The sequence below is a fragment of the Myxine glutinosa genome, chromosome 6 (genome assembly GCF_964187855.1).
Source record: "Myxine glutinosa chromosome 6, kmMyxGlut1.1, whole genome shotgun sequence".
Classification (NCBI taxonomy): Eukaryota; Metazoa; Chordata; class Myxini; order Myxiniformes; family Myxinidae; genus Myxine; species Myxine glutinosa.
The window spans coordinates 144,743,815-144,887,993 of record NC_136266.1 but is presented as its reverse complement, the minus strand read 5'-3'; the positions used below and the strand labels follow the sequence as shown (position 1 = coordinate 144,887,993).

At 45.6% G+C, this 144,179-nt stretch overlaps 1 protein-coding gene across 5 annotated transcripts; it reads left to right on the top strand.

Annotated features, from left to right (window-relative positions):
- Window positions 1–64,498: 64,498 nt before the first annotated feature.
- LOC137430403 (uncharacterized) lies at window positions 64,499–136,064 on the top strand. Of its 5 annotated transcripts, none has more exons than XM_078780647.1 (20): window positions 64,499–64,582; window positions 66,180–66,260; window positions 70,929–71,099; window positions 71,874–72,050; window positions 74,015–74,143; window positions 74,242–74,430; window positions 82,840–83,009; window positions 85,915–87,308; window positions 87,887–88,019; window positions 88,914–89,149; window positions 90,470–90,531; window positions 90,821–90,899; window positions 91,077–91,406; window positions 91,548–91,790; window positions 92,425–92,578; window positions 94,380–94,573; window positions 94,696–94,849; window positions 100,078–100,143; window positions 100,302–100,392; window positions 135,724–136,064. In XM_078780647.1, the coding sequence occupies exons 3-20, from the start codon at window positions 70,978–70,980 to the stop codon at window positions 135,788–135,790; spliced, it is 3,990 nt and encodes a 1,329-aa protein (XP_078636773.1). In that variant the 5' UTR covers window positions 64,499–64,582; window positions 66,180–66,260; window positions 70,929–70,977; the 3' UTR covers window positions 135,791–136,064. The 5 variants fall into 5 exon arrangements, with proteins under 5 accessions (XP_078636773.1, XP_067977355.2, XP_067977354.2 ...); XM_068121253.2 differs by lacking the exon at window positions 66,180–66,260 and adding an exon at window positions 66,974–67,440 and having other exon boundaries at window positions 64,516–64,582; XM_068121254.2 differs by lacking the exon at window positions 66,180–66,260.
- The last annotated feature ends 8,115 nt before the right edge of the window (window positions 136,065–144,179 follow it).

Below are 144,179 nucleotides of genomic sequence, written 5' to 3'. Positions count from 1 at the left end.
CCTGGATGTGGCACCAATTAATAAGAAGCAGACGTCATCTGAAGAAACACCTGAAAATAGATAATGGCATCAGCAGGAATCTTTTAAAGTTCATGAGTTGGACTTTATTGATAAATGCCGAAAACTTTCTCGACTCATAGTTTGAAATGGGCCATTTGCAGTTGAAATATTTTCATCGTTACCAGTCTCTTGTGCAGTTTGGAGGCACAATGTACCTTGTAATGCTCATGTTAGGAGTATGAAGATTCCTTCCAGGAAATGTGATGGGTGATTGAATATTTACCAACTGTAAATGTCGTCGTTTTTAGTGGATTAGAACATCAACATGAACTGTTTTTTTTAACCCTAGACTCTTAGAGAGATAGAAACATATGCACACTCTCCTCTATTCTAAGCTGGATTTGGATTCTGACCCAGCTGTAAACTGTCCTCCTGGTGTTTCACAAGCAGGGTGATTCATCAATGTGTGTGCCATCCATCGGATGGGCATTAAGCCAGGTGTACCGTCTGCCAGCTTTAATTGGTGGGCGGTTAAGATCCCATGGTGTCCTTCGCGAAGAGTAGGCGAGCTAATGCCAGCACCCTGAACAAATTACAAATCCTGGCCATAACTTCCTGTGTCGGATTGGCGACCCATCCCTAGCCAAGAAGCCATTTCGGAAGAACCGGCGCTCCGTGTCGAGCATGGATCAGGATTCAGCATAGATCGAAACACAATGATCGGTTGTGTCACTTTGCTGCTACGCTTTCAAAGTGTGAGGCTAACCCCCGCTCTAGCAGAGAAAATGGCCTTAAAATGCCTGTTGTTGTTGTTGTGCTTTCAAAGTGTGAACCTTGTGACCCAACAACAGCAAATGTAGTTTCTCCTTACCTGATTCATCTGCTATTTATTATTTGCACTACAACCTCATCCGCAAACACTACCCGTTAAACAATGCTTTTGGAATGGCAGTGATAGTTTTATTTATTTTTTGCTTTAATTTGCTCATTGCTGATTGACATGCAGGAAGTGATTGCATACAGGAAGTGATTGACATACAGGAAATGAATGACATACAGGAAGTGATTGCATACAGGAAGTGATTGCATACAGGAAGTGATTGCATACAGGAAGTGATTGGCATATAGGAAGTGATTGTTGATTGATTTTTTTTTGTACTTGTTTTCTTACCTGCTCATACCAAATGAGCCTCATTGTGTCCAATCAGCAGTGTTGTAGAACTGTTCCACCTCATGGACCAAAATCGATAATGTAGTTAGCCAGCACAACGGACTATTCTTTTTTTCTGTTTGAATGTTCATATGGAGAAGACATATATTTAAATGGGTCTAAGTAGAATACTTCCCTGATTGTGAAAAAGAAATTCCTCTTTTAAGTATGGATTTCATGATGTTCCCCGAATATTCTGGAAAGAGCACTGTTGTATTGGAACTAGAGGAGTTTATCAAAAGTAGCCTAATCAGATTAGGCCTTCGCAGGTATGACATCATGAACCACAACGTCCCTTGAAATGGATGTTAAGCTGGGTGTGTTGTCTGCCCGCATCGATTAGTTGGTGAGGCGTTAAAGATCCTACCAGATCTTTCGAAAACAGTAGGTGAGTTATCGTCTGCTGGTTCGTCCTTCAATCCTGAAGATACTTGCAGAACAACCAATGGTTGTTTGATTGCGCTATGTTTTACGTGCTGAGCAAGTAAGCAGTATGTACCATTTTTTAAGTCTTTGGTATTACTCGACCGGGGTTCGAACCACCGACCTCTCAGACTCAGAGAGGATGCTCGAACCTTTACGCAACTGTGTCTGGTACTTATTGCCAGGACTCAGGCCGATTTCCAAATGCCTGCCAGCTTCAGTCGAACATCAGGCCTGGCCAAGTGCTTAGTGAAGGACTTGGGCCAAGAATACACGCTGTATGAGCCTCCGACCACAACATAATAGGAAAATGTCATGAGGAGGAGAGAGTGTATCAAGGCAACACAGACGTAATGAGATGCTCTTTGACTCTTCCAAGTTCGTTAATTAATGAACATGAGGCAAAGTGGAAAACATTTTACCTTTCTTGTACTTGTACTTTATATCGTGAGCAATTGAGGACAGACAGCCACGATCTTAATTGGTGCAGGGATTGGCCATTTGGAGAAAATTGCAATTCCAGCTTGAAATGCATCCATTATTTTTCAATATCCAATTTCTGAAGACTAAAATATGGGGACATATATGTTACATACATAGAAGGAAGCAATGTAGATACCCTCTCTACTTCACGACTCCCCCATATTTATCATACATCCTTCCTTCCTCCTTTACACCTATTAGCGGGCACTCCGGGCAGGAGTACCTTTCTCGGCCCACTTCCGGTGGCCAATATTCTGCAGCACAGTCTTGGAAATACACTTTATAATTTTTGTCATTTTTAAAAGAAATTTTATTCATCACAACATATATCTCAACTCCATATCATAAGACGAGCGAGGTATTGTATTGAGACATTTATGAAATCTCCCAGCCACCTTAGGACACCCACTGGGACCCCAAAAACTTCCACAGAAAGTTTGAGTAAACTCAAAAGGTTCCCAAAACTGAGGAAGTAGTTCGGGGACAGACAGACAGACAAACAGTCCTGCTTTATTATATAAAGAAAGATGATTTGCAATACCAGTTACCACCAAAGGGGGCGCTATACCAATTTTGGAGTTTTGGTGACATTTACGTTTGCTCGATTATATTAATATTCCTATCTCCTTCAAACCTCCTCATTTTATCCCCAATCCTCCATTATTCCCTTTGCTCTCCCATTTTTTTTGAATCAACTTTTTGTATGTAATATATAGATATCCCCCAGAGCCTTCATCTAAGAAATCCCAGGAAAGCTGACAGTAACTTGGTCACATTTTCAAGCAAAACCTTATTGGCAAAATCATGCTTCTAATCTTGCATCACGTTTTTAATCCCACACCTTTTCAATCCGATGAATTAACCAGTGTTCAGGTCGTGCACATGTTAACTAGGCGACTTAACTGGTTTAAAAGGTGTTTTGTAAACTTGTCTTGAACCTTTTCCTTTACCTGAAAACTGAATCCTGGCTGTGGCGTGAATTTTAACGGCACTTGTCTATGTGTATTGTGTCCATGATTTAAAGCAGAGTGGGGGAAGGTTTCATGCCGGTTACCTTTGTAATGTGATTCTTTGTAATGAAATAAAGGGTGTAATATGATGAATATTCTGAAAGCATTTATCGCTGAGATCTGCACCTGCCATTAGAATTCCACAACTATCCTACATGAGAATGAAGAACGATACGGTCTTTCTGGTTGAGGCTCGTGTCGATCTGCCTTGGCGGTCAGGTACAACGAAGGGTGGAATCAACGGGGCCTTGATCAAGGTATGCTAACCGCAATGGGAAGCAAGGAGAAGCCAATGTTTCGGGAGCGAAGCCTTCGTCAAAGCAAAAAAGATGATGAGGGGTTAACATCCAAAACCTCAACTTCTCCTTCGGTCATACACAAAATACGTAATGATTTGGGGGGTCGGAATTGTTTCCCGGAATGTCATGGGGGTGAAGAGGAGGGTGTCAGGGGCACAAACACTGGACTTCATCTTCATTGTCACAGCTGAGGTTTATTCATTCTGAGGTTTTTTTTTTTTTTTTGTATACAAGATCGAGGCTCGTAAAAGAGCGAACATTTATCACACAGAAAGACAAACCGACACATAACCGACAAACAGACACATAAAACAAATAACATCGGGAGCGGTAGACAAGATGGGGAGAGAGGGGGAAGGACACAAACACAACATTTGAGAGCAGGAACATTTGAAGCAGGAGGTTTAACCACATCCTGCTTTATTTCTGCTACTTCCTGTGTCTTGGATGTTTTATTGTTATATTTTCTTTATTTCTTTATTTTGGATTTGGTTTTGCTCTATCCTTATCGTTTTCTAACCTTCCCTTTGCCTCTTACCTAAAGTGGTTTTTATGCCTTGTTTGGGGCGATTTTCATTTAAATAATTTTTTACAACGACCTTGCTTTTTAGTTGAATTAATCAAAAATGGCAAAGGTGCTGTTGAAATTATTAATTCAAAGCTACGAAAAGGCATTTCCGAAAAGGACAAAGCTGGAAGTTCAACGAGGAGGTTGGAAACTTTGGGGGGAATTAGAGGGCAACATTATCTCATTGACTGAACTGGTCGGATGCCACAGATTTATAATAATAAATTGCAGAACGGAACTGATCAGAATTTAAAAAAGGCAACATTGCTCTCATTCACAGAGACATATGTATGTTTTAGGGTTGGGGTCAGGCATAGTTTTGTGAGCATCATGGGGTGGGGGACGGGGTTGTGCCAAAAAGGAGTCATATGTTTTGTGTACAGCCTCATGCTTCCCATGATGTCTAGCATCACTCAATCAACTTCCTCTTGATTCCATCGATTATCCTATATCAGACACAGAAGACAGAACTTGGGGCATCATTCTTGAGTCCTCGTGTGGAAATCTAAATTGTAGTTCTCTGGTGTGCCTGCCAAGACTCTGGGAATTCTTCCTATATTTCATATATACACAAAGAATTAAGTTAAGCACCCCCCCCCGTTTTTTTACAACCTCGCACATTACAAGTTTGTTGTCGTCAAAACAGTGTAATATACCCATGTTATTGCTATATTTTCTGGAGAAGTGATATTATGGTCACATAAAAACATAACAATCATGCCGTTTTCAATATTTTATTCTGAATAATTTAAGGTGAAATTTTTTGGGAATTTTAGGCATATTTTCACCTCAATTTAAGTATGGAGCTATAGGTCCATCACGGACAGTGTGGATGACGTTTATGTTTTCTAACGTACAGTCATTGTTCTGAGAAGACCTCTAGCGATCTTTGCATCAATAACGTGTGTAGGACCCACGTGATCGGATCACTGACTCAACCCTACGTCTCATAGACCCTGTAAGCCGTCGTATGCGTTGCTGTGGCAGGTTGTTCCATTCCCGATGTAATGCACGTTCGGGACATGTTGGGACGACAAATTGCGAAGATGGTCCCTCCAATAGCCAATCTGGATGAATTGGAACGTGCATTACATCGGGAATGGAACAACTTGCCACAGCAACGCATACGACGGCTTACAGGGTCTATGAGACGTAGGGTTGAGTCAGTGATCCGATCACGTGGGTCCTACACACGTTATTGACGCAAAGATCGCTAGAGGTCTTCTCAGAACAATGACTGTACGTTAGAAAACATAAACGTCATCCACACTGTCCGTGATGGACCTATAGCTCCATACTTAAATTGAGGTGAAAATATGCCTAAAATTCCCAAAAAATTTCACCTTAAATTATTCAGAATAAAATATTGAAAACGGCATGATTGTTATGTTTTTATGTGACCATAATATCACTTCTCCAGAAAATATAGCAATAACATGGGTATATTACACTGTTTTGACGACAACAAACTTGTAATGTGCGAGGTTGTAAAAAAACGGGGGGGGTGCTTAACTTAATTCTTTGTGTATATATACATACACTACCGGTCAAAAGTTTTAGAACACCTCAAATTTTCCAGTTTTTATTGAAATTTAAGCAATTCAAGTCCAGTGAATAACCTGAAATGGTACAAAGGTGAGCAGTAAACTGCTCGAGGTTTAAAAAAAAGCTTAGGTTAACAAAAACGGAAAAATAATGTAAATTGCACAGTTATATTGTAAAAAAAAAAAAGGCCTTCTTCAGGGAACAAGTAATGGGTTAACAACTTACAGCTGTTCTGGAGCAAGGAAAGTAAATTAAGCCTTGAAAGTTGATGCAAACAATTCCTACAGGTGTCCCAACCTCTGCTGATAACTTGATTACAAACCCCCTGTCTGTATTAAAGCAGTATTGGAACAGACTGTTATTACAATCTCTGAAGCATGATTTGGACAATATTGCACTGCAGGAAGTAGTATTTGGGAAACTGGAGGAAACTCTGACAGGAAGAGGTCTGGCAGACCCAAAGCCACAACAGAATCAGAAGACATGTTTCTGAGAGTCAACAGCTTGCATGATGGGTGGCTCACAGGACAACAGCTTCAAGCACAGCTTAACACTGGTCGAAGTAAGCAAGTCTCAGTTTCAACTGTGAAGAGAAGACTTCGAGCTGCAGGTTTGACAAGTCGAGTAGCAGTAAGAAAGCCATTGCAAAGATGGCAAAATAAGAAAAAGAGGCTTGCCTGGGCCATGAAGCACCGCCACTGGACTACTGAAGACTGGAAGAAGGTCTTATGGACCGATGAATCAAAATTTGAAATCTTTGGTTCATCACGCAGGGTGTTTGTACACCATCGAGTAGGCGAAAGGATGGTTCCTCAGTGTGTGACACGAACTGTCAAACATGGAGGAGGAAGCGTGATGGTCTGGGGCCCTTTTGCTGGATCCAGAGTCGGCGACTTGCATAGAGTGACTGGCACCCTGAACCAAAATGGCTACCACAGCATTTTGCAGTGCCATGCAATACCCTCTGGTATATGCCTAGTTGGTCAGGGGGTTCATCCTACAGCAGGATAATGACCCCAAACACACCTCCAGGCTATGACAAAACTACCTTCGAGGAAAATAACAAGACGGTCGGCTTCAAATCATGGAATGGCCAGCACAGTCTCCAGACGTAAACCCCATCGAGCTGGTTTGGGATGAACTGAACAGAAGGGTGAAAGCAAAGTAACCTACAAGTGCAACACAATTGTGGGAACTTCTGCAACAGTGTTGGGAAGAACTTCCCGAACAATATTTGATTTCCATTGTAGAAAGAATGCCACGAGTGTGTTCGGCGGTTATATCTGCAAAAGGTGGCTACTTTGCAGAGTCAAAATTTCAAATTAAATTTTGTTAAACAAAATGATTCTATGATTTATTTTTTTATCTCCAATTGTTTATTTGTTCTATGCTTAATTTCAGAGTACATTGAGACATTAAACTGCATAAATTTCAATAAAAACAGGAAAAATTGAGGTGTTCGAAAACTTTTCACCGGTAGTGTATGTATATATATATATATATATATATTGTTACAGACGCGGCTTTTAGATGTTATATTGACCGAGCGGTGGTGTATTTAACCGCGTCCGAACAGTTACTCCCCGATTAAAACCCGATTTCACCCGACGTTGACCAGATCGCCCCACGGATATTCAATCGGGAAATCTCTAAAGCGATCGCAAGAGAATGAAAAAGAAGAAGAAGAATACGGAGGAAGAACAGATTTATTATACGCACACAAGCAAAGGATGGAAGAAACAGTGACACAGCGAATCCTTAACTTACACTATTCATTTTTACTTAGCCCCAAGACAACGAGCAGGACAGGACGTTCACACTTACACAGGGGATAATGCAGGCAGGTAAGGCTTGAGATGGAGGCAAGGTCGGGAGGCCGCCGGTCGCAATTCCTCGCGGTTTTGGCGGGAAACCCTCCGTCGCGTATCCACTGCGGGAGACGCCACGCGCTGGTTCGGCACACCTGCTCCTCTTCTTGGGGCGGGGCCGTCTCCCTCCTTTCAGCGCGTCTCTCCAAAGCTGGTCTCCTTGCCGAGTACCTCTCCTCTTTGGCTTGGAGCGTTTCGCATCTCACCGCCTCTCTTTGGTGCAGCCTCGTTGCTCCTCTCCAGCTCATCTCGTAAAGCAGTCCCTTTTATCACCTCGAGCGAAATCAAGCCGCCGACTCCGAGGGCACGCCTACCGGGTCACTCACCGCGGTGTTGATTGGCTGTTAGGGCCGGTTCACTCCTTCCCTCTTCTGACGAGGTGGAGACACGCCTTTCTTCTCCAACCTTACCTCGTGGCCAATGGTGGTTGAAGAGAAAAACCGACCAAAATGCGGAAGGCAAATGGAAGGGAGGTTTTGGGGAAATTGGAAGGGCCTACGCTTATTTTGTTTGATACAATGCAAAGTCAATCTAGTGGGAAAACACATACTTAGCCTACATGGAATAAGGAAATACACTATTTAAAAGATATATCGTGACCTGCGTGTATATTCCATGCAATTAACTAGGACGCTGACTGCGACCATTATTTACATTAACAGGGTGGTACCGTACATTTGTAACGTTCACATTGTAACGTTTTCACATTCGTTACACTTCCTCCAAAATTGTTACACTTCTCAAAAAACCGTTACACTTCTCAAATTCGTTACACACTTCCCAAAATCGTTACACACTTCTCAAAATCGTTACACTGCACCCCCCTTTCTTCAGGGCCGTCCTCGGACCTATTAAACTTTAACTTAGTGTGGCACGTAGGTGTAATTCCCTCTACAATTAACCTGACCCTGAGTGTGACAATTTTAAAACACAAATAAGTATGTCCCCCTATTGCATTGCATCCTGTCTAACAGACTCAAGCCCACAGCTAACCGAATTACGGGATTATTCTCAAACTATACATTTACGGTGGGGAGCATTATTTACAATGACGTGATTTCTTATTTACAACGCAACCCAGGACCTGTGTTTTTCTTTTTTTTTCTTTTTAGGGAACAAGAAAAAGAAATTCCTGTTGGGAGGGAGGAGACAGCACGCATTGCATCGATGCACCAGTACCAGTACCACCAAAGCATCCAAAAGCACCAAACACCACAAAGCACCCAAAAGCACCAACCAGTGCGCAGTCACCATGGCTCATAATAAACACAACAAAAGAACTGGTGGTGGTCTTCTCTTTCTCTGCTGGGCCGATGTTCTTCCCGACGTCTTCTGGCTTCATGCGGCCTATTTGGACATAATAAAAAGCACAACTTGTGTCCATTTTTATTTAGGGCCTCAGGGGCCAACTAAGGGTGGTCCATCTGTTTGGCAGAGGTGCCACCTTACCGAGGTCCGCAAGCAAGATTCCCTGGCCACTATGGCCGGTTTCCAACAGAGGTGCCCTGCCCCAGAACCTGGGGTCCATCAAGTGGTACTTGGCCGCAGAACAGCGGTCCATAAAGTGGTACATCAACGCAATGCATGCTGGTTCTGGGAATCTCGGGCGCACAATGGCCACCTCACGCACGCTCCCATCGGCACCCAATGGCGCACAGGTCATGTGGGAGACAAAAGAAAGACAATTGAGCGAGGGGTAAGGTCACAAGGGTACACGTCAATAAGGCAATGCAAGGTGAAATGCGTACGGAGGCCGAAGTGAGAAAGCTCGTCCCTACCGTACGTCACCCCCCTGTCACCTACCCTACCCTTGTTCTCACCCCATATGTACAAAAATCTACACATTTACAAATTCGTCACTACTGTCACGTCTTCCCCATATTTCCCCTATACCAAATTCGTCCCCACAATCCCTTTACTTCAAAATTTGCCATCACCAAATTCATCATCAATCCTCATAAGGAGGCAGAGATGGAACATCAAAGCACAATGTCACACCCACGTCATGATGCGTCTCACAATCCAAACATTTGCATCATAAAAAATAATCAAAACATGGCATGGTGTGGAGTACCTGTCACCTCAGGTGAGTGGATGCAGATGGTGCGAGGAGATCCTTCATCCTAACTATCCTCTAAATGACTTTAACACACTTTACACTACCCGGGGTCTTTCCCTGCCAATCCATTGGCCAACTTACACTATGGGTTCTAATAACCAATTCCCATTGGCCAAACTGTGGTGCTCCTCAATTTGGGGTCTCACTCCCCCGATTCATCTCCCGGTGCTCTAGCACAATTTCTGGGCTGCGACGTGTACCTCTCCCAACAGGTCTACCCACCTGCACACCTCCACCACTGTAGTTGCCACCCGAGCTTACCTAGCTCCTCACCCTAACCTAACTACCTGGGGACAGCCCCTCTCCTGGCTCTGTCACCCCATGGTGCCCTCTGGCACTGGGCTACCCGGGTCCGTCCTCCGGATCCTCGGGCCCCATCCACAACAACTACTACCGGCTCCCAGAGCCCACCTGCGGCCTCACCTGGCCGACATCCTTACAGTGGTGGAGTGCCCAAACCAACTACACACACTAACAGGCTACACGCCCAGCCATTTCCACAACACGAATGCACCCATCCAAACATCATTCTTCCAACCGCACCACAGATGCCAATATCCAACCACAATTTACCTGTGCCCTCTACCTAACACTTACACTACCCGCCCCGGGTATCCGTGATGGGGGTCCACTCTTCCCCCATTCACACCTTCGCACCATCCACTCCACTCCACAATTTCCACCATACTCACTCCACGACCATCCATTCCAATACTCCAGATATTCCACACTACCATTTATTCCACACAGCCACATACACCTGTTCTTCATTCACCTGTCGTTGCACACCTGTGCAATCATACCTGGTGCCACCTGCACCCTCCTTTCTTCCTGGACCATTTGGTCAACACAACACGCAATCACCACTACTCCCTCATACACTGCTCCACACACCTGTTCAGTTGCACACCTGTGCAATCACACCTGTTCCATTCTCACCTGTTCAATCCCCACACACACGGCATCATCTCAGCTAACTACTCCCCTCTGAAACTTGCGCTTCCCAGTCGTCCCTTTAAACTATTGCGCTCCCACGTCATTATCATCCATACTAATCTACCTGCGTCCCCACTACAGGTATCAGTCACTAACTAACCTTAACGTTACCTAATGTCATCTTCTAGGGCCCTATCAATATAACCTAACCCACCCGGGCTAGTTTTCACTGCCATACACCCCATAAGCTATTGCTCCTTTGCCCCCACATGGGAAGGATGGTGGATTTGCCATCCCACCACATCGGGGGTCTCTCACTACCAATTTCGCTCGTCCAAATCCAACAATTCAAAAATTTTCCATTTACTGCCAATTCTATTCACTTTTCTAAATTTCGTTTTAAATCACTATCACTATCACCATCACCCGTCTACTTATTACATCCTCTCGGTGCGCCAATTCACATCTACAGCCCGGCTTCGTACAGCCGAGCACTGAACGCGGATTCTTTTGTGCTGGCGGCTGGATGCGTCCCGCATTCGGGGCAGGGGCGGGGGCTTACCCGGGCCGAGATCCCACGCATCACCTCGGCGTGGAGCCATCCAATGTCCCGATCTCGACCTGCCGGCACGTCTCAACAAAACGTGGTCGCCATAGCGACCCTTCCTATCCAGCCGCCCGCTCCGCCTAGTGGAGCCCGGCCGCGGCCGTTCAAAGCGAGGCCCAGCACGCACCGAGGGCCCGATTCGGCTATAAGTCGTTCTAAACTCTACCCCGTCTAACGTCGATGCTTCACCTGGACGCTTACACCCCGCAGCCCGTTCCTTGCTCACACATCCAGCTGTGCCCATGCTCCTCGTACCTTTTCTTACACACCCAGGTACACCCATTCCACTCACAGCCTTGGTCACACACCTGACCACCGAACACTTTGGCACACATTCGTTGCTCGCACACCTCACCAATACACCGCTTCGCGCCCCCTCCTCGGTCACCTCCTCTGTGACAATCACAGGTGTGCCCTCATTCGCACACCCAACCACGTGCCTCACCACCAACTCCAGCGTGCATTCCCACTCACGCTCTACCATTCCAGGTGTGCATCCTTCCATCCCAGGTGTACATCCTCGCTCACCTGTCACAACCAACTCACGCTCCGTTTCACTCTCACTACTCTCACCTCCACTCTTGACAACGCACTCTTTCCTCATGCACCTGTCCGTTACACACCTTTCTCGCGCACACTCTCCCGTTACACCCTCTGTAACACTCACCACAGACGTACGCTTTCTTGTTACATCCTCTGTAACACTCACCACAGGTGTACACTCTCTCGTTACTTCCTCCCTAACACTCACCACAGGTGTACACTCTCTCGTTACTTCCTCCGTAACACTCACCACAGGTGTACACTCTCTCGTTACTTCCTCCGTAACACTCACCACACCGCGCTTCCATGTACCCCCTCGCACACGCGCTCCGACCGGCTCACTCCTGACGGCACACTCACCCCTCGGCGTGCACTTTTTCCTCACACACCCCATGGTCGGACATTCTCGCACACCTCTTTTTTCGCACACCTGACCTGTCACACACTTCACCAACGGCCTTTCACGAACACCCGGATCCAAACCAATCCCCAAGCCGACTGAAGCTTTCCTCACATCATATACATTGCCACTCACCTCCGTACTTCGTCTCCGCCCCTCCTTTGCCACCTGCAAACTCTTTATTTGGTTAGTGAGCACTTCATCATGATTTGAACACAGACCTTGTACATATTCCATGACTTCCTCCTTTATCTCCCTTTTAGTTTCCCTCCGTCTCTTCTTAATTTCACTCACCCCCTCTTCCACCTCCTCTAATTTTTCCTTTACCTCCTTCAGCTCCCGGTGCGCCCCCTCTATTTCTTCCTCCATCGCTACTTTAACCGTTTCTATGTGCGTCCTTACCTCCCGGTCCTTCGTCTCCATTACTTCTGTCACCTCTTCCAACCTCTTCGTCAATCCCTCATGTACCATTTGACATTCCTTTTGTGTCGCTATTAATTCATTTTTAATGTCCTTTTGTGTTGCTTTTAAACCCCCGATGATTGCAGTGTTCTTTTCCACTTGGTCCGCTAGTTCCTTTTGTCCCACTGTCAGCTGTTCTACTCCTTTCGTCAGATCTTCTATTCCCCCCTGTAACTTTGCCGTATTATTCCTCACTTCTTTCTCTATACGCTTTTCGCCTCGCTTTACCTCCTCGCGTAGCCCCGAGACCTCCTCACTCACCCCTCGTCGTATTTCCTCCATCTGGTTCCCCATCTGTTCGATTTCCCGGGCGGATTGTTCCCCTATTTCCCGCAATTTGTCCTCCATCCTATTTTCTAACCCCATTAACCCATTTTTCACCCCCTCTAACTGATTCTCCTGGGCAGCCATTCTGTTTTCCACCCCCGTTAACCCATGTTTCACCCCTTCTATCCCATTGTCTAACCCCTCAAATTTCTTGTCTAATCCCTCAAATTTCTTTTCTAATCCCTCACCGGTACCCCTCGCTTCGTCCCTCATTACCCCCATTTGGCCCTCCAATCGCTCACCCTGAGCATCCATCCGGTTCCCCATTACCCCCATTTGGTTTCCCATTACCCCCATTTGCCCCATAATTCTGCTTTCCATTTTTTCACTATCAGCCCTCCTTCTGTTTTCCATTTGTTCCATACTGTCGTTTTTTTTCTGCATTTCCACCATGAATTGGGCCATGAAGGCTTGTATTTGGGCCGCGCTCATTGGTTCCGCGACCGTGGCCCCCTCAACCACGTGCGCGAGGGCGCCATTCTGTGCGTCTGAAACCTCCGCAACCACATTGCTATTTTTCTCCTCCTCCCTATCCTCCATATACATTTCCCCGAGGTCCTGGGTCGATTCCACCCTGTCTATTTCTCCCACCGACTTCCGATCGCCTTGATTGTCCATGGCGCGATCTCAAAATTCGGGTTTTGCTTTATAAAACAAAATAAATTTCGGCAGCTCGTAATTTTAACCAAAAATTTTTTTTTCTAGATGTTTTAAAAATTCGGTTCGGGACCCGAATTCCACTCCCAGACACCAATTGTTACAGACGCGGCTTTTAGATGTTATATTGACCGAGCGGTGGTGTATTTAACCGCGTCCGAACAGTTACTCCCCGATTAAAACCCGATTTCACCCGACGTTGACCAGATCGCCCCACGGATATTCAATCGGGAAATCTCTAAAGCGATCGCAAGAGAATGAAAAAGAAGAAGAAGAATACGGAGGAAGAACAGATTTATTATACGCACACAAGCAAAGGATGGAAGAAACAGTGACACAGCGAATCCTTAACTTACACTATTCATTTTTACTTAGCCCCAAGACAACGAGCAGGACAGGACGTTCACACTTACACAGGGGATAATGCAGGCAGGTAAGGCTTGAGATGGAGGCAAGGTCGGGAGGCCGCCGGTCGCAATTCCTCGCGGTTTTGGCGGGAAACCCTCCGTCGCGTATCCACTGCGGGAGACGCCACGCGCTGGTTCGGCACACCTGCTCCTCTTCTTGGGGCGGGGCCGTCTCCCTCCTTTCAGCGCGTCTCTCCAAAGCTGGTCTCCTTGCCGAGTACCTCTCCTCTTTGGCTTGGAGCGTTTCGCATCTCACCGCCTCTCTTTGGTGCAGCCTCGTTGCTCCTCTCCAGCTCATCTCGTAAAGCAGTCCCTTTTATCACCTCGAGCGAAATCAAGCCGCCGACTCCGAGGGCACGCCTACCGGGTCACTCACCGCGGTGTTGATTGGCTGTTAGGGCCGGTTCACTCCTTCCCTCTTCTGACGAGGTGGAGACACGCCTTTCTTCTCCAACCTTACCTCGTGGCCAATGGTGGTTGAAGAGAAAAACCGACCAAAATGCGGAAGGCAAATGGAAGGGAGGTTTTGGGGAAATTGGAAGGGCCTACGCTTATTTTGTTTGATACAATGCAAAGTCAATCTAGTGGGAAAACACATACTTAGCCTACATGGAATAAGGAAATACACTATTTAAAAGATATATCGTGACCTGCGTGTATATTCCATGCAATTAACTAGGACGCTGACTGCGACCATTATTTACATTAACAGGGTGGTACCGTACGTTTGTAACGTTCACATTGTAACGTTTTCACATTCGTTACACTTCCTCCAAAATTGTTACACTTCTCAAAAAACCGTTACACTTCTCAAATTCGTTACACACTTCCCAAAATCGTTACACACTTCTCAAAATCGTTACAATATATATGTATATATATATATATATATATATATATATATATATACATATATATATATATATATATATTAGGGTGGTCCTCAAATGTAAACATTAACTTTTCTCAAGTGCTTTTCCATTTTTTTATTACACCTGTAGAGAGAACAAATTGGGTAAAATTTCATTTCATTTTGAAAACTTTTACCACTGTCACATGGCCCCTGCTAATCTGCTAATCAGCACTATACAGAAATTATTTCGGTTTGTTTCAGTTATGATGGCGAGTGCAAGTACTTCAAGAAGAGCAACCAGAAAAAAGAACCATGTGTGGCTGATAGGCTGCCATATTGAAAAACTACCAGAACTCGGCTCCCATCTTGGCAAGAGATTCTGCAGCGATACTTTAAGCTACATCATGGTGAGAAATTGGACATAAGCAGTGCCGCAACAACTGTTGTTCGTGAGACATTATGCATCTGGGAGAAAGCACGGATCCCCACTGCAGATGAGCGGAATATCATTGCAAAACTAGAGAGAAAAGTAGAACAATACAGATCCATCCTGAAAGGAAAGAGTCGGCGATCTGTCCCTCAGATAAAGAAAGAAGAGCAGTTTCAAACCGGTCTACGTGACTTATTTGACATTGCTCATGTTGATGTCCTTGATCTGATCAAAATACCAGAGGACCGTGAATTCCTTAAGGCACAACGGGAGCCAGGTCGACGGGGCTTTATGGTTGGTGTTGACAAGGTGCTAGCAGGAAAAGAGGAGCGGACACATCAACACGACAAGGTGTTGACTGAAAGAGAGCAGCATGAAAAAGAGAAGCAAGCAGCCCGAGAGGAGACTCTTGAGCTCGCATCATCAACAGACAGCAGTGCTGAAGCCAGTGATCATGACGACTCTGCTTCTATCTGCTTCAAAGAGGCAGAGCCGAAAGCGTGCAAGTAGCATTGTTACATCGGACCTAACAGCAGCTCTCGACCGCACCAAGGTTAGCGATCGATCAGCTGTTCCAATCTTGTCAGCAGCAGCCTCTGCTCTGGGACACGACCCTTCAGAGTTGGCCATGAACCGCACATCGATCAGGAAATCCAGGCGGATCCAACGGAAGACAATTGCAGGTGACATCCAGGCATCCTATGCTCCAAACACAAGCCTGGTGGTTCATTGGGATGGCAAGCTCCTTCCAGACGATGGGACTAAAAAAGTTGATCACCTTCCTGTCATTGTCAGTGACCCACAAGGAACTGGAAAGCTTCTGGGTGTGCCAAAGCTGCCAGCAGGAACTGGACTAGCAACAGCTGCTGCTGTTATGCAATGCCTCGAAGAATGGCATTTGCAAGACATGGTGGCAGGTATGAGCTTTGACACGACAGCCAGCAACACTGGTTCAGCACTTGGTGCATGCACTATTTTGCAGCAAAAGCTTGGACGACCACTATTACATTTTGCATGCCGGCATCACATTCTGGAACTAGTGGTAGAGGCAGCAATGGCAGCATTCAAACCATTTCTTGGTCCATCAAAAGGACCTGAGATAGCAGTCTTCAAGCGTTTCCAGTCAAACTGGAATTCCATCGACCAAAGCAAGCTTAAGCCAATTATGCCTGATGACCTGGACTCTGTAGTTTCAGGTGTATTTTTAAGTTGCAAAGAAGATGTCGTTTCATTCTGCATCCAGAAACTGGAATCGGGCCAACTACGAGATGACTACCGTGAACTTCTTGAGTTGACTATTATTCTGTTTGGTGAGCGTCCTCCGAGAGGATTCAGGTTCATGCAGCCAGGAGCCATGCATCGGGCAAGATGGATGGCCCGTGTGATTTATGGAATCAAGATCTACTTGTTCCGTGATCAGTTTCGACTGACCCCAAAGGAACTCACTGGCATAAAGCATTTTACAGCATTTTTTGGAGCAGTGTATACCAAAGCCTGGTTCAGCACTCCATCTGCCATTGTGCTCCCGCTGGAGACCTAGCTCTCTTAAAAGCACTCATTTTCTATCCTGATTCAGTGACTGCCGAAGCCACCAGCAAAAAGCTTTCCAATCACTTGTGGTACCTCAGCGAAGAACTGGCAGGACTTGCTCTGTTTGACGATAGTGTTGAGCTTGATGTCAAGCGAATGATAGTAGCTGCTCTCAAAGAAGAATGCCAAGAGAATCCTCAACCACGGGTACATGTGGATCTTACAGCAAAAGAAGCCATCGCTGCCAAGACTGTTGCAGATTTTGTTACTTCTGTCTCACTGCGAATTTTTACTGCATTCAAAGTCAATACTGACTTCCTAGAAAAGGACCCTGGTGAGTGGGCCGATGACCCATCATTTCAGTCATCACAGCAAGTCTTGCGTGGTATTGCCACTGTCAACGACTTTGCAGAACGTGGTGTAGCATTAATACAGGACTACAATCAAGTCTTGACAAAGGATGAACAGCAGCGCCAGTACCTGTTGCAAGTTGTTGAGTGGCATCGCTATCAGTTCCCCGACGCGAAGAAGATAAGGAGGAAATAATTTACCACAGAACTTATTAATGAGGAATCAATGGTCTGGAGGACTCTTAGTCTGTGTGTTTATGATGATTGTCATACATTCTTACTGATTTGGGATTACATCTGAGTGTTCGTTTATTTAAAACAATTTTGTGTGTCGATACTGAAACATTGTAATTTTCAACCCATGTGTGACAGTAGTAAATAAAGTCGTATAGACACCATCTTTGGCACATTTCATTTTTGCACAATAAGGAACAATTCTAGCAACAAGCACCTGAAAAACGTCCAATTTTATTTTTTGGTGTACATTTGAGGACCACCCTAATATATATATATATATATATATATATATATATATATATATATATATATATATATACACATATATATATATATATATATATATATATATATATATATATATATATATATACACATATATATATATATATATACGTATATATATATATATATATATTGTTACAGATACGACTTTGATGGTATGGTGGGCCGAGCGGGATGGCCGCCGTATCCGTACAAGTTACCCCGATTGCACCCGGGGTTGACTAATCGCGCTATGCTGGCTCAATAAGAAAAAGAAGACACCCGGCTGGATTACAATCACACAATACGACACCAGGGATACGGTTCTCAAAGGTTGTTATTACAATTGCGGAAGGTTTAGATTACAGGGACAAGAGGGAAACATAGGAAGGTGGGCACTTAAACACACTTATATTATCCCCGGACAGACGACAGGTAAACGCGGGACAAGGCTCACTCACACGGGGTTTGATGGCCAGGAAAGCGGGTAGCGATCGCTCCAGGTGCACCTGTGCTCAGGGCAGGATCACGTACGGTGGTGTCCAGAGATGCGTGAAGGTATCACAGCGCTTGTGGGTCGCGACTTTGGTCTCAAGCTGGGGAGGTCGCTCAGCGCTCGGGAGGGTGGCGTCTTTTCCTTCCAAGCTCGGGGCGCATCTCCCGTCACGTCCGGCGCGGGGCCGCGTATATCCGGCGGGGAGTGACACGCCCTCGGCTCGTTAGCGCCGCCCCAGATGGCATCGGCCCATGGCTTCTCATTGGGTGCGGGGGTTACCGGCTCCGCCCTTGACGAGGGGCCGACAGGGAGCCCCTTCGTGGTAACCCCGTGGAGCGCGTGGTCAATGGCGGCTAACCGAGCCGGAAGGAGGACGCCCACTCCCCATGCCGTCACCGCGCCGCCCCCCTCTTTTGTTGTTGTTGTTGTAGTTGGCGCTTCTTCATGGGGAAGAGATGCGGAGAGGTATGGGGAGGTCCTAAACTTCCTAACAGGTGCCATATAATCACATTCTGGTGCAACGAAGAGTCATAATTAATGGAAACAAGTCCTTAACTGACATAGATTAAGAATAACTAGCAAGATGTCCTATAATTGTCTACGTGTGGTGCGGGGGACCTGGGCACGACATTTAATGGGGGGATGAAGGGGAAGATCGGCTCTAATGGGTGTTGTTTACAGACAATGGGACTAGGGAATGGGGTAAGGGAGAGTTGGGGAGTATCGGAGAAAATAGGGGAATATTTACAAGCGGATATGGAGGCCAAATTCCATATTCGCAACATTGCACCCTTCTCTACCCTCGGGGCGTCCCGACCCGATAAATTTTTACCTACTTTAGTGTGGCACGCAATGTAGTTCCCTCTACTATTAACTCTACCCTGAGTGCGACAGTTTTACTGATATTCACAAATGAGTAAATATGTCCCCCTGCGACGTTGCACCCTTCTCCTCTCAGAAACACACCCACAGGATAACCGAATCCGGAAAGAATTCTCAAACTAAACATACAGCCGGTAGGGAGCATTATTTACAAGACTACGCTGCTATTTACACTACGATCCAGGACCTGTTTTTGGAGGAACACATGCAGATGTTATGCATAGAGAGAGCGCGCTTGCCAACATCGATACACCAACCCACGAGTGCTCTGTGGCCGACGGCCTTTAATAACGTGCAGAGCACCCTTTCCCGAGCATCAACAGCACCACCCCACCACCAATCGGTGCAGTCACCATTGTTCATTGGAATAAAAATAACTTCAACAACCCCTAACCCTGCAGGTGTCTCTTGCTCTTCTTGTGGTGCACTTGGTGGTGTTAACTATTAGTGGTTCACCTGTATGGCATAGGTGCCACGTTGATCCATAGGTCCTTCCACGGGTGGTGCTTGGCCGCAAAAGAGCTGCGGTCCATTGTGGGTGGCCACAAACATTGCGGTCCATATGGTGTATCGATCCAGGCAGCCAACAGCGAAAGTGCAGGCCCACAACTGCGCAGCCAGCACCTCTCTCTCCTCTCTCTCTACCCCAAAGCCAGATCCTCGGAGGTGGGAGACAAAAACAAGACAAGTGAGCAAGGTGGTAAGGGCGCAAAAGTGCACGCAATGCAAGGTGATGCACACTGGGGGCACATGGGAACCAGGTGAGACAGGTACGTTCCTACCGTACGCCCCCCCCACCAGGTAACCTACATGGCCCCTCCCTTACCCCTTACTGTATCAACAAAACACAACACTACCCATAAACATCTACTTTACAAATCCACAAACATCCCTACTGTCTTCCCCGTTCCTCCCATATACCAAATTCGTCTTCTCTCCCTCCTAACCAATCAAATTTGCCATTTTCAACTCTCATCAAAATTTGCCATTTTCAACTCAACATCAAAATTTGCCATCACCAATTCATCATCAGTCCCTCCTAGGGAGGGAGAGATGGAATCACCCCAATGTCTCATCCACGTCGTGATGCGTCTCACAAATCCAACAGCAATTCTCATTTCTGCAACACAAACAAAGAAAACACAGGTGTGGAGTCATCATCATCACCACAGGTAAGTGGCTGCGTATGGTGCGACAGGTTCATCAATCCTAACTATTTCCTAAATGACTTTAACAACTTTACACTACCCGGGGTCTTTCTCCGGCCAACCCATTGGCCCTCTTACACTATGGGTTCTAAAAACCAATTCCCATTGGCCAAACTGTGGTGCTCTTCAATTTGGGGTCTCACTCCCCCGATTCATCTCCCGGTGCCCTCGTACAATTTCTGGGCTGTGGCGTGTACCTCTCCCAGTGGGTCTACCCACCTGCACCCCTCCACCACTGCAGTTGCCTCCGAGCTTACCTGCTCCTTACCCTAACCTAACTACCAGGGGAAGGCCCTCTGGCTCTCTCCCCACTCCGTGCCCTCTCTGGCACTGGGCTGCCCGATCCACACCCGGGATCCTCAGGCACCCACTCACAACTACCGGCTCCCAGAGCCCACCTGCGGCCTCACCTGGCCGACATCCTCACAGTGGTGGAGTGCCCAACCAACTACACACACTAACAGGCTACACGCCCAGCCATTTCCACAACACTAATGCACCCATCCACAACACCATTCTGCAACCGCACCACAAATGCCAATATCCAACCACAATTTACCTGTACCCTCTACCTAACACTTACACTACCCGCCCCGGGTATCCGTGATAGGGGTCCACTCTTCCCCCATCCACACCTTCGCACCATGCACACCACTCCGTACCACTTACTCCAACTCTCTCCACACACCTGTACTTGCACACCTGTGCTCTCACACCTGGTGCCACCTGCACCCTTCTCTCCCCAAGCGCATTCGCGCTGATCCACAACACTCATTACTCACACACTGCTCCACACACCTGTCCAGTTGCACACCTGTGCAATCACACCTGTTCCATCCTCACACACACGGCATCATCTCAGCTAACTACTCCCTTCTGAAACTTGCGCTTCCCAGTCGTCCCTTTAAACTATTGCGCTCCCACGTCATTATCATCCACACTAATCTGCCTGCGTCCCCACTACAGGTATCAGTCACTAACTAACCTTAACGTTACCTAAGGTCATCTTCGCTAGATCCCTACACACCATATCCTAACCCACCCGGGCTAGTTTTCACTGCCATACACCCCATAATCTATTGCTCCTTTGCCCCCCCATGGGAAGGATGGTGGATTTGCCATCCCACCACATCGGGGGCCTCTCACTACCAATTTTGCACATCAAATTTCAACAAATTAAAAATTTGCCAATCATCTGCCAATCACTGTACCATTACCAATCATCACTCTGCCAATCCTTTGCCAATCATCAAATTTCGCCTTTTTCTAATTTCGGGGCCAAAACACTAACCTCATCACCCAGTCTACTCACTACTGCCTCTCGGTGCGCCAATTCCTGTCCAAAGCCCGGCTTCGTAAAGCCAAGCAATGGATGCTGGTTGTTTTGTGCCAGCGGCTGGATGTGTCCGGCACTCGGTGCAGGGACGGGGGCTTACCCGGGCCGAGATCCCACGCATCACCTCGGCGTGGAGCCATCCAATGTCCCGATCTCGACCTGCCGGCACGTCTCAACAAAACGTGGTCGCCATGACGACCCTTTCTATCGGGCTGCCCGCTCCGCCTAGTGGAGCACGGACGCGGCCGTTCAAAGCGAGGCCCAGCACGCACCGAGGGCCCGCTTCGGCTAAAAGTCGCTCTAAACTCTATCCCGTCTAACGTCGATGCTTCACCTGGACGCTTACACCCCACAGCCCGTTCCTTGCTCACACATCCAGCCGTGCCCATGCTCCTCGTACCTTTCCTTACACACCCAGGTACACCCATTCCACTCACAGCCTTGGTCACACACCTGACCACCGAACACTTTGGCACACATTCGTTGGTAGCACACCTCACCAACACACTTCTTCGCGCCCCCTCCTCGGTCACCTCCTCTGTGACAATCACAGGCGTGCCCTCATTCGCACACCCAACCACGTGCCTCACCACCAACTCCAGCGTGCATTCCCACTCACGCTCTACCATTCCAGGTGTGCATCCTTCCATCCCAGGTGTACATCCTCTCTCACCTGTCACAACTAACTCACGCTCCATGTCACTCTCACTACTCTCACCTCCATTCTTGACAGCGCACTCACCCTTACTCTTGACAGCGCACTCTTTCCTCGTGCACCTGTCCGTCACACACCTTTCTCGCGCACACTCTCCCGTTACACCCTCTGTAACACTCACCACAGGTGGACACTCTTCCTTACTTCTGACAGCGCACTCTTTCCTCATGCACCTGTCCGTCACACACCTTTCTCGCGCACACTCTCCCGTCACACCCTCTGCAACACTCACCACACCGCGCTTCCACGTGCTCCCTCGCACACACGCTACGACCGACTCACTCTCGCCAGCACACTCACTCCTTGGCACGCACTTTTTCCTCACACACCCCAGAGTCGGACTTTCTTGCACACCTCCTTTTTCGCACACCAGACCTGTCGCACACTTCACCAGTGGCCTCTCACGAACACCCGGGTCTATCTCGACCCCCAAGCTTCTTAAATCACCTGGCGCATCATACGCACGACCAAATTGGTCACCACTTACACCGGGTCCTCTTCCTCTTCGCTTCTCCTCCATCACCTGCGAATCCCTCATCCGGTTAATGAGCACATCACGATCCAAACACAGACTTTGGACCAATTCTTTTATCTCCTCTTTTATCTCTTTGTTATCCCCTCTCCGTCGCTTCTTAATTTCGCTCACCCCTTCTTCCACTTCTTCTAATTTGTGCCTCACCTCTTTTATTCCCCGGTACGTCTCCTCAAGCTCGTCCTCCAAGGCTACCTTGACCGTTTCCATGTGCGTCCTCACCTGCCGGTCCTTCGTCTCCATTACCTCTACCACCTCGTCCAACCTCGTTGTCAGTCCCTCACGTATCATCTGACATTGCCTCTGTGTCGCTATCAAGTCGTTTTTAATTTCTTTTTGTGTCGCCTTTAAACCTCCTAATACCGCAGTGTTCCTTTGAACCTGCTCCACTAACTCCGTTTGTCCCACCGTCAGCTGCTCCACCTCCTGCGTCAGGTCCTCTATGCCCCCTTGCAATTTTACAGTCCCCTTTCTCACCTCCTTCTCCATGTGCTCCTTACAGTGCCTCACCTCCTCGCGCACTCCTCCGACCTCCTCACTCACTCCTCTTCTGATCTCCTCTCCCATCACTTGCATCTCCTGCCCAGATGCCACCCTCATCTGCTCCATTTCCTCCCTGTGAGCATCCAGTTTGGTTTCTACCCCCATTCTGACCCCCTCTATCTGCTGCTCCATTTGTTTAACTTCCCTTTCCGCCTGGTCCCTCATGTCCCTCAATTTGCCTTCCATACTGTTTTCTAACCCCTCTAACCCATTTTTCACTCCCTCTATCTGATTCTCCTGGGCAGCCATTCTATTTTCTACCCCCTCTAACCCCTTTTGCATCCCTTCCATTTGATTCTCTTGAGCGGCCATTCTGTTTTCTACCCCCGTTAACCCATGTTTCACCTCTTTTATCCCGTTGTCTAACCCCTCAAAATTATTGTCTAACTTCCCAAATTTCTTGTCTAACTTCTCAAAATTATTGTCTAACCCCTCACTGGTACCCCTCGCTTCGTCCCTCATTACCCCCATTTGCTCACTCTGAGCATCCATCCGGTTCCCCATTACCCCCATTTGGTTTCCCAAGTCATTCCTCAGGTCTTCACTTGTCTGGACCATGAGCGCCTTTATTTGTTCCATAAATAGGCCCCAATCCATCGGCGGCGCTGCTACGGTCGCGGGCGCGGTGACCAGCGAGGCGCCATTTTGTGCGTTTGCTACCCCCGCTGTTTCGCTCTCCTCACGTGTCTCAATTTGGTCCTGGACCGACCCTGCTTCACTCTCCCCTACCGGACCCCAGCCGTCTTGATCCGCCATAGCGCGACTTGCAAAATTCGAGTTTCGTAAAACAAAACAAATTTCGGCCGCTCCAAATTTTGACCAAATTTTTTTTTTTTTTCCTCTATTCGTTTTTTTTTTTTCTTCAAAATTTGGTCGGGCCTCGAATCCCACTCCTGACACCAATTGTTACAGATACGACTTTGATGGTATGGTGGGCCGAGCGGGATGGCCGCCGTATCCGTACAAGTTACCCCGATTGCACCCGGGGTTGACTAATCGCGCTATGCTGGCTCAATAAGAAAAAGAAGACACCCGGCTGGATTACAATCACACAATACGACACCAGGGATACGGTTCTCAAAGGTTGTTATTACAATTGCGGAAGGTTTAGATTACAGGGACAAGAGGGAAACATAGGAAGGTGGGCACTTAAACACACTTATATTATCCCCGGACAGACGACAGGTAAACGCGGGACAAGGCTCACTCACACGGGGTTTGATGGCCAGGAAAGCGGGTAGCGATCGCTCCAGGTGCACCTGTGCTCAGGGCAGGATCACGTACGGTGGTGTCCAGAGATGCGTGAAGGTATCACAGCGCTTGTGGGTCGCGACTTTGGTCTCAAGCTGGGGAGGTCGCTCAGCGCTCGGGAGGGTGGCGTCTTTTCCTTCCAAGCTCGGGGCGCATCTCCCGTCACGTCCGGCGCGGGGCCGCGTATATCCGGCGGGGAGTGACACGCCCTCGGCTCGTTAGCGCCGCCCCAGATGGCATCGGCCCATGGCTTCTCATTGGGTGCGGGGGTTACCGGCTCCGCCCTTGACGAGGGGCCGACAGGGAGCCCCTTCGTGGTAACCCCGTGGAGCGCGTGGTCAATGGCGGCTAACCGAGCCGGAAGGAGGACGCCCACTCCCCATGCCGTCACCGCGCCGCCCCCCTCTTTTGTTGTTGTTGTTGTAGTTGGCGCTTCTTCATGGGGAAGAGATGCGGAGAGGTATGGGGAGGTCCTAAACTTCCTAACAGGTGCCATATAATCACATTCTGGTGCAACGAAGAGTCATAATTAATGGAAACAAGTCCTTAACTGACATAGATTAAGAATAACTAGCAAGATGTCCTATAATTGTCTACGTGTGGTGCGGGGGACCTGGGCACGACATTTAATGGGGGGATGAAGGGGAAGATCGGCTCTAATGGGTGTTGTTTACAGACAATGGGACTAGGGAATGGGGTAAGGGAGAGTTGGGGAGTATCGGAGAAAATAGGGGAATATTTACAAGCGGATATGGAGGCCAAATTCCATATTCGCAACAATATATATATATATATATATATATATATACACATATATATATATATATATATACGTATATATATATATATATATATATATATATATATATATATATACACATATATATATATATATATATATATATATATATATATATATATATATATATATATATATATATATATATATTGTTACAGATACGACTTTGATGTTAAAGTGGGCCGAGCGGAATGGCCGTCGTGTCCGCACAAATTACCACAAATTACCCGACTATACTCGACGTTGACGAGCCGCGCTATGCTGGCTCAATAGGAAAGAGAAGACACCCGGCTGGGTTATAATGACACAATACGACACCAGGGGTTCAGTTCTCAAGTATATTCGTACGGAAAAAGGTTAGATTACAACTACAAGAGGGACAGCATAGGAAGACAGGCACTTAGACACACTCTTATATTAACCCTAGACAGACCACAGATAAACGGGACAACGCTGACTCACACGGGATTTGATGGCAAGGAAAGCGGCAGTCGATGGCTCAGGTGCACCTGGCTCAGGGACAGAATCACGTACGGTGGTGTCCAGCAGATGCGGGGAGGTCGCTCAGCGCTCGTGGGTCGCGACTTTGGTGGAGATGCCGGGGAGGTCGCTCAGCGCTCGGGAGGGTGGCGTCTTGTCCTTCCAAGCTCGGGGCGCATCTCTCGTCACGTCCGGCGCGGGGCCGCGTATATATCCGGCGGGGAGTGACACGCCCTCGGCTCGTTAGCGCCGCCCCAGATGGCATCGGCCCATGGCTTCTCATTGGGTGCGGGGGTTACCGGCTCCGCCCTTGACGAGGGGCCGACAGGGAGCCCCTTCGTGGTAACCCCGTGGAGCGCGTGGTCAATGGTGGCTAACCGAGCCGGAAGGAGGACGCCCACTCCCCATGCCGTCACCGCGCCGCCCCCCTCTTTTGTTGTTGTTGTTGTAGTTGGCGCTTCTTCATGGGGAAGAGATGCGGAGAGGTATGGGGAGGTCCTAAACTTCCTAACAGGTGCCATATAATCACATTCTGGTGCAACGAAGAGTCATAATTAATGGAAACAAGTCCTTAACTGACATAGATTAAGAATAACTAGCAAGATGTCCTATAATTGTCTACGTGTGGTGCGGGGGACCTGGGCACGACATTTAATGGGGGGATGAAGGGGAAGATCGGCTCTAATGGGTGTTGTTTACAGACAATGGGACTAGGGAATGGGGTAAGGGAGAGTTGGGGAGTATCGGAGAAAATAGGGGAATATTTACAAGCGGATATGGAGGCCAAATTCCATATTCGCAACATTGCACCCTTCTCTACCCTCGGGGCGTCCCGACCCGATAAATTTTTACCTACTTTAGTGTGGCACGCAATGTAGTTCCCTCTACTATTAACTCTACCCTGAGTGCGACAGTTTTACAGATATTCACAAATGAGTAAATATGTCCCCCTGCGACGTTGCACCCTTCTCCTCACAGAAACACACCCACAGGATAACCGAATCCGGAAAGAATTCTCAAACTAAACATACAGCCGGTAGGGAGCATTATTTACAAGACTACGCTGCTATTTACACTACGATCCAGGACCTGTTTTTGGAGGAACACATGCAGATGTTATGCATAGAGAGAGCGCGCTTGCCAACATCGATACACCAACCCACGAGTGCTCTGTGGCCGACGGCCTTTAATAACGTGCAGAGCACCCTTTCCCGAGCATCAACAGCACCACCCCACCACCAATCGGTGCAGTCACCATTGTTCATTGGAATAAAAATAACTTCAACAACCCCTAACCCTGCAGGTGTCTCTTGCTCTTCTTGTGGTGCACTTGGTGTTACTTAAAAGTGGTTCACCTGTATGGCATAGGTGCCACGTTGACCCATAGGTCCATCCCCGAGTGGTGCTTGGCCGCAAACGAACTGCGGTCCATTGTGGGTGGCCACAAACATTGCGGTCCATATGGTGTACCGATCCAGGCAGCGAACAGCGAAAGTGCAGGCCCACAACTGCGCAGCCAGCACCTCTCTCTCCTCTCTCTCTACCCCAAAGCCAGATCCTCGGAGGTGGGAGACAAAAGAAGACAAGTGAGCAAGGTGGTAAGGGCGCAAAAGTGCACGCAATGCAAGGTGATGCACACTGGGGGCACATGGGAACCAGGTGAGACAGGTACGTTCCTACCGTACGCCCCCCCCCCACCAGGTAACCTACATGGCCCCTCCCTTACCCCTTACTGTATCCACAAAACACAACACTACCCATAAACATCTACTTTACAAATCAACAAACATCCCTACTGTCTTCCCCGTTCCTCCCATAAACCAAATTCGTCTTCTCTCCCTCCTAACCAATCAAATTTGCCATTTTCAACTCTCAGCAAAATTTGCCATCTCCAACTCAACATCATAATTTGCCATCTTCAATTCATCATCAGTCCCTCCTAGGGAGGGAGAGATGGAATCACCCCAATGTCTCATCCACGTCGTGATGCGTCTCACAAATCCAACAGCAATTCTCATTTCTGCAACACAAACAAAGAAAACACAGGTGTGGAGTCATCATCATCACCACAGGTAAGTGGCTGCGTATGGTGCGACAGGTTCATCAATCCTAACTATCTCCTAAATGACTTTAACAACTTTACACTACCCGGGGGCTTTCTCCGGCCAAACCATTGGCCCTCTTACACTATGGGTTCTAAAAACCAATTCCCATTGGCCAAACTGTGGTGCTCTTCAATTTGGGGTCTCACTCCCCCGATTCATCTCCCGGTGCCCTCGCACAATTTCTGGGCTGCGGCGTGTACCTCTCCCAGTGGGTCTACCCACCTGCACACCTCCACCACTGCAGTTGCCTCCGAGCTTACCTGCTCCTCACCCTAACCTAACTACCTGGGGAAGGCCCTCTGGCTCTCTCCCCACTCCGTGCCCTCTCTGGCACTGGGCTGCCCGATCCACACCCGGGATCCTCAGGCACCCACTCACAACTACCGGCTCCCAGAGCCCACCTGCGGCCTCACCTGGCCGACATCCTCACAGTGGTGGAGTGCCCAACCAACTACACACACTAACAGGCTACACGCCCAGCCATTTCCACAACACTAATGCACCCATTCACAACACCATTCTGCAACCGCACCACAAATGCCAATATCCAACCACAATTTACCTGCACCCTCTACCTAACACTTACACTACCCGCCCCGGGTACTCGTGAAAGGGGTCCACTCTTCCCCCATCCACACCTTCGCACCATGCACACCACTCCGTACCACTTACTCCAACTCTCTCCACACACCTGTACCTGCACACCTGTGCTCTCACACCTGGTGCCACCTGCACCCTTCTCTCCCCAAGCGCATTCGCGCTGATCCACAACACTCATTACTCATACACTGCTCCACACACCTGTCCAATTGCACACCTGTGCAATCACACCTGTTCCATCCTCACACACACGGCATCATCCCAGCTAACTACTCCCTTCTGAAACTTGCGCTTCCCAGTCGTCCCTTTAAACTATTGCGCTCCCTCGTCATTATCATCCACTCTAATCTACCTGCGTCCCCACTACAGGTATCAGTCACTAACTAACCTTATCGTCACCTAATGTCAATCCTCGCTAGATCCCTACACACCATATCCTAACCCCCCCGGGCTAGTTTTCACTGCCATACACCCCATAAGCTATTGCTCCTTTGCCCCCCCACTCACATGGGAAAGGTGGCAGGGATGCCACCCTCTCCCACCGGGCCTATCGCTCCTCAATCCCCCAGTCCTCTGGCACTAATAAGCCCCCCTTATTCAGAGGTACTGGGTCCCGCCTCGGCATCTAAAGCCGAGGCGATCCACGGGGGCGCCTGCTCGCCGGTGTAAGGTCTTATCCGGTCGGCGTGGACGATCCGAGGGAGGGCTCGTGGCCCCATTTTGATCTTAAAGACCACGTCACAGATTTGCGACAGGACGACTCCTGGGCCTTGCCAGGGGGAGGTGAGTTTTGGGCACCTTCCCTTCCGCCTCCGGGGATTAAAGAACCAAATCTTCATCCCCGGAGCGTATTGACTCCCCTGGCTCCGGTCGTCGTACCTGCGCTTCATCTTTTCCCCCGCCAGATGGAGTTGGCGGCGGGCGAAGGCATGGACTAGCTCCATGCCTTCCTCTAGGTGACGTGCGTACCCCTCCCTCGGCGGGTTAACCACTGTGTCTGGCACGGGACCGCATAGCAAGTCGGCGGGAGCCCGTAACTCCCGCCCATACATAAGCAACGCTGGACTGCATGCGGTGGCCCCGTGCTGGCTGGTTCGGTAGGCCATGAGCAAGTAAGGGAGATGTTCGTCCCAGTCATCCTGACGGGTGGTGGTGAACAGTGCCAGTTGTTGGATTAGAGTTCGATTGAATCTTTCCACCATCCCGTCAGATTGAGGTCTTAAAGGCGTTGTTCTGGTTTTCCGAATTGACAGGAGACTGCACACATCTTTTAGCAATTTGCTCTCAAAATTTCGTCCCTGGTCGGTGTGCAACTCCTGTGGAATCCCATGCCGGCACACAAATCCTTCCACGAAGGCCTGCGCTACCACCCCTGCTTCTTGGTTGGGGAGGGCGTAGGCCTCCGGCCACTTGGTGAAGTAGTCCATCACAACGAGGATATACTTATTACCTTGGCGGGTGCGGGGCAGCGGTCCTAGAATATCCATAGCCACCCGCTCAAGGGGGGCCCCCACCTGATGTAATTGAAGGGGGGCCCTCATCCTCCGTGCTGGTCCCTTTTTGGCAGAACAGGCGTCGCATCTCCGACACCAGTCCTGTATGTCGCGCCCCATATTCACCCAATAGAACCTCCGGCGGACCCGAGATATTGTCTTTGTCCTGCCCAAATGGCCGCCGGAGCGGGTACCATGCACCTGTTGCAATATGACGTTCTTGAATTTGTCAGGGACTATCACCAGCCAGGAAGTTCGATCAGAGGGAACCTCCACCCACTTGCGATACAAGATGTTGCCTTTCAATTCCAGGGTCTGCCACTGAGCCCAATATGCCTTTGTCTGCGCCCCGAGGGGGGTGACCTCTTCCCCCTTTGGTCTTTGCCCCAATTTGACCCATTGGAACACCGGCCCCAGAACAGGATCCTCCTGCTGGGCCGTGCTCCAAGCCAACTCTCCAAATTCCTCGTCCGCGGTTAGTGGCAAAATTGGCCCTCTCACCCGGGTTGCCCGGACGACGAGAATCGGGGCGGAATCGCCCAATTGCTCCCTCTCCTCGTGTCTCGCACAAAATTTACAGTTTTCCCCCAGACAAGGACGCCGAGAGAGTGCGTCCGCATTACCATGGGCCTTCCCGGCCCTATGGGCCACATCAAAATCGTACTGCTGCAACTTTTCCAACCACCTTGCAATTTGGCCCTCCGGTTCCTTGAACCGAAGGAGCCATTGCAAGGAGGAATGGTCAGTTCTAACCAAAAATTTCCGCCCGTACAAGTACGGGTGGAAATGGTTCATGGCAGCCAGCATAGCCAATAACTCTTTGCGAGTGACGCAATAATTTCTCTCGGGCCTACTTAAGGCCCGACTATAATAACCAATCACTCTCTCCACGCCCTCCTGTGTCTGAGACAAAACTGCGCCCAATCCTTCCTGGCTCGCATCCGTGTCCAGGGTAAATGTCCCGTCACTAGTGGGGTAAGCTAGAAGGGGTGCGGATGTTAGACACCCCTTCAATTTTTGGAAGGCCTCGTGGCACTCCCGTGTCCAATTAAATCGCGTCCCCTTCTCCGTAAGCCGGTGGAGGGGACGGGCCAACTCCGCAAATCTCGCCACAAAGCGCCGGTAGTAGGAGCAGAGTCCCAAAAATCCCCGCACCTCTTTGATGGTACGTGGTGCGGGCCACTCCTCTACCGCTTTAATTTTGTCTGGGTCTGTTTTTACCCCCTCGCGGCCAATCACGTGACCTAGATAGGCCACCTCTCTTGCAAACAAAGTGCACTTACTCGGGTTCAGCTTCAACCCTGCCTGTCTGAGGCACCCGAACACCTGGTCCAAATTAGCTAGTGCCTGGGGGAACGTTTGGGCATGTACCAGGACGTCATCCAGGTACACCAGGCATGACTGCCATGGCATGCCGCCTAGTACATGCTCCATCAATCTCTCAAAGGTGGCGGGGGCGTTACACAAACCAAACGGCATCACAGTAAACTGATACAGTCCCTTACCTGTGGAAAATGCCGTTTTCTCCTTCCCTGCCCTATCCATCTCCACCTGCCAATACCCACTCTTGAGGTCCAAAGTTGTGAACCAATTTGAGCCCGCAACGGCATCGAGGGTGTCATCAATCCTTGGCAGGGGATATGAGTCCTTGAGTGTCACGTTGTTTAGCTGGCGATAGTCCACGCAGAACCGCGTGGTCCCATCCTTCTTTTTGACCAGCACAACAGGTGACATCCAAGGACTTCCCGAGGGCTCGATCACACCTGCGTCGAGCATTTTTGCAACCTGCTCGTCAGCTTCCGCCCTCTTGCTCCAAGGGAGCCGTCGGGCGGCCTGACGAATAGGCCGGGCCTCACCGGTGTGGATCTGATGTTTCACCAGGCCCGTACGTCCAATATCCTCGGTGGACAGGGAGAAGAGGTCCAAATGGGACCCAACCAGTTTGTGTAAGGCCTCCCTCTGGGTACCTCCCAACTCTACGCTACTACGATTTACCATCTCGCAAATGGGATCGGGCCAATTCCTACTTGTTATTGAAGGCTCCCCCCGGGGTCGGCTCGGCTGGACGTTCTCGCCCCTCACTGTCGCGACTTCCTCCACTGGGGTGCAGCCAGCTACCCTCGTGCCCCTTACTATAGTGCGTGGTTCTGTACTCACATTTACTACTCGGACGGCCACTACCGGTCCGTCCGTTTTTACAAGGGTGCGGCCCACGATTAAACCCGGTATGGACTGCGCTGCCACCGGTTCGACCAGGCCGCAGGACTCCTGCCATGTTGGGCGAGCTGCCCACCGGGCCGGCACTATCGCCTCGGCCCTGGGGGGGATGGTCACGGCCTCGGAAGCCTCCAGCTCCGCTCTCTCGGCCGTGCTCACTCCCCCTAACGGCAGCTCTTCTACTCCCACCTGCAGGATCCCCCGGCACAAGTCGATTTTACAACCGCTGGCAGTCAACAGGTCCAACCCTATTAAACATGGGTCGCACACCTCCGCCACCCAAACATCTATCTCCCTCCTTACCGACCCTAACTTGAGGGTCACAGAACCACGCCCTATGATCGGGGCCGTTACCCCGGTAGCAAGCTGCAAACTATAATTTTGCAGGCGCTGGATCTTATCCCAGCCACCTGCGCTCGAATCAAGGACCACAGGGCTGATGATCGTGGCGCTAGCTCCTGTGTCCACGACGGCGTCTACCCCCACGCCGGCAATTTTGCATCTAATTGTCAGGCTACCGGTTCCAATTTGGCCACAATAAATGACCTGTCGCGTCAATGAGGGCTCTCCTCCATCCTCTGCTGCCGAACACCGCCCTACGTGCCCGACACCTTCTAGTTTCCCGGGGTCTGGCGGGGGGGTGTCTGGGGTCGGCTAACCCGCTCCCCCCTGGGCGGAGTTGAGGACCTCAACTGCCGGGGATCATCCCGGCGCGCGTTTCGACAGTGCCGCGCCAGGTGACCCAGGCGGTTGCAGGTATAGCACCTCACCTGATAAGGTGCTTGCCTCCGGAATTCCAAATTCCCCCCCCTGTAGGTCCGAATTGGATTACCCGCTCGTGGTCCACCGCGGGCCACCTCCGGGGCCGCCTGCCATGGTCCAGGTCCTGCCAGGCGCTGGTCCACCAGCCTCCGGACCATGCCCGCCAGGTCAGGACCCACGTCGGGGGCGGGCCCCCTAAGGGGTCCGCCCTCCATCGGGGGTCCCATCTGGCGGACCGCCATTGCGAGACGCTCGCCCCCCCGGGCCAGGGGCCTCGCTGCTTCCCAACGGGCCGCAGCGTCAGCCGCCTGGCTCAGAGTCTGCGGGCGCCACATGGCGAGCTGTTGCCGGAGCTCAATATCCGGGAGGGCCTGGATAAAATGGTCCAGCGCCAGGCTTTCCCGGGAATCCGCTGCCATGCTAGCATGTGCGATCCCCACTGCGCGGCGAATGTCGTGGGCAAGTTCCCCGATGGCTTCCTGGGGCTTGCGCTTTCGCAGCGCGAGCTGAGCTTTAACAAGCTCGCTCTGCTGTTCTATTCCAAATCGATTAATTAGGGCGTCGCGGAGGGCTGGCAGGGTGAGAGCACCCGCTGGTAATGCCGTCAGCACCTCCGCCGCCGCGCCGCGCAATGCGGCCACCAGGTGTACTCCACCTTCGTCCTCACCCCAACCGTTACCCTTACACACACAGTCGAACTGCGCCAGGTACGCGCGTAGATCACTCTTGCCGTCATACGGCGCGAGTGGGACCTTGTGGGACCACCTCGTATGCGAGTCGTTGCCCGCCGGCCGGACCCCGTGCGTCGCCCCTTGCGGGGTCAGCGCGGGGCCGAACCGGCCGGGCCCCCACAGTACACTACCCCCAAGGGGCTCTCGTGCCTCCCCGGTCCCTCCAACAACTACCCCTGTTGGTGTCGATGCATGGGTCACACCTCCGCAACCCGCTACCCATTCCATACCACCACAACCTTGCTCACCCACACCTCGCACCTCTCGTTCCATACCCTCCGGACCAGCCATACACCTCACTCTTGGCCTCTCACGAACATCCGGGTCTATCTCGACCCCCAAGCTTATTAAATCACCTGGCGCATCATACGCACGACCATATTGGTCACCACTTACACCGGGTCCTCTTTCTCTTCGCTTCTCCTCCATCACCTGCGAATCCCTCATCCGGTTAATGAGCACATCATCACGATCCGAACACAGACTTTGGACCAATTCTTTTACTTCCTCCTTTATCTCTTTCTTATCCTCTCTCCGTCGCTTCTTAATTTCGCTCACCCCTTCTTCCACTTCCTCTAATTTTTGCTTCATCTCCTTCATCTCTTCGTGCGCCCCTTTAAGTTCTTCCTCTAACTCCACTTTATTTTTTTCTATGTGCTCCCGCACCTCCCGCTCTTTAACCTCCATTACCTCTACCACCTTGTCCATTTTCCTCGTCAGGTCCTCATGTACCGTCTGGCACTCTTTTTTAATTACCCCTACGTCCTTTTTCATCTCCTTCTGTGTCGATTTTAAACCCTCTATTACCGCTGTGTTCTTCTTTACCTGGTCCCCCAGCTCCTTTTGTCCCACTGTCAGTTGTTCTACTCCCAGCGTCAACTCCTCTATACCACCTTGCAATTTTACAGTCCCCTTTCTCACCTCTTTCTCCATGCGCTCCTTACAGTGCCTCACCTCCTCGCGCACTCCTCCGACCTCCTCACTCACTCCTCTTCTGATCTCCTCTCCCATCACTTGCATCTCCTGCCCAGATGCCACCCTCATCTGCTCCATTTCCTCCCTGTGAGCATCCAGTTTGGTTTCTACCCCCATTCTGACCCCCTCTATCTGCTGCTCCATTTGTTTAACTTCCCTTTCCGCTTGGTCCCTCATGTCCCTCAATTTGCCTTCCATACTGTTTTCTAACCCCTCTAACCCTTTTTGCATCCCTTCCATTTGATTCTCTTGAGCGGCCATTCTGTTTTCTACCCCCATTAACCCATTTCTCACCTCTTTTATCCCGTTGTCTAACCCCTCAAAATTATTGTCTAACTTCCCAAATTTCTTGTCTAACTCCTCAAAATTATTGTCTAACTTCCCAAATTTCTTGTCTAACCCCTCACCAGTACCCCTCGCTTCGTCCCTCATTACCCCCATTTGGCCCTCTAATCGCTCACCCTGAGCATCCATCCGGTTCCCCATTACCCCCATTTGGCCCTCTAATCGCTCACCCTGAGCATCCATCCGGTTCCCCATTACCCCCATTTGGCCCTCTAATCGCTCACCCTGAGCATCCATCCGGTTCCCCATTACCCCCATTTGGCCCTCTATTCGTTCCATAAGGGCCCTCATTTGCAACATAAAAAGGTTCGGATCCACCAGGGGCGCTGCCACGGTCACGGGCGCGGTGACCAGCGAGGCGCCATTTTGCGCGTCTGCTACCCTCGCTGCTTCGCTCTCCTCACGTCCCTCAATTTGGTCCTGGACCGACCCTGCCTCACTCTCCCCTACCGGACCCCAGCCGTCTTGATCCGCCATAGCGCGACTTGCAAAATTCGAGTTTCGTAAAACAAAACAAATTTCGGCCGCTCCAAATTTTGACCAATTTTTTTTTTTTCCTCTATTCGTTTTTTTTTTTTTTTTCAAAATTTGGTCGGGCCTCGAATCTCACTCCCGACACCAATTGTTACAGATACGACTTTGATGTTAAAGTGGGCCGAGCGGAATGGCCGTCGTGTCCGCACAAATTACCACAAATTACCCGACTATACTCGACGTTGACGAGCCGCGCTATGCTGGCTCAATAGGAAAGAGAAGACACCCGGCTGGGTTATAATGACACAATACGACACCAGGGGTTCAGTTCTCAAGTATATTCGTACGGAAAAAGGTTAGATTACAACTACAAGAGGGACAGCATAGGAAGACAGGCACTTAGACACACTCTTATATTAACCCTAGACAGACCACAGATAAACGGGACAACGCTGACTCACACGGGATTTGATGGCAAGGAAAGCGGCAGTCGATGGCTCAGGTGCACCTGGCTCAGGGACAGAATCACGTACGGTGGTGTCCAGCAGATGCGGGGAGGTCGCTCAGCGCTCGTGGGTCGCGACTTTGGTGGAGATGCCGGGGAGGTCGCTCAGCGCTCGGGAGGGTGGCGTCTTGTCCTTCCAAGCTCGGGGCGCATCTCTCGTCACGTCCGGCGCGGGGCCGCGTATATATCCGGCGGGGAGTGACACGCCCTCGGCTCGTTAGCGCCGCCCCAGATGGCATCGGCCCATGGCTTCTCATTGGGTGCGGGGGTTACCGGCTCCGCCCTTGACGAGGGGCCGACAGGGAGCCCCTTCGTGGTAACCCCGTGGAGCGCGTGGTCAATGGTGGCTAACCGAGCCGGAAGGAGGACGCCCACTCCCCATGCCGTCACCGCGCCGCCCCCCTCTTTTGTTGTTGTTGTTGTAGTTGGCGCTTCTTCATGGGGAAGAGATGCGGAGAGGTATGGGGAGGTCCTAAACTTCCTAACAGGTGCCATATAATCACATTCTGGTGCAACGAAGAGTCATAATTAATGGAAACAAGTCCTTAACTGACATAGATTAAGAATAACTAGCAAGATGTCCTATAATTGTCTACGTGTGGTGCGGGGGACCTGGGCACGACATTTAATGGGGGGATGAAGGGGAAGATCGGCTCTAATGGGTGTTGTTTACAGACAATGGGACTAGGGAATGGGGTAAGGGAGAGTTGGGGAGTATCGGAGAAAATAGGGGAATATTTACAAGCGGATATGGAGGCCAAATTCCATATTCGCAACAATATATATTGATACGGACACGACTTAGATGTTGCTTGACTGAGCGGAATGGCCGCCGTGTTCGCACAGTTTACCCGATTACACTCGAACGTTGGCCGAATCGCGCTATGCTAAATCAATGAAGGAAAGGACACAACGGCTGGGATTAAGGCAACGACACAAGGGGTACAGTTCTCAAGACCTCCGGACGAGGATATAATATTGGTTATGCAGAACGGTTAGATTACACGGCAAGAGGTAAAGCACAGCAAGATGGGCACTTATACACGGTCTTATCTTATTCCCGACAGACCACAGACAAACGGGACAAGACTGACTTACACGGGGATTGATGGCAGGGGAGGGCAGGCAGTCGATAGCTCAAGGTGCACCTTGGCTCAGGGGCAGAATCGACTCGGTCCGGTCCAGAGAGGCGGGGAGGTATTTCTCAGCGCTAGGAGGTGGCGTCCTTTCTTCTCCAAGCTGAGGCGCATCTGAGGTCACCTCCGTCTTCCTGCGCATGTCCAGCGGGGAGTGACACGCCCTCGGCTCGTTAGCTCCGCCCCAGATGGAATCGGTCCGCCGCTTCTCATTGGGTGCGGGGGGTTACCGGGCTCCGCCCTTGACGAGGAGCTGACAGTGAGCCCCTGCGTGGTAACCCCGTCGGAGCACATGTTCAATGGCGGCTAACCAAGCCGGAGTGAGGACGCACACTCCCCGCGCCGCCGCCGCGCCGCCGCCGCTGTTGTTGTTGGTGTTGTTGTTCCATGAGGAAGAGATGCGGGGAGGTATTGGGAGGTCCTAAACTTACTAATGGTGCCATACAATCACATTCTGGTGCAACGAAGAGTCAGAATTAATGGAAACGAGTCCTTAACTGACATAGACTAAGAATAACTAGCAAGATGTCCTATAGTTGTCTACGTGAGATGCGGTGAACCTGGGCACGACATTTAATGGGGGAAAAAGGGGAAGGTCGGGGCTACAGAGTGTTGTTTACAGACAATGGGACTAGGGAATGGGGGATTGGGGATAGCTGGGGAGTATTGGGGAAATAGGGGAATATTTACAAGCGGATATGGATGGAGGCCAAATCCCATATCCGCAACATTGCACCCTTCTCTACCTCGGGGCGTCCCGACCCGATAAATCTTTACCTACGTTAGTGTGGCACTCAGATGTAGTTCCCTCTACTATTAACTCAACCCTGAGTGCGACAGTTTTACAGATGTTCACAAATGAGTAAATATGTCCCCCTGCGACGTTGCACCCTTCTCCTCACAGAAACACACCCACAGGATAACCGAATCGCGGAAAGAATCCTCAAACTAAACATACAGCCGGTAGGGAGCATTATTTACACAAGACTACACTGATATTTACACTACGATCCAGGACCTGTTTTTGGAGGAACACATGCAGATGTTATGCATAGAGAGAGCACGCATGCCAGCATCGATACACCAACCCACGAGTGCTCTGTGGCCCTACGGCCTTTAATAACGTGCAGAGCACCCCATCCAAGCACCAAAAGCACCACCCCATCATGTACAGTCAGCACCATCCGGTGCACCAATAAAGTGTTCAACGTCACCGGTGGTGTCGCAGCCGGCCGATGTTCTGCCGCTGGTCTTGCCTTGGAGCCCACTTGGCCTTCTAGCTTCCTTAAAAAATAAAGAAAGGCGCCAACCGCGTCCATTTCTGAATTGTGGCCATCAGGGGGCCAACTATTAGTGGTTCACCTGTATGGCATAGGTGCCACGTTGACCCATAGGTCCATCAACGGGTGGTGCTTGCCCGCAAAAGAACTGCGGTCCATGGTGGGCGGCCACAAAAATTGCGGTCCATATGGTGTATCGATCCAGGCAGCAAGCAGCGAAAGTACAGGCCCACAACTGCGGAGCCAGCACCTCTCTCTCCTCTCTCTCTGCCCCAAAGCCAGATCCTCGGAGGTGGAATACTAAAAAAGAAGACAAGTGAGTAAGGTGGTAAGGGCGCAAAAGTGCACGCAATATAAGGTAATGCACACTGGGGGCACATGGGAACCAGGTGAGACAGGTACGTTCCTACCGTATGCCCCCCCCCCCCCCACCAGGTAACCTACATTGCCCCTCCCTTACCCCTTACTGTATCCACAAAACACAACACTACCCATAAACATCTACTTTACAAATCAACAAACGTCCCTACTGTCTTCCCCGTTCCTCCCATAAACCAAATTCGTCTTCTCTCCCTCCTAACTAATCAAATTTGCCATTTCCACTCAACATCAAAATTTGCCATCACCAATTCATCATCAGTCCCTCCTAAGGAGGGAGAGATGGAATCACCCCAATGTCTCATCCACGTCGTGATGCGTCTCACCAATCCACACAGCAATTCTCATTTCCTGCACACAGAACAAAGAAAACACAGGTGTGGAGTCATCATCATCACCTCAGGTAAGTGGCTGCGTATGGTGCGACAGGTTCATCAATCCTAACTATTTCCTAAATGACTTTAACAACTTTACATTACCCGGGGTCTTTCCCTGCCAATCCATTGGCCAACTTACACTATGGGTTCTAAAAACCAATGCCCATTGACCAAACTGTGGTGCCTCTCAATTTGGGGTCTCACTCCCCCGATTCATCTCCCGGTGCCTTCACACAATTTCTGGGCTGTGACGTGTAGCTCTCCCAGCAGGTCTACCCACCTGCACACCTCCACCACTGCAGTTGCCTCCGAGCTTACCTGCTCCTTACCCTAACCTAACTAACTGGGGAAGGCCCTCTCGCACTCTCACCCCCTCAGTGCCCTCTCTGGCACGGGCTGCCCGATCCACACCCGGGATCCTCAGGCACCCACTGACACTAACGGCTCCCAGAGCCCACCTGCGGCCTCACCTGGCCGACATCCTCACAGTGGTGGAGTGCCCAAACCAACTACACACACTAACAGGCTACACGCCCAGCCATTTCCACAACACTAATGCACCCATCCACAATACCATTCTGCAACCGCACCACAAATGCCAATATCCAACCACAATTTACCTATACCCTCTACCTAACACTTACACTACCGGCCCCGGGTACTCGTGAAAGGGGTCCACTCTTCCCCCATCCACACCTTCGCACCATGCACACCACTCCGTACCACTTACTCCAACTCTCTCCACACCACCTTTACTTGCACACCTGTGCTCTCACACCTGGTGCCACCTGCACCCTTCTCTCCCCAAGCGCATTCGCGCTGATCCACACACTTACAACTCATACACTGCTCCACACACCTGTCCAGTTCCCACACAGCATCATCTCATCTAACTACTCCCTCTGAAACTTGCGCTTCCCAGTCGTCCCTTTAAACTATTGCGCTCCCTCGTCATTATCATCCACTCTAATCTACCTGCGTCCCCACTACAGGTATCAGTCACTATCTAAACCTTAACGTTACCTAATGTCATCTTCTAGGGCCCTATCAATATCCTAACCCACCCGGGCTAGTTTTCACTGCCATACACCCCATAAACTATTGCGCATTTGCCCCATATTGTGAGGGATGACAGAGTTGCCATCCCACCACATCGGGCATCTCCCACTACCAATTTTGCACATCAAATTTCAACAAATCAAAAATTTGCCACTCACTACCCATCATCTGCCAATCATTACTGCCAATCCTTTACCAATCATCAAATTTTGTTTTTTTCTAATTTTGGGTCCAAAACACTAACCTCATCACACCGTCTACTCACTAATGCCTCTCGGTGCGCCAATTCCTGTCCAAAGCCCGGCTTCGTAAAGCCGAGCAATGAATGCGGGTTGTTTGGTGCCAGCGGCTGGATACGTCCCGCATTCGGGGCAGGGACGGGGGCTTACCCGGCCCGAGATCCCACGCACCACCTCGGCGTGGAGCCATCCAATGTCCCGATCTCGACCTGCCGGCATGCCTCAACAAAAAGTGGTCGCCATGATGACCCTTCCTATCGGGCTGCCCGCTCCGCCTAGTGGAGCCCGGACGCGGCCGTTCCACGCGAGGCCCAGCGTGGATCGCGCACGGCGGTCCTTTCGAACCCGCCGTGGCTCGGATCCCCGCTGGTCCTCGCGGCACGCGAAGCCCGGCACGCACCGAGGGCCCGATTCGGCTATAAGTCGTTCTAACCTCTAACCCGGTTACCGTCGATGCTTCACCTGCATGCTTACATGCATACGCTACCCCTTTCTTGCTCATACCTCCAGCTGTTCCCATGCTCCTCGTCGTACCTTTTCTAACACACCTCGGTACACTCATTCCGCTCACCGACTTGGTCACACACCTGACCACCGAACAGCTTGGCACACATTCGTCGCTCGCACACCTCACCAACACACCTCTTCGCGCCCCCTCCTCGGTCACCTCCTCTGTGACAATCACAGGTGTGCTCTCACTCGCACACCCAACCACGTGCCTCACTACCAATTCCAGCGTGCATTCCCACTCACGCTCTACCATTCCAGGTGTGCATCCTTCCATTCCAGGTGTACATCCTCGCTCACCTGTCACAACCAACTCACGCTCCTTGTCACTCTCACTACTCTCACCTCCACTCTTGACAGCGCACTCACCCTTACTCTCGACAGCGCACTCTTTCCTCATGCACCCGTCCGTTACACACCTTTCTTGCGCACACTCTCCCGTTACACCCTCTGTAACACTCACCACAGGTGTACACTCTTCCTTACTTTTGACAGCGCACTCTTTCCCCATGCACCTGTCCGTCATACATCTTTCTCGCACACCCTCTCCCGTTACATCCTCTGTAACACTCACCACAGGCGTGCATTCTCCCTTTATACCCTCCGTAACACTCCTCACTACGCGCTTCCATGTGCTCCCTCGCACACGCGCTACGACCGACTCACTCTCGACAGCACCCTCACTCCTTGGCATGCACTTTTTCCTCACACACCCCAGAGTCGGACTTTCTCGCACACCTCCTTTTTCGCACACCAGACCTGTCGCACACTTCACCAACGGCCTCTCACGAACACCCGGGTCCATCTCGACCCCCAAGCTTATTAAATCACCTGGCGCATCATACGCACGACCATATTGGTCACCACTTACACCGGGTCCTCTTTCTCTTCGCTTCTCCTCCATCACCTGCGAATCCCTCATCCGGTTAATGAGCACATCATCACGATCCGAACACAGACTTTGGACCAATTCTTTTACTTCCTCCTTTATCTCTTTCTTATCCTCTCTCCGTCGCTTCTTAATTTCGCTCACCCCTTCTTCCACTTCTTCTAATTTCTGCTTCACCTCCTTCATCTCCTCGTGCGCCCCTTTAAGTTCTTCCTCTAACTCCACTTTATTTTTTTCTATGTGCTCCCGCACCTCCCGCTCTTTACCCTCCATCACCTCTACCACCTTGTCCATTTTCCTCGTCAGGTCCTCATGTACCGTCTGACACTCTTTTTTAATTACCCCTACGTCCTTTTTCATCTCCTTCTGTGTCGATTTTAAACCCTCTATTACCGCTGTGTTCTTCTTTACCTGGTCCCCCAACTCCTTTTGTCCCACTGTCAGTTGTTCTACTCCCAGCGTCAACTCCTCTATACCACCTTGCAATTTTACAGTCCCCTTTCTCACCTCCTTCTCCATGCGCTCCTTACAGTGCCTCACCTCCTCGCGCACTCCTCCGACCTCCTCACTCACACCTCTTCTGATCTCCTCTCCCATCACTTGCATCTCCTGCCCAGATGCCACCCTCATCTGCTCCATTTCCTCCCTGTGAGCATCCAGTTTAGTTTCTACCCCCATTCTGACCCCCTCTATCTGCTGCCCCATTTGTTTAACTTCCCTTTCCGCTTGGTCCCTCATGTCCCTCAATTTGCCTTCCATACTGTTTTCTAACCCCTCTAACCCCTTTTTCATCCCTTCCATTTGATTCTCCTGAACGGCCATTCTGTTTTCTACCCCCATTAACCCCTCCTGTATTTCCCCTAATCTATTGTCTAATCCCTCTATTCTACTCCCTAACCCCCCGATCTGGGCCCCCATGTCCTCCCTCAATTTCTCGCTATTGGACCCCATGTCCTCCCTCAATTTCTTGCTATTGGACCCCATGTCCTCCCTCAATTTCTCGCTATTGGACCCCATCCTTTGTTCTAACCGTTGGCTATTGGCCCCCATTTGGCCCTCCAATTGCTCACCCTGAGCATCCATCCGGTTCCCCATTACCCCCAATTGCTCACTCTGCAGTTTGAGGGACGCCTGCATTTGCACCATAAATTGCTCCATGAGGGCCTGCATTTGGGCCATCCCTCCCACTTGTGCAGCGGGTGCGGCCGCCGTAGCTATGTGCGAGGCGCCATTTTGCGCGCCCGCAACCTCGTGCGCGAGGCCGCCATTTTGCGACCCTGCCACCCTCACTACTTCGCTCTCCTCATGTCCCTCAATTTGGTCCTGGATCGACCCTGCCTCACTCTCCTCTACCGGAACCCAGCCGTCTTGATCTGCCATAGCGCGACTTTCAAAATTCGGGTTTTTATTTTTGTAAAACACAATCAAATTTCGCCGTTATAATTTCGAGCGCGTGAAACGCGCTCCGGGTCCAATCCCACTTCCCGACACCAATTGTTACGGACACGACTTAGATGTTGCTTGATCGAGCGGAATGGCCGCCGTGTTCGCACAGTTTACCCGATTACACTCGAACGTTGGCCGAATCGCGCTATGCTAAATCAATGAAGGAAAGGACACAATGGCTGGGATTAAGGCAACGACACAAGGGGTACAGTTCTCAAGACCTCCGGAGGAGGATATAATATTGGTTATGCAGAACGGTTAGATTACACGGCAAGAGGTAAAGCACAGCAAGATGGGCACTTATACACGGTCTTATCTTATTCCCGACAGACCACAGACAAACGGGACAAGACTGACTTACACGGGGATTGATGGCAGGGGAGGGCAGGCAGTCGATAGCTCAAGGTGCACCTTGGCTCAGGGGCAGAATCGACTCGGTCCGGTCCAGAGAGGCGGGGAGGTATTTCTCAGCGCTAGGAGGTGGCATCCTTTCTTCTCCAAGCTGAGGCGCATCTGACGTCACCTCCGTCTTCCTGCGCATGTCCAGCGGGGAGTGACACGCCCTCGGCTCGTTAGCTCCGCCCCAGATGGAATCGGTCCGCCGCTTCTCATTGGGTGCGGGGGGTTACCGGGCTCTGCCCTTGACGAGGAGCTGACAGTGAGCCCCTGCGTGGTAACCCCGTCGGAGCACATGTTCAATGGCGGCTAACCAAGCTGGAGTGAGGACGCACACTCCCCGCGCCGCCGCCGCGCCGCCGCCGCTGTTGTTGTTGTTGGTGTTGTTGTTCCATGAGGAAGAGATGCAGGGAGGTATTGGGAGGTCCTAAACTTACTAATGGTGCCATACAATCACATTCTGGTGCAACGAAGAGTCAGAATTAATGGAAACGAGTCCTTAACTGACATAGACTAAGAATAACTAGCAAGATGTCCTATAGTTGTCTACGTGAGATGCGGTGAACCTGGGCACGACATTTAATGGGGGAAAAAGGGGAAGGTCGGGGCTACAGAGTGTTGTTTACAGACAATGGGACTAGGGAATGGGGGATTGGGGATAGTTGGGGAGTATTGGGGAAATAGGGGAATATTTACAAGCGGATATGGATGGAGGCCAAATCCCATATCCGCAACAATATATATATATATATACTGAAACGCAAAAGAAACTTACCACCTTTGAAACCTTTAAATATCAACAATAACACTGCGTGTAGTAAATGTGTGAACTTATTTGTGGACAATAGTGTCCTCACTGTCAGACAAAACGGTCACGGATGGTCACTTGAACCTTCAATGGTCACTTCATAGCACAGCTGTTGAACAGCCGTTTTGACTGTCAGTGATTAGCCAAGGGGTACGGGATGATTTTAATGAGCTGCACGTGATGTCTTGATATTGGCTTTAAAAAGGCCAGTGCAAAATGGGCATTTCAATCAACATGCCACAATTGTCAAGGGATCAACGGCAGCGTGCCCTGGGCATGCTGCAAGGCGGACTGAGCTACCGTGAGGTGGCACGTCGCCTTGGCTGTTCACACCAGACGATATCGGCCCTGGTGGACAGAGACACCCTCCACAACTCTGCAGATGACAGACCTCGATCAGGGAGGCCAAGAGTCACCACTGCAAGGCAGGACAGGCAGATGGTCCGAAGTCACCTGCGGGATCGATTTCGTCCAGCATCCCGCACTGCGGCAGAAACTCCGGGGCGTGCAAACCCACGGATCTCCAATGATACTGCCCGAAGACGACTGCATGACTATTGCAGTCATGCAAGAAACTTACCACTTGTTTGAAATGTAACAAAATTGTAACAGTTCAAAATAAAACAATCCAACAATTGCTAATTGAAACATTGGCATTTTATTGATGACATGTCAAGTTTTTGACCAAGATACACCATCTCATCAGTTTGTTCTACAGTACAGAACAGCACAGGGTGCAATGTCAGTCCCCTTTCAATAGCGTGTGTGGCCACCATTGTTTTGGATACAGGCAGTGCATCGTCGGCGTATACTGCCTACCAGTCTTTGGATGGATTGCTGCTGGATTCTGTCCCACTCAGTCCTCAATGTCTGAAGCAGCTCTGCCCGTGTCCTGGCCCTGCCAACTACGCGTCTCCCAAGCTCATCCCACAGGTGCTCTATGGGATTCAGGTCAGGGGAGAGCGCAGGCCACTGCATGGTGTTGATGTTCTCGCCTTGGAGAAATGCAGTGGTAAAGCGAGCAGCATGGGGACGAGCGTTGTCATGCTGAAAGGTTCTCAGTTCTGGGTGGTCTAGCAGGAATGGCAGCAGATGAGGTCGCAGGATGTTATCCACATACCGCTGGGCGTTAAGATTCCCATCCACAACCACCAGTGGCGTCCTGTACCGGCCTGATATGGCGGCCCACACCATCACACTTGGGCCACCCCACCTGTTGGCTTGACACACGCAACAATCGGCATATCGCTCGCCAGTTCTTCTCCAGACACGCTCACGCCCATCAGGACTGTCCACACAGAACCTTGACTCATCGCTGAAAGCGACCTCGTTCCACTGCGCCAAGGTCCACCGCTGATGCTGCTGGCACCATCTCTGTCGGTTGCGGTGATGGGCAGCCGTCATCACGGGGCCTCTGTATGGTCTTCTGGCAGTCAGACCATAGTCATGCAGTTGTCTTCGTGCAGTATCATTGGAGATCCGTGGGTTTGCATGCCCCGGAGTTTCTGCCACAGTGTGGGATGCTGGATGGAATCGATCCTGCAGGTGACTTTGGACCATCTGCCTGTCCTGCCTTGCAGTGGTGACTCTTGGCCTCCCTGATCGAGGTCTGTCATCTGCAGAGTTGTGGAGGGTGTTTCTGTCCACCAGGGCCGATATCGTCTGGTGTGAACAGCCAAGGCCATGTGCCACCTCACGGTAGCTCAGTCCACCTTGCAGCATGCCCAGGGCACGCTGCCGTTGATCCCTTGACAATCGTGGCATGTTGATTGAAATGCCCATTTTGCACCGGCCTTTTTAAAGCCAATATCAAGACATCACGTGCAGCTCATTAAAATCATCCTGTACCCCTTGGCTAATCACTGACAGTCAAAATGGCTGTTCAACAGCTGTGCTATGAAGTGACCATTGAAGGTTCAAGTGACCATCCGTGACCGTTTTGTCTGACAGTGAGGACACTATTGTCCACAAATAAGTTCACACATTTACTACACGCAGTGTTATTGTTGATATTTAAAGGTTTCAAAGGTGGTAAGTTTCTTTTGCGTTTCAGTATATATATATTGTTGCGGATCCGGGGTCGGCGCTCCCCTTACCAAGAGGGGGGGGAGTTAATCCCCTTGTCCTTTAAGCTGGCCATCCCCCGTTCCTGGAAACTATAATGCTCCTTTGTGGGGTTGAGATTGGCCAGGGTGATTGGTCAAGATGGACTCCCAAATACCTGCTTACCAATCTCTCCGCAAAGCAGGGAGATAATTTCTGCTCGAACCACGGACAGATGGAAATTGCTGAGCGGTTTAGCAATCTGCGATTCGAGCCGTTAGCAATAAGGCTAACCCGATTCTGAGCGGTTCTAATCGTGCCACCGGTACTCCATTGAGGGAATCATGAAAGCAATCGGATGAGAGGAAACCAGAGTAAAGGGAAGAACAAATATGATTTCTTAACTATACTACTAAAAGAGGAAACGAAAGAAGGGCATGTACATGGAGAAGAGCAAAAGGACACAGGGCAAGCTTACACAGTCTTAAATATCATGCCCAGGACAATACAGACAGACTTACACGAAAGGGGTTATAGCAGGAAGGAGGAGAAGGTCCAGGCAGATGGCAGGGGAGGAAGGTCCCGGCAGATGGTTCAGGTGTTGAGGTCCGACTCCAGGTTCACGCTCCACTCCGGTCCACGCTTTGGTTCCGCGGCGAAACCCGGCAGGCAGTGCTGTTCATTGATTATTGAACGCGAGCGGACCTTAGTGATCGGGGTTCATAAATCGGGGAGGGAGGCTTTGAACGTTCCTGACGCGCGGATGTTCGGCAGAAGTCCCAGCTGGAAGTCGTTCGTGCACTCAGCTCTCACGCCAGCTCTCTCTCTCGCTCCCGTCCTCCCGTCTCATCTCTTCTCAAGGCGCCGCGCTTGCGCTTATATAGTGTCCCTTTTGAAATCAAGCCGCCCGCTTTTAGACACACCCACCGGTGAGCTCGCCTCGGCCCTGGTTGGTCGCGGGGGCTCACTGACTCCTCTCTTGGTGACACGTTGATGGGGCCACGCCTCGCTCCGGCAACTCCTCCCCCTTTTCCTCCACTCTGGCCGCATGGTTAATGGTGTTTGAGCCAGGCAGCGAACGCTGCTGGCAAGCAAGGGAACACAATTTATAACTCCCCCCTTCTTCTCCAGCTTGACCGCGTGGTTAATGGCGTTTGGAGCCAGCGCTGCGGCTGGCAGAGACGCACAATCCAATTTGGAGGGAGGCTAAGCCGCAAAATGAACAGAATTAAAAAGGGGCCTAGGTTATTTGATTAATTCAATGCAGAGTCAAACTATTGGAAACAGAGCCTTACCTGAAACACATACTAATGAAATAACTGAAAGGTTCCTATGGTGTCCTACGTGTTGCAATATGGCCTAACTAGGGTGCGACCTTTGACCTTTGGGAGATGGGGATATTTACAGGGATTTATTTACAAGAATTATTATTTACAAGTGAAGGTTCTAAAAACCGTAACACTGCACCCTTCTCTCCTCCAGGCATGTCCCGTGCCGACAAAACTTTAACTTAGTGTGACACTCAGGTGTAGTAACTCTCTACTTTTTACCCCACCCTGAGTGCGACATTTTAAAAACTAGATATGTCCCGCCCGCTGCGTTGCATTTTACCTAGCAGAATCACGCCCACAGACTAACCGAATTGCGGAATTAATTTTCAAACTACACATTTACGGTGGGGAGCATTTATTAACAAAGAACACTACTATTTTGATAATTATTTACAAAACTACACCCAGGACCTGTCTTTTTGGGAAACAAAAGCAGAACTGTTGAAAAGAGGAAAGGTCATGCACTGCACTGCACTGATACACCATACCACAAGCACCAATTATCAAAATGCATGAAAAGCACCACAAAGCACCAATAAGCACCATGACACAAAAAATATGCACCAGCAAGGAAATGCACAGTCAAACACATTTCAAACAATAATAACTGGTGTCCGATGTCTTCTCTCTTCTGAGCTGGCTGCTGGGCCGCTGGTTCTGGTTGCCTTCTAGCTTGCTGCCTATTTAGCAAATACAAGGGCACACACCGCGTCCACTTTTTTCTTTTTTTCTTTTTATTATGGCCAGCAGGGGCCAACTAAGGTGGTCCACCTGCATGGCTTAGGTGCCACCTCAACACAGTGGTCCGCAAGCAAATACCACTGGCCACAGTGGCCGGTCCCCAGCAGAGATGCCAGGCCCCAAAACGTGGGGTCCATATGGTGGTGCTAGGCCACAGAACGTGTGATCCATAAGGTGGTGCATCAATGCAAGCATGCTGGTTGCGGGAGTTTCGGGCTCACAGACGCGACCTCCCCGCATGCTCCTCTCAGTGCCCAGAGAGCACAGTCCTCGGGTGGGAGACAGGGGGACAGAAGACAGGTGAGCAATGGGTCAGGGCGCAAGGGTACACATCAAACAAGGTAATGCCGGACGAGGTGCGCACGGAGAGCAAAGTGAGAAAGCTCGTCCCTACTGTACGCCCCCCACATGTGACCTACACTACCCCCCCTTGCCCCTCCCCATATTTACAAAAACCTACACATTTACAAATTCGTCACTACCGTCACGTCTTCCCCATATTTCCCCTATACCAAATTCGTCATCACAATCCCTTTGTCTAAATTTGCCATCAACAATTCATCATCAATCCTCATAAGGAGGGAAACATGGAACAACAAAGTACAATGTCACACCCACATCATGATGCGTCTCACATCCAAACATTTTCACAGACAATAACAAAAACACATGGCATGGTGTGGCGTTCTGTCACCTCAGGTGAGTGGATGTAGATGGTGCGAGGAGATTCCAATCCTATCTACCTTCTAAATGACATTAACACACTTTACACTACCCGGGGTCTTTCCCTGCCAACCCATTGGCAATCTTACTCTATGCGGTTTTAAGAACCAAATTCCCATTGCCCAAACTGTGGTGCTTCATCAATTTGGGGTCTCACTCCCCTGATTCAACTCCCTGTGCCTTGGCACAATTTCAAGACTGGGTCATGTGGCTCTCCCAGCAGGTCTACCCACCTGCACACCTCCACCACTGCAGTTGCCTCCGAGCTTACCTGCTCCTTACCCTAACCTATCTAACTGGGGAAGGCCCTCTGGCGCTCTCCCCACTCGGTGCCCTCTCTGGCACTGGGCTACCCGGGTCCGTCCTCTGGATCCTCGGGCCCCATCCACAACAACTCTACCGGCTCCCAGAGCCCACCTGCGGCCTCACCTGGCCGACATCCTAACAGTGGCGGAGTGCCCATTCAACTACACACACTAACAGGCCACACGCCCAGCCATTTCCACGTCACTAATGCACCCATCCAAACACCATTCTTCCACCACGCACCACAGATGCCAATATCCAACCACAATTTACCTACTCCCTCTACCTAACTCTTAAACTACCCTCCCCGGGTATTCGTGATGGGGTCCATCCTCCCCATACACACCTTCGCACCATCCACTCCACTCCACAGTTTCCACCATACTCATTCCACACCATCCATTCCATACTCCATATATTCCATACTCCATGTATTCCACACAACCATTCTCCATACACCTGTATTTGCACACCTGTGCCATCACACCTGGTGCTTCCTGCACCCTCCTTCCTCCAGGACCATTTGCTCAACACAACACTCAATCACTATTACTCACTCATACACTGCTCCATACACTTCCACGCTCAATACAACTCACAATCACCTCACACTTTTCACAATACACTTCCGAATCTCTAAACCATTGCCTCAGGCACCCAGATTCTCCCACGCTCATACACACATCCTTCCCGAGCATTGCCTAGCAATTCCTCATTTGCTCGATATCAAGACTCTCACACACACGTGGCATCATCTGATCTAACTACTCCCCTCTGAAACTCGCGCTTCCCAGTCGCCCCTTTAAACTAAGCACATCCCACGTCGTTATAATCCAACTACCCTCTCTATGTCCCTGACTACCTGTCCAATGTTGCTACTTAAATCTACAGTTACCTACGGTCAATCTTCTAGGTCCCTATACATTATATCCTAACCCTCCCTCGGCGAGCTTACACTGCCATACCCCATAGCTATTGCTCATGTGCCCCGTTGTGGGAGAGATGGCAGAGTTGCCATCCCACCACATCGGGCATCTCTCACTACCAATTTTGCCATCAAATCCCAACCAATCAAAAATTTGCCAATCACTGCCAATCCTTCTACCAATCAGTTGCCAATCAAATTTTTTGCCAATCCTATACACTATTTTCAATTTCGGATCCAAAACACTATTACCATCATCACAGTCCGCTATATCTGAGCCTCGGTGCATCGTCACATGATTAAAACTCGGCTTCGCAAAGCCGAGCAATGAATTCGGGTGGTTTGTTTGCCTGCAGGTTGAATCCGTCCGGCATTTGGTTCAAGGGAGGCGGTTTGGTCGGGCCGAGATTCCACGCACCATCTCGGCGCGGCACCTTGCGGTCCCCGGCCCGATGGCTCAATCTCGCCCGGTCGGGACCCCGCCCCCACGAGGGGGTACCGTTCCGCTCCCTCTTACCCGCCCTTGAACCGGACCGGTCGCCTTGCCCGGCTAGGCCCGGACTCGACCGTGCTGGGCGGAGCCAGGCCCGAATCGGCAACGACGCTTCCAAGAGAAGCGATGCAGCACCGATCCGCGCCGGGCCTCGCATCCAACAAAGCGCACCGCGCCCCGAGTGCTCGCCTCGGCTATCCGTCGCCCTAACTGCTAACCCGGTTAACGTCGATGCTTCACTTGCATGCTCACACCACACGACCCTTTTCACACTCACCAAACCCGGCGTCTCGGCGCCTCCAGTGCATCCCACACACTCCGTCCATTCCACCACTGCACTCCCTGTTACACACCTTTCTCGTGCATCCTCTTGTGCACACTCTCCGTTCGCACATTTCCTTAACACACCTCGCGCACCATCTTGCGCACTCTCCCCGTTCGCACACTTCCTTAACACCCATCGCGCACCGTCTTGCACACTCTCCCCATTCGCACACTTCCTTAACACACCTCGCGCACCGTCTTGTGCACTCTCCCTCGGTACGTACTCTGTACCACTCATGGGGGTGCACTCTTGCATCCACCCACTCACGCGCTCCGATGTGCCCTGCCGCACACGCACCACAACCAACTCAGGTGTACACTCTCGCACACGTTCCACCACCACCTTACTCTCCGTGTCACACTCCGTACACTCTGTTTCACACAGACCCTCCGACGTGCATTCTCGCTCGCACTCGGTTTCACACTCGCGCTCCGTAACACTCTCATTCCCGATGCACACTTTTTTTCCACAAGCGCGCCATTTCCACTCACAGGGGACCCTTCCCCAATGCCCGGATGCTTTCTCGATCCCAAGCGCGCGAAAATTCTTTTGTCACCAAACATCCTCCTGCAAAATCTCCCCGCACAATACACAGCACGACTCACCTGGGGGATCCTCTTCTCCACGCGCACCTGCAAATCTTTATAAGGATTAGCAAGTACGGCATCAGGATGTGAACTTAGACTTTGTGCACAATCCATTCCTCCCTGCCGCGAGTGCTTTTCTAAGCCCCCGGTCTCTCCAATTTCAATTCCCAGCACTTTTTCTTTATTCACCTCGACGACCGCTGGCTTTAATAAAATTTTCTCTCTTACCTCAGCGGTCGCCGGCTTTTCCATACCCCGGGTCGTGATGTCTACCCCGGTCCAGTTACCTGTGCCTTGCTCCGACTCACTCAACCAGCGCTTCTCGACCTGCTTTACCTCGTCGTGCACCGATGTGCCCCTCCTGCTCAACCTGCGGTCAACCTCCCTCTCGGCTTCCCTCACCTCATATGCGGCTTGCCCCCTCGCCAACCCCTCATTAATTTCTTTGGCTTGGCCTATTATGCTCCTCGATTTGTCCCCTAATCTGCTTCCGACTCCCTCCAATTTGCTTCCTAAGTTATTGGTGTTGGCCCTTACTTCTTCCCTCATTGGCATTGCATCCATCTTTTCCATCTCCTTACTCAATCCCCCGAATTTGGTTTTCCTATCATTTCCCATTTGCTCTCCATCGGCCCTCATTTCTGCCCTTAATTTGTCCCCTCTATTTTTTCAGTACTACGCCTTGCTTCATACCGAGCTTTGTCCCTCACCAGCCCCTCACTAATTTCTTTAATTTGGTTTCTGGTACCCCTCGCTTCGTCCCTCATTCTGTTTTCCATCCCTTCAATTTGGCTTCCCATTCTTTCGGTCAATTCACACCTGCTCCCCCTTACCTCATCCCTTATTTCTTTCATTTCCCTGCTTCTTTTTTCGTTGTCGCACTTCGACTCCGCCATATATTCACTGAACCGTGCCATGAACTGCTGCATGTCAAAGCCCGCTGGTACAGCGGGCTCGGCTACCGCGCGCTCGTGCGAGGCGTCATTTTGTGCCTCTACAACCACGTGCGCGAGGGCGCCATCTTGTGCACCTGATACCCACGCAACCACATCCTCATTGCTCTCCTCCTCAATTTCCCCCCTGTGGTCCTGGGTTACCCCTAACCCCTCTTCTAATTCCCCCACCGGCATCCGGTCGCCTTGATCATCCATGGCGCGATTTCAAATTTGGATGTTAAAATAAAATTTTGTACCACTCGTAATTTTGAGTGCGTTAAGCGAACTTCGGGTCCGAATCTCGCTCCTGACAACAATTGTTATGGAACCCAACGTCGGCCTCTTTCCCCCTTATCGAAGGAGGATTAATCCCCTCGTCTATGACTGACCGACGTGGTCCCGGGGGTATGACGTCACGCCCGGTCGGCGCTGGGTAGGGTATTAGGCCCAACCGTCCTATGACCTAAATACCAGCGCCTCTCGGTACGCAAGGAAATACTCCCGCTCACGGCCACAGCGTAATGAATTGGTTGCGCCGAGCGAAGCGAACTGCGGCGTGAGCCGTTTATCGAAGGGGCTAAACCCGATTCATATGCGTTGGCCGAATCGCGCCATGTACACTCAATTTGGAAACCTCTAAAGCGACCGAATGTGAAGAAGAAGACAAAGTAGGAAGAACAGGGATTTTTTTATTATTTACACACAACTCAAGGAAGAAAAGCAATCAAAGTAATATACAAGGAAATGGAAGAATCAGAAGGACACAGTGCAAATACTAGCTTATACAATACAGTCTTACTTAACCCCAGGACAGACAAAGACAGACTCACACGGGGATGATGACAGTGACGAATGGCAGGAGGTGGTCGGCTGGATGGATGAGAAGGTAGAACCAGAAGCCTGGAAGGTTGAGCAGGGCGCACAGCAAGCAGGTCCTTTCCGGGCTGGGAGCGAGCAGGGCGGCGGCGGCACACGTATCTTGGTCGTTCCACGCGGCAGGGCTCGTTCTTTCGTTGACACGCCTCGGGCCCTCTTGTCCTCTGCTCCGGTCCTCTCGTTCTCTCTTTCGTCTCACGCGTCTCTCTCCCTCAAACGCGGGTGTGACACGCCCCCCTCTCTTTGGGTACCGCCCTCCCCCGTGCTCTGTTTCGTTGCCTTATATGGCAATGCCACTGTCTTGCTACCTTATTTGGGCATGGAGTCGAACAGCACGCCCCTCGTGGCGAGCCACGGGCTTGTCTCCTTATTTGGGCATGGGGCCGACCAGCGTGCCCCTCGTGGCGAGCCACGGGCTTGTCTCCTTATTTGGTCATGGGGCCGAACAGCCCCGCCCCTCCTGTCCAAACAGAGCACAGAGCACATATTCATCCTATCAGCGAACGCCGCTTCCAAAGCCAGGCCAGTTGAGGGGGCGCGCACCCCACGCTTGTTAAGCTTCGTTACCCAGAGAGGGAGAGTTCGGCTGGGAAATGTCATTATTGAAGGGGAGCTATCCTTATTTGATTCGGTGCAATGGAGTGTCAACTAATGGAAGACACAGCCTTTAACTGGAACACATAATAAGGGAATAACTATTTAGAGGCTCTAAGATTGGCTAGGTGTATGCGATGAATTAACTAATGGGGACGACCTTTGACCTTTACAATTATGGGGGTATTTACACAGATTCATTACATTTACAGAGGGTGATATTTACAACAATTATACAGGATTCTCAAATCCGTTACAATATATATATATATATATATATATATATATATATATATATATATATATATATATATATATATATATATATATATATATATATTGTTGCGGTTTTGAGAACCCACACATATAACATCATTAAAGGTTAAAGGTTGCACCCCATAGGGAGGCCACAAGCAACACGTAGGTCACCTTAGGACGTCAGTTATTTCTTAGTATGTGTTAGATAAGGCCATTCCCAATAGTTGCATCTGCGTTGCATCAAACAAATAAGAGTGGGCCCCTTTGTTCATTTGGCAGCCTCCCTTCCAAGCGACGCCATTAAGCGCTCCCCAGTCTGTGCCCCATGACCCCTCCCAATTGGTTACGCGCCTTTGCCAGCAGCGTTCGCCACCTCGCTGGGCTTCCGCCCAAACCAGCCCAGAAACCCACGAAGTAAGGCCCGAAAAGGGGGCGGAGCGCCAGGATGGAGGTGCGGCCACGTCAACCAGCCATCAGGGCGGGGCCAGTAAGCCATAACCAGCCAACCCAGGCTGGAGTGAGATCGCCTGACAGGCGTGGTTTTGGGCTTCGAGAGCGTTCGCTAGGTTGGTTATAAAAGCGCACACGCAAAGCCCTTCGAGAGGACTTGGAAGGACCAATGTGATTGCAAAGGACTTGTGAGGAAGGTGCAGTGTGATAAGAACTTACGGAGCAGCGCTCATTGCGAAAGGACGTCGGGGAGAGAGAGGCGCTTGACCTGGGACGTGCACTTTACGAGAGAACTGAAGCCAAAGATTGGAATTGGAAGGAATTGCGCTTTACGAGAGGGCTGACCGGGCGAGCGCGCGGCACGCATTGCCAAGAACTGCAGCGTGCAGGACATTGGGGAGGGGGTGCTTGGAGCGAGTAAGACCGGTAGCGCGAGTACAAAAGCGCCGGTACACCAATTACGTACGCCAATAGCCCAGCTTACCTTCTTCCCCCGTCACAATAATTTTCCGCTCGCGCTATGCTACACGGAGAGCTGCCTGCCGGGTTTCATCGCCTGGTACGGGTCGAGGAACGGAGCCGGACAGGAGCCTGGACACCATCGCCAGACCTTCCACCCTACCATCTACATCCCCGTGTGAGTCTGAAGTCTGAGACCGAATCTGAGAGTGATCGGGCCCGTGTCCAGGGAATAGAGTAAGACTGTTTAAGACTGCCCTGTGTACTTTTCCTTCCTCTTTCTTTCCTGTACATTCTTTCGTTTCCTCTTCTTCTTTGTACATTGTAAATAAATTGCCTTGTTCTTTCTGGTTTCTCCTTAATCCAATCATCCTAGTCTTTTCTCCATTGGGTAAACGCGGCACGATTCGGGACCGCTATAATCGGGTTAGTCATTGTTAACAGCTCGGGTCACGGATTGCTATCCGCTCGGCAATATTCCAACAATATCCGTGATTCGGGCGGGAGTTATTCCCTCATTTCCGGTCAGCGTTAGTACTTAGGTAGTAACGAGTCCCGAGGTCTAAAAACCCTACCTAACGCTGCCCGGGAAGGACGTTATAACCCCCAGGATCACGTCGGCCAGATAAGAGACAGGGGGATTAACCCCCTCTTGATAAGGGGAGAGCCAACGTCGGAGATCCGTAACAATATATATATATATATATATATATATATATATATATATATATATATGTATATATATATATATATATATATATATATATATAGATATATATATATATATATATATATATATATAAATATTATATTTATAAAATTTAATATTATATAATTATATTAATATATTATTTTATATTATATATATTATATATATATATATATATATATATATATATATATATATATATATATATACGTACATATATATATATATATATATATATTATATTATATATATAATATTATATATAATAATAATAATAATATTATTATATAATAATAATATTATATATTAATTATTAATATTAATAATAATATATAATAATCATTCATTAATTATTAATTAATATTAATAGTAATTAATATTAATTAATATTAATTAATTAATTAATTATTACTTAATTAATTATTAATTAAAATTAATAATTATTAATTAATATTAATTATTCATATTATTATTATATATTATTAATATTATATATATAATATTATTTTATATATATTATTATGTTATTATATATATATATTATATATATTATATTTACATAATTAAATATATTTATATAATTATTATTTATATTATTATTATATTTATATAAATAATATATTTATATTTTTAATATTTATTTATATATATATTTATATATATATTTATATATATATTTATATAACCCTTGTCTTTAGCCTTGTTGCGGTTTTGAGAACCCCTCACTTGTAAATACTTGTCAATAATAACTCTTGTAAATATCCCATCATTTAATAAGGTCGCACCCATAGTTAGGCCATATGCAACACGTAGGACACCATAGGACTTTCAGTTATTTCCTTAATATGTGTTTCAGATAAGGCTGTGTTCCCAATAGTTGCATCGGCGTTGCATTAATTAAATAACATAGGCCCCATTCCGTCCATTTTGCCAGTCTCTCTCTCCAAATTGTATTGTGCGCCTCTGCCAGCCGCAGCCGCTTCAGCGCTCGCTCCAAACGCCATTATGCACGCGGTCAAGCTTGGAGAAGAAGGAGGTGGAGCGCCAAGAACGAGGTGTGGCCACGTCAACTCACCACCAGGGCGTGGCCGGTAAGCCCCCACCAGCCAACCAGGGCTGATGTAATCTGACCGACGGGCGTGGCCTGCCGGAGCGCGGAGTGATTTCACAGTACGTTATATAAGCGCAAGCGCGAGGACTGCTTTAAGAGAACTGCGAAGGGGACCGTGGCTATTGGAAGAACTGCGTGAGGGAGCTCCATTGTGAGAGAACGGCGCCACGGACTCCTTGCTTATTGTAAAGAGATATGCGCGAGGGTACCCTCTGAGACGAACGTTGAGAGAGAGAGAGAGAGTTGGCACGCATATTACGCATGAAGCATTCCCCCCCCCCCCCACCCCGCCATATGTAAGGTCCGGTCGCGCGCCAACGATACACGCCAAGCTGCCTGCCATTCTTCGCCGTGGACCCGGAGCCTGGAACCATCTGCTTGGACGTTCTCCTCCTACCACTACCCTCCCGTGTAAGTCTGTCTGTTTGTCCGGGGTTGTAAGTAAGACTGTATAGTTAAGCTTGCCCTGTGTCCTTTTGCTCTGTATATTGCTTCATTTCCTCTTCTTTTGGGTTTTTGTATATAGTTAATAAACCCACTCTTTGTTCTTCCCTTACTCTGGTTTCCTCTCATTCGATCGTTTGCGTCTTTTCTCAATTGAATACCTGTGGCACAATAGGAACCGCTCAGGATCGGGTTTAGTAGTATTTGTTAAAGGCCCGAGTCGCGGCTCGCTTCGCTCGGCGTATCCATTAACGCTGCAGCTCAGGTGGGAGTTATCTCCTCGCTTTACGGTCGGGTTAGTAAGCAGGTATTTGGGACTCCATTGACCAATCACCCTGGCTAATACCGACCGGACGTGACGTCATAGCTTCCAGGATTGGGGGACGGCCAGCTTAAAAGACAAGGGGATTAACCCCCCTTTGATAAGGGGAGAGCCGACCCCCGAATCTGCAACAATTGGTGTCTGGGAGTGGGATTGGACCCGAACCAAATTTTTATATATCTGAAAAATTTGGTCAAAATTTTGAGCGGCCAACATTTTTATTTAACATCCAAATTATAATCGTGCCATGGATACCCAAGGCAATCGAATGCCAGTGGGGGAAATAGAATAAGAATTAGGATTAACCCAGGACCACAGGGAAGAAGTGGGAGAGATGGAGGAAGAAAGCAATGAGGGTGCGGTAGAGGGGGTTGCAGGCGCGCAAAATGGCAGCGCCTCGCACATGGCAGCGGCAGCCAAGCCCGCTGTGCGAGCTTTTTCTAACATTGAATTGCTCCTAATCCAACTGAATAAAAAAATAGATGAACGAGGGGAGATAATAAAAAAGATGGGGAGGGAAATTGACCGCAGGGCGAGCGAAGAGGTCGCATTTGTACGCAACGAGGTAACGTGGCTGGAGGAGCGCGGGTTGAGCGACGTTGCGCAAGTGTTACGGGGTCCTCTACAATCTCCTGGTCTCGGTAACCTCCGAACCCCGAGAGGAACCCCGGCAGAAAAATATGTTACCCTGTGGTGAAAATTAATAGTGAAACCACACCCATGATTATAAATGAACAAACTTGTATTATAAATCACACACAGGTATAACAGTACAACAAATGGCCATTAAGAATGCACTCTATATATCTCTTATATAAAGTCAAATAACTCACTGCTCCCAACGAGTGAAAAGGACACTCCTCAATGTCTCTATGACTTTTCCCAAGGCGAATGGGATTCGCTACAGCGGTCAATGGAACGAAATCCGGTCGAAGCCCGAATCTCGCTCTCCAGTTGATATCCGAAGCGGGTACAGTGGGCAAGGGTGCTCTTCCCGCCAAACTGTACAACGGCGCCCTCCAGAGGCGCGCCTTCACCGCTCCCTCAACAAACCGCAACGTAATTGGAGACGAAGCGGTCGCACCCACTCATCCCCGACAGACGGTAGGATGTTGGGGGTGAAGATGACATGAAGCAAACCTTCACAGGTGTCCAAAGCACGGGGTTCAAGATGGCCGATGGCTCTAGCTTGAGCCGATGCGACGAGACGAGGATTCGTCGGAATCTAAGCGCCCCAAATCTGTCTACGCAGATTTCTCCACTCCAGCGAATATTCTTATCGCCGGATGTCCCTTCCAGGAACTCAAAATCCCCTCGCGGCTGTCGGTAAACCTTGCTCGTTACGGAGCACTGACGTCACGCGTCCTCTCCGACGTTGTTCGCGCTGCTTCTTCCTCTTCACCTCATTGTCTTCCCATTCGGTTTCCTGTATCATTTTAAGTTAACCTTTTTAACTTTTAATAACTGTTCATAAACAATAAACCTTGGGAAGACAATAATAGTACATAGAATCCGAAATCTTTCAAGTGGAGGAAAACCACAATAACGGAAGTTACGAATCCGTAACACTTCCCTCCCTCAAGAAAGAAAGTTTGAACACAGCAGAAACTTTCTTTGCATGCAAACTCTTTAAACAAGCAAGTAAATTCCCAACCCAAATCATCAATTCTCATGGGCAACAATATTCAACATTCCCCAAAAAATAAAGCAACAATATTTCACACAACCCACAGAGATTTCCAAAGTTAATTCACTCTGGACAAAGCATCAGGAACGACATTGTCCCTGCCTTTTACATGTTCAATTTCCAAGTTGAACTCCTGCAAAGCCAAACTCAATCTCATCAACCTCTGATTTTTCACTTTTAGTTTATTTTGCATGAAGGTTAAGGGGTAGTAATCAAAATCCCAAGTCAAGCAAAACTACAACACTTTACCCGGGAGGCCGAGCTGAAAGCCAGGTTCCATGATGGTTGGGGTGGTGAGGCCTGGAAGTATTCACTACATGGACGCCTTTAGGAACGTGGAGTTCACGGTTAGTCCGTGCAGGAAAGTTCACTACATGGACGCCTTTAGGAACGTGGCGTTCACGGTTAATCCGTGTAGGAATCTTGGCTCGGCGGCTCCGCAGCATTCAGTGCTTCAATTTTCCCGAACTTTCATAATAATGATGGTGGGACGGCTTGTCGCAGTAGTCATATGAATAGCGGTCTCCTTCTCGGCCACTACTCTGACAATCCTTCCTTCGGGAGCTGCCATAACTCTGGGAGCCTCCATAATAATATCGATTGCGGCCACAACCACAACTACTACTCCGTGGTCCTCCTCTGTAGATCCCACGACACCTATGAAATGCCTTCCCTACTGTTATTGTCCGACCCTCCAACTCCTTGCTATTCAGATCCTTTTCTGCCTCTCTGGCGTCCTTTGAGTTTTCAAACGTGACAAAGCCAAACCCTCTTGACTTTTGTGTCTCCCTGTATTTTATCAGCAGCACTTCCAAAAGCGGTCCATATTTGCTGAAGGAAGACTCCAAAACATCTTCCTTTGTTTTGAAGTTCAGTCCACCTGCAAATAACTTGCTAAATTTGTCGCCATCCCTAACTGGTGTGGAGTTATTTTCCCTACTGGGCTTTTTAACAACGATCGGGTTACCATAAACTTGACCACCGGCCAAATCATTCCCGATAACAACAGATACTCCCTCTACAGGAAGAGTGGCTTGTAAACCTACGGTGACCGGTCCTGACATCACATCGGACTCCAAATGGATGGCATGAAGTGGAGCTCTAACACAGCCACCAATCCCCTGTAATCGAACACTGTCACCAGTTCCCGTCCCCTCTGACAATAGCAAGATGCCTTGAAGCATTAAAGATTGATGTGCTCCGGTGTCCCTCAATACCCTAACAGGTCTCCGGCTAGTCGAGGCTCCATCCAGTGACACAAACCCCTCTGAAATAAATGGTTGGTAACCCTTTTGAGGGTGACCACTCACATTTGCCATTGCATTCGGAGTGGTACTAGTCGAACTCCACTCCTGATTTTCCTTTCCCAGAGCATAACAGTGGGACATCAAGTGTTCAGGTTTATGGCAAAAAGCGCAAGTAGGCCCGGAGGAGAACCTCGTGGTTTGCCTCGAGGCCCCCGGAGGATAAGTCTGCCTTGGAACTGTTGTCTTCTGATTTCTAGAAATCGTAGTATCAGAGTGGTCCTCATCGTCATCTCGAGGCCGCCCCCCTGAATCTTCGTTCTCCGCACCAGATGTATCATAACTCTTCGTGCGAACTCTAGGCGGGAAGTTAGGTTTATGGAACCTCATCCTGTGTGTTAAGGCATAGTCATCTGCCATGGTTGCCGCCTCATACAACTTTGGTACTTTCCTTTCCTCCAAATGTACTTTAATGTCCTTATGGACACACTGTTGGAATTCCTCCACCAGGATCAATTGTCGCAATAGTTCGAAGTCTTTCCCGACTTCTTTTGAATCACACCACCGATCAAACATGGTTTCCTTCATTCGGGCAAACTCCACATGGGACTCATTCTCCCTCTTCCAGGCGTTCCGGAATTTTTGGCGGTAAGCTTCAGGTACCAATTCATAGGCCTTGAGAATGGTTTTCTTCACTATCTCATAATCTGCACATTGCTCAATCGGTAAAGCCGAATAAATATCTTGAGCTTTACCCACCAGAACACTTTGCACTAATATGGTCCAGGACTCCTCCGGCCATTTTAGCATTTGAGCCACTTTCTCAAAGTGTAAAAAAAACTACCTCCTTTTCATTGAAGGGTGGAACCAGCCTCACATGTCTGCCAAAATCCCAGGTGTTTTGACTAATTGTCGAACCAGTCGGCTTGGGTGGTACCTCTCCCCGTTCTCTCATTAACTCCAGCTCCTTGACTTTAATTTCCTGCTGACGCGCCAATTCACGGTCCTTTAACTCCCTTTCGGCTCTTCTCTCCTCTGCTTCGAGTTCTCTTGCAGCTCTCCTTTCCTCTGCTTTTTCTCTTCTAACCTTTCCTGGCTCTGCAATTGCATCTCCATTTTTTGGAGCTCCACATTTTCTTGTTCTTCTGGTAACCAATCCAAGGCTCCCTCTCTCCATGTTCCTCGTTCCACCATAGATTCTATCACCACTGTCTGCATCTCTGTTTTCCTCATTTTAGCTCGGACCTCCAAGCTAAAATGTTTGCCCAATATCAAGAGTTCCGATTTTAGTAACGCTCGGAACTGTGCCTCACTAGGGGTCGCTGTAAACTTCTCTGCGTCAAACTCCATGGTGACTATCCGTTAACACCTGTTAACCTTCACACAAGAAATTTCCCCCCAAAAAACACAAAAATTATTATTTATTTTTTTTGAAAAATTTGGGAATGTTGAAAAATTTCCAAAATTGAAAAAATTGGGAATGCGAGGGAATTCTATCCCGGACGATATTTAAGGAATTTTATATCCCGGACGAAGACCCAATTGTCAATTGTCAATTGTCAATTGGAGTCAATGGGACAAGCCCCCAATTTCTGTTACGGGGTCCTCTACAATCTCCTGGTCTCGGTAACCTCCGAACCCCGAGAGGAACCCCGGCAGAAAAATATGTTATCCAGTGGTGAAAATGAATAGTGAAACCACACCCATGATTATAAATGAACAAACTTGTATTATAAATCACACACAGGTATAACAGTACAACAAATGGCCATTAAGAATGCACTCTATATATCTCTTATATAAAGTCAAATAACTCACTGCTCCCAACGAGTGAAAAGGACACTCCTCAATGTCTCTATGACTTTTCCCAAGGCGAATGGGATTCGCTACAGCGGTCGATGGTGTCGTTTTAAGACCAAAGAGTCTTAAAAAGCAATAGGTCTGAAAAGTGTCGAAAAAGGTGTATATGTCTCAAAAGGGTCGAAATGGTATGAAAAGGTCAAAAAGGTGTAAAGGTCTAAGGGGTGTAAAAGGTCGAAGGGGTTCAAAGGGGTCTAAGGGGTGTAAAGGGTTGAACGGAGTCTAAGGGGTTTAAAGGGTGTAAAGGGTTAAAAGGAGTATAAAGGTGTTCTAAGGGGTGTAATGTGTCTAAGGGGTGTAAAGGGTTAAAAGGAGTATAAAGGTGTTCTCAGGGGTGTAATGTGTCTAAGGGGTGTAAAGGGTCAAAGGGATCTAAGGGGGTGTAAACTTACACCTAAGGGGGTAGGTAGAGGGTCAAAGGGGTTTAAAGGGTCTAAGGTGTGTAGTGTGAGGGGTCTAAAAGGGTATCAGGGTTGTAAAAGGTCTAAAGAGGTCGAAGGAGTGGAAAGGGTCTGAAGGGTGTAAAAGAGTTAAGCTGTAGTAAAGAAATTACGTTGGATTCGTAAATAAATTAACTCGGGAGTGCAACACGACAATAACAGGCCAAATGACATCCTCATCACGAGAGAAAACCCCGATTCAGGTATGTCCACCATTATATCGTGGTTAAAAATCTGACGGTATAAAGTTTCGTTGTGATTAACCTTAGGAGCTCAGAGGAGAAGGTTCACAAACAAACGGACATTTTGCTTATAGTTATATATATCTTCAGGCAAGCTGGCCAATCACACTGGCTATGTGTGCGAACCAGAAATTGGAAGCTCGGACTATGATGAGCACAACGATGCTTCCTCCCCTTCTCTTGCCACCGATGATGATCACCATGTTTCTCCATTGCCCCCCTCCTGCACCCCCAACCCCACCCCCACTGTTGTGTTTGATGAACAGCTCCATTAGCCTGCTACCTGTACCCCTCACTCAGGCCATGTTGTAAAACTTCATCTTTGATTTGATTTGCATTCTGTTGATTATTATTCTGAAACTTAATCTTTAAATTGATTTTCATTCTGTAACTTAATCTTTAAATTAATTTTCATTCTGAAGGAGAGGAGATGGAACATAATTGTATTCGAGTTCCATGTTTTGTGAAATACCATCATGCCCTTCGCCCTTGTGACGTGATCGGGATCGTGTGAGATCTCGCGAGAACACGTCACGTAGTCACGGCCCGACAATAAATAACCAATTCTGCGCTACCTGCTGGTTATTCAACTGAACTGCCGTGAATTGAGCACGAACAGGTTGAATTTCTATTTTTTCCTCCATTTAATATTTTTGCACCCTGTTGATGTCCCAGGACTTACCGCACTTTTCTCTATATGCATCAAATTTCCTTGCGATTCTTTGTGATGTATATATACAGCTCAGCTGTGAATTCTCCTTCTCAGAATTTTATTACCGTCTCGTGTTTCAGTCTTGTAAATTGAACCGTTAGGCGTGTGACGATTATAGTTAAAACCGATTTGCTAAACGTTGAAAAAGTCAACTCAATTCAATAAGCGCAATAAAACAATATTCACAACCAATCGGTACTTCGCTGCTTTGCGCATGCGTGGTAGCTGCCCTATGACTTATGAGCTGCAGGTTTTGTTGTGGGTTACCGAAAGGTACGGTTTAGATTTTTGTTTTTCATCACCTGAACGCGAAATCTTTGTGAATGAAACGCAAAGTTTGCAAAGATTAATCGGTAATAGTCGTCCGATACGAGCCGCGTGAGATAGTCCGTCATGTGACGACCGGTGGCGGTGGCCTGTAGTGTATCGTCTTTCGCGTCTTTGCGCACCCATTATTACTATTACCACTTGCGCCAAGTCCCTCCGCGCAAAGACGGCGAATTCACACGTTTGCACAAACAACACAGTAACCCTCGTATAACCCGTTAACACGTCGTGATGGTAACATGTTTACATTTAATAAAATGCACGTGTGCGGCCCCAAGGCCATTCGTTCGCCTTTCCCAAATAGGCCTATCTATATCTTGTCATTGTGTAGTTCAAAGTCCTTGTTTGTACTCTTTCCAATTTACTTAAATGGTCGATAAAAGTGCATATATTTACCATTTTCGGATTTTTGTGCTATTTACAAACATATCGATATCTGTCATATACATATCGATATCAGCCCCCCACCCCTCTTGCGAGACAAGGAAGGGGAAATTTCCCTTGTTACCCCCTCCCACACCAACCCTACCCCATCCCACACCAACCCTACCCCCTCCCACACCAACCCTACCCCCTCCCACACCAACCCTACCCCCTCCCACACCAACCCTACCCCCTCCCACACCACCCTACCCCATCCCACACCAACCCTACCCCAATCCCCCTCCCCCTCCAACCCTACCCCCCCCCCCCACGCCAACCCTACCCCCTCCCACGCCAACCCTACCCCCTCCCACACCAACCCTACCCCCTCCCACACCAACCCTAACCCCTCCCACCAACCCTACCCCATCCCACACCAACCCTACCCCCTTCCACACCAACCCTACCCCCTCCCACACCAACCCTACCCCCTCCCACACCAACCCTACCCCCTCCCGCACCATCCCTGCCCCTTCCCGCACCATCCCTGCCCCCTCCCGCACCATCCCTACCCCCTCCTGCACCAATCCTACCTCCTCCCCCACCAACCCTACCCACTCCTCTCCTGCACCCAACACACCACCCTCCTCCCTCCCCCCACCCCTCTTGCCACGTTCCCCTCTCATGGAATTCAGATCCACAGAGTTTGTTCATGTCCCTACCTTTCTCCCGAACAACCCTCCCCTCTCCCCTTGTCACGTTTCCCTCTTATTTATTGCAAATCCACAGAGTTTGTCCATGTTATATTCTCTAAACGCTGATTAATGAGCGAGGAAGCAGCATGTCCAATTTTATAAAATCTTTGGTATGACTCTGCCAGAGTCGGCGTTGCCCTGCCAACCTACCAGACTCGGAGCGGACTCTTTAACCACAGTTCCACTGTGTGGTAATCCCATGTTATTTTGATGTGAAGTATGCTTTGCCATTGTTGAGACAGTAACACTTACATCGTTTTACTTTGCTCTAGTGCTGAGACATGGCTAATGGTGTGCTTTAGAGATTCCTGGTCCTTTTTTGAAGAATGTAGAATGCTTTTGATTTCTGGTGCCCATTCTGCAAACTTTGTGCTCCTGTACTGGTTTTATGGATTGTGCTGCTCTCTGGGGTTTTGTTTTTAAAGGATGCAGTAAGGAGGGCTCCGCATCACTTGGGGACGTTCTTTGGTTGCAGGCCCCCACATAGCACATGCTAATTTGCTCAGGTGCGCACCTTTTTGCCCATGCTTACGTGTAGGGTCTCCACGAGCTTCGTGTTCCTGTTGTTGTTGGGGGTCAATGTTTGAAATGTGCCCCCATTGGTCAGAAAACTGCTGGACCACACCCACATTTGTCGCTCGACTCCACCCATCATATCAACACACAACAACAACATGCATTTTAAGGCCATTTTCCCTGCTAGAGCGGGGGTTAGCCTGTCACCATCATATCACCGAGAAAATATTATATGGCCACCATCTTGGTTTGCTCGTGGGCCTAACACATCAGGCCTGTAGGCCTCTACTGATTATACACTGCCAGGGGTTGTTGCGTCAGATTTCCATTGGCTTTGTTTGGATTGAGTATTGTTCACGATGTGGGACCACAAAAATATATTCATATGTTGAATAATAGTAAGATTTAATCAAGCCCGTCAAAAGGCATGTTATGTCAGAACACACGGTAATCAAGTGTTACGTTATGCAAATCACTAAAATATAGCGTTACATAATTTTTGAATGTCCCAATATTGGGGTTAAGCAATCAGTGACTGTGACGAATCAGCTCGTTCTGATACCATAGGGAGGGTGACATGGATAAGAGGTGTCAGGTTAATTTTTCAATGGTGCATTAAATGTGTTTCCCAATCACTGTTCATGTTTTTAAAGTGCTTTAAATGTGCGTTTTCCACTCGGCCTGTTACCGGATTTTGTCGCAGGTTGTAAACACAGTACGGACTGCACGCTCGGGGCTAGACAATCGCTGCCAAGGCACCAATTGACGCGGGAAGCTTCAACTCGACCCTCGTCGGTCTTCCTTTCATCGTCATCAGCTAAACAAGCGAGGAAAGGACAAGACGAGGCTTCCTGAGGCTCGTTTGCACGACGTGCTTGAGGCCTCCTTTCCTGCTTCCTGAGGCTCGTTTGCACGACGTGCTTGAGGCCTCCTTTCCTTCTTCCTGAGGCTCGTTTGCACGACGTGCTTGAGGCCTCCTTTCGTGCTTCCTGCGGCTCGTTTGCACGACGTGCTTGAGGCCTCCTTTCCTGCTTCCTGAGGCTCGTTTGCACGACGTGCTTGAGGCCTCCTTTCCTGCTTCCTGAGGCTCGTTTGCACGACGTGCTTGAGGGTTCCGAGTGCTTCTGCTCACTGAGGATCTCGCCTTCGAAAGTGTTGCGTTTACATTCTGTACGCCTGGCCATCTTAGCTACTTAACGTGCAGTGTAAACGAACCTTTTCTTTATCAATAGTGATCTCAAGCTTGTGGAGGAGCTTGTATGTGCAATGTATTTGGGAGGACGACTCGGCCATCCTTGTGCTTTTACATGAATTGACTTGGACCGGTGTGTACGGTGTGTACCCTGGTTAGAATAGGTACACCGTATCCCTGCGTGTCGTAAGAGGCGACTAAGAGGGTTGGCGTCAGGAAGGGCATCCGGCCATAAAAACATTGCCTCAAAAAGAGAACCATGACAATTACAACTACATATGGGATGGGTACAGCCCAAAGTGGAGATCGGTTTCTGAGGTTTTGGACATGGAATGTAGAGACAATGACAGGGAGATCAGGAGAAGTGGTGGAAGTATTGGTCAGAAGAAGAGTGGACATATGTTGTGTGCAAGAGACGAGATGGAAGGGAAGTGGTGTGAGAATGGTGAAGGGTAGGCAGGGACAGAAATACAAGTTTGTGTGGCAAGGGTGCCCGGAGGGCGTGAATGGTGTTGGTGTCCTGTTTTCTGAGGAGTTTGTAGACAGTGTGGTGAGTGTGACTAGAGTGAGTGACAGGTTGATGATGGTGAAAATGATGATTGGAAATCCCTTGGTGAACGTCATCTCGGGATATGCTCCGCAGGTTGGTCAGAGCGATGAAGAGAAGGACAAGTTCTGGTGTGCGATAGAGAAGCTGATGAAAACGTGAAAGATGAGGAAGTTGTTGTGGTAGGAGGAGACCTAAATGGACATGTGGGAAGGAGTATGGATGGTTTTGAGGGAGTTCATGGGGGTTACGGATATGGTGTGAGAAATGGAGAAGGTGAAAGGATTTTGGAGTTTGCTGATGGAGCTCATTTGTTGATTTGTAATACTCAGTTCCAGAAAGGGGATAATAAGCTTGTTACATACACGTCAGGTGGGTCGACGACAACTGTTGACTACCTGATGGTGCGTAGGCGAGATAGGGGGCACCTCCGGGACACAAAGGTGATCCCGGGGGAGGAGGTTGTTTCACAGCACCACTTGGTTGTCTGCGACATAAGGGTGAAAGGTGCGAGGAGAGCTCGGCGGGTGAAGTACCAACCGAGAATGAAGGTGTGGAGGTTGAAAGCGGTGACAGTAAGGGAGGCATTAAAAGAGAGGCTGAGTCGGGTAGAGGATGATGTGGTTGAGCTTGAACGTGGTTGGATGTCAATGAAAGATAGTCTGTTGGGAGCCGTTGGTGAGGTATGTGGATGGACAAAAGGACCACCGAGGCACTCGGAAACATGGTGGTGGGATGATGAAGTTGGAAAGAGGATTAACGAGAAGAGGAAGAAGTTCAAGGAGTGGCAGAAGGCGAAGGGTACGGGAGCAGAAAAAGCAGAGCATGAAAGTTATAAGGCAGTCAGGAAGGCTGCAAAGAAAGAGGTAGCAAAGACGCAGGAGACATGTGGGAAAATGTTCGGAGAACGCTTGGATTCGGAAGAGGGTCAGAGACCGGTATTCAGGATTGCAAAGTATATAGCGAAAGAGAGGTGTGATGTGATGGGGGTGAGTTGCTTGAAGGATGAAGTGGGACAAATCGTTGTGGACCCAGATGGAATTAAAGGAAGATGGAAAAGATATATGGAAATGCTGTTGAATATAGAGAATGAATGGGATGGAAACATAGAGAGTAACCCAGTTTTAGGACCGGCAGAGAAGATAACTGAGAAGGAAGTTGAGGAAGCGATAAAAGCAATGAAGAGTAGAAAAGCGGGAGGGCCAACGGGAGTTGTGGGAGATATGTTGAAGGCAGCAGGAAGTTGGGGTGTGAAGAGAATGGCAGAGATCTGTAATCTGGTGGTGAAAGAAGGTCGCATTCCAGTGGATTGGGAACTGAGTACCCTTGTCCCTCTATACAAGGGGAAAGGTGACCCTCTGGAGTGTGGCTCGTATCAAGCGATAAAGTTATTGGAGCATGGAATGAAGGTATTGGAAAGGGTGTTGGAGAGGAGGATAAGGAAGAAAGTGAAGATTGATGAAATGCAGTTTGGATTTATGCCAGGAAGAGGAACGACAGACGTGCTCTTTATTGTGAGGCAATTGCAGGAGAAGTACATGGAGAAGTGGAAGAAGTTGTTTCTTGGGTTTGTTGATCTGGAGAAAGCATTCGATAGGGTTCCGCGTGAAGTAGTGACATGGGCATTGAGGAAGTTAGGAGTGGAGGAATGGTTGATCAGAGTAGTGATGGCAATGTACAAAAGAGCGCGCACAGCTGTAAGGACGAAGGACGGGAACAGTGGTGAGTTTGAGGTGAAGGTGGGAGTGCATCAGGGGTCGGTACCAAGTCCACTACTATTTGTAGCTGTGATGGAGGTGCTGGCTCAGACCGTAAAGGAAGGTTTACCGTGGGAGTTGTTGTATGCAGATGATCTGGTGTTGATTGCGGAAAGTATGGATGGACTGAAGGAAAAGATGAACAAGTGGAAGGAATGTATGGCGACAAAAGGTCTGAAGGTGAATATAGGGAAGACGAAGGTGATGGCAAGTGGTAAAGCATGTGGTGAGGTGGAATGAACTGGGAAGTGGCCATGTGCTGTGTGCAGGAAGGGTGTCGGAGTGAACTCCATTCAATGTACAATGTGCGCTGAGTGGGTTCATCAAAAATGTTGTGGTCTGAGAGGGTCATTAACCAGTGTGGCAGCTACATTCAAATGTAAGGTGTGCACAGAGGGAGCTGCAGATGGAGGAAATGTTGAGTTGGATCTTGGAGACGGCGTGAAGCTGGAAGGTGTGAAAACATTTTGCTACCTCGGAGACATGCTGAATGGAGAAGGTGGATCAGACTCGGCAACGGTTGCTGGAGTGAGATGTGCATGGAAGAAGTTTCGGGAACTGCGTGGCGTGCTGATGACGAGGGGAGTGTCGTTGAAGCTGAAGGGAAAGGACGAAAGGTGTATGCTGCATGTGTGAGAAGTGTTATGATTTATGGGAGCGAGACATGGGTCATGAATGTAGAGCAGCAACGAAGGCTGGAAACGGTGGAAATGCGAATGGTTCGGTGGATGTGCGGAGTGTCGCTGAGAGAGAGGAAGACAAATGATGAATTGCGAAAGATGATGGGAATGGAGCCTGTGATTGATGCTGTGAAGAGGAACAGGTTGAGATGGTTTGGTCATGTGTTGAGGAAGGATGAAAGTGACTGGCTGAGAAGAGTGATGGAAATGAATGTAGAAGGAAGTAGAGGATGGGGAAGACCGAGAAAGACTTGGCTAAAGATGGTGGAAGAAGAAATGTGGACAAGGGGGTTAACAAGGAGAGATGCAGAAAATAGGGCAAAATGGAGAAGATTGTCATGGGGACCGCAAGGCTAACCCCCACTCTTGCAGGGAAAATGGCCTTAAAATGCATGTTGTTGTTGTAACCACAGTGTGGTCATTCTTGTTTATTTTAAGAGCTTTACATAATTTGTGTTTTTTTATACCTTGCTGCATCCTAGGATCCACGCATAATTGTGTATTTCTTCTTGGGAAAGCAAGACTGCTATAATGGGTGACCGAGAGAGTGATGAGGAGATGGACCGGCGCCGCAGAGAGAAATTCCGCAGGGAACGTGGCGAGTCAGACCGCTATCGAGACCGGGAACCCAGGCGGAGAGGCTGGGAAGAAAGGTAACCATTTAACTCTAAAATGTACGAGTACAATAAGTAATTAGAGCCTTTGAGATTTCAAATATTAAAGTTTAATACATTCTCATTTAACTCTGACACATCAAGCGGAATTTGTTTTTTTTAACAGGATATTTCATTTATTATTATTTTATCATCATTATCTCTGCCCCAGAAGGTGGAAGGAGGTTATTTTCACTGGGCTTTGGCGATTCTTAAAATTTGAGAATCTAATCTGATTCTGAACTACTGTCTCAATTCCGAAAAGAATTGATTCCGATTCTTCACCAAAATCGAATCATTCCGGCCTTGTAACACACCCAACCAGCTCAACTATTTTCGTCCGAATCTGTAATTTTTTGAGATATCCTGCACACAGACAAACAGGGCTGCAAAGATAACCTCCATCCATCTTCGGTGGCAGCGGGAATAAAGAGAAATAACTTCAATGTAAAATTTATGTTCTGGAGTAAATAAAATCAGCTAGAGGGGAGGGGGGATATTGGGTATTGGCACCATGTATGCAAAATTTCGTGAGACTGCATCACAATTTTTTCTCGCTTTACCTGTAAAGTCACATAGAGGATTTTGAATCCACATCATGATAATCATCACAAGAATGAACTTGCCCATGACAGTTCGTCTTTATCACAGCATAGCTGTTTGGATAATAGTGATTTTTTTTCTTCGAGAACCCTAAATATTAGGTTTACCGGAAAGTAATGTCGTTTAAAAAAAAGCTGTTTACACAGATAAGCATTATGATGTGCGTGTTAGAGATTTCAGGAATCGAGCGACGGAGCGGGACATGGACCGTGGGATGGAAAGAGATTACGATCGGAACATGGATCGCAGTCGCCGTGATGACGCACGTGACTATGAGCGGAACCGTCGAGACAGATATCCATCTCGTCATGAACCGAGCCCCCCACCCAAACGCATGCGTCGTGATTGGTACGTCCCTTGTTCCCCATGACCTTGACACCGTCCGAGGAGACGGGATGCACTCCACAACAGTATTACAATGCTTTGCCCAACTTGTTTTATTATCCTTGCCCTTTTGCCTTTCTATCCTCTCGTATGTGTGCATGCGTGCCTTTTTGTTGTTATCTTCATACGTGGGTTTCAGAAGGTGGAACGGAGTTTTGCGTTTTCTCCCCATATTGTGGGTACTGGCACCTCAATTAGCAATGCCTTCTTCTCTTTTTTTTGTACCTCAGTATTATATCCAGTCACAATGCTTTGTTTTCTCTGTCCATGCTTGATGGGATCATTAGGTCATACGTGAGCATTACTTCCTTGTTTTCAGTGATTTATTTTGGTTCATGTTTCCACGAGTTTTCTGGAACTGGGATATTGAGACTTTTGCAGAAGTGCCGGTGGATTACTCAACCTACTTTATTATGCCTTTGAGTGTACAGCTGCACTGACATGAGTTTATTTTTATTTTTATTTTACATTCTGATAGAGGGTGGCTCGTACTTTGTTTCTACCCTGCAAAACCTGCACTTGTCCGATTGATTCAATCCCACCATTTTCTTAAAGCCATTGGTGTTGTGTCCTTAGTCTTCGGCATTTATAATGATTCGTTCTCCATCCCAGTTGAGCTGACCTCCTCTTAGCCATTTCAAGGATCCTTCTTTGTCTGCGCCCAATCTGTCCAACTGTTTTTTTCGTTTTATATTTTTCTTCTTTTTTTACAATTGTTTGGGCTGTACTCGTTGTTTTGGTTTCTTGTGTGACATTTTCCATTCACACCTGTCTTTGGAAGAGTTGCATGTGCATGTTTGCATGTGCGCGTGTTTTTAAATGAAAATGATAAGTCGGCGAGCCGGTTTCTATTTTGGAGATGTGTGTCTTATCCACCATTATGGTGCCTTCGCCTTCCTTGTTCATGAAATTCCCATACTCCTTTATTTCTTCATTAAACCTGTTTTTTTGTTTTGTTTAACTTGTGTCTTTAATTTGGTCCCCTAGTTAATCCTGCCACATATTAAATTGAATTCTGTGCAAGTTTTGAACGCTACTCTATTCAAATTCCGCTACTGGGCCTCCCCTATCGCTCAGCTGGCCTGCGAAGATAATCACCGGCATGATTTGGATCGCAAATCCTGGTCGCATTACAATCTACGAGGGCAAGTCAAAAAGTATCAGCAATGTCTTTTTTTGTATTTCACACTTGCATGTTAACAAGATTGGAAAAGGTCTCATTTTTCCACATAATCACTCTGCTTTTCAATACACTTGGTCCAGCAGTGCACAAGCTTTTGAATATAATCAGAAGAAAAGGTTATCGGCTGTGTGCAAGGCCACACACGAACCGCCTCCTTCACCTCGTCGTTTAGCTTCCGTAGTTTGGCAAGCTGGATGAGGGCTGGCATTGTCATGCAGCAAACGAACATTCGAATCGCTGGCTTCAGATTGTTTACGAAGCATATCGCTGTACCTTGCGCTGGTTACCGTGGTTACTCTTTCTTGATAATGTTAAAGGATTGGACCTTGGGAATCCCAGAACACATTGAGCATAATTTGACCAGCTGATGGTGAACGAACTACAGCACGCTGCTCTTGGTGCAAGTCAAAAGTAATGCGGCCATGCTTACCTCACAAGAACAATTGAGTATTAAGCTATCGATCAATCCCACAAAGCATCAATCTGTACGCTCAGTGATTGCAGCACCGCCAACGGTCAGCAGTGTGTACAACTCTGGGGGAAAAAGACAGACAAATTGTGAATACTTTTTGACTTACCCTCCTCGTATTACTTGAATCACAAGGCATTTGGGAGGTGATAGACAAAATAAAGAGTACCCAAGATTTGACCAGTTAAGATCACAATGTCAAATGGGCCGCCCGATTTAATGTTTTGACCTTATGAGTTCACTTGTCTTAAATAAATAAAATCCTTGTGTTGTCAGGGACGAGAGGAGCGTAGACCCTTTTCGAATGGGTTTTGAACATCAGTTTCAAAGTGGACCTCCTTTTCCACAGCCCTGGATATCTGAACCTCAAATGATGCCTCCGCAGGGCCCGCCAATTCATTCCAGGTCTGGCAAAAGGGAACCACAGCAAACCTGCTTGAGTTTTTCACTGCGTTGCATATCATTTTGTTTACTGCTTGACTCGTATATATATTTTTTATCAGGCTTGGCATAATGCCAGAAGGAGATTTTCAGCATCATGTACCAGTAATGAAGACATTCAAAGACTTTCTTGTGAATTTAGAAGACACAGTAAGTGAAACTGAGGCTGTTGATCGGTACCATGACTACAAGATGGACTTCCGCAGGCAACAACTCCAAGATTTTTTCTTGGACCACAAGGATGAGGAATGGTAAGTCAGTTTGTGTTGGATAACATAGAGGTAGTGGTAAAGGATTTCAATCTTGACACAGTCAACTTGTGTATTTCCTTTGCTCCATTAGACAGCCCTAACGGAGGTGGGCATGTGACCATGGCCGGAGCGTGAACCTAAAATACCAAAGCAGCTGTCTTCGTGGATGGCTGGCTTAAGACTAAATTTGGTTGCTGACGAATCAGAGCTGAGAATGCATTTGTGCAACAAACAAAGTATAAACCACGTTGGTAATTAACTACTGCAATTCTCCCAATGCCAATGTAGATCCCAGGAATTATTGGAGCTGGAACGTTGTCCTGTCTAAGCGTCAAATTGAACAGCACCGTGCCCCCAAAGGCAGTACGAAGGATAACTTTGCATGAAACAGGCACTTAATGCAGGGGTGTAAATGCTCTATCCTCCTTGCAAATATGAAACTGGCTAGACTCTTAGTTCTATATCTGACTCCTGACTCCCCACCCCCCCCCCCCCTCTTCTTTCTCCCCCTTGCCTCCCTCCCTCACAACATGAAACGTCCACGCTGAGAGGTACTACCCCCATGAAAGGCCAGCTCAATGCTAATTTATGGGTTGTAAATTTTCAGGACTCGAGCCCCGGGCGGATGGGCATTGTTTCTCCAATGCCATTCGGCCAAGGAAACCACTGTCATCCAAACAAAGGATATTCTTGATTTATTATTACCCCTAATTTGACGATTTTTCTCAAGGAATGTCTAATTATTCAGAAACGAGTGATGTATGGGAGGCGCATTGCAGATACAGCTCACACCTCCTCAATCAATGATTTATTCATTAAAAGGAAATGAACATGATACACATAAATGGACAGATCCAGTGAGAGGAAGACAGATGATTGATGATGATAATAATGAATAAGCACTTAACAATACAAAAAAAAAACAAGGAAGGCACTCGGTGGAGCGTATACATCCACCAGGCTGAACAGTTTGTGTTGTATCCCACTGATGGGCCGCATTTTGATCCGGACCTTAACCTAAATCGAATTGGTTTGTTCTTGTCATTTTACCAACTCATCCACCATGTTTTCTCACAATCCATCAACAACTTTTTGAAATGCCCTGCTATATATTGTGTAAGGCCCCACCTCTCAATGGTGAAGAATCTCTTCTAAAATTGCATTTTTTTTCATAGGATCCAGATCTTCACCAAAATTGAATAATTTCGTCCTTGCCACACGCCCAAACTGCCCACCAAGTTTCGGCCGAATCCATCCATAACTTTTTGAGATATCCTGTTCAAACTCAGACAGACGGGTGAAAACATAACCTCTGTCCACCTTCGGTGCCCACACTCACACAGAACCAGGCGTGGCTTTTTGTATAGTTCAACTGTCTTTGGTGCAACAGCACGGAGAGGAGCAGAGCAGCCCCATTCTGACCATATTGCAGCAAAAGCACAGTGGGCCAGCACCAAGAATGGCCCAGGTAAAAGAGATCGAATGTCAATCTGGAGGTGCGAATCTCTCCCCCAATTTCCCTCCTCTTGTCCTCATGTGACGCAGCATGACTACTGACGGTGTGTCATCCCACTGTCAGCTCAATCAGGTGGCAGCTCTGGCCAATAGGGGTCCTTTTTGCTGACAATTGGGAGGGGTGGGTGGGACAATGGCTAGATGGCTAGAATAGAGCCGTGTCGTCCACCCTCGCTGTCAAGGCAGTCCACCCAGAACCACGCCCTAGGTGATGACGTTCACAACGGTCGTGACCTTGGATCCTCTTCTTCACAGTGGGGAGTGGCTAAAATGTCCCCTCACCTGGCCCTTGCTGGTTTGGACAGGAAAGATACGTCACGTGACATCCCTAACCTAACTAACTACTCCAGCCAACAACACCACCTTCCACCTACTAAACCACCGTTTAGAGGCCATTTCCCCCCGCAAAGCGGGGGTTGGCCTTTTCGGGGACCGTGGTTGTTGTTTTTTTGGTCCCCTTTTGAAGCAATGTTTTACGGCCGGATGCCCTTCCTGCCGCCAACCCTGTTTGTCGCCTTTTTACGATAAACAGGGAATTACCAGTTTACTGGTACTCAATTTGCCGACCTCGGAAGGATGACAGGCTGAGTCAACCCCCCTGGCGTTAATTCGGCGATCGACCGAGATTCGAACCCAGGATCCTAGGATCCTAAGCCGGCACCCTAGCCGCTAGCCCAACACCAGGGATGTTTAGACCGAGACCGTCACCTTCCACCTACTGCAGGCACATATTGACAGGACAACTTAACCTAAACACCAACTCCTTTTTGCATGTCAAAATGATCTATCCTACGCAAGCACACTGCCCACATGCCAAGGTCTTGCATTGTAATAGTTTCCCTGTACCTCACACGTGTAAAAAAAAATTTTTTAAAGCATTCTTGATCATAATCTTATTTGATCATTCATAATCAATATATCTTTGATATTGGAGGATTTCTATCTTTGAACATAGTTGAATTTGTTACTTTTCATTCTTGCATTTCAAAAAGGCAACATTTAGGTAACAAATGCTGATTGTATTATGTCTTACACTCACCAACAAGTTTTGAGCTAGTTCAGGCTGGAATCGGACTCAGTGTTTTGCATTAGTAGGAGGCCGAACCAGGATGATCCGGTACGTTCGGAGAGATTTTCTTGTGAAAATTGTCAAGTATTGCCCGAGTCCAAGTTTGTCCGTGAAATGGTCACAGATTTGCGCAAAAGGAACATTTTTCACAGTGAAACGTTAAGAAAGAAAATTTAAATTTTGCAGCGTAACCCAACAATTTCACCAATCGACTTTCCTTTTAACATTGGATGAGATGTGAAATCCGAAATTGTATGCATATGTTTGTGTTTTTGTTTTGTTTCACATTAATTATGATAATGAGCCAGCTCGGATTAAGATGAAGTGAATGTGTGCTGCACAACAAAGCCTTTCTCCAAGTTGGTTGTTTTATATTGTAAGTTGATTTTATCCTGTGCTAACTCATTCTCTTTTCCTCCCAAGAACAGCACCCATCAGGTTTTCGATGTCTTCGCTTGAGGTTGTTCGCTAGCTTAGACTTTTGGACGCTGCGCACAATGCAGCGTGCAGGCTAGCTGCGTTTGGAGTCCAGAAAGAGTCCCTAAGGGCGGCGTGGATGTGACCCCACACGCAGCGCTGCGCACAATGCAGTGCCCGGATGCGCCGGCTCAGAGCGAGGCAAAGTTTTCAAAGTACTAAAACGTGCTGCGCAAAATGCAGTGCTCGCGCTGTTCAGTGTCAGCTAGATTTGACATAGTCACGATGGCGTGTACGAGACCGCACAAGCGGTCACGTCGTTTCCAATGCTGCGCGTTTCTCCCTTTTTCATGGTTTACCCTCAACGGCACTCCTTGGCAAAAGCAGGATCCGATTGGCTGCCATGCACTTTTTGAATCCAGCAAAGGTGACGTGTGATTGGCTAATTGTTTCCGAACATTCAGGATTGCGTATAGTCTCCGTCCAAAGCGCTGATTTGTGTAAAGATCTCGGCGAAGAAGATTCTGCCACTTACCTCGTTGTTAAAATGTAAGATGAATGCCTTTGTTGCCAGATTTTTTTTGTAATTATTTTTTGGGAGTGATTGAACATTTTCTCAGGTACAGAGCTGTGAATTGTTTTTATCATCATTGGAATTGGACAGCTATCATTTGTCAGCTGCAATTCATTTGCATGACTTGTGATAATAATGTGGAAAATCTTATTTTACAAACTATAGAAACGAATAATTTGTATTCTTACATTGTGAAGTTTGGTCATTTTATTGAGGAATAAATTGTTTGATTGCCGTAATTTAAAGGTCATTTCAATTTGACAATTACATATACTTATGTACAACATGAATGACATTATCAATAATAATAGCACAGGATGGCACAAGCACCAAAACAATCAAGACAAACCTCAACTATGATAAGTAATTGGCATTTTTGTATCATCTTCCTTACCACAGATAATCAAGATGCAAATGTTATAGGTTTAAAAAAAAAAAGTTCTTTAATTCCTTTTTTCCCCCTAATTCCCAAGACTTCTCCGAGGGCTGTTGTCAAGAGTTTTTCAAAACGTGTCTACTTGTCTAACTCTATTGATATGAATGTGTTTATTGTGTACTTGAAGCTGGATTATTGTCCCCCGTCGCATCGCGGAGCGAAAGGGGGACTATGGTTTTCCCCTCCGTCCATGTGTGCGTCCGTGTGTGCGTACGTGCGTGCGTAAGCGAAGGACCGAATTCTAATTTGGTGTGTGGGTGCAACCCACGTCAAAATCCAAGATGGCCACCGCCAAGTATGTCTGAACCTTGTGAGCGGAATATCTTGAAAAATAAACGAACTACTAACTTCTAATCTGGTGTGTGGGTGTATCTACGCATAAGGGAAGACGCTATTGAAAATTGGGTCGCCACGTCAAAATCCAAGATGGCCGCCACCATGTATGTCTGAACCTTGTGAGCGGAATATCTTGAAAAATAAACGAACTACTAACTTATAATCTGGTGTGTGGGTGTATCTACGCATAAGGAAGAACGCTATTGAAAATTGGATCGCCACGTCAAAATCCAAGATGGCCGCCGCCATGTATATCTGAACCTTGTGAGCGGAATATCTTGAAAAATAAGCGAAGTACCAACTTCTAATCTGGTGTGTGGGTGTATCTACGCATAAGGGAGAACGCTATTGAAAATTGGGGCGCCACATCAAAATCCAAGATGGCCACCTTGCGTCTTCCACTTTGTCAACTCACATCACTTCACCGACGGGGGACCTAGGCGTAACGCTTGTTGATGTGGATTGTACATATATATTTATTTGATCTCAATACATGGTGATTTAATCCTTTGGCTTTTCACTGCTTGAATAAGTACCATTTGTTTCTTCTGTGGGATCCAATGCTTTTACTGGTCTGCATTAACGCAAGTCTCCTGGAATGCAGCTTGTTCTGATGGTTTAGACCCCCAGGTTAGGGAGTATATTTACAAAAAAGTCTGATTTATCTCATGTATTTTTTATGATAAAATATACCTTGGGGCACTAGAAACTGAATGTCTGGTCATTCAACTCCGGGGTGTTACCGAGCTAGCACCAGAAACGGCGTGATTTTCGACGCACTCCAAGCAAAAAAAAAAAAGAAGAGGAAAATCACGTTTTCTGCTCCCGTGATGACAATAATGGGCCCACAGTGTACAAATTTCACAGAAATTATGCTTGCACATGCCCGTGACTAAATATCATGTGTACGCCATGGAAACGCAAATCACAGCGCTGCGAATGTAGGAGCAGGTCATGCTCGCAGCTTGTAGATGTTTTTTTGCATACGTCCGGCTGCTTTGTGCATGGCTGGTGAAGGATGGGGTTTATAAATGTGTCAAGCTAGTGGCTTGTGAATTTTTTTTTTGCGCCCCCAAAAAATCGCGAATTTGTGGGACGCGGCCACAAATAGAAAAACAACTGCGAATTTGCAGGACACTTTTCTGCGAATAAAGGAAAAGGTCACATTTTATCAACCGTGAATAGCGGAACCGAGAATAGCGGAACCGCGAACTTCGGGGTCCGACTATATATAGTCGTCGGACCCCGAAGTTCGCGGTTTCCTCATATGATAAATTGTGACCTCCTCCTACATTCGAGGCTGAGTCCCGTGTATTCGCGGTTTTTCATGGGCACGATAAAAAAGTTGCTGCGAGCATGACACAGTTCTGAAACACATCTTCCACCAGCCACACATAAAGGAACTGTACATATGCAAAATAAACATATCTTTCACAAGCAGCGTGCATGGCCGGCTTTTATATTTGCACCCATGTGCTTCGTGTTTTCACGGCATTTAGCGGTCACATAAATAATATTTTAGCTGGGCTATAAGCCAGCTACATGGGATATCCCACTATTCTTACTTTGAAAAGCTTCGCGGGACATCCCACTGTTAATACTGTGAAAAGCTTCGCGGGATATCCCACTGTTCATACTGTGAAAAGCTGCGTGGGATATTATTATTGTTTTTTGTTTTGTTTTGTTTTTTGTATACTGAATCGAGGCTCGTGAAAGAGCTAACATTTACTTCACAAACAAAATGTAATGGTGGGATATCCCACCATTCACACTGTAGACAGCTTCGCGTGTTATCCCACAATTCACACTGTGAACAGCTGCGCCGGATATCCCACCATTCATCCTGTCAAAATTTTTGCGGGACACCTCATCAGCTGCATAATACGTCATCCCCCGTGAGTTGCTGTGAATGAATGAAAACACTCCACTGCATCTATTAATGCAATTAGCTGTCCCCTTTTCCCCAATTGAAACAATGCCCCGACATTAGCAGATTTTCTTCAACGTTCATGCATTTTCTGCAAATCAGGATCCACTGGTAATATATCTCCCCTTTACCATTGAAACAATGCCCGCACATTCGCGTTTCCGACATTCGCGGCATTTTCCAGGAACATATCCCCCGTGAATGTCAGGGTTCGACTGTATATACGTAGCTGCAGTATGTAAAATCAAAAATAGAAAGCAAAATTCACATCACACAGCCTTTAAAATATCATACTGATGATAAGAAAACCAGTTAAGGATTTGTTTAAATATCCTGATTAATTGAACCTGTTTTAGCACTGCTAAATCCTTTATTTGTTACACCCTTTGCTGCTTGACCACTTGGTGAACATTTTGTTTCTTGGAATAAAGGGAACGCTTTGTACTTGTTAATTTTGACATCATATAATTATCAACAAGCGTTACGCCTAGGTCCCCCGTCGGCGAAGTGATGTGAGTTGACAAAGTGGAAGACGCAGGAAACATGGAAGAGTCGATAATATCTGCGAGTGGGTTGGAGACACACCCACACACCAGATTAGAAGTTAGTAGTTCGTTTATTGTCCCCCGTCGCACCGCGGAGCGAAAGGGGGACTATGGTTTTCCCCTCCGTCTGTGTGTCCGTCCGTCCGTGCGTGCGTACGTCCGTGCGTAAGCGAAGGACGGCATTCGAATTTGGTGTGTGCGTGCAACCCACGTCAAAATCCAAGATGGCCACCATCATGTATGTCTGACGCCCTGTATGTCTGAACCTTGTGAGAGGAACATCTTGAAAAATAAGCGAAGTACCAACTTCTAATCTGGTGTGTGGGTGTATCTGGGCATAAGGAAGAACCCCATTGAAAATTGGGTCGCCACGTCAAAATCCAAGATGGCTACCACCATATATATGTCTGAACCTTGTGAGAGGAATATCTTGAAAGATAAGCGAAGTACCAACTTCTAATCTGGTGTGTGGGTGTATCTACGCATAAAGAAGAACGCTATTGAAAATTGGGTTGCCACGTCAAAATCCAAGATGGCCGCCGCCATGTATGTCTGAACCTTGTGAGTGGAATATCTTGAAAAATAAGCGAAGTACCAACTTCTAATCTGGTGTGTGGGTGTATCTAGGCATAAGGAAGAACACTGTTGAAAATTGGGTCGCCACGTCAAAATCCAAGATGGCCGCCACCATATGTATGTCTGAACCCCTTGTGAGCGAAATATCTTGAAAAATAAACGAACTACTAACTTTTAATCTGGTGTGTGGGTGTACCTACGCATAAGGGAGAACGCTATTGAAAATTGGGTCGCCACGTCAAAATCCAAGATGGCCGCCTTGCATCTTCCACTTTGTCAACTCGCATCACTTCACCGACGGGGGACCTAGGCGTAACGCTTGTTTTTCAAGATATTCCGCTCACAAGGTTCAGACATATATGGTGGCGGCCATCTTGGATTTTGACGTGGCAACCCAATTTTCAATAGCGTTCTTCCTTATGCCTAGATACAGTCGCGCACCAGATTATAAGTGAGTAGTTGGTTTATTTTTCAAGATATTCCACTCACAAGGTTCAGACATGTATGGTGGTGGCCATCTTGGATTTTGACGTGGGGACCCAATTTTCAATAGCGTTCTTCCTTATGCCTAGATACACCCACACACCAGATTTGAAGTTAGTAGTTCATTTATTTTTCAAGATATTCCGCTCACAAGGTTCAACACACACACGCACACACGGACGGAGGGGAAAACCATAGTCCCCCTTTCGCTCCGCGGTACGACGGGGGACAATAAAAGCTTTAATACAAGCTTATTTGTCTTTGTTTAGATTACGGCAATCAAACTTTAGATAGTGTTGAATAAATAATTTTAGCCATCTTCATTTTTAAACTAATTAGTGTTGGTGTTTTTTTCCATAACATTTTAAAATGCCTCATTTTTTTTTCCCTTTATACAAGCTAGAGATATTGTAACAATATATTGTATTTCATATGTTTCATGTCAAAATTTTCCCATTCTCATGAGCTAACAACTGATGGTTCTTTTTAATTTTCCCTTTTCGATCCCTTCCACTTTCTTTTTATCTTCAGGTTTCGTATTCGGTACCACCCAGACGATATGAGCCGACATCGTGCAGCATCAGCTTTGGTAGCTCGCACTCGACTTGCCGTGTTTGAACGTCTCCGAGGAGCCAATTGGCTCCATGGTGTCTCTCTCGATTTTGAATGTGCTGATGAAATTGCTCGACTCATGGATGCAGGTGTGATTCGCAAAGTTCCTTTGTCCTTTCATAACACATTATGTATTTTAAATATTTGAGTTTTTTCCCATTGGACCTCTTTCAAAAAGTGGCAAAGTCTGACATATGCTTGCCTTTATTGTGTGCTTGTCTCGTCAGTCTCGTGGTCTAAGCACAGTACAGGCCCGTGATTGAATGCCTGCACACATATGCCCAATCCGAGGACATGAGAATTTTGGGGGCACAATTATCTCATGGATTATTATGGCATCCTATGAAAACGTTAGGCTTGGTTCTCGATCAAATTTGGCAAACATTTTGGTGGTTACCACTCTCGTGAAGAAAGACAATTGCTCGTCGCACTAAGGGAACAATGATGGTGACCCTTGTTCATTGACAGGTTAAGCGGAATATTAATAAAATTCTTCATTTTTATGCCTCCACCGACGAAGTCGCCAATGGCATGATGTTTTCGGGTTGTCCGTCCATCCGTCCGTTATAGGTTTTCGTTACCGCGATAACTTGAGAACGGTTGAAGGGATCTTGGTCAAACTTGGTGCAGGTATGTATAATGAGGTAAGTGATGATGGAGTAAGAAAGCTTTCTTCCTAATAATCCATATTACCATCCATTGCTTCACTGACAGGAGTACGAAGAGAGGGAGAGGAGCATCGGGGAGCTTGGAAGGGGGGAGCGAGGAAGAGGGGAGCATGGAAGGAGGGGATAGAGAGTGGGGAGGTAGAGGAGGATAGGATAGAGAGTAGGTGGGGAGAGAGAGGAGGGAGGTACCTTTGGAGGTTGTTGGAGGGAGGAGGATGGTGAGAGAGGGGAGGAGAGAGAGGAGTAGGGGACAGGTGGTAGAGAGCAAATAAGACCTGTCGCTTTGATAAGAAAAGAGCAATTAAGACCAAAGCTGACCTTGCCGTGATATTTAACAAGCAGCTTGTCGAGTGCTCACCAAGTGGCTTAAGCACTCAAGCAAGCACTTCAAACGCAACAGATGATAAGGAAGTGTTGGCTTGGCAAGCCATTAGCAATGTATACAGCGATTTGTCGGTATGAAGATCACGCATTCAATTATATGAATGAGGAAAGTGAAAAAATAAATTTTGAGCGCTTAATCGTACAGAAAGCATTACGACCTGTTCCAAGTCAAGGCATTGTTGAGCAGGCCGGATCAACTTGGCAGCTTAAGACCTCAGCAAGGTGACTGAGGGCTGACCAAGATGGCGTGCATTCATGTCTGTTCGTCTCTACATCCGTCTAGCGAGGTGACAGAGGGCTGACCAAGATGGCGTGCATTCATGTCTGTTCGTCTCTACGTCCGTCCCTCCATCTACAAATGTCAGTTTATGATCGAGGAACAACTTCATTTTAATCAAATGTTATATTTTGAACACTATTCGGAACATGAATCAGAAAACGAACCTGCCGCTCAAATCTCAAAGCAACTGCATTTTTGTCCTGTGCACGTATAACCGTTGCACTTTAATTAGTGCATCTCACTGTAAGCACACATACCTCCCTTTAATCTCAAGTGCTCACAACTTATCCAAAGTATGGCAGCCATGTTCCAAGTAAAAGCATGCAGATGTCATCACATCATCCAGTAATTAAGACACTTAGCTGGCTCCCAGTGCACCAACTTATACATTTTAAACATTGCCGATAACTTTTAAAGCGACACTAATTGGCACCTGTCTTACACTTCTCACTAAATCGTACATTATACTCTGCAAGAGCATCTAAAATAGGCAAATCACCTGGTAGTTCTTCAAACTAGGTTTAAGATGTGCTGATCGCATATTTGTCAGGTACGCTCTTCACATTGAATCACGCATTTGTCAGGTATGCTCTTTACATATTGTTCGAGCATGCGTCAGGTATGTTCCTCGGATATTGATCAAGCATGCGTCAGGTATGTTCCTCACATATTGATCGAGCATGTCAGATACGCTCTTCACATGTTGATCGAGCATGTCTGGGATGCTCTTCACATATTGTGATCGAGCATGTCAGGTATGCTCTTCGGAAATTGAAGTTGTTGCCTTTGAAAATTTCCACAGCTAAATTATTTAGTTTTTAAATCCCTCTTGGAATCCCTTTCCTTTGAGGGTAGTTTTTTTTTTACATCCCTGTTGCCCTTTCCATTTTGTAAAATGTTTTCAGATCTTATTTTCTTTGAGATCTATCTGGTGAAAACAAACATTCAATTTGACTGTTTATTTTGTATCAGCACTTTCGACCCCTCCTTCTCCCCCACCCCTGAAATCTCCCAAAACCCACACTATCTCTGCTTCTTCTTTTTTCTTTTTTTGTATACAAGATCGAGGCTTGTGTAAGAGCTAACACATTAATCACAAAAAACATAAACGGACACATAAAACATATAATAAAGGGAGCGGGAGACAAGATGGGAGAGAGAGAGAGGGAAGCACACAGGTACAACAGTAGAGAACAGGGACATAATTAATACTATTATATATATATATATATATTTCTTTTTCTTTTTTAGTATTTCAAACTTTAGACAAACGGTAAGATGTTCGGGGGATGTAGAGGGTGAAAAGAAAATCAAAGAAAAAAGCAATACAGCGAAAGAAAGAACTTGAGTTTACAAATACCGACGGGGTGAGGGAAGCCTCGAGGGACCAGGTCCCACACACAGTGCAAACAAAAAACGACTAATTACATACAAGTTTGCATGAATTACAAACCAAGACTAACTAGAAACAGACAGTAACACATACACAGTAAAATAACCATTGGAAATTTGCCAAAGACACGATAAGGAAAATACTTAACGTTTATGACGTGGAGAGCTCAAACGACGCTTCCTCACTAGAGGAACTGGGAGCGGAATTTCAATCTGCATGGTTCATTTAAACTTGCACGGTATTTTGTTCCCTCTTTTTGTCTTTTTAAGCATCTCTTCTTTTGGAGGATGGCACAGATGAGGACCTACAACTGCTCAAGTTGGAACGAGAAATAGCACGTCAGCAGCATAAGTTGGGAATAAAGTCTCCAGGCTCCACGATGAATGTCAAAACTCCTTATTCTTCTGCTTCTTCTGCTACTACCACTTCTGCTACTCATGCCTCTACCACTCCTGCCTCTACCACTTCCGCCGCTACCACTTCCGCCTCTACCACTTCCGCCTCTACCACTCCCGCCTCGACCACTCCCGCCTCTACCACTCCCGCCTCTACCACTCCTGCCTCTACCACTCCTGCCTCTACCACTCCCGCTTCTACCATTCCCTCCTCTACCATTCCCTCCTCTACCATTCCCTCCTCTACCTCTACCACTCCCGCCTCTGCCATTACTCCCGCTTCTTCTGTTGCTCCCGCTTCTTCTGTTGCTCCCGCTTCTTCTGTTGCTCCCGCTTCTTCTGTTGCTCCCGCTTCTCTTTGTGCTACTCCTGCTACTCCTGCTTCTCCTTGCGCCATTCCCGCTTCTCCTTGCGACACCCCTGCTTCTCCTTGTGCCGACCCCTCTTCGCCTTGCACTGCCCCTGCTACTCCTTGTGCCACCCCCGCTTCTCCTTGCGACACCCCTGCTTCTCCTTGTGCCGACCCCTCTTCGCCTTGCACTGCCCCCGCTACTCCTTGCGCTGCCCCCGCTTCTCCTTGCGCTGCCCCCGCTTCTCCTTGCGCGGCCCCCGCTTCTCCTTGCGCTGCCCCCGCTTCTCCTTGCGCTGCCCCCGCTTCTCCTTGCGCTGCCCCCGCTTCTCCTTGCGCTGCCCCCGCTTCTCCTTGCGCTGCCCCCGCTTCTCCTTGCGCTGCCCCCGCTTCTCCTTGCGCTGCCCCCGCTTCTCCTTGCGCTGCCCCCGCTTCTCCTTGCGCTGCCCCCGCTTCTCCTTGCGCTGCCCCCGCTTCTCCTTGCGCTGCCCCCGCTTCTCCTTGCGCTGCTCCCGCTTCTCCTTGCGCTGCCCCCGCTTCTCCTTGCGCTGCCCCAGCTTGTCCTTGCGCAGACCCCGCCTCTACTTGCGCAGACCCCGCCTCTCCTTGCGCCGCCCCCGCCTCTCCATGCGCCGCCCCCGCCTCTCCATGCGCCGCCCCCGCCTCTCCTTGCGCCGCCCCCGCCTCTCCTTGCGCCGCCCCCGCCACTCCTTGCGCCGCCCCCGCCTCTCCTTGCGCCGCTCCCGCCTCTCCTTGTGCCGCTCCCGATTCTCTGGCTGTTGCTCAAGCTGTTCCCACTTTTCCTGCTATGGCTCCGGCCTCTCCAGCTGATGGTTCTTCTGACGTTTCCCCTGCTGATGCTGCTGCTCCCACTACATCTGCTGCTCCTGAGAAAGTACCAGCAGAAATTGCTATGCAAGTGAGTGCATTGTTTCAAAGTTTGTGAATATGTATGTGAGAGCAACAGGAATATTTCAGATTAAAATCCTTTTGTTTGGAAGAAAAATAAATTCTCAAGTTGAAAATCACATTGAGGAAGGATTTCAGATTTTATTGAAATTATTGCATTCTTAGATGAGCAGGTGCAAAGGTATATGAACATGAAGTGCTGTTGAACATTAGATACCTCATCTTGATAAATGTTCAGGTAGATTGATGCAAAACCAAATGTAGATTGATGCGAAACTACTGTAAATGTTCTCTAAACAAATTAATAGCACAAACTTAAATTTCGGTACTTCACTTTGCTAACATGTGATAATTACTTTAAATATTTGTTTTCATTGCAGGCTCATTTGCTATTTGCTTGTAATTGGTATACATTTTCAAAGCAAAGCCTGGTCTTTAACTCTGGTACAGTGCTGTTAAAGTTTATTTGATGTACCTAGCTGCCATATATCAGCATCACAGCCATGCCGCCATCCAATGATGGAAGAAGAAGCAGCTGCCACCTGTTGGTTTTTTTTTTTTTTAATTTCTCATTTTTTTGTGCTGAAGCCGAAAACGATAGCAGCAGATGGCAGAATACCTTCAGAATGCCAGGGCAATGACAAATTCATTGGAACCCTATTGAATGTGAACACTTCCAGAGATCAAGTTGAGCATGAGTCTCGATCTGAGTCCACAAAAGGTATGTTTGTAATTTACATTGTTTTTAGCTCACCTGGAACGAAGTTCCAGGGAGCTTATACGATGGCGCGTTGTCCGTCCGTCCGTGAGTCCGTAAACACTTGCAACTTCTTCTCCGAAACCGCTGAAGGGATTGTGACCAAACTTGGCAGAAATTATATTTGTTGTGTTGTGTCTAAAGTTTGTTCACGGCATTATAAAAATCGGGGTCTAAGGGGTTTTACCGGGGGTCAAAGTGGATCCAGGTTTGACCCCCCCAAAATAGGAATTTGCTTTTTTCTCAGAAACTACACACATGATTTCGATGAAACTTGACCACAACCTTCATCACCCCTGATGTACCGAAGTTTGTTCTTGGCACTAATAAATTCGAAATCCAAGGGGATCTACGGGGGGTCAAAGTGGGTCTGGGTTTGATCCCCCCCCCCTAAAATAGGTATTTGCTTTCTTCTCAGAAACTACACATGCAATTCTAATGAAACTTGACCACAACCTTCACCACCCATGATGTACCAAAGTTTGTTCATGGCATTTAAAAAAATCTGCCCCTTTGGGGGTCTATGGGGTGGGTTGCCATCCAAAGTAGTTATTTTATTCTTTGTTTGTTTAAAGTCTTCTGATTATGTTTGTATGATTCCACATGATGCCCTGTCTTCTAGCAAGCATTGAAATTGGTTTAAAATACCTTCAGTCATTGTGTAGAATACTGTTTATTCTACCAGGTGAGCGCCAGGGATAGTGCCCCTATGTTTCTTCTTCTTCTTTTTCTTCTTCTTCTCTTTTTGCTGCTCTTATTGTGGACACAACCTGATGTGTTGTGTCTCGTCCACATCATGCTGAGCCAGCCTCACTCATATGAGCCAGAATAGTTACATTTTTATTTGTTTGTGCACAGTAAAATTCAGCGACGATGCAGTGAAGAAGGGAGATAGTAAGGAGGTGGGTGTGGAGAAAACGACGAGTGAAAAAGAGCAGGGGAACCGGAAAGAGACGGGTGAAAAAGCTGTTGAGAAGCCACTGATCGATCAAAGCAAACTGGATGAGCTGAAGGCACGAATGCCAGCGCAGAGGAATCTTTCTATCTTCCTGCGGAATATCGCACCGAACATATCAAAGGCTGAGATCATGGCTGTGAGTTATAAAAGAGTACTTTTTAATACACCAGTGGATACAAACTGTAGAATATATATAACAAAAAACAGTCCGTCTGTCCGTCAAGCCATGTGACTATATATCTATTAATTACATGCTGTTTTGCACGTCAGTTGCATCCTGACTGCAAGTACGTCTATTAATTACATGATATGGGAATGTATCTTTTGACCCTTTAGACTGATGAGAGACCCCTTGGACCTTTGGAGACCCTTTAACACCCCTTTGTCATTTTAGACCACTTTTACCTTTGAAACCCTTTAGACACCTTTAGATCCCTTCACCCTTTAAACGTTTTATACCGTTTAGACCCCCATAACCGTTGTACATTTTCACCCCTCAAGCCCCTCAGACTATTAGACCTTAATCAAATAACTGACCAAATGCAGCACTGGAGTATCGGGAGGAACACAAAAAGACAAAGATGGAGTCATCAGGAGGAACCTGGATGGGATTTGAGTTTCAACTGTTACTCCTCTAGCCTCAAGCTTGTCAATGCCCCACCCCAAAAAGACGCCAGGAACAAAAGATGCAGTATATCTCTCCTCTACCCCCTTCCTTATTCCTCCCTCCCTCAACCTTCTCTCCCCTCCCTCAACCTCCTCTCCTCTCCCCTCCCTCGACTTCCTCTCCCCTCCCTCGACCTCCTCTCCCCTCCTTCCTCCTTCCCGTTCTAGCAGCAAGGGATGTAACGGCTGAAGGGATTTAAGGAAAACTTATTACAAGTATGTATAATGGTGCAAAGATATACTGATTTGATTATGGGGTCAAGAGGTCAAAGGTCAGAGGTCCCATTAGGTAAAAATTCTGTTTCCAAGCTAACTTGTTAACCAGTGATGGGATTTTGACCAAACGTTGCATTAGTATATATTTTGATGCAAAGATTAACTTTTTAAATTTCGGCGTCAGAGGTCATGTCATGTGAAAATGTGGTACTTGACAACTCAAGGGATTTAAATCAAAGTTGGTGGTACAAGTATGTATAATGATGTAATAATGTGGGCGGAGGCATATCGGGCGACGTCGAAGAGTGCCGTTCTAGTTTAACTTAAAATTTGATATTCGGTCATTCCTGGTAGAACTTTTTCCCATCTTTCAAATTTGCTGTTGGTGGTAAGTGTGGGGTTGTGATGGCGTGACATCAACTTCACTCTGGTTCATCATTCAAATGCTCCTGAAAATATTTCCCTTTGAATGTTCATAAAAAATGGTTTAAATCATTCCATTCTAAAGATTTTTTTGTCTTTCAGTGCACTGCTAACTTGTGATTCTTCTTCTACTCCTATGATCTTCCATTAGCTTTGCCGGAGGATCCCAGGCTTCATTCGAGTTGCCCTTTCAGAGCCGCAACCTGACCGGCGGTATGTTTGCATTATCTTTGGTCCTTTATGATAGGAACATGGTGAAACTTGTTCTTTTGCTTGTGCAGTCTTCCTTTTCTTAGCTTTTGACACCTGCTTCAACTTCTGCTTCATGCTATCAAGCATTAAGACATGCGTCGTTACATTTGTTTGTATTGTGCTTTCTTACTGGATATTCTTTTTACAAAATCCAGCCAAAGGCTCACCATTACTGCTCGGCCAGCCAATTAAAAAAAAAAATCGGTGCAATTCGGCCCAATTAGGTGGACAGTTTGTGCTTTGTGAACAGGTTTTTCAGGCGAGGTTGGGTAACATTCGGCAACACTGTCAACATCAAGGATATTTGCTGGAGCCTTCAAAACATCCGTGTATGTATTTTGTTTTTCTTTCCTACAGACAGACAGACAAATACACAGACACCCCTTGATTTATTTTACAATTGTTTTTCAACGTTTTTATCCATAGACTATCTTGTACCATAGTGAATTTAACAACTCCTCATCAGCTGTTTTGCTTTATTTATGACTTGCCTCAATTCCACGTAGCTCCGTGAATGTGAGCTGAGCCCTGTTGTGAATCGAGATTTGGCACGGCGGATGCGCACGGTCAACAGTCTGACCCAACACGAGCCCGTGGCTCGACACAATTCCAGGCTCGCTGCTCGAATTGTCAAGGCTCTAGACGAGCGCTGTGGCCTGTGGGTGCCTGGACAAGAATGTACAACGACTAGCTTAAGTGACAGTGGTGTTTCTGGAGATTGCCCAGCTAGTGCCAGGGATAAAATCAAAGAATGTGGCATGCACTTGGATAACATTGAAAGCAACGTGCCCATGAGAGGACATGAGAGACAGAGTAAAGATGTTGGACTAATAAAGGTTGGTTGTTTTGTTATTTCTACTCTCATTCTGTTCGAGTTGGACTTGTGTGTGTTGTTGTGCCACACTGGCATAAACTTTAAAACACTGGGCTAAACTAAAGATGTTTTCTTTGTCACCGCCTTTCTTCCACCTGACAAGCCCAAGAAATCTCAGCATGTACCAGCTGTACCTGGCTCCCAGAATCCTTTGCTACAGGAAGTGACTGCCATTCTCAAGGGCGAACAGTGGTGGTTGGCGCAGGAAAAGGTGGAAAATCTTGGTAATTCGGATAACACAAAGTCCAAGTCCGAGTCACAAACGGGCACAATGCCAGTCATGTCTGGCATTCCCAAGGAGAACGTCCCTGAGATTTTTCTGCATCGTGATAAACAAGTAATCTCTGTAAGTGCATACCCTGATGACCTGGATAAAGCTGTACTGTACTTCGAAATTATTTTCATCACATCATCATCATCATCATCATGGTTTTATTTAATTTTTATACAATTCAAGGCTCATGGAGAAGCTGAGAGACAGATGGTGCCAGGTTAACAGAATAACAAGAGGCACAAAACGTATACAGTATGTCATAGGGAGTGTGAGGGAGGAGATGGGGTTACAGAATGAGTGATGAGAGTAGAATATACAGTATCAGTTATGGGTGTCGGAGAAAGTATTCGTTGGTGTTTGGCAGCAGTCCTGAAAGGCTAGAGGGAAGAGCATGAGAAAGAGACGCTGAGTCGGTTATACAGGGAAAGTATGAATATGAGACGCAGTCTCATCCATGAAAGGAAAATATAATTTTGGGCGATGTGTTCATTAAAGTTTCTTCCGTCCCAGATTATCCAACTTAAACGTTGAAGGTATAGTATGGTTGTTTATTATATATAGACAACATATATGTGCGCACAATGCACTTGCCACTCAAATGCCATCATTCTTTTCCTGTTTGATCTCCTCGCTACCGATCCTCCATCTGTGTTGCATTCACTAAATGAGTCTTTCCAATTCCTAAATCTTTCTTCGTTTCCTTCAGGTGCTTGATCAGTTGCTCTTTTACCTGCGCATCGTCCACTCGGTAGATTTTTACAACCACAGTGAATACGCACATGAGCACGATATGCCCAACCGCTGTGGCGTGATACACATCCGTGCAGCTGCACCTGTAAACAAGATTGCGCCTGGAGATGGTGAGTTTTGGGCCCAAGTTGAAGTTTGATTTGATTTTATCATGGTAGAGAGGATCCCTGGGCTAACCCCCGCTCTTGCAGGGAAAATGGCCTTTAAAATGCATGTTGTGTTGTGTGTGTGTATGGTAGAGAGGATCGTGTGGTCGGAGTGCATTGTAAAATGACCGTCTTTATGCCTCCGCCACCGAGGCATTATGGTTAGTGTGCGTGGGGTCTCAACAGTCTAAAGGGTTAAAAAGGTATATTCCAGAACGTAATTAATCGACAGGGTGCAACCGAAGTTCAAACAGTACGTAATTAATATAAAAATAGTAACACGGCTTCACAGACCATGTTTTTCGGTTTTATATGTATATATGTATATTTATATATATATGTTTGTAGAATAAGACATTCTGGTCACACATATACATACATAACCATATACATTTGCTCCATTATATTAATATTTACCCCCACGCACAAAGTGAAAAGTTAAGCAATTTGTTTATTTTGTCTGTCTCTGTCTACAAATGTAAGTTTATGATTGAAGAACAACTTGACTTCAATTGAATGTTATACACTATTTTGAACACAAATAAATAAACAAACGTGTAGTTTAGCAGTACTTTGGCTTTGAATTTGGCCCGATCGCACGTGTGCATCTCATTCAAACAAAATTGAAAATCATTCCAAACAGGAAAGTTGCGGTTTTGAAGGACATTGTAAAAGACACAAACACCAGGCACGAATAAATAATTTAACGTGTTCAACAAGGTGGTGTAAAAAAAAAAAAACGCTACATCTATGGTGGTAAACCTCCAAAAAAGGTTTTTTTTTATTTTTTAGAACCTTTAAAATATCTGTCTTTTATTTCAGTTGAATTATTTTCCTGAACTGAGTTTAAGCCCCTCTCTCTTGAATTGAGTCCCCCTCTTGAATTGACACCGGTGGGTTGACTCAGCTTGTCATCCTTCCGAGGTCGGCAAAATTAATACCAGCTCGCTGGGATGAATGAGCCATTTGAGTATCCTTCATCGGACTGGCGACCCGTCCAGGATTGTGCTCAATAGCATAGGAAGCTGCTTCAGCAGCTCTATGCATCATCACGATGCAAAAAGGAGTAGTCATATACTTGAATACCGTCGGACACAAATCGCCTTCTTGGCACTTTCAAAAACCCTCCGTTTAGTCATACTTGGACAAAGTATTATGGCATTTTACATCATCTCGACTAATCATGTCGCACAAAACGACACTCGCAGACCCTGCACATGTCCTTTATTTTTTCCAAGACTGAGTGGGGTAAGGTGTTCGATGAACTCTCGTTCTTCATTTGTATATTTTATTTTTGAAAAGTTTATTAGCATTTCATTTTTGTGTTTCACACCACAGTGTGGTGTTAGTATGATTTAACAAAGGCTATTCTAATTTTGAACCATTAAACCTGATTAAATCTTCCAAGATTTTCTCATAGTTTACATCATGCCACGATTATAAACCTTAAAACTCTGCCCCAGAATCCCCAACATATTCTAACGACTGTATCTCTTGAGGGCGATAGGAATCTGCGTTTTGCTAGCCCATTTCGCCTACCCTCTGCCTCTTAGGTACTGTAATGTGAGCACAATCCATGTTGTCCACTTATTTGCCTTTTGCCAAACCTTGCTTGGCGTAACATGCCGTTGGTTTGTGGAGGTATCCGAGGAGGGTATTATTCGTACCGTGTTTGAGCCAAAGCCTATTTTTTTGAACCGACTACTGATGTTTTTGTGGTTGTTTTGACTGAAAACTTCTTTGTCGTCCCCCCCCCCCCACACAGTGGCGGAATGCAAAAGGGTCTTTCAGAGTAAGCTTAGGCTTTTGCTGATGGAATATGAAACAATTTCTGAGGATGAAGGCAAGCGCCTGGGCAAGCGGGAGCCAGAAGACGAAGTGGAGAAGTTTGTATCGGCCAACACGCAGGAAGCGGGCAAGGACACCTGGCTGTGTCCACTTAGTGGCAAGAAATTTAAGGTGATGGTATTTTACCGTGAATCCCGGGATGAAGATCGACTTCATTTTCTTCCCTTTCTTTCTCTTACTTTGTTTGCACTTTCGCTAGAACCCTCTATTTACGAAACTTGTCTTGTTCTCAGACGGCGGAATTTGTTCGAAAACACATTTTCAATAAGCATTTGGTGAAGATTGAGGAGGTGAAGAAGGAGGTCGCATTCTTCAATAATTTCCTCATGGACGCTCGTCGCCCACATGAAGTTGAGCCCCGTTTTCCATATCCTGCAAGCATTCCAGGTAGGAACTGGCAACGGATTGTTTACAGAAACTTCAATTGATCAATAGTTCAAAAGAAAAATAACACCGATACACAAATAAACCTATTTATTGTGTTGAAAAGGAACTTCTTGTTCCTTCGTTTATCCCTGGGAGTCTGATAGCACACAAAGCATTAGCTTCAAAAAACATCAAACGAGAATATTGACCTTCGAATGCCTTAAAGGGATGCACCAGATTGGAGGTGAATATATGTTATGCTTGTTAGCAAACATTGCTTCAAAAAAGGGGACCACGGTGCCCGAAAATGGCCAACCCCTGCTCTGCGGGGAAAAATGGCCTCTAATGGTGCTTCTTGTTAGAGCACAGAGGAGGTCGAGGTATCCAATGTTATTTTTTATGAAATCACAAGTGTAAAAAATGAAACATTTCAGACAAGGAAAGGCCTTTTACTACCTAACCCCTTTGCTGAGCCTCTTCCTCTGACCACATGCCTGCAGTGTTTTTCAGTCCTCCATCTTCATTTCTTCTGGGCCCTATCATGTTTGTGCTTTTCTTTTCCCTCATTATTTACTGTACCCCCTAGTCCAGTGCCATCTACAAAATGATATCAACCAGTCCACGTACTTTAATGTATAAAACACAAACGTCAGTGGAACCCGAGTTAACCCAAAGAGTACTTTAGTATTTACAACCTTAAGTAACAGCGTATTTAAAAAAACAATAAAAAAACGTATGTACATCTATATTTATATCGAGATAAATGCAAGTTCCCAATTGTCTGTATGAGGTAAACATCGTAACCACAGCACGAATAATGCTGAATGATACCTCATTTAAGGGCTCTTGGGTCCGGACAGTGAATGCTGTGGTCGAACAATATTGACATACACACAATTTTATGATGTGTATTTTTGTGGCTAGGCTGCGCACATGGGTGGTGTATTGGTCGAGTCGCTGGTTCGCGCACCTACTGGAAGTATAAAAAATTATGTAATCACAAACTATTCAGTCAATGCTGTCAACGTACAATTACCTTTTCGTCGATTTACTTCACCGAGAAGCATGAGCAGTCAGTGACTTATGCTGTCTAAGGATATTCCCAGCAAACTCCCTAAATATTCCACACTCTGGGAAGTAATTCCCGAACAGCCCAGTCGAACAGGGTTATCTGCTAGTTCACAAATAAAACTGAGTTTTTCGTTCCTCGTGTTCGTGAAACTTGTCAATCCGAATGTATATGAATAATATGGCGGTGTCTGTGTCGGTTTCTATTTCCGATTTCATCGCTTGGTGTACCGCTTGGTACACCTCCTCTGCTTGTGGGAACCTTTCCACTTCTCTACCAGGGGAAGTTGGAGTGCCCCAAAGAAGTGTCTTGGGTCCAGTCTTATGCCTCATAACTCGAGGTCGACCGATATGGGTTTTTCAAGGGCCGATGCCGATACCTATATTTGGAGAGCAGGGGGGCCGATGACCGATTGTATAATGCCAATGATAATGATAATGACCGATGATAATGCCAATGTATACATATATAAACAATTTGATAATAAAAAATGTGAATTATAAAAAATTATTGATCTTGAATTAACAAGTCTATTTAACAATATAGTATTCACTCAAAAACATGGAAAGTACCATGCACTTGTAAACAGCAGCATTTATTTCTGGTTACTCTGCTTCTGCTCATGTTTTAAAATTAAAAAATACATAAACCAAAGCAAAGAAGTTGGGAAAAACTTTGGAGGACATTTGAAAATAAAAAGGTTTGAGACACTTGTGTGAACAGCAGCATTTTCTTCAGTATGTCTGCCCTCTGTCTTATCATCGCAATGCCAAATCGCATCCCAAATCACACAAACAAAGTTGTAGTTGTACCCAACGTTTGGAGTTGGTAACTTAAAAGATATGGCCGTGCATAAGGAGCAAAGCCACAGAGAGACAATGGTGTGTGTGTGTGTGTGTGTGTGTGTGTGTGTGTGTGTGTGTGTGTGTGTGTGTGTGTGTGTGTGTGTGTGTGTGTGTGTGTGTGTGTGTGTGTGTGTGTGTGTGTGTGTACACGCACCCATCATAGTGTGTGTACACACACACACATACACACATCCATGCATACACACACACACACACACACACACACACACACACATCAGACCATTCATGCAGCCACCAATCTCATGCATTGCTCAACACTTGCATTGATTGCCAGTCGTGCCTGTCATCCGAACACCTACTTGCTGTTCTGCTTTGCCTTGAATTCTCCACTACTTTATAATTGCTATCTAAACACTGCATGATACACTCATCATGATGATACATGCTACCCTGCCCACCTCTTCCACCCACATGACCAACCAGCGATATTTCCTTGCAGTCTCAAATTAATTGTAAACTTAAGTATTTTACATTTAATAATGAGAAAATGTAGTACTTTTGTTTTGTTTTTTTTTCTTTGTTTTTGTTTGGCATGTGCACACAACTATTTTAGCTCTTTTAGTACCTCTGCCATTGAAGGTGGACTAACCCACTGGTGGCTAACCCCCGCTCTGGCAGGGAAAATGGCCTTAAAATGCATGTTGTTGTTGTTTGTTGTTGCCATTGAAGGTGGACATAGGTTATGTTTTCACCCCTGTCTGACTGTGAACAGGATATCTCAAAAAGTTGTTGACAGATTGAGACGAAATTTGGTGGAGAGGTTGGGTGTGTGACAAGGACGAAATGTTTAGAGTTTAGTGAAAAGCCAAATTCGGATGGTTATGATGGATGTTTAGATTCAAACTAGAATTGAGAGATGGGGCCGATGAAAAGCACGATTTCTCAAAAGGTTGTGGACGAGTTTTAACAAGACAAGGTGGATGAGTTTTTTAGGTGACAAGAACAAGCCGATTCGATACCGGTTCAGGTCCAGATCCAGATCCGACCTATCAGTGGGATACAAAACATAAACTGTTCAGTGTGGCAGTGGTATGCACTCTGTCGAGTGCCGTTTTAGCTATTAAAGGAGAACGGACACGACCAAAACAACTTTGCAGATTTCGAAGCATAAACATATCTTAAACACTTCTATTGAGTTCATTTCACAAATATCTTCGCAGTTTTATTAGAATTTGTCAAAATATCGCCGAACAAGCAAAATCAGTTTTGTCAAAACCGCAAACCGGAAATGACGTTTGCGAAGTAACCCAGTTTTTCGTTCTTAAAGCCTTGTTGGCTTCGTGATGATCAGAACATCACTTTGTTTTCGTTACGATCAGTTGGAATCATGCCCAGTCGTTGTGTGGCTGCTGCTAGTGCGTGCCCGTACGTGCGGGGAGGTAAGTACGTGGACATACGTACGTTGACGTACGTACCAAAAATAAGGCCTCACTGTCCGGAAGTTCGCATATCGCAATTACGATTAATCGCAAATTAGTTTTAATGGCCAAGTATTCCATTTTCAAACCGCGAGGCAGAAACAACAAACACACGCGGTTCCTTCGCTGTCGCTTGACCGTACGTGCAAAGAAAAATTAAAACTTGCATCGTTCCTTCGGTCTTCGCTCTCGTCCTTCGCCGTTCCTTCGCTCTCGTCCTTCGCCGTTCCTTCGCTCTCGTCCTTCGCTGTTCGCCCAGTCGTTGTGTGGCTGCTGCTAGTGCGTGCCCGTACGTGCGGGGAGGTAAGTACGTGGACATACGTACGTTGATGTACGTACCAAAAATAAGGCCTCACTGTCCGGAAGTTCGCATATCGCAGTTATGATTAATCGCAAAGTAGTTTTAATGGCCAAGTATTCAATTTTCAAACCGCGAGGCAGAAACAACAAACACACGCTGTTCCTTCGCTGTCGCTTGACCGTACGTGCAAAGAAAAATTAAAACTTGCATCGTTCCTTCGGTCTTCGCTCTCGTCCTTCGAAGGAACGCCTTCGCTCTCGTCCTTCGCTGTTCCTTCGTTCACGTACAAAACGTATTTGTTGGCTAAATAAATGGCCATAACTTGGTAACCACTTGTCCGATTAATAGCAAACCTTGAAAAGGCACATCTTCAGGTCCCCAGCAATATACCTAGCAAGTTTCACTTAGATCGGACCAGTGGTTGTCGAGAAACAGCGGTCACAGACATACACACAGACAGACACACAGACACACAGAGATTGCTTGCATTATAGAGAGTGCTATAAATGATACAATTACAACTGATACACCTGCAGTGCTGCACTGTCAATAAAGTCATATTTCGTTTCTGTGTTTCTATCCATTTCTTGCCTCATGGCACCGAACATTAATTAAATATTAGTTATGTATTCCATTGACCAGGAAAAGAAACTTTTTCCATTAAAAAAGAGACATAAAAATGAATACCATTCAGTATTTTGGAGGCACCCGAGATCAAAATCGATCGCCATTGTGTCTGTGTCCGACGATTTCTCTTCTTCACTCTCTGGACGGTATGGTTCGAATCTGTATGGGAGAATCGAGTGTGATTCCCCAAGATTATTAACTTTCTCTTCATTTTCCGCATCAGATTGGTCAGAAATATCGCTGATATCCCGACTTACGCAACTATCGGAGTCGGTGTCTGCCATTGTTTACTATTGCGCAGTCACATCAGCTTCCTCCGATGACGTCACGATGATGATAGTCATCACGAGATGCTGGCCGGCGCGAGAGAAATCGTCTGCTATTGGCATTTTAAAACTCGGATATCTCACGATTCACGCATGCTAGAGCAACAATTTTTGCGCCAAACTTAATCTTTTTTGTTGCTACAATTAATTAATCTTAAGCATTTGATGTCTATACTCATGTCCTTTCCCCTTTAATATTCAATCCCCACTTACATATCCGATGGCTTTTGCAAATAAGATGCTGTTCCTGACTTGATCTTTTAATAGTGCATGAGATGTATTGTTATGGCCACGGGTTTTGGGTGTACTACGAGAATCCCTGATCCTTCTCAAACTTACCGGGCCTGATGCTACCAAGCACAAATAACTTTGTACCGCTGCAGGTTGCTAGCCAACCGAGAACGGCAATTTGTCAACCACGCGGTCTGGTGGTGTATGTGACACTGCATCAAGGGTGGTAAACTTCTGTAAATTTTATTTTATTTTATTAGGATCTTCACCAAAATACAATCTTTATTTTATTTCAATTGGATGATAGACTTGAACACTACATGGGGTAAGGTATTCTATGAACTCTCTAGTTGTTTATGCACCACATTGATCTTTAACCTTAACATTCATTTTCCTTCTCATGTTCTCTAGGGTTCAATGCACCGAATAGTCTTCTTGGACTCCCTTTTCAGCGTCCGCCAATGGCAAATTTTCCTGGTGGGTAACACCCGCTCATTTTTGGCTCCTGCATTCCTTTTTGTTGTGCTATACTTGGTGTTTATGAGCAGTTTACAGTTTATATACATACATGAAGTTTTTTTGTAAAATTGTAAAAATCTCCCCTTGTAACAATTGTGGTTATTCCTCCTGTCTAGCACCGACCTCGTTCCAAGCACCACCTTTTGGAGGGCGGCCGGCATTTGACACGTTCCGGCCACAAAATGTCCCACAAGCAAATTTTCGCAGGTACGTGCATCGAATCATTCAAACTACCTGAAAGGGTCTATTTCTTAATTGTGTAGCCTCAAGAAAATGAATATTTGTCGTAAACTCGACATTACGTATTGCATTTAGGTCCGTTTGTTTGTCTGTCTGTTCATACATAATGTGTCAATGTGGAGCACAGTTTTTACACGTTATCTTTTTTTCAATCGAGCACCTCTAAAAGTATGTACAATTAGGATATGAGTACGTCTATAAAATACATACGACAAACCAAGTCGTGGTGAGGGTCTGCAATCATTGAGTGCTCGTTCCAGGTTTTGTTATGTCACCAAATATGCTCATCATAAAGTACATTATTTGGTTACATGTTCAAACTAGAACAGCGCTTAATAGAGCGCATACCTCCGCCAGGCTGAACAGGTCACGTTTGGTTTCCCACTAATAGGCTGGATCTGCATCCGCATGCCTTAACCAAAATCACTTACACTTTTTATAACGCCACAGCGGCCATGTCAATGGACAAAGATCGGATCGGTCGTCCCCGAAGATGTCAAAGGGTTCTGTTTGGCGTGCCGACAACTCATCTTATTGGTGAAAAGAAAGAGTGTTGAGAAATGATTCAAAATGGCACATATAATTGATTCAAAACAAAAGGAGCACTACAACTTCACCTGAAATAGATTCAGACAAAAACCAATGATGTATCCGTGCTGGCACCTCAATTAACATGACAATGACTGAGCCTGGTATGCTAAGGTTGTCATATGAGTGGAAGTCGCACGTGGAATATCCTTATATATTTTTTCCTCCTGAAGTGGGATTATTGTTTCTTTTATTGCAATCATTGATTTAAAATGTAGTTAAATAATATTATATGAGAATTGTCTGTTTGACTTCTGATCTATGGATTGAATGAACTAGGGCATGCCCGTACTATATATATATCTAAAATTATATCCCCCCCCTCTATTTACATGAAATGGTTTGGTCCAAAGCGAACGGCTTGCGAGTACGGTGACAATCCCCCCCCTCTATTTACATGAAATGGTTTGGTCCAAAGCGAACGGCTTGCGAGTACGGTGACAATCCCCCCCCTCTATTTACATGAAATGGTTTGGTCCAAAGCGAACGGCTTGCGAGTACGGTGACAATTCCCCCCCTCTATTTACATGAAATGGTTTGGTCCAAAGCGAACGGCTTGCGGAGTTTGGTAAAGAAATCGCCATAGCTCGGTAACTACTTGTCCGATTAATATGAAACCTTGAAAAGGCACATCCTCAGGTCCCCAGCAATATACCTGGCAAGTTTCAAGTATATCGGACCCGTGGTTGTCGAGAAACAGCGGTCACAGACAAACATACAAACATACAAACATACAAACATACACACAGAGATTACTGGAATTATAGATAGATGAATGAATGATCGTTTTGAGGCCATTTTTCCCCGCTAGAGCGGGGGTTAGCCTTGCGGGCCCCATGACAATCACGGTTCCCTGTTTGAGGCAATGTTTTTATGGCCGGATGCCCTTCCTGACGCCAACCCTTGGTCGCCTCTTACGATGCGCAGGGATACGGTGTACCTATTCTAAACCGGGGTACACACCGGGATTCCTAAACCTAATTATTCTGTACTTGTTCTGTATACATCACTCATCATCACTCATTACATCAACTCATCCTGGGAATTCTTCCAAAGTAAATTGCTCTCTCTCATGCACAGATTTATCCCATCTCGTCTTCAGTTGTCATACCCTTCCTCCCGTCCATGGTACACGGAATCTTGTGGTGAGGCTGTTGCCCAGAAACAACTTGCCTTCGTCTCCTGGAAAGCAAATCCAACGGAAGGAAATCTCATTTCCTTTCACAAAGCCCGAAACAAGTGTGTGTCCACCCTCAGGAGAGCCAGGAAACAATATCTCTCCGTTCTCAAGACCGAACTCTCTTATCTGTCTCCCTCTTCCAAATCCTGGTGGCGTCTGGTCAAATCCGTTTCTGGTGTTTGTTCCCCCTCCATCCCCTCCCTTACCTCAAACGGCTACACAGCTGACTCCGCACGTGAAAAAGCTGAATGCCTCAACTCTGTGTTTGCCTCTAAATCTTGTGTCCCAAACCCATCCCTCTCTGTACCCACCATACCCAGTCGTACCCTGCTGCTCCTGGACTCCGTGTCCTTTCCTCCTGACAAGGTGGAAAAGTTTCTGTCAACCCTCGACTCTGATTCTGCAACTGGACCCGACGGCATCAGCCCACGGGTCCTAAAATCCTGCTCTGCTGCTCTATCTCACCCTCTCTCTGTTCTCTTCACCCTCTCTTTTGCTCAAGGTCAACTGCCATCTGCTTGGAAATCAGCCAACATCACCGCTTTGCACAAAAAAGGTGCAAAAACAGATCCTAGCAACTACAGACCAATCAGCCTTCTCCCAATTATCAGCAAAGTCATGGAATCCATCATTGCTTCGGATATGAAATCTTTCTTCTTCTCCAATGGCTTGATCTCTGATCATCAATTTGGTTTCAGACCAGGTCACTCTACTCTGGACATGCTGCTTCTGCTGTCTCAACAATGGATGGAGGTCCTCAATGCCAAACAGGAAATTAGAGCTGTCTCCCTCGACATATCACGTGCCTTCGACACGGTCTGGCACCCCGCTCTGCTCACCAAACTCTCCTCCTTTGGTATCCATGGAAATCTCCACGCATGGCTGGCGGACTTCCTCTCTAGTCGTCGTCAACGTGTGGCCCTGAATGGGTTTCTCTCATCTCCTCTTACTGTTCAGGCTGGAGTTCCCCAAGGCAGTGTTCTGGGCCCCGTGCTTTTTCTGGTCTTCATCAATGATCTCTCTGACTCTCTCGAAAATCCTCTCTATCTCTTTGCTGATGACTCCACTCTCTGCCGCTCCATTCCTCTTCCCTCAGATCGGCAGTCTGCTGCCTCCTCACTCTCTGAAGACCTGGACAAAATCACAGACTGGTCAAACAAGTGGAACATGTCTTTCAATCCTGACAAATCTCACACTCTTACTATGTCTCTCCGAAAAGATCGACTGGACAACCCTCCCATCTACTTTCTCAACAATCCTCTCCAAGAAGTTCTGTCGCTCAAGATTTTGGGTCTCACTATCTGCCATGATCTTTCTTGGGAAAACCACATTTCCAAGCTGGCCTCCAAAGCCAGTCGCCGACTGGGCATCCTCCGTCGTGCGAAGTCCTTCCTCGGCACACCTGAGCTCCTCACCACATACAAGGCTTTCATCCGCAGCTCAATGGAATACTGTTCTCCCCTATGGGCCGGTGCTCCTGCCTCACACCTAGCTCGGCTTCACGCTGTTGAAACCAAAGCTTTCAGAATTATTGGAATCTCCCGCGATGAAGCTATCTCTGAGGGCCTTTCACTCACTCACCGCAGGCAGGTAGGTGGTCTTTCTGTCTTCTACCGACTCCTCTCCGGCCTTGCACCCCCAGCTCTCTCTGTGCTCTGTCCCCCAAATATTCCTACAGGTCGCACAAGATCTGCCAGCAACCCTCTGATGGTTAAACTGCCGAAATCTCGGCTCTCTGCTCACCTTCACTCTTTCATTCCTCTTTTCTCCCGCCTCTGGAACAAACTCCCTCACTCCCTTCAATCCCACTCCTCCCTCCAGGTCTTTAAAACAGCTGTTCACCACCATCTCTTATCTTCCCCCATCCAAAACCTTGATCTTTTCTACCCCCGCTAATTCACCCCAGATCCACCTTGTTTGAAATTCCAACTTCTTTCCTGGAAGTCCTGGCAGTGTCCATATGTTTTATACCTCTCCCACCGCCCCCTTCCCATGCCCCCCCCCCCCCCCCAAAGCCCTCGCCCTCTCTCAGATCTCTCGATGTCTCCATGTCTCTCGGTCCCTGCTCTCAAATGTTGTGTTTGTGTCCTTCCCCCTCTCTCCCCATCTTGTCTACCGCTCCCGATGTTATATGTTTTATGTGTCGGTTTGTCTTTCTGTGTGATTAATGTTCGCTCTTTCACGAGCCTCGATCTTGTATACAAAAAAAAAAAAAAAATAAAAAAAATACTCTTCAATTATCTGAAACATCTCTGTCAGATCTCCTTGTAATCGCCTCCTTTATCATATATAAATCCAGTCTCCTTTAACCGCAACTCATAGCTTGATCAAGGTAGGCACAAACTCAATCTAGTCGTTCTACGGTCAACCCTCTCTCTTGCAACTATGTCTTCCTTAGTTGTAGTGACCAAAACCTAAAATAATATTCCAGATGAGGTCTCAATAAATTTCTGTACAATATTAAAATTGCAGCTTTTGATTTTTCATCATAATTCATAATGGGATCATTTATCCTGCTACAAATGCAATCTAAAACTAGAACGGCACTCATTAGAGAGCATACATCCGCCTGGTTCGCCATATCACTCAATGGTGAAGAATCACTTTAAAATTTCTACTAGCTGGATCTGCATCCAGATCTTCACCAAAATTGAATCGATTCTTCCTTGTCAGAGACACAACCTGTCCAACAAGTTTTGTCCAAATCCATCCACAACTTTTTGAGATATCCTGCAATGTATCGTTTTTGGCCCTATCTCCCAATGGTGAAGAATCACTTAAAAATTCTACTAACCGGATCAGAATCCGAATCCGATCTTCACCAAAATATAAGGATTTCGCTCCTCTCACATAAGGATTTCGTTCTCACTTCATCTCTGCCAAATTTCGTCCCAATTCCGTCCACAACGTTTTGAGATATTTCGTTCACAAATGGACAGACAGGGGTGAAAACATAACCTCCATCCACCTTTGGTGGTGGAGGTAATTATGTTTGCTTTACCTATGGCACCTTTACCTTTACCTATGGGACTGTTCTACCTGCTTAACCTGCCCACCCTCCCCCACCCCCATCCCTCTATTTGCACCCCCAAATCTTTCTCCTGTGTGAAATGATCCAAGATTGCCTCTTGCATCATATAATCGCTATTTTTATTATTCTTACCCATCCCAATCACCTTTTAATTTATTTACGTTGGACTACATCTGCCAATCTTTTACCAAATTTTGAAAGTATTGAGAGTTTCCTGAATCTGATCACCCCCAATGTTATCGACCTCACCTCCAAGCTTTGTGTCAACTGCAAATTTTGAAAGCAGACTCTTCACCCCACTATCCAAATCATTGATGTAAATCATGAATCACAAAAAGGGCACTTGGTGGAGTGCATACCTCCACCAGGCTGCTTAGTTCACCTTTTGTATCCCACTGATAGGTCAGATCTGGATTCGGACCTGAATCAAAATTTAATCAGCTTGGTCTTATCACCTAACCAACTCGTCCACCAAGTTTTGTCATAATTCGTCCACAACTTTTTGAGATATTGTGGTATATATCGTTTTTGGCCCTATCTCTCAATAGTGAAGGATCACAAAATAAATTCTCGGAACTGGATCTTCAGCCAATTCTCAAAAGATTATTCCTTGTCATATTCCCAATCTGTCCACCAAATTTCATCCAGATCCATCCACAACTTTTCAACGTATCCTGCACACACACACACACACACACACACACACACACACACACACACACACACACACACACACACACACACACACACACACAGACACACACAGACAGTCAGACAAACAGACAGGGGTGAAAAAAAAATAATTGGTGGACGGAAGTAATAATAGCCCTAGAGGTTCCGCACTACTAACATCCTCACTGACAACCACTCTTTGCTTCCTAGCACCAATCCAGTTTCCAATATACTTGGCTGATGCAGACATATCTTACGTGACCAAAACGTCTTTCACTTTTTTCATGCGGACACATCTGTCTTGTAGTTTGAGTGTATATATATACTGTATATATATATATATATACACACACACACACACACACACACACACACACACACACACACACACACACACACACACACACACACATATTGCTACCGTTTTGAGATTGGCACATATTGATCATTAAAGGTTAAAGGGTTGCCCCCCATAGTTAGTCCACGAGCAACACGTAGGCCACCTGTCGTATTAGTTATGTCATAGTATGTGTAAGTATAGGCCATTTCCCCTTGTAATATCTGCGTTGTGTAAAGACATGAGTTTAGGTCCCATTCATTTTTGCGTCCACCCTCCAATTCCACCTCAATGGGCATAATTGATCCCACGCCCCATTTGGCTGCCCGCAGCATTTGTTACGCTTTGGCTGCCCGCAGCATTTGCTGCCCTTCACTCGCTCACTAGTCAAGTAACACGAGGTAAGCCTGAGAAGGAGGAGGAGCGTGAGGTCGGGGTGGGGGCGGCGTCAAGGCAGCGTGTCAGAGGCGATGACGGTAAGAGCCACCAGCCAACCAGGGCTCTAGCGGCATGGCGTGACAGGGCGTGGTGAGGCGCGTCTGGTAAGTGCTAGAAGGTTCGCGGGGCATACCTATAAAAGTCATTGCACAAAGCCCTTGAAAGGACTGCGGAGCTTTCGCGGAGAAGAGGACTCGCAAGGGGAGAGCGCATGTGAGAGGACTTGTTGATCAAGAAGACTGTAAAGAACTTGATTCGCATCGCTCGCTTTGGAGGCATTGCACTATATCTCGAGTATAACGTACGCGCCAGAGGAAAGGCAGCCAGACGCGCTGGTGGCAAATAGCTCTTTCTTCAGCCACGCGAGTGAACACGGCAATAGCCGCCAGTGATAACCGCCAGAGCCCAGACCCTACCGTTCGCCCCGTATTAACTCTTGTGTGCCAAACGACACGCGGAGAGCTCCTGCCCCTCTACTTACCATCTGCACGGGACGAGCCGGAGACCGGAGGGAGCTGCACGGGAGCCATCCTTGGACACGGACCATCACCCCGCAGCTGCAAGCCCCGTGTGAGTGTGTCTGTGTGTGAGATGGGCCCGTTTGTCCTGGGGATTAAGTTAAGACTGTTTTAAGGCTGCACTGTGTCCCTTTTTTCTGGAATCCCTGAAAAGTGTAAATAAATCTTGTTATTCCTTTCTTCCCAATTTGATCGCCTTTGTGATTTCTCCATTGGCTAAGCGTGGTTCGAACAAGATCGCTAGAACCGGGGTCACCATATAAACGGCACGGATCGTGTGTACGCACCGCTCGGCGTCTCAGCACGCATGATTTGTGCGGGGCTTATTTCCTCCTTTCAGGGCAGCGCGAGTAATTAGGTAATAGTGATTCTAGTCCTAGGACCCTATTTCGCGCTGTCCGGGAAGGACGTCATAGGTCCCGGGTCCCGTCGGCCAGTCAAAGACAAGGGGACTAATCCCCCCTTGGTAAGGGGAGAAGGCTGGCGCTGAGATCCACAACAATATATATATATAATTTTTTATTTTTTTTTGATGGTATTTTATTTGTCGATGATTGTATTGTACTGCATGTTACCGGTGTCTGGTTGCATGTCACTCACGGCCGGTTATACATTGCTAGTATCTAATCGCATCTCTCCTGTTTGATTATGTACAACTCATGTCAGTAGATGATAAATGTTGTTCCTGGGACAGCCCCAAATCTCCATTCACTTACATGTAAATTTTCCTCTCACCATCACTTTTCTTCATTTCCCCTTAACACCTCTATTCCTTCCCCCCTTGGTCTTATGGGCCTTTTACTCTTACTATCAATGATCATTGTTGTTTAGTAGACCACTCAAACAATGATCCTACAAATATTTGTTTATGCGTAGGAAATAATTTAATTCTCCTACAACTCTCTTCACCATCTAATATATTAACAAAGTATATGTTTGAGTTTGGTTCTTTATCAAGATATTTTAACTGAGCTAAAATAAAATGATAAACCCCCCTCAATGTCCTTGTCTGAGCGCCTCTCGTGCCACACACCATTTTTAAATTAAAGTATATATTTTCCTGACAACCATCAAAGTTTTCCGTCCACTCAAAAATATTTCCATCTTTTTCACCCAACTCACCAGTATTTAAATTAATTCTCTTATTTATTTTGTGAACTTTTTTACCAGTTGCCTTTTCAAGAAGTCTTATTTGATATTTTTCACATTCATTATGTTTTCCATTTATATACCAACGTTGATTACACCTCCACTCTTTAGTCTGGTTGATACTTGGTTCTCTCATTTATATAATAGTAAAAAAAGGCGGTGGTAGCCCGTTAAAATCCCTAACCCCCTTTTTAGCTCATCACTTATATATATCTTATCACTTATATATATCTTATCACTTATATCTTATCACTTATATATATCATCACTTATTTATCTTATCACTTATACAATCATAAGGGAGACTATCAATTCCATTTTCTAAAATAAACTTCATCATCAAAAGCCCCCAATGCTTTCTTATTCACCTCTTCTGAATATAATTGATGTTTATAACTTCTTATTCCATTAATCTTTCTAAACTCTTCTTTCTTTGTTGTTAAACAGTTATAATAATCCTTAAAGTTTATTGTTTCTTTAATAACATTTTTCTTTACACCTTTTAACTTCTTATCAGTCTTTTCAACATTATTCACAATGTATTTATAAGCATAAGCCTTGGACCTCAATCCCACAAATTCACTCATAACATTTCCTCCTAATTCATCCTTGAACTTTCCAATCACCTTTTTATTTTTAGAAGAGAACAACTCACTCTCTGGACTGTAATTACTTGTATCATAGATATTAATGTCCTTTTTCATGTCTGAATAAACATCATCAGTATTAATTTTCAAAATAAAACTATCTGTATCCATATAAAGTAGATTAACATCATTTTGATATTTCTTCCTCAAGTTATTATAAAAGTAATCATACATTAATGACTTTGATAAATCAAGAATTGATGTTCCAATATAAATAGGTTTGTCCATTTCAATACTCTCTTTAACCAAATGGATCGCACAAAAGTTCTCAGTAAAGACCTCGGCTCTTATAAAACTCGGTCTATTAATTAATTTTGATGCTTGTTCCCAAGATGTTGATAGTCTGATATTTTGTCTTTTCCTCACGTTCTCCATGGTCTTACCAAAGACTGCATTATTCATCAATTTATAAAAGTCTTTCTCAAAATCTGTTTTTGACTCTGTTCTCTCTTTGTGTATTAAAATCAATGTACTCCTTTAGCCAATGACTTTGATTGAACTTTAGAACCCTCTGGATCTTCTCTACTCTTTGACCTTTTGATAAATATTGTCGCAAATTTCTTTGGTGTAGAACATAATTTTTCTTGTTATATAATGTAGTAAGTAATTTTTCTGTTGATTCACCTATATCAAACGATCGTTGATAAATCACTCAACCATTCTTTCTTTGGACTTTCTTTCTCACAAGCAAATGGAAGATCTTTATGTTTGATATGAAGTTCTTCAGGATATTTTAAATCGACCTCAAAATAATAACCAACCTTTGAATCATCCAATTCTTTTTGTGTGGAGATACATACATCTTGTAAAACCTTTTTGTAGTCTTTTTCCTTTACCCATCTAAGTTTTCCATAAGGAAGAGCCTGAGACATTGCCCAGCCATACAGGTTGTTCGCGTCATAGTACATCAAGTAAGAACTCTTTTTCGTTGAATCATAATTTGGAAGATATTTGTTATTTTCTTTTGCGTATCTACTCGAGCAGACTTGTGAAATTCCTCCTCTCTTTGCCTTTTCAATCATCAAAAGCATATCAACATCGGTTATCAAATCCAAATCTTGTTTTGTCATTTTCAACATCGCACTCCAGGCCAATCCAGGTGCTGTGTAGTAGTGAGCAGGATCCAATCCATATCCAGTGCAACAAACAGATCTAAAGGCTTCAAATACATCGGCCAATAAAAGCACATCAGTTTTGAGATACAAATCGTGATACTCGCCAAGATTCTTGATGTTATATTTTTCCCAAACATTTTGTGCGTGTACATAATCTTTATCAGATATATGACTGTTGTTTAATTTGTTATAGAAATTTTCTTTTGAAGGAAGTTGTGTTTCATTGAATCTCTCAAATGAGTCCATATAGTCATAGGGGTAAATTCCCTTTTGTGTTAGAAAATCTTTATCTGAAAAATACTCTGAAAGACATGGAAACTCTTTTAGATTTTGAACCAAGTTAGCCAATGGACTTGCCATGAATTTAAATGTATCAAGAAATCTGATATGAGTAATAGGAGGTGTGTGAATTGTTTTTGTGAATGAAATGTATTTCTGATCGGTGTTAGGAATTGCTGAAATGTGTCCAGATGTCTTTGAAAGTTCATTAATAAATAGATGCGTATCATAATGAGCGTTGTTATGAAGAAAGACGGGAATGAAAGAGGGGAGTTTATAATTGATATTACAACTTTGATGAGCCGGACCTCTATATTTACCAGTGAGATGACAATGATCTCTAACCTTTAGACCTTCACCAATTTTTTCCTCACAAATATGACAAACATTGTTTTTCTAAATTCCCTTTTCTGTTCACTCGTCAAGGACATTGGTTTATTGGTTTCTCTCATTATCTTGGTTAATCGGACACAGTCTTTTTCTAGTCGTTTCACAAACTCCTCTGGGGTATTTGAGCCTCTATACTCCTCTAACTTGTTATATTTATCACCAACGGATGATTTGATATAATAACAAAAACCGCAAGGAGTATGTTTTTGATATTTATTTGTGTATGATTCTTTTGGATCTGGAGAAGCAGTATCTATTTTTTCTAGAATACTTTCAAAATCAGCATATATAACAAATGGATGTTTGATCTTTTTCTTTTCATCTTTGAATGTGATCTTTGAGCCTTCTTTAGGCATATTGATTACCGTTGATTTATGTTCACCACAATAATTTGAATGTTTATCTAATCTTTCTTGTGTATGGAAGAAGTTAAGACAACGCAAACAAATATATATTTTATTTGTTCTTTTACATACTTGTGGTTGTATTAATTTAGCAATATCTTTGATGTATGTATAATGTGAATTTTCCTCTGAATTAAAATATAGAAGATTAATATGAGTTTGTTTACAATTGTTAGAAAGCTTTAAAACCTGAATGCTGTTTGTTTCTGTTAGACCATAAACATTAACTGATAAATTATTCATCTTTTCAAATTTAGGAATATCATTTAAAGCCATCGGAAACTTTAGATCTTTCGTATTTAATGTATTCTCATATTTTTTATAATGAGATACTCTTTCATCATGAAAATGTGGAGGATGTTAGTGTGCCAGAATAGACCAGAGAAAACATTTATTGTCTTTATTTTTGATATTGATAACTGCTTTTCTATTTTTGATAACACTGGGTAAATCAATGTTAGAAGAAGCTTTTAGAGGGGCTGATTTAAGAATATGAATGTCTATGTAAATAATTTTTCCTATATTGAATCCACTTCCTATGATTGAAATATCCACATCTTGCTTTTGTTTAATAAGTTCATCATAGACTCCTGATGTTTTAAAATCTTGATATGAAGATATAAAGTGTGGCTCAGTTCTCATGTATGGTGTATCTATAACTCCTTCATCCTTTGTCATTTCTAATTTTACTCCCATATAAAATTTAAGTGGTTTCATTTCTTTTAGTGTTTTTTCAATCAAAGTTTGAACAGCAGGTTTAACTATTTCTACAGCATCAACTATAGACTCTGGTTCAGGAGGTTTGAAGTTAAAGACTCTTATTTTAATATGTCCTTTGAATGCGCCATCAGAGTTTTTAGTTGTGATAAAATTTGATAAATGTAGATTTGTTTTAAGATGTATTTTTTGAAGCCTTTCTTGAGGATATTTTTATGACAGACAGAACAGTGTTTTGTTTCCTTCTGAATAGGAGCTAGTAGGTGAAGTAGATTAAATGTGTGTTTGTTAGTTTTAAGGTGTCTTTTGTATTGTTTATATTCTTGTTCACAAATGTCGCAATACGTTGCTTTGATCATATTTATATAGTAAAATTATACTTAAAACAAAGTGCCTTTTTAGAGGCTTTTTTAAAGATGAAACTGTGCTTAAAGTAAAACACTTATAGAAGAAACTGTGCTTCGAAGAAAGTGCCTTTTTACAGGCTTTTTATATATGAAACTATACTTAAAGTAAAACACCTTTTTACAGGTATACTAAAATTAAAGTGCTTTTTAATCACAAAATTCAACACTAAAATCATCATCATCACTATCTAAGTTCAATGAGAACACTATCATTTGTGTACACTGAATTATCATCACTAAAATCACTATCACTATCACTATCACTCATTGATTCACTATCATCATCAATAAAACTACTCTCATAACTATCATTTGAACACAAACTATGAGTATCATAACTATCTTTAGATCCTAGACTCTCAGTATCATATTCAGATCCTAGACTCTCAGAGTATTGACTGACAATATCACTCATTTACATAGCATTAAACTTCCATCAATATCTATATATTTTCTTTCATTAGAACTAATAACCACAATATTTTTTACATTAAATGTTATTTTCAAATAATCTCTAATAATCAGGGTACGGAATGATAGTTCACCACTAATATTCATATTATTAATTTCACCCACATCTTTGGGTCTTTTAAAGAATATACAAATGTTTCCTCTAGAATCGTTGATGGTCTTATCATTCATTTTAATAGCTTCTTTATCAATGATCTTTTCAAGCTTTGAGTAAATTGCCAGTAGTAGTGGAGAAACTTTTGTCAAATTTACTTTAATAGAGTTATTAATTAACATAGCTTGTCCCGTAAATTTAATAAAAGGACGCATGTTATTCTCCATAACTGGTTTAATCCAAAATTTTCCATATTTATCTTTGTTCAATTTAACATCTTTGACATATTTTTCTGCTGGTACCGAAGTAGAGATTGATTGAAATTTGTCTTTTGTGTTTTGAAACATTGTATTTATTAGCTAATAAACTTGCGTTTCGTTTAAGTAAACATTTACTATATAAATATGATAGAAGGATATTTAGAATTTCCAGACTCTCCATATGATAAATTATAGAATTGTCCAGCTTGTGATAGAATAGGGCTTAATAATGAGGGTTCATATAAACAATGTATTTTCTGTGATTTAATTTTAATTAATAATAATAAAAAATATTTAAAAAAATATAACTTTTAAATTAGAACGAAAAATGAATGACTTTACAAGATTAATAAGAGAGATGAATGTTAAGTATTGTGATGATAATACACCATTTCTTTCAAGGGAAGAGACTATTTGTATTGAGGAAATGTATAAGGGTTTAATGATATTTATTATTCAAAAATTTTTTAATGGAAATGTTAATACAAGATACTACATCAATAAAATAATGAATTATTTTGAAATTAAACCCGAACTCACGATAAAATATATAGTTTCTAAAATAGCTCAAAAAAGTTAGATGACTTGTTTTCCAAATATATAAATGAATGATTTTTTACCCGTTTGGGAAAATAAGATAACATTTAATAACCATAAAAACATTCCAAATTCATTGAGATGTCTAATAGTTGGTTCAAGCGGAAGTGGAAAAACCTGTTTGCTTTTAAAGATGGACAAAATCACAGACTGGTCAAACAAGTGGAACATGTCTTTCAATCCTGACAAATCTCACACTCTTACTATGTCTCTCCGAAAAGATCGACTGGACAACCCTCCCATCTACTTTCTCAACAATCCTCTCCAAGAAGTTCTGTCGCTCAAGATTTTGGGTCTCACTATCTGCCATGATCTTTCTTGGGAAAACCACATTTCCAAGCTGGCCTCCAAAGCCAGTCGCCGACTGGGCATCCTCCGTCGTGCGAAGTCCTTCCTCGGCACACCTGAGCTCCTCACCACATACAAGGCTTTCATCCGCAGCTCAATGGAATACTGTTCTCCCCTATGGGCCGGTGCTCCTGCCTCACACCTAGCTCGGCTTCACGCTGTTGAAACCAAAGCTTTCAGAATTATTGGAATCTCCCGCGATGAAGCTATCTCTGAGGGCCTTTCACTCACTCACCGCAGGCAGGTAGGTGGTCTTTCTGTCTTCTACCGACTCCTCTCCGGCCTTGCACCCCCAGCTCTCTCTGTGCTCTGTCCCCCAAATATTCCTACAGGTCGCACAAGATCTGCCAGCAACCCTCTGATGGTTAAACTGCCGAAATCTCGGCTCTCTGCTCACCTTCACTCTTTCATTCCTCTTTTCTCCCGCCTCTGGAACAAACTCCCTCACTCCCTTCAATCCCACTCCTCCCTCCAGGTCTTTAAAACAGCTGTTCACCACCATCTCTTATCTTCCCCCATCCAAAACCTTGATCTTTTCTACCCCCACTAATTCACCCCAGATCCACCTTGTTTGAAATTCCAACTTCTTTCCTGGAAGTCCTGGCAGTGTCCATATGTTTTATACCTCTCCCACCGCCCCCTTCCCATGCCCCCCCCCCCCCCCCCAAAGCCCTCGCCCTCTCTCAGATCTCTCGATGTCTCCATGTCTCTCGGTCCCTGCTCTCAAATGTTGTGTTTGTGTCCTTCCCCCTCTCTCCCCATCTTGTCTACCGCTCCCGATGTTATATGTTTTATGTGTCGGTTTGTCTTTCTGTGTGATTAATGTTCGCTCTTTCATGAGCCTCGATCTTGTATACAAAAAAAAAAAAAAAAAAAAAAAAAAAAAGATGCTCCTTACCCCCAACTTTTTAGATTATGATAATTTAATAATTTTTACGAAGTCAAGTTTTCAACCCGAGTATCAACTACTCTCACAGGGTTTTAATGCAGGTCTTAAAAAGGAAGACATTATCGGTTTATTTAAACTTCAAAACAAACTAAATGATTATAACATTGAGGATATAATACAACTATTTTGTGATACACAGAAACCTAAACCAAAATCCATAACTTGTATACTCAGTGATAATACGGATGATATACCTTCACCTCAAGATTTAGATAAATCAAAAAAGAACCTCGTCATCTTTGATGATTGTGTTAATGAGAGAAACCAAACAGTAATGGATAGCTACTATACAAGAGGGAGACATTCTTCTTGTAATTGTATTTATCTTAGTCAGTCATATTTTCAACTCCCTCGACGCTCAATAAGAAACAATGCTAATACTTTTATTTTATTTAAGTTAAATTCAATAGATGTAAATAATTTTTGGAGAGATAATTGCTCTACGTTATGTAGTAAAAAAGAATTTGAAAATTATATGAAACACACGATTGAAAAATATAAATATATTGTTGTGAAACAAGATGAGATACTAACTGATATTTTTCAATAAATAAATACAGAAAATGAATGTCAAAGAAAGAGTGAGAAAGTTTAAAGAACATCAAGAGTTGGTTTCAAAAGTTACAAAGCAACAGGAAGAGATAAAGAAGAAACGGAGACAGAAACTAACTGGTGAAGAAGCCTTTGAAAGAAAACAAGAGAAAATTTTTAAACCACTTTTAAAAACTCAACAAACGATTTCACCTACAGTTCCCATGGTAGAATTTACTCCGAAAAATCTTCAAATACTCAAAGATTTTAGTCAAATGACAGAGCAAGAACTTGGAGAATTAGAATATGATGATGAAGGATTATTTTGGCATCTTGAGAAGGTAAATAAACTTTCCAATTATATTGTAGAAGCTCTTCAAAACAATGAATATTTGAAGGGTTCAAAAACCAGAGCAGGTCTCATTCCAACAGAAGAACCAGCACAGTTCCATCTTGTGAAAGAAAAGGTATTGATATTTAATGATAAATTGGTGTTCTTAAGTTCTGACCAACCAAATGTTGAATTAACCCAAAGATTAATGTTTCTTCTAGCAAAGGAAGGACATGCTAATTCACCTTATTTTGATGAACCGCTTGGTATGGAAAGAGAGGAAGATAAAGAGTATATTGAGTTGCTAAACGCACTTGATTATGGAGTTTCTGTTGCTGGTAAAAGTAAGAAGAATGAGAAGGAGAAACATATTGATGCTTTAAGTAAGCTTGGTTCAGGTGTTAGTTTTCTTCCAAATGACCCATCACAATTAGTAAATAGGTTATTATTGTTGTTAGGTAGTAAGAAGGCTGGAAACAACAATTGTTTTAATGAAGCATCTGCCATTTTAGATCAGTTGATGAATATGAAAATAATTAATAAATGTCAATACAAAGATATTTTATTAGATATTAAATAAGATGAGAAGCACAATTCTTAGTTTTAATTTCACAGCGAGTGATTACACAGCTTCATTCCCTTACCCACTACAACTTGACCCCACAAAAGAATACGAGGCATCTTTATTGTCGATGGAAACTTGTAATACCTTGTTTAATATCACAGAGAAAAACAACAAGTTTAGTTATAATCCAGGAAGTGGATATAAAACTATAACCGTTTCACCCGGAGCTTACGAGATTTCTCAAATATCTTCTGAAGTCTCTCGCCTTATGAAAGAACAAGGTGATGAACCAAAAAATATTGCAATAGATATTCAAAAACACACTTCGAAATCAACTATTAAACTTAAAAATAATTATAAAGTTGATTTCACGATTGAAAAATCGTTTAGAGAGCTATTGGGTTTCTCTTCAAAAAAGATTGAAACTAACGGGACGTTTTACAGTGATAATGTCATTCAAATATCCTCCGGTATAAATTCAGTATTAATTCATTGTGATTTGATTGATGGTGCTTATAACGATGGAATAAGAACAAATACAATATTTTCATTCAGCGCATACTCAACACCGATTGGTTATAAATTCAATATGGAACCAAAAAATCTTGTCTATTTACCTGTGTCAGGAAAAACCATATACAGAGTAAATTATAGGATAACCGATCAGATCTCCTTTAATGAAGAAATTATATCCATCAGAATTCACCTTCGTGAAGTTTTTTTTGATAACTAAATAATGGTTATTGTGAGAAAACACGAGTTGGGAAAATATAAAATAATTACAGGGGATGGGATGTTCCTTTCACCATACTATAAGGGTGAAGGTATGTTTCTTGGTAGAGGATACTATAAACCAAAGAGACAACGGGGTGTGGGACATCAATTTAGAAATAAAGCCATGGCTCTTCAGCAAAGGATTTCTGCGACTCACTGGGACTGACACAATCTGTCAATTTCCCGACCCGGATCTCAGTCAACGGAGCATCTTCTCTTCTGGATTTGGTTATGACAAACTTCCCTGAAAATGTCTGCTGCTCTTCTTCTGCTCCAATCGGCTCATCTGATCATGTGCTTGTCAAAGTGGACATCTCTCTGACCATTCTCAGAGAGCCTCCTCAGCGTCGACGAGTCTGGCATTTCACTCAGGCCAACTGGCACGGTCTTCAAGCAGCCATCAATCATCTGGACTGGTCTCCCATCTCTACCGCCTCTGACATCAACTCATCCTGGGAATTCTTTCAAAGTAAATTGCTCTCTCTCATGCACAGATTTATCCCATCTCGTCTTCAGTTGTCATACCCTTCCTCCCGTCCATGGTACACGGAATCTTGTGGGGAGGCTGTTGCCCTGAAACAACTTGCTTTCGTCTCCTGGAAAGCAAATCCAACGGAAGGAAATCTCATTTCCTTTCACAAAGCCCGAAACAAGTGTTTGTCCACCCTCAGGAGAGCCAGGAAACAATATCTCACCGTTCTCAAGACCGAACTCTCTTATCTGTCTCCCTCTTCCAAATCCTGGTGGCATCTGGTCAAATCTGTTTCTGGTGTTTGTTCCCCCTCCATCCCCTCCCTCACCTCAAACGGCTTAACGGCTGACTCCGCACATGAAAAAGCTGAATGCCTCAACTCTGTGTTTGCCTCTAAATCTTGTGTCCCAAACCCATTCCTCTCTGTACCCACCGTACCCAGTCGTACCCAGCTGCTCCTGGACTCTGTGTCCTTTCCTCCTGACAAGGTGGAAAAGTTTCTGTCAACCCTCGACTCTGATTCTGCAACTGGTCCTGACGGCATCAGCCCACCGGTCCTAAAATCATGTGCTTCCGCTCTTTAACTCCCTCTTTCTGTTCTCTTCACCCTCTCTTTTGCTCAAGGTCATCTGCCATCTGCTTGGAAATAGCCAACATCACTGCTTTGCACAAAAAAGGTGCAAAAACAGATCCCAGCAACTACAGACCAATCAGCCTTCTCCCAATTATCAGCAAAGTCATGGAATCCATCATTGCTTCAGATATGAAATCTTTCCTCTTCTCCAATGGCTTGATCTCTGATCATCAATTTGGTTTCAGACCTGGTCACTCTACTCTGGACATGCTGCTTCTGCTTTCTCAACAATGGATGGAGGTCCTCAACGCCAAACAGGAAATTAGAGCCGTCTCCCTTGACATTTCACGTGCCTTCGATACGGTCTGGCACCCTGCTCTGCTCACCAAACTCTCCTTTGGTATCCATGGAAATCTCCACGCATGGCTGGCGGACTTCCTCTCTGGTCGTCGTCAACGTGTGGCCCTGAATGGGTTTCTCTCATCTCCTCTTCCTGTTCAGGCTGGAGTTCCCCAAGGTAGTGTTCTGGGCCCTGTGCTTTTTCTGGTCTTCATCAATGATCTCTCTGACTCTCTTGAAAATCCTCTCTATCTCTTTGCTGACGACTCTACTCTCTGTCGCTCCATTCCTCATCCCTCAGATCGGCAGTCTGCAGCCTCCTCACTCTCTGCAGACCTGGACAAAATCACAGACTGGGCAAACAAATGGAACATGTCTTTCAATCCTGATAAATCTCACACTCTTACGATGTCTCTCCGAAAAGACCGACTGGAAAACCCTCCCATCCACTTTCTGAATAATCCTCTCCAAGAAGTTCTGTCACTCAAGCTTTTGGGTCTCACTATTTGCCATGATCTTTCCTGGGAAAACCACATTTCAAATCTGGCCTCCAAAGCCAGTCGCCGACTGGGCATCCTCCGTCGTGCGAAGTCCTTCCTTGGCACACCTGAGCTCCTCACCACATACAAGGCTTTCATCCGCAGCTCTATGGAATACTGCTCTCCCCTCTGGTCTGGTGCTCCTGCCTCACACCTAGCCCGTCTTCACGCTGTTGAAACCAAAGCGTTCAGAATCATTGGAATCTCCCGCGATGAAGCTAACTCCAAGGGCCTTTCACTCACTCACCGCAGGCAGGTTGGTGGTCTTTCCGTCTTCTACCGACTCCTCTCTGGCCTTGCCCCCCCCCAGCCCTCTCTGGGCTATGTCCCCCAAATATTCCTACAGGTCGCACAAGATCTGCCTGCAACCCTCTTATGGTTAAACTGCCAAAATCAAGACTTTCTGCTCACCTTCACTCCTTCATTCCTCTTTTCTCCCACCTCTGGAACAAACTCCCTCACTCTCTTCAATCCCACTCCACCCTCCAGGTCTTTAAAACAGCTGTTCACCACCATCTCTTATCCTCCCCCATCCAAAACCTTGATCTTTTCTACCCCCGCTAATTTTGGTCCCCTTGTGTTTTATACCTCTCCCCCCCCCCCCCTCCCCTTCCCACGCCTCCTGCCCCCAAGCCCTCTCCCTCCCACACTTCTGCCTGCTCTCAAATGTTGTGGTTGTGTGCTTCCCCTTCTCTCCCCATCTTGTCTTCCGCTCCCTCTTTTTGTATATTTTGTTTGTCTGGTTGATTTGTTTGTGAAATAAATGTTAGCTCTTTCACGAGCCTCGATTCAGTATACAAAAAAAAAAAAAAAAAAAGGAGATGGGATAATTGATACTCTTATGGGTATTGGTTTAACCATTCTTAAACATAAAGACCTAATTGGTTCAACTGCTTCTGCCGTGGGAAATGTAGCGGGTGCTATAAAGAGTATAAAAGATGCTCAAAAGGAGTCTCATAAATGACAAGCAATCAAAGAAATAAAAAAAGGCGAAACTCAACTGTCTTCACAAGAACGACAAAAAATCATGAAAATACTTGGGTCAGGGTTTCAACGATTTTAATGCTATATAAATACAAGTATGGAAGCGATTGATAGTATCTATGATTTGGATGATACAATTATCATTTCAAACTCCACGAAAAAGGAAGACTATTTTAAGGTAAATGCTATAACAGGAACAGACTGGAATTCAAATGGAACAAAAAGTTTTGAAATAAATAATCAACAAACTTACTTGAATCTCGCTGATAGTTTCTTGCTGTGTAAATTTAAATTCACTAAGGCTGCGAATAACACTAATGCTACACTCGTAAATGATTTCTTCTGGAAAATGTTTGATAGTGTTCGCCTGTATATTGGAACACAAGAGGTTGAAGCGGTTGATTATGTCTCTGCTACATCTGAAATGATGAAATTTACACTATATTCGTTTAGTGATAGAATGGGTAAGGGAGCTGTTGAAGGTTTTATTCCTGATATGTCAACGGGTACAAACGCAGACCCTGGTTATAGTCAAAGGAAATCAATGTATAATGATGAAACAAAAGTAGAGAATAGTTTTACCGTAGCGGTACCTCTGAAAGGTATATTCGGATTTTGTGATTATGATAAAGTTTTGTATGGTCTTAAAATTAGATTTCAACTACAAAGGAATGATAATGTAAATAGGTTGCTTTTTGGAGCTGAAAATGCTTTTGGCGACAATAATAAATTTGTTATTAACTAGGGCATGCCCGTACTATATATAAGCTAGGACGTGCCCGTACGTGGGTGCCCGTTCCTTGCCAAAAAAAAAAAAAAAAAAAAATTGTGTAGGGGTGTGTGTGTGTAAACATCCTAGGGCGTGCCCGTACGTGGGTGCAAAAAAACATGCGTGCAAACAACAACAACAAAAAAAAACTTTGAAACCACGTGGCAGTAACGACCACAGAACCCCCCCCCCCCCCTCTATTTACATGAATGGTTTGGTCCATTCGCAACGACCACAGAACCCCCCCCCCTCTATTTACATGCAATGGTTTGGTCCATTCGCAACGCCAAAGCGAACGGCGAACGGCTAAATCGCCATAGCTCGGTAAGTACTTGTCCGATTAATTTCAAACCTTGCACTGCACTCTCTCCACCTCACCCCCAGGAATACCTCTGGCTACGGCTTCCCCTTCGCTCCCACCTCTTGTTCATATGTGTGTTGTACCGTCCACCAAACAACAATGACTCCATCTACATCTCACTGTCTGATAATATGGACCAACTTCTATCTACCCATCCCAACTCTCTCTTCCTCATATGTGGTGATTTCAACTGTCATCATGCCAGTTGGCTGGGTGTGGGTACCTCTCTCACCAGCCATGGCTCCTCAGCAAAGGACTTCTGCGACTCACTGGGACTGACACAATCTGTCAATTTCCCGACCCGGATCTCAGTCAACGGAACATCTTCTCTTCTGGACTTGGTTATGACTAACTTCCCTGAAAATGTCTGCTGCTCTTCTTCTGCTCCGATCGGATCATCTGATCATGTCCTTGTTAAAGTGGACATCTCTCTGACCATCCTCAGGGAGCCTGCTCAGCGTCGACGAGTCTGGCATTTCACTCAGGCCAACTGGCACGGTCTTCAAGCAGCCATCAATCATCTGGACTGGTCTCCCATCTCTACCACCTCTGACATCAACTCATCCTGGGAATTCTTCCAAAGTAAATTGCTCTCTCTCATGCACAGATTTATCCCATCTCGTCTTCAGTTGTCATACCCTTCCTCCCGTCCATGGTACACGGAATCTTGTGGTGAGGCTGTTGCCCAGAAACAACTTGCCTTCGTCTCCTGGAAAGCAAATCCAACGGAAGGAAATCTCATTTCCTTTCACAAAGCCCGAAACAAGTGTGTGTCCACCCTCAGGAGAGCCAGGAAACAATATCTCTCCGTTCTCAAGACCGAACTCTCTTATCTGTCTCCCTCTTCCAAATCCTGGTGGCGTCTGGTCAAATCCGTTTCTGGTGTTTGTTCCCCCTCCATCCCCTCCCTTACCTCAAACGGCTACACAGCTGACTCCGCACGTGAAAAAGCTGAATGCCTCAACTCTGTGTTTGCCTCTAAATCTTGTGTCCCAAACCCATCCATCTCTGTACCCACCATACCCAGTCGTACCCTGCTGCTCCTGGACTCCGTGTCCTTTCCTCCTGACAAGGTGGAAAAGTTTCTGTCAACCCTCGACTCTGATTCTGCAACTGGACCCGACGGCATCAGCCCACGGGTCCTAAAATCCTGCTCTGCTGCTCTATCTCACCCTCTCTCTGTTCTCTTCACCCTCTCTTTTGCTCAAGGTCAACTGCCATCTGCTTGGAAATCAGCCAACATCACCGCTTTGCACAAAAAAGGTGCAAAAACAGATCCTAGCAACTACAGACCAATCAGCCTTCTCCCAATTATCAGCAAAGTCATGGAATCCATCATTGCTTCTGATATGAAATCTTTCCTCTTCTCCAATGGCTTGATCTCTGATCATCAATTTGGTTTCAGACCAGGTCACTCTACTCTGGACATGCTGCTTCTGCTGTCTCAACAATGGATGGAGGTCCTCAATGCCAAACAGGAAATTAGAGCTGTCTCCCTCGACATATCACGTGCCTTCGACACGGTCTGGCACCCCGCTCTGCTCACCAAACTCTCCTCCTTTGGTATCCATGGAAATCTCCACGCATGGCTGGCGGACTTCCTCTCTAGTCGTCGTCAACGTGTGGCCCTGAATGGTTTTCTCTCATCTCCTCTTCCTGTTCAGGCTGGAGTTCCCCAAGGCAGTGTTCTGGGCCCCGTGCTTTTTCTGGTCTTCATCAATGATCTCTCTGACTCTCTCGAAAATCCTCTCTATCTCTTTGCTGATGACTCCACTCTCTGCCGCTCCATTCCTCTTCCCTCAGATCGGCAGTCTGCTGCCTCCTCACTCTCTGAAGACCTGGACAAAATCACAGACTGGTCAAACAAGTGGAACATGTCTTTCAATCCTGACAAATCTCACACTCTTACTATGTCTCTCCGAAAAGATCGACTGGACAACCCTCCCATCTACTTTCTCAACAATCCTCTCCAAGAAGTTCTGTCGCTCAAGATTTTGGGTCTCACTATCTGCCATGATCTTTCTTGGGAAAACCACATTTCCAAGCTGGCCTCCAAAGCCAGTCGCCGACTGGGCATCCTCCGTCGTGCGAAGTCCTTCCTCGGCACACCTGAGCTCCTCACCACATACAAGGCTTTCATCCGCAGCTCAATGGAATACTGTTCTCCCCTATGGGCCGGTGCTCCTGCCTCACACCTAGCTCGGCTTCACGCTGTTGAAACCAAAGCTTTCAGAATTATTGGAATCTCCCGCGATGAAGCTATCTCTGAGGGCCTTTCACTCACTCACCGCAGGCAGGTAGGTGGTCTTTCTGTCTTCTACCGACTCCTCTCCGGCCTTGCACCCCCAGCTCTCTCTGTGCTCTGTCCCCCAAATATTCCTACAGGTCGCACAAGATCTGCCAGCAACCCTCTGATGGTTAAACTGCCGAAATCTCGGCTCTCCGCTCACCTTCACTCTTTCATTCCTCTTTTCTCCCGCCTCTGGAACAAACTCCCTCACTCCCTTCAATCCCACTCCTCCCTCCAGGTCTTTAAAACAGCTGTTCACCACCATCTCTTATCTTCCCCCATCCAAAACCTTGATCTTTTCTACCCCCGCTAATTCACCCCAGATCCACCTTGTTTGAAATTCCAACTTCTTTCCTGGAAGTCCTGGCAGTGTCCATATGTTTTATACCTCTCCCACTGCCCCCTTCCCACGCCCCCCCCCCCCCAAAGCCCTCGCCCTCTCTCAGATCTCTCGATGTCTCCATGTCTCTCGGTCCCTGCTCTCAAATGTTGTGTTTGTGTCCTTCCCCCTCTCTCCCCATCTTGTCTACCGCTCCCTATGTTATATGTTTTATGTGTCGGTTTGTCTTTCTGTGTGTTCATGTGATTAATGTTCGCTCTTTCACGAGCCTCGATATTGTATACAAAAAAAAAAAAAAAAAAAAAAAACCTTGAAAAGGCACATCCTCGGGTCCCCAGCAATATACCTGGCAAGTTGCAAGTATATCGGACCCGTGGTTGTCGAGAAACAGCGGTCACAGACAAACAAACAAACGTACAAACGTACAAACAAACACACAGAGATTACTGGAATTATAGATAGATGATTTGTGTTGGTATATCAGTGAATGTACTCCTAATCTTAAAACGGAAGAGATGTTAAATAAAAGACTTAACTCAAAGACCCCGCTAAATGTATCATCTATCTATAATTCCAGTAATCTCTGTGTGTATGTGTGTGTGTCTGTGTGTGTGTGTGTGTGTGTGTGTGTGTGTGTGTGTGTGTGTGTGTGTTTGTCTGTGACCGCTGTTTCTCGACAACCACGGGTCCGATCTAATTGAAACTTGCCAGATATATTGCTGGGGACCTGAGGATGTGCCTTTTCAAGGTTTGAAATTAATCGGACAAGTGGTTCCCAAGGTCTGGTCACCGTACTCGCAAGCCGTTCGCTTTGGCTTTGCGAATGGACCAAACCATTTCATGTAAATAGAGGGGGGGGTTCTGTGGTCGTTGCGAATGGACCAAACCATTTCATGTAAATAGAGGGGGGGCTTCTGTGGTCGTTACTGCCACGTGGTTTCAAAGTTGCCAATGGACCAAACCATTTCATGTAAATAGAGGGGGGGGGGGGGGGTTCTGTGGTCGTTACTGCCACGTGGTTTCAAAGTTTTTTTTTGTTGTTGTTGTTTGCACGCATGTTTTTTTGCACGCACGTACGGGCAAGCACGTACGTGCGGTCACGCCCTAGTACCTTAAAAGAAGATGTCAACACGTTAAACTGGAACACACTACCTACACTTGGAATTTAGGTGTTCTTCAAAGAAAGCCACGATACCTCTGGCTCATTTTTTAAAAACCAGATGGAGAGGACGGTACTAATAAGAATAATGCGCTGTGTGATAATGCTAAGGTGAAACAACTTCGGGTTTCTCTTGATGGAACATTTTATCCGCGAGATAGATTGGAAATTGATTGGGAAAAAAATGATAATGCGGAAGCCTACAAGTCTTACCAAAAGGTGTGTGAAAGTAATGGTAATAATAACCCTATTTTGGATATGGTTGCGTTTCAAAAACTTAAAACAATCTACACAATTGACCTGAGTTCTCAAAAAGAAACCATAAAGTCTAATAGAGTGGACACTTCTCTATACATTGAAAGAGGGGAGAGTGAAGAGGTTAATACATATTGTTTGCTTTTGGAAGAAACAGAATTACAGATTAATACAGATAATGGTGTTATGATTAATATCACATAGGTTTTTTCTCATAAATAAATGGTAGGGGTATATGTTAATCAAATCAATCTTAATAAATTAACATCTTGTATTCAAAATCAAAAGCCTTGTATTATTAACGTTAATACAATTCAAAGAAAAGGAGCTGTACGAATTGATGTTTTACTCACACACACACAAGTAAAAACACTAAATGATACTGGTTCACTTAAAATTAAAATGACAAAACCTATGTCAAAGAAATATTCAATAGACGAGTCAAGAGGAGGATTTCTCCCGTTTCTAATTCCTTTATTTGCTGGTTTAAGTGCGGCGGGAGCATTGACTGGTGGTATTTCAGCAGCGGTAAAAACTGCTAACGAAAGGAAGGCACAACTAAAAGGTCAAAAAGAATTGGAAAGACATAACAAGGAGTTGGAGAAACAAATTAGTGGAAGTGGTGTAATTGTAGATTTTGCTCAAAAACTTGAAAGTCTACCTGATAAAGCTAGATTGTTGGTTGGAGATATGCTTTCCTCTATCGCTCAAGCGGGTGTTAAACTAACTAAACTTGGTAATGGATTGTATCTTTCTCATAAATTAATGGATAAATGGTTTAAACAATTTGGAAAGAATACAACGTCAAATATAGAACTAGCTTAGTATTGTAAAACACAAAAAATTGATAATGTGGTTATTTGTATGAGAGATGAATTAATACATATAAATAAGAATACAAATAATATTATTATGAATTTAGACACACAGAATGGTTCTCATTGGGTTTGTATTCATAATAGTCAGGATAAATATTATTTTGATAGTTATGGTATGCCACCACCTGTTGAAGTAATACAATTCTTACAGAATGGTGTTTATCAAACATTTCAAGTTCAAGAAATTAATTCTAAATGTTGTGGTCAATTATGTTTATATGTATTATTTCAACTCAACAATAATGAAAATTTTTATGATATCATTTTAAATCTAATATAAATGACTTATGTTGGAAAAGATGGTTCTATCTTTGGAGAATCCTCTCAGGATATTGATTTATCAAATTATTATACAAAGGCACAGGCTGAACGACAAAAATATAGTATAGGTAAAAATATTAATATGAAGAATACTTATACATTAATCAATTATCCAAACCCTACAGATGCGAATGACTCAATTAGATTCAGTGATTTATCACAATATATATATTTAAAGAAAACAGCACATTTTGTTGAACAAGTAAAATTTACAACCACAACACCTGGTTATACTGACCATACACCTTTCCTCATTGAATTTAACTACCTGCTTACAATTGAATTTAAAAAAGAAGGACATATAGTTAATATGCGAATTAACAAATGGGGGTATGATATGCCTGATTTAGGGTATAATTGGTATTTTTCAATAAACTTAGAAGACCTACATGATTTGAATCAGTCTCGTAAAGAAGAATATTATCCGCTTGGCGAGGATAAGGATTTATGTGGAAGTACAATTAGTAAACAACAAATACATGATTTTAAGAAAAGAAAAATATATGATAGTATAGCGATGGTTAGCATGACAAAGAAGAAAGGTAATGAGATAAGGATAGAAAGCCGAGGAATACAAACCGATTTGGTAGTGGGAAGATGGGGTGGTATTACCTGTCATAATATTAATCTCACATATATTTCTGATACATAAATGGCAGGAAGAAGAATACAAGAAAATTATAATTTTTGTATTCAAGGATACCTACAAGAAAAGGGTGCTCGGTATTACATACCTTATGATTTGGAGCATATACATGGGAATTTTGTCATAAAAAACTGGCTTTATACTGATATTGCTAAACCCACAAATAGAGACTTGTTTAAAATATTAAATAAAAATGAACTTCTCAAAGTTATGAAATATAAAACTCTTTTAGAAATCATCAACAAATCTTATTGGCATCCTATTATGAGAAAAATAATTATAGATACAAGAATATCTCAAAATCCAGATGAGTATAATGTATAATATTCTTTGGGGCTCAAACTCAAGGGTAGCAAGGGATGAGGAAGGAGTTGAAGAAGAGAAGGAGGAAAGAGAAAAAGGAGAAGGAGGAAAGGGAGAAAAAGGAGAAGGAGGAAAGGGAGGAGAAGGAGAAGGAGGAAAAGGAGAAGGAGGAGAGAGAGAAAAAGGGGAGGGAGGAAAGGGAGAAAAGAGAGAAGGAAGAGAGGGAGAAAAAGGAGAAGGAGGAGAGGGAGAAAAAGGAGAAGGAGGAGAGGGAGAAAAAGGAGAAGGAGGAGAGGGAGGAAAGGGAGCAAAGAGAGAGGGAGGAAAAATATAAAAATATGGAAATCAGTGAGATTCGTAAAAGATTGAGTGTATTACAGCAAATAAATCAATCTCAACGCACCGAAGAGGAAAATAAAGAATTAACGACTCTTACTAAGATAATGATTTTAAAAATGGTTGAGATGAGTTCAGCGAGGAGATTTACATGAAGAAGACAAAGGTCATATAGTTGATGATGTTGGTGTTATTGACTTTAGTTGGTTTTTATTTGTAAATAAATGGAGGAGAGAGTGAAGGCATTCCTAAGGATTCTTTATGTTTTAAAAATTAAGATAGAAATGTATATGTTGAAAACCAAAAAGGTTTTGATACTCTGTCGGACTTTTTCTGATAAATAAATATGAGTTATTGTCTCAAATGTAAAAAGAAAACTAAATCTGAAAATATCTCTTTTGTTAAAGCTAAAAATAATAGAGTTTATCAAAAAGGAATATGTCAAGTGTGTGGCTCTAAAAAGTGCCAATTCATCTCTCCTAAAAGTGGAGGAGACATACAAAAGTTTCTGTCAGGAAGTAAATTTAAAACAACTGGAATTCCTGGGGAACTACATCTACCTGGATATTCTTTCTGTGGTCCTGGAACAAACCTGGATAAAAGATTAGATGAGGCTGACAATCCTAAACCTTGGTCCAAGCCTATAAATAGGGTTTGTGAAGTGTGTATGAAGCATGATATTGCTTATGGGAATACCACTACATTGGATGAAAAACATGAAGCAGACAGAGAAATGTTGTATAATTTGTCCTCGATACAAAATCCTGCATTGAGAGAGAAAGTTGATAAGTTTATTGTGAAAAAAATGATGTGTTAAATTGAAACTTGGTCTTGGTTATTCCCCAAAAAACTATTAAACTCCAATGATGTTATCAAGACTGAGGAGCTTTTGGCTAATGAATTACATAAACCTATAATCACAAAGTTTAAAAGAAGGAAAGTTTATTCTAAATACACTGACCACATATGGTCCGCTGATTTAATCGAACTAAATAATGATAAGGGATACAGGTATGCTTTAACCGTTATTGATTTGAGGAGTAGATTTGCCTGGGTTGTTCCTTTGAAAAACAAGAGAGGTGATACTTTAATGTTAGCCTTTAAGCTAATATTTGATAGGGATAAAAGGAAACCAAAGAAGTTATGGACTGAAAGGGAACAGAGTTCTAAAACAAAATATTTATGAAATTTCTAAAGGGGGAGGGTATTAAATTATACAGCACCTTTAATGAAGGAAAAGCAGTTGTTATTGAGCGTTTTAATCGTACTTTGAAAGAGAGACTATATAAAAAATTCACACAACTCGGTTCTCAAAAATGGGTGTATTTAATTCAGGATATTGTAGATAATTACAATAATACAGTTCATTCATCAACAAAATCAAAACCATCGGAAACATTTACAAAATTAGAATATGAAAAGGAGATTAATTTGAGAAAGCCCAAGTTTAAAGTTGGTGATATTGTAAGAATATACAAATGGAAAAGTCATTTTGAGAAAGGTTATACACAAAAATGGACTCGTGAATTATTTAAAATCATTGATGTAATGGATACAGTCCCTTGGACCTACAAATTATATGATTTAAATGGAGAAGAAATCTTGGGTTCATTTTACTCGCAAGAATTACAAACAACACAAGTAAGCAGATAATACCCTTGAAATAATAAATAAATAAATAAAATGTAATGGGGATACGTTCTTGAGATCTGTGAACCCCAAACACAGAATCCCTCAACTTTTCAGTTGGGGCTTAACTTTTGTGTGTGTGTGTATGTGTGAGTGAGTCATAATAATATACAAACCCTAACCCAACCCCATCCCTAACCCAACCCCATCCCTAACCCAACCCCATCCCTAACCCAACCCCATCCCTAACCCAACCCCATCCCTAACCCAACCCCATCCCTAACCCAACCCCATCCCTAACCCAACCCCATCCCTAACCCAACCCCATCCCCAACCCCAACCCAACCCCATCCCCAACCCCATCCCCAACCCAACCCCATCCCTAACCCAACCCCATCCCTAACCCAACCCCATCCCTAACCCAACCCCATCCCTCACCCAACCCATCCCTAACCCTCACATTCAAAATCCCACCCTAACCCAACCCCATCCCTAACCCAACCCCAACCCTAACCCTCACATTCAAAATCCCACCCTAACCCTGACATAATCTTTTTTTTCTTTCTTTTTTAAATACGTATTTCATTTATATTTTTTTCACTTCTCCCAATTCTGTCTTTCAAGGCTTTCAACTTTGAAGAAGAAGAAATGGGAAGAAAGAATTTTCCAGCATTTTCTTCCTCGAACTTTCTTGATATTGCTTAAATCAAGCGTCATTAAACAAAGAACATTGTTCATTGCTTTAGCATGCAAAGAGTCTCCAAGATGGACCCCACAGGTAGAGTCTCCAAAATAAAACCAACTTTCCAAGTTCCCAAGGTATAACCACATTCCTGTTGAGCCTCCAAGATAGGTATCACATTCCGAGTCATCAAAACAAAACCCCCATTCCGAGTCTCCAAAAATATAACCATCTTTCCAAGTCTCCAAGGTAGAACCACAATTTTCAGAAATATTGGGGTTTTCCGTGATAAGTCTCACATAGTATAACTGCGGACCATCAGGGAAAACTCTCCTTGCCCAATTTTTTAGGGTTTCTGTGATGTGTCTCACATAGTATAACTGCGGACCATCAGGGAGAATTCCCGTTTCCCAATTTTTTAGGGTTTCTATGATGTGTCTCACATAGTATAACTGCGGACCATCAGGGAGAACTCTCCTTGCCCAATTTTTTAGGGTTTCTGTGATGTGTCTCACATAGTATAACTGCGGACCATCAGGGAGAATTCCCGTTTCCCAATTTTTTAGGGTTTCTATGATGTGTCTCACATAGTATAACTGCGGACCATCAGGGAGAATTCCCGTTTCCCAATTTTTTAGGGTTTCTATGATGTGTCTCACATAGTATAACTGCGGACCATCAGGGAGAATTCCCCTTTCCCAATTTTCAGAAATTTGTGGGTCTCCAATGTATGACTTGTATTCTGGCTCATCAAGGTAGAACTTGTTCAGTGGGTTTTGTTTTGATAACTCACAACAAGTCTCATCATGGTAAAACTGTTTTTCAGGATTTTGTGGATCTCCAAGGTATAACTCTTTGGCTGGGTCATCAAGGTAGAACTCGTTCTGGGGGTCTTGGTTGTTCAAAATGTCTTCAAACCAAAAAATAACTTCATCCCAAGTTGTGTTAAAAGCAGAATTTTCATTTCGTATCTCAGATACAATTTCCTGTGAAAGAAAATAACAATGTATTAATTTAATACAATATTTTTATTTGTATAAATCAAGCTCTATGAATATTAAAATAAACTTTGTGAACTCTTACATGAGTCTCATCTAAAAAAAAAAAAATAAAAAAAAAAAAATAATAATAATAATAATTAAATAAATAAATAAATAAACAAACTTACCTCCATTGATAAGAGGTTCGAGTCCAGTTCATCAATTTGAAGGTTGAGTTCTACACAGGTAGTAGGACTCCAAGGAAGAGCAAAGTTATCCCATTCCATTTCGGCATAGTAGTCCATTCTCAAGTGAAGCAGAAAGCGCGTTTGAAAAAGCCTGTGTGGTAGGTGCCTTTTATAAGGACTGGGTGCGTCATTTCCTGTGGAAATTCCCTGGGCATGTCTTAACTGAAAATGATGTGATGGAAATTCCCTGAAAATGATGTAGTCTTAACTGAAAATGATACAATGGCAGAGTTTATAAAGTGGGTGGGGCTTAGAAAAAAGGGGCGGGGCTTAACAAAAAGTGGGCGGGGCTTAGTAAAAAGTGGGCATGGGTTAACAAAAAGTGGGCGGGGCTTACCAAAAAGTGGGCGGGGCTTACCAAAAAGTGGACGGAGCTTAACAAAAAGTGGGCAGAGCCTACCAAAAAGTGTGTGGCACAGGAGGTGCTCAGACAAGGACATTGAGGGAGGTTTATCATTTTATTTTAGCTCAGTTAAATTATCTTGATAAAGAACCAAACTCAAACATATACTTTGTTAATATATTAGATGGTGAAGAGAGTTGTTGGAGAATTAAATTATTTCCTACGCATAAACAAATATTTGTAGGATCATTGTTTGAGTGGTCTACTCGATGATCTGCCAGATGATATGTATAAGGCTCAGTGTCAATAGTAGAAGAAGGATCATAGGTCCATAAGGTTAGAAGGATCATAGGTCCTCAAGGGGGGTGAAAGGGAGCAAATATTCGTAGGATCATTGTTTGAGTGGTCTACTAAACAACAATGATCATTGATAGGAAGAGTAAAAGGCCCATAAGACCATGGGGGGAAGGAATAGAGGTGTTAAGGGGAAATGAAGAAAAGTGATGGTGAGGGGAAAATTTACATGTAAGTGAATGGAGACTTGGGGCTGTCCCAGGAACAACATTTATCAGCTACTCATGTCTCATTGCCTGTAATGTACCAGTATATATCCCAGAGAGGAATGATTCTTCCTGCCGCCCTGTGGGGAATGGGTGTACCAGTGTTATAAAAACAACAACAACAACAACAACATGCATTTTAAGGCCATTTTCCGTGCTAGAGCGGGGGTTAGCCTTGCGGTCCCCATGACAATCTTCTCCATTTTGCCCTATTTTCTGCATCTCTCCTTGTTAACCCCCTTGCCCGCATTTCTTCTTCCACCATCTTTGGCCAAGTCTTTCTCGGTCTTCCCCGTCCTCTACTTCCTTCTACATTCATTTCCATCACTCTTCTCAACCAGTCACTTTCATCCTTCCTCAACACATGACCAAACCATCTCAACCTGTTCCTCTTCACAGCATCAATCACAGGCTCTATTCCCATCATCTTTCGCAATTCATCATTTGTCTTCCTCTCTCTCAACGATACTCCACACATCCACCGAACCATTCGCATTTCCACCTTTTCCAGCCTTCGTTGCTGCTCTTCGTTCATTACCCATGTCTCGCTCCTATAAATCATAACACTTCTCACACATGCAGCATACACCTTTCCCTTCAGCTTCAACGACACTCCCCTCCTCATCAGCACGCCACTCAGTTCCCGAAACTTCTTCCATGCACATCTCACTCTAGCAACTGTTGCCGAGTCTGATCCACCTTCTCCATTCAGCATGTCTCCGAGGTAGCAAGATGTTTTCACACCTTCCAGCTTCACGCCGTCTCTAAGATCCAACTCAACATTTCCTCCATCTGCAGCTCCCTCTGTGCACACCTTACATTTGAATGTAGCTGCCACACTGGTTAATGACCCTCTCAGACCACTACATTTTTGAGGAACCCACTCAGCGCACATTGTACATTGAATGGAGTTCACTCCGACACCCTTCCTGCACACACAGCACATGGCCACTTCCCAGTTCTTTCCACCTCACCACATGCTTTAGCACTTGCCATCACCTTCGACTTTCCGATATTCACCTTCAGACCTTTTGTCTCCATATTCCTTCCACTTGTTCATCTTTTCCTTCAGTCCATCCATATTTTCCGCAATCAACACCACATCATCTGCACACAACAACTCCCACGGTAAACCCTCCTTTACGTTCTGAGCCAGCACCTCCATCACAGCTACAAATAGTAGTGGACTTAGTACCGACCCCTGATGCACTCCCACCTTCACCTCAAACTCACCACTGTTCCCGTCCTTCGTCCTTACAGCTGTGCGCGCTCTTTTGTACATTGCCTTCACTGCTCTGATCAACCATTCCTCCACTCCTAACTTCCTCAATGCCCATGTCAATACTTCGCGTGGAACCCTATCGAATGCTTTCTCCAGATCAACAAGTGTTAGGCCTCGGTCACCCGTTGGTGAAGTGATGTGAGTTGACAAAGTGGAAGACAAGGCGGCCATCTTGGATTTTGACTTGGCGACCCAATTTTCAATAGCGTTCTTCCTTATACCTAGATACACCCACACACCAGATTAGAAGTTGGTACTTCTCTTATTTTTCAACATATTCCGCTCACAAGTTTCAGACATACATGGCGGTGGCCATCTTGGATTTTGACGTGGCGGCCCAATTTTCAATAGTGTTCTTCCTTATGCCTAGATATACGAACAGCCTGATGTTGGCTTAACGGTTAGGGTGCCGGTTTGGGATCCTAGAATCCTGGCTTAGAATCCTGGGTATCTGCTTTGCAATCCTGAATATCGCTCTCTGACCCTCTTCCGAATCCAAGCGTTCTCCGAACATTTTCCTACATGCCTCTTGCGCCTTTGCTACCTCTTTCTTTGCAGCCTTCTTGGCTGCCTTATAACTTTCATGCTCTGCTTTTTCTGCTCCCGTACCCTTCACCTTCTGCCACTCCTTGAACTTCTTCCTCTTCTCGTCAATCCTCTTTCCAACTTCATCATCCCACCACCATGTTTCCGAGTGCCTCGGTGGTCCTTTTGTCCATCCACATACCTCACCAAAGGCTCCCAACAGACTATCTTTCATTGACATCCAACCACTTTCAAGCTCAACCACATTATCCTCTACCCTACTCAGCCTCTCTTTTAATGCCTCCCTTACTGTCACCTCTTTCAACCTCCACACCTTCATTCTCGGTTGGTACTTCACCCGCCGAGCTCTCCTCGCACCTTTCACCCTTATGTCGCAGACAACCAAGTGGTGCTGTGAAACAGCCTCCTCTCCTGGGATCACCTTTGTGTCCCGGAGGTGCCCCCTATCTCGCCTACGCACCATCAGGTAGTCAACGGTTGTCGTCGACCCACCTGACGTGTATGTAACAAGCTTATTATCCTCTTTCTGGAACTGACTATTACAAATCAACAAATCAGCAAACTCCAAAATCCTTTCACCTTCTCCATTTCTCACACCATATCCGTAACCCCCATGAACTCCGTCAAAACCATCCATACTCCTTCCCACATGTCCATTTAGGTCTCCTCCTACCACAACAACTTCCTCATCTTTCACGTTTTCCATCAGCTTCTCGATCGCACACCAGAACCTGTCCTTCTCTTCATCGCTCCGACCAACCTGCGGAGCATATCCCGAGATGACGTTCACCAAGAGCTTTCCAATTATCATTTTCACCATCATCAACCTATCACTCACTCTAGTCACACTCACCACACTGTCTAAAACTCCTCAGAAAACAGGACACCAACACCATTCACGCCCTCCGGGCACCCTTGCCACACAAACTTGTATTTCTGTCCCTGCCTCCCCTTCACTATTCTCACACCACTTCCCTTCCATCTCGTCTCTTGCACACAACATATGTCCACTCTTCTTCTGACCAATACTTCCACCACTTCTCCTGATCTCCCTGTCATTGTCCCTACATTCCATGTCCCAAACCTCAGAAACCGATCTCCACTTCGGGCTGTACCCTGCTCATATGTAGTTGTAATTGTCATGGTTCTCGTTTTGAGGCAATGTTTTTATAGCCGGATGCCCTTCCTGACGCCAACCCTCTTAGTCGCCTCTTACGACACGCAGGGATACGGTGTACCTATTCTAAACCAGGGTACACACCAGGAAATAAATAGCACCCCAGATGGGACGTTATAAAACGTTATGTTACGATGGGACATAAAACGATGTGACGTTAGTGTTATGAAATCGATCATTTTACTTTCATCCACAGGACAGCGTACTCCGCAATGCACTTCCTTCTGCTGACATTGATAACCGAACTTTTAATCCCAGGAATTTCAGATGTGGGGGAAAATGAATGATAATATGTACAAAAACTTAATTTGATTGAATCCCCTTACCCATGAGCATCCACCTGTGTTTGTTTTAAGCTGTGTAGGAAAGCCCCGTTGTGGACCTCAATGGGAACATTTTACTCTGCTCCGATAGATGGCAAGAGGGTCACGTTTCCACCTTGCTGCCTTTTTCTTTTTCTCAACTGTGCCTCTCCTTTCTCCCTTTTATTCAGGTCCATGAGACCGATGTACTACACAGACTGGGATGCTCCAGCAGATGGCGACATCTATTTTAGTTGAACATAGTGCAGTTGAACATAGTGCATTTTTTTTTTTTTCATAGTGCAGTGCTTGTTTTATTTTCTCTTTTTTTTTCCTCATCCCTCATCTTTAATGTTTCGTTTAATGAGAATTTACTTTTAAATGTTTTCTTTAATATCATTTTGAAAACGGATTGCTAAAAAAACGTTTCATCTTGGCCGAATTATGATGCAGATTGTGTTTCCTTTTTGTTGTGATCTGAGTAGAGATGGTTTCAAGCTTGACTTTCGGCAATAAATTTGTGAGCTCTTCATTGGTTGTCTATTTTACCTCACCTGGAACGTAGTTCTGGGGAGCTTATGGGATGGTGCGTCGTCGGTCCATGAACACTTGCAACTTCTCCGAAACTACTGATGGGATTGTGACCAAACTTGGCTAAAATGATACTTGGTATGTTGCAACTCAAGTTTGTTCATGGCTTTAAAAAGTCGGAATCTGAGGGGGTCAAAGTGGGTCCAGGTTGGACACACCAAAATAGGTATTTACTTTCCTCTCTGAAACTACACACACAATTTCAATGAAACTTGACCACAACCTTCTTCACCAGTGATGCACCAAAGTTTGTTCATGACATAAAAAGAACAGGTATATTAATTGAAAGAAGCAATGTTCATGGGAAGGGAAAACAAGAAGCAATGTACAAAAATTAATGTGCCAACACTATACAATCGATCGGGTGCGTGTGTGCATGTGCGCGCAGGGGTCCGTCCGTGTTTATCCTGGTCCTCCATAACTCCAAAACCATGAAGCCCTGAAACTGCATGTATACTAAGGGAACGCCAAGGTCGTGCGTGGATGAAGACAAGTGTTTGGTAAATTTAAACACCCCTTTTGAAGATGATTAACAGGAGTGCTCATCATCATTCCCTTAAACTTAAAGGGATGACCCGGTGGTGGCTTGACCCGTTGATGGCTCCCCCAGTTAGGTTCCCATGCAGTGTTGACCTGGTGGTGGCAACCTCAGTTCGGTTCCCATACAGGATTGACCCAGTGGTTGTTCCCCCAGTTGGGTTCCCATACAGGGTTGACCCAGTGGTGGTTCCCCCAGTTGGGATCCCAAACAGGGTTGACCCGGTAGTGGCTCCCCCAGTTAGGTTCCCATACAGGGTTGACCTGGTAGTGGCTCCCCCAGTTCGGTTCCCATGCAGGGTTGATCCAGTGGTGGCTCCCCCAGTTAGGTTCCCAAACAGGGTTGACCCGGTGGTGGCTCCCCCAGTTGGGTTCCAGGGTTGACCCTGGACCTACTGAAGCACCAGAAGACCTCAGGCAATGGGAATGGTATTCCTCGGACGTCTTCCCATCAGTAGTTGAGCCGGCGATAGGTGAATGCCCTCCAAAGGTGTTGTCCGATAATCCAGCAAGGCCAGGTGCTCGTCTGTACATTTTCGCCAGTCGCTTAACAGTTTGTACAGCCCTCCCTACTTCTCCATTTGAACGTGGATATCTGGTACTAGACGTTCTAAGAATGATTATGTCATCTTTGCAGAATTTTCTCGCAAGTTGCGAGTTGCACATAGTCCCATTATCACTCCGTACAGTCCCTGGTAGACCATGTCGACTGAACTGTGCTTTCAGTCACTCAAGAGTTGTACTACAGCGGAAATCCTTCACTTCATCCACCTCAATGAATCTGGAGTAATAGTCAACCGTTATCAGGTATGTCTTAGCATCAAACTAGAACAGAGCTGTCCCAATTTCACTCCAAGGTAGATCTGGTGTCGGAGTCTGTTTCAGGGGCTCAGCAGGCAAGCGATTTTGATAGTCTGCATACTTGGAACAGTTCTGTTTGCTCTATGTCCGCATTCATGGAGGGCCAGTACAGAACCTCCCAAGCTCGTTGCTTGCACTTGACTATTCCGGGATGTGATTCGTGAATCAGGCTCAGCATGTGGGGTCTCAGAGTAGGTGGAACGACAGTTCGCATGCCTTTGTATAGGATGCCACCTGTAACTGAAAGTTCACTCCGGGAATCCCAGTATGGTTGAAGACAGGGTGATACACCTTGCCTGGTGTCTGGCCATTCATCAAGAATCATGCACTGTGACTGAGTGAGTTCTGACTGAGTAGCTTTCTGAAGATCCGCATACTTCTCATCAGAGATAGATAGAAAGTCCAACATTGAAATATGCTCCAAGTTGTCCAGTTCCGAACGAGTATCTGTCAGATGGGCTCTAGAAAGGGCGTCTGGAAGCTGCATATCCTCCCCTATTCTGTACCGAATATTGAGTTCATACCATTGCAATCGTAGTAGCATGCTCTATAGTATCATCGGAGTGGACAGCAATGGCTTCCTGGCGATCATTTCCAGAGGCGTATGGTCATTGCAGATGGTGACCGTTTTTCTCCAATGGTGTTGGAGGTTTTCCTCCAATTCCGCACTCGTACTGGTGTTGAAAACCACTTTTCGCACTTGTGTTAGTGTTGCAAAACCACTTTCCACACTTGTGCTGGCGTTGAAAACCACTTTCCGCACTTGAGCTCGTGTTGCAGAACCATTTTCCGCACTTGTGCTGACATTGAAAACCACTTTTTGCACTTGTGTTACTGTTGCAAAACCACTTCCCACACCAGTGCTTGCATTAAAATCCACTTTTCGCACTTCTGCTTGTGTTCCAAACCACTTTTTTCACTTGTGTTATTGTTGCAAAACCACTTGTCTCACTTGTGTTAGTGTTGCAAAACCACTTTATGCACTTGTGCTGGCGATGAAAACCACTTTCCGCACTTGAGCTAGTGTTCCAAAACCACTTTCCGTACTTGTGCTGGCGTTGAAAACCACTTTATGCACTTCTGCTAGTGTTGAAAACCACTTTTTGCACTTGTTTTAGTGTTGCAAAACCACTTTCCAAACTTGTGCTGGCATTGAAAACCACTTTTCGCACTTGTGCTTGTGTTCCGAACCACTTTTTGCACTTGTGTTATTGTTGCAAAACCACTTCTCACTTGTGTTAGTGTTGCAAAACCACTTTATGCACTTGTGCTGGCGATGAAAACCACTTTCCACACATGAGCTGGTGTTGCAAAACCACTTTCCACACTTGTGCTAGTATTGCAAAACCACTTTCCGTACTTGTGCTGGCGTTGAAAACCACTTTACGCACTTCTGCTAGTGTTGAAAACCACTTTTTGCACTTGAGTTAGTGTTGCAAAACCACTTTCCACACTTGTGCTGGCGTTGAAAACCACTTTCCGCACTTGTGTTACTGTTGCAAAACCACTTTCCACTCTTGTGTTAGTGTTTCAAACCCACTTTTCGCACTTGTGCTGGCGTTGAAAACCACTCTCCGCACTTGAGCTGGTGTTGCAAAACCACTTTCCACACTTGTGCTGGTGTCGAAAACAACTTTTCATACATGTGCTCGTATTGCAAAACTACTTTCAGCACATGTGCTGGCGTTGAAAATCACTTTTTGCACATCTGCTAGTGTTAAAAACCACTTTTTGCACTTGTGTTAGTGTTGCAAAACCACTTGTCTCACTTGTGTTAGTGTTTCAAAACCACTTTTCGCACTTGGGCAGGTGTTGAAAACCACTCTCCGCACTTGAGCTAGTGTTGAAAAACCACTTTCCACACTTGCACTCGTGTTGAAAACCACGTTCTACACTTGTGCTAATGTTGCAAAACCACTTTCCGCACTTGTGCAAGTGTTGAAAACAACTTTTTGCACGTGTGTTAGTGTTGAAAACCACTTTTTCACTTGTGTTATTGTTGCAAAAACCACTTTCCGCACTTGTGCTGGCGTTGAAAACCACTTTCCGCACTTGAGCTCATGTTGCAAAACCACTTTCCACACTTGTGATGGCATTGAACACCTATTTGCGCACCTGCGCTCGTGTTCAAAACCACGTTCTACACTTGTGCCAGTGTTGAAAAACCACTTTCCGCACTTGTGCTGGTGTTGAAAACAACTTTTCGCTCCATGGTTAGTGTTGAAAACCACTTTTTGCACTTGTGCTAGTGTTGCCAAACCAATTTTTGCACTTGTGTTGGTGTTACAAAACCACTTTTCGCTCATGTTAATGTTGAAAAACACTTTTTGCACTTGCGCTCGTGTTGAAAAACACTTCCCACACTTGTGTAAGTGTTGAAAACCACTCTCCGCACTCATGCTAGTGTTGGAAACGACTTTCCGCACTTGCGCTAATGTTGAAATCCACAATTCGCACTTGTCTTAGTGTTGCAGAACCATTTTCCCCACTTGTGCTGGCATTGAAAACCACTTTATGCACTTGAGCTGGTGTTGCAAACCCACTTTCCACACTTGTGCTGGCGTTGAAAACCACTTTTCACACATGTGCTAGTATTGCAAAACCACTTTCCGTACTTGTGCTGGCGTTGAAAACCACTTTCCGCACGAGCTTGTATTGCAAAACCACTTTCCGTACTTGTGCTGGTGATGAAAACCACTTTCCGCACTTGAGCTAGTGTTGCAAAACCACTTTCCACACTTGTGCTGGCGTTGAAAACCACTTTTCACACATGTGCTAGTATTGCGAAACCACTTTCCGTACTTCTGCTGGCATTCAAAACCACTTTCCGCACTCGTGCTAGTGTTGAAAACCACTTTTTTGCACTTGTGTTAGTGTTGCAAAACCACTTTTCACACTTGTGTCATTGTTGCAAAAACCACTTTCTGCACTCGCACTGGTGTTCAAAACCACTTTTCGCACTTGTGCTGGATTGAATACCACTTTTTGCACTTGTGTTAGTGTTGCAAAACCACTTTCCACACTTGTGCTGGCATTGAAAACCACTTTCCGCACTTGAGCTCGTGTTGCAGAACCATTTTCCACACTTGTGCTGGCGTTGAAAACCACTTTTTGCACTTGTGTTACTGTTGCAAAACCACTTGTCTCACTTGTGTTAGTGTTGCAAAACAACTTTTCACACTTGAGTGACTGTCGCAAAACCACTTTCCACTCTTGTGTTAGTGTTTCAAACCCACTTTTCGCACTTGTGCTGGCGTTAAAAACCACTCTGCGCACTTGAGCTGGTGTTGCAAAACCACTTTCCACACTTGCGCCCGTGTTGAAAACCACGTTCTACACTTGTGCTAGTGTTGCAATACCACTTTCCGCACTTGTGCTAGTGTTGAAAACAACTTTTCGCACTTGTATTAGTGTTTCAAAACCACTTTTCGCACTTCTGTTAGTGTTGCAAAACCACTTTTCGAACTTGTGTTAGTGTTGCAAAACCATTTTCCACACTTGTGCTGGCATTGAATACCACTTTTTGCACTTGTGTTAGTGTTGCAAAACCACTTTCCACACTTGTGCTGGCGTTGAAAACCACTTTTCGCACATCTGCTAGTGTTAAAAACCACTTTGTGCACTTGTGTTAGTGTTGCAAAACCACTTGTCTCATTTGTGTTTGTGTTTCAAAACCACTTTTCGCACTTGGGCAGGCGTTGAAAACCACTTTCCGTACTCGTGGTTGTGTTGAAAAAAACACTACGCGCTTGTGTTAGTGTTGAAAACTACTTTCCGCACTTGTGGTACTGTTGAAAACACATTTTTCGTACTAGTGTTAGTGTTGAAAACCACTTTCCGCACTCGTGGTGGTGTTGAAAAAACACTTTGCGCGCTTGTGTTGGTGTTGAAAACTACTTTCCGCACTTGTGTTCGTGTTGAAAACCACTTTCCGCACTTGTGTTAGTGTTGAGAAAACACTTTTCGTATTTGTGTTGTGTTGCAAAACCACTTTTCGTGCTTGTGTTATTGTTGAACAACCACTTTTAGTTTGTGGATTTGCATTGAAAACCACATTCCACACTTGCACTCGTGTTGAAAACAACTTTTCGCACTTGTACTAGTGTTGCAAAACCACTTTTCGCACTTGTGCTAGTGTTGCAAAACCACTTTTCGAACTTGTGTTAGTGTTGCAAAACCATTTTCCGCACTTGTGCTGGCATTGAATACCACATTTTGCACTTGTGTTAGTGTTGCAAAACCACTTTCCACACTTGTGCTGGCGTTGAAAACCACTTTTCGCACATCTGCTGGTGTTAAAAACCACTTTGTGCACTTGTGTTAGTGTTGCAAAACCACTTGTCTCATTTGTGTTAGTGTTTCAAAACCACTTTTCGCACTTGGGCAGGCGTTGAAAACCACTCTCCGCACTTGAGCTGGTGTTGAAAAACCACTTTCCACACTTGCACTCGTGTTGAAAACCACGTTCTACACTTGTGCTAGTGTTGAAAACAACTTTTTGCAGGTGTGTTAGTGTTGATAACCACTCTCCTCACTCATGCTTGTGTTGGAAACCACTTTCCACACTTGCGCTGGTGTTGAAAACCACTTTTCGCACTTCTTCTTGTGTTCCGAACCACATTTAGCACTTGTGTGAATGTTGCAAAACCACTTGTCTCACTTGTGTTAGTGTTGCAAAACCACTTTATGCACTTGTGCTGGCGATGAAAACCACTTTCCGCACTTGAGCTATTGTTGAAAAACCACATTCCACACTTGTGCTGGCGTTGAGAACCACTTTTCACACATGTGCTAGTATTGCAAAACAACTTTCCGTACTTTTGCTGTCGTTGAAAACCACTTTCCGCACTTGAGCTAGTGTTGAAAAACCACATTCCACACTTGTGCTGGCTTTGAAAACCACTTTTCACACATGTGCTAGTATTGCAAAACAACTTTCCGTACTTGTGCTGGCATTGAAAACCACTTTCCGCACTTGTGTTAGTGTTGCAAAACCACTTTTCACCCTCATTTTAGTGTTGGAAACCAGTTTTCACACATGTGCTAGTATTGCAAAACAACTTTGGTACTTGTGCTGGCGTTGAAAACCACTTTCTGCACTTGTGCTCGTGTTGAAAACAACTTTTTGCACGTGTGTTAGTGTTGCAAAACCAATTTTTGCACTTGTGTTAGTGTTGCAAAACCACTTTTCACACTTGTGCTGGCATTGAAAACAACTTTTGGCACTCGTGCTGGTGTTGAAAACAACTTTTCGCACTTCTGTTGGTGTTGCAAAACAACTTTTCGCACTTGTGTTACTGTTGCAAAACCACTTCCCACTCTTGTGTTAGTGTTTCAAACCCACTCTCCGCACTTGAGCTGTTGTTGCAAAACCACTTTCCACACTTGCGCTCGTGTTGAAAACCACGTTCTACACTTGTGCTAGTGTTGCAATACCACTTTCCGCACTTGTGCTAGTGTTGAAAACAACTTTCCGCACTTGTGTTAGTGTTGAAAACCCCTTTCCGCACTCGTGTTGGTGTTGAAAAACCACTTTTTGCACTTGTGTTAGTGTTGAAAACCACTTTTCGTACTTGTGTTGGTGTTGAAAAACCACTTTCTACACTTGTGTTAGTGTTGAAAACTACTTTCCGCACTTGTGTGAGTGTTGAAAACCACATTCCGCACTCGTGTTTGTGTTGAAAAACCACTTGTTGCCCTGGTGTTTGTGTTGAAAACCACTTTTTGCACTTGTGTTGGTGTTGAAAACCACTTTTCGTACTTGTGTTAGTGTTGAAAAACCACTTTTCGCACTTGTGTTAAGTGTTGAATAACCACTTTTCGTACTTGGGTTTGTATTGAAAACCACTTTCCGCACTCGTGTTGTGTTGAAAAAACATTTTTCGTACTTGTGTTAAGTGTTGAAAACCACTTTCCGCACTTGTGGTACTGTTGAAAAAACATTTTTCGTACTTGTATTAGTGTTGAAAACCACTTTCCGCACTCGTGTTGGTGTTGAAAAAACACTGCGCGCTTGTCTTTGTGTTGAAAACTACTTTCTGCACTTGTGTTAGTGTTGAAAACCACTTTCCGCACTTTTGTTAGTGTTGAGAAAACACTTTTCGTATTTGTGTTGTGTTGCAAAACCACTTTTCGTGCTTGTGTTAGTGTTGAATAACCACTTTTCGTATGTGGATTTGCATTGAAAACCACATTCCACACTTGCCCTCGTGTTGAAAACCACGTTCTACACTTGTGCTAATGTTGCAAAACCACTTTCCGCACTTGTTCTCGTGTTGAAAACAACTTTTTGCACGTGTGTTAGTGTTGAAAACCACTTTCCACACTTGTGATGGCGTTGAACACCAATTTCCGCACCTGCGCTCGTGTTGAAAACCACGTTCTACACTTGTGCCAGTGTTGAAAAACCACTTACCGCACTTGTGCTGGTGTTGAAAACAACTTTTCGCTGTTTGGTTAGTGTTGAAAACCACTTTTTGCACTTGTGCTAGTATTGCCAAACCAATTGTTGCACTTGTGTTGGTGTTGCAAAACCACTTTTTGCTCTCATGTTAGTGTTGAAAAACACTTTTTACATTTGCCTCGTGTTGAAAAACACTTCCAACACTTGTGTAAGTGTTGAAAACCACTCTCCGCACTCATGCTAGTGTTGGAAACG

Coding starts and splice junctions, on each gene's coding strand:
- LOC137430403 (XM_068121254.2), top strand. CDS start 70,978: ATGGGTGACCGAGAGAGTGATGAGGAGATGGACCGGCGCCGCAGAGAG. Junction 72,051..74,014: donor AAACGCATGCGTCGTGATTG/GTACGTCCCTTG, acceptor TTGTGTTGTCAG/GGACGAGAGGAGCGTAGACC. Junction 94,574..94,695: donor TTAGTGGCAAGAAATTTAAG/GTGATGGTATTT, acceptor TCTTGTTCTCAG/ACGGCGGAATTTGTTCGAAA.